The 144179-nt window shown below is 34.1% G+C and overlaps 1 long non-coding RNA gene across 1 annotated transcript; it reads left to right on the plus strand.

The window, feature by feature from the left end:
- The first annotated feature begins 36294 nt into the window (after positions 1-36294).
- On the plus strand, positions 36295-80852 carry LOC131383422 (uncharacterized). Its single transcript, XR_009213429.1, has 4 exons — positions 36295-36586; positions 58410-58490; positions 71502-71696; positions 80713-80852. It is a non-coding gene; the product is annotated as an uncharacterized LOC131383422 (long non-coding RNA).
- Positions 80853-144179: the final 63327 nt, after the last annotated feature.

A 144179-nucleotide genomic window follows, 5' to 3' on the forward strand; every position in this document is an offset into this window, starting at 1 on the left:
ATGATAAATGCATCAAAATACTCATTTTACAATATTTATGCTTGTGAAATTATATTTTATGTAAACATTTAAATACATTATTTTATATTGTTTAGTTATAAAATTCTATATTTAAATACAACCATATTATAAATACTATATGTACATAAAAGTGTAAAACCAAAAAATTTTGAAATAGCATTCTGTGTGATATTGTACACTCAGATCTTTCTTAATAGTTTGGGCTTACCTGTAAAACAAAAAATTATTTATTCAATACTAGTGTAGACTTTTCTTAAAGCATATTTATCACACAGATATCTTGAGGCAAAATACAAGTTTTCTGACCTTTACATTACCAAAGAATTTTTTCCGAGTGATGATTCTATCATCTCCCAGGAATTTTTAAACTGTCTGATGGGTAATGAATATTCAAAGGCTTAATCCATTCACTACACATGATCTCTCCAATGAGAGATATTTTAACCAATAGGACAATATTTTGTTAAACTGACTTATTATCACAACTTTGTAATGTTAAATGGCAGCACCAGTAATAAGTTTAGGAAGACTCACCAATCAGTATCTAATCAATAAGCCAACATAGTGGCTTCATATAAGCACCAGTTAATAATTACCAGGCATTACTTAAGAATCATCTCTAATATAATGAATCTGTGTATTAAGAACAATCATTTTAATAAGTCACACTCGACTATATTCTGCCAGAAGAATTGTTTATCACCAGCAATCATGCAATTAATTTTATCTGAATTTGAGGTCCTCAACAAAAAAAAACTTTTAAAAAATAATTTTTAAATATTAACATCTTTATGCTGGCTTTATGATACTACTCATATTTCCAAATAGCTGCCTACCTGAATATTTATGTAGTACCATCTGGACCTAATGAATGGATAGGAAGCATAACAAAATAAAAGACAGAGGAGAGAGGAGATGTTAATTCTAAGAGAAGACTAGTGAAGCTCAAGTTTTGAATGGATAATTTGTCATCATAAGGTTTCTACATTTCTTAAATCTATGGAATTTTTGATAGTTGGAAGTCATATCTTCTTCAACAGAAGGTTGATGCAATATGACAATGAATTGAATAGTTTAAGTATATTCATTGAAATCTATTAGTATGCACAAAACATAGACATTATTTTTTATTCTACATAATGTTATTTTTATCAGTTTCATACCTATTAAATCATCATAAATTCCATTATTAAACATGTGAGTTGGCCCCAAATTCACAGAGTAAACAAGAGTATAGGTGGAAAATGCTATACTAGGAAACAAATAACTCAATATATTACTGTTTAATTAGTTGTAGGTCCTTTTTCAAGGTAGTTAAAGTATGTTGTTCTCACTCTTCTCATTAGTAAATAAATTTGTATAATAAGGAATCGTTAAGAAAAAAATGAAAAAAGAAAACTACAGGCCAATCTTCCTGATGAACATAGACACAAAATTCCTCAACAAAATACTGGCAAACCAAATCCAGCAGTACATGAAAAAGTTAATTTGCCACAATCAAGTAGGCTTCATTGCTGGGATGCAAGGTTGGTTCAACATATGCAAATCAATAAATATGATTCACCACATATACAGAATTAAAAATAAAAACCACATGTTAATCTCAATAGAAGCAGAAAAAGCTTTCAATAAAATCCAACATCCCTTAATGGTAAAAACTCTCATGAATTTTTAGCATTGAAGGAATACACCTCAAAATAATAGGAGCCATCTATGACAAACCCACAGCCAACATCATACTGAATAGGCAAAGGCTGGAAGCGTTCTTTTTGAGGACTAGAACATGACAAGGATGCCCACTCTCCACACTTCTATTCAACATATAATAGTACTATAAGTCCTAGCCAGAGCAAGCAAGCAAAAGAAATAAAAGACATTCAAATAGGAAAATAAGAAGTCACACTATCTCTCTTCCCTAACAATATAATTTCATACTGAGAAGACACTGAAGACTTCACCAAATAGTGCTTGGAATTGACAAACAACGTCAGTAAAATTTCACAACACAAAATCAATGTACAAAAATCAGCAGTATTTCTATATACAAATAATGTTCAAGCTGAAAGCCAAATCAAGAATGCAATATCATTTACAATAGCCACACACAAAAAAATTACCTAGGAATACTTCTAAACAAGAAGGTGAAAGATATCTACAAGAAGAACAATAACATCCTGCTGAAAGAAATCAGAGATGACATAAATGGAATAACATTCCATGTTCATGGATGGGAAGAATCAATATCATTAAAATGATCATATGGCCCAAAGCAATTTATAGATTCGGTGCTATTCCTTTCAAACTACCAAGAACATTTTCCACAGAAATAGAAAAAAACTATTCTAAAATTCATATGACACTAAAAAAGATCCCAAATAGCCAAAGCAAACAGAACCAAAAAGAAGAAAGCTGGAGGCATCACATTACCTGACTTCAAACTATGCTACCAGGCTATAGAAACCCAAACAGCCAGGCTATAGAAACCCAAACAGCAAGGTACTGGTACAAAAACAGACACATAGACCAAATGAACAGAATAGAGAACCCAGAAATAAACCTGCACACCTACAGCCATCTAATCTAATTAAACAGCTGCACAGAAAAAGCAACTAACAACAGAATAAACAGACAATCTGCAGAAGGGGAGAAAATATCTGCAAACTATGCATCTGACAAAGTTCTAATATCCATAATCTGTAAGGAATTTAAATAATTCAACAACCAAAAAAAAAGTGGGCAAAGGACATGAACAGACACTTCTCAAAATAAGACATAAAAGCGGCCAATGAACATATGAAAAAATGCTCAACTTCACTATTCATAACAGAAATGCAAATCAAAATCACAATGAAATATCATCTTACATCAATAAGAATGGCTATTATTAAAAAGTCAAAAAATAACAGATGCTGACAAGGCTGCAGAGAAAATGGAATGCTTACACACTGTTGGTGAAGAATATAAATCATCTGCTGTGGAAAGCAGTTTGGAGACTTCTCAGAGAATTTAAAAATAGGACTTCCATTCGTCAGGACAATCCCATTGTTGCTCTGGGATATATAACCAAATGAGTATAAGTCGTTCTACCATAAATACGCATGGACTATTCATAATATCAAAGACATGGAATCAACCTAGATGCCCATCAGCAGTGGACTGCATAAAAGAAAATGTGGTACGTGTTACTGGAAGGAAGGCCTTGAATGTGAGTTGTCCAGGCCCTTGGTTTTTTTGAACAAAGAATTGACAAAACGCACAAAGTAACAAAGTAACAAAACGAAGGAATGAAGCAGCAAAAGCAGAGATTTATTACAGCAAGAAGGCACTTCGCAGGGTGACAGTGGGCCCCAGTAAGTGGCTCAAGGGCCCAGTTACAAAGTTTTCTGGGGTCCCTATTGGCTACCCCTTACCTGGATGAAGGATTTGGCCCATAGCTAATTAACAACTGAGGTGAATTGGCCCCGGGGTCAACAGGGCCAGAGTGGGTTAGTGCCCTATGCAGATGAAGGGATGGCCCTTGCTTGGCCCAGGGCACTTTTCCTTTCCATCTGAAACTTGTTGGAAGCAGGAGGATTGCAGGGAGTGAAGCCTTTGATCCTTTGTTACTTGGGCCTGGGGAAATGAGGCTTTTCCTTTTTATCCAGCTTTAGGAAGTTGGTGTTAATTGGCCTTAAGTTCCCTGACCTCAGACCCAAGTGTCTCCCTTTTGATCCAGCTTTAGGAAATTATCATGATTTGGCCTTAGATGCCCTGCCTGCATACCTTGGTGTTTTCCTTTTAATTCAGCTTAAAGAAGTCAATACAAATTAACCTGAAGTTTCTCTGCCTCCAAATCCTGTTCTCCTGCCTCAGTAGCTATGCACCATGGAATACTACACAGCCATATAAAGGAATGAAATAATGTCCTTTGCAGCAACATGAATGCAACTGGAGGCCATTATCCTAAGCAAATTAACACAGAAACAGAAAACCAAACACTGCCTGTTCTCAATTATAATTATGTCAGAGCTAAACACTGGGTACTCAGGGACATAAAGATGGCAACGGTAGACACTGGGGACCACTAGAAGGGGGAGAAAGGAAGAGAGCAAGGTTTGAAAAGCTAACTATTGGGAAACAACACTCAGTATCTAGATGAGAAGATCAATCATACCCCAAACCTCATCAGTACACAATATATCCATGTAACACTCCTGCACATGTACCTGCTGAATCTAAAAGTTGAAATTATATATATGTATATAAAAATTATATATATATATAAATTATATATATATGAGAACTATCCCATTCAAATTCTAAATGGTGAATAGTCTTTGGACTATTAATCTTATTTGACATCTTCATAAATAAAATGACTCCCACCAGTTTTCATAGATTTTGTTTCTTGCAGAGGGAATGTGTGATTGTTAAGAAGTGAAAAATAATCCATGACCATAAACCAAAGGAGAATGAGTATGTTTTTTACTAAAATGAACTAAAACAGTTTGTGTTATTTCTGGAAATCATAAAAACAATTTAGAAACTAATCACTCAAGTCCAAAGGAATTCCAAATGGAATAGAAAACTTAAGTAAAAAAATAGGCATAAAATTATTAGAAAACACAAACAACAACTGTAAGAAGAAACAGGTATTTAGCATGTACTTTGTGGCAGGTGAGAGCTGAGTGAAAAAATTTCAGAATTTGATGAGCTGCTAAATATCATGCTAGTGGCTTAACATGGGTTTCATATGGACATTGTGTAGTTTTTTTTATAGTGCTTTACACTGTAAAAGTTGTCAAACGCATATGTCAGAGTTTTCTTATTTCTCCAGAGCTGGTTGTTAAACATTTACTAGCATACTACTATCTGCATGTAACTGTTTATCATAAGCCTAATAACTAACCAATTAAATGTTACAGATGAGGAGACAAGTACAAAAACTAGAATTGATATCAAGAAAATTATTTTTAAAACTTAAATGCAGACACAAAATCCAAATGGAGTATTGATACCTTGAATTAAATAAATAACCTGACAAATATAATTTCTTTTTTATATGGTAAAGAATTTATACAAATCATAAGATTAGGACTCTGATAAAAATCAAAGTACAGGAAATAAGCAAGCTGAAGGAAAGGATTGTGCAAGATTAATATAAAGGAAACAAAACATTCTCTAAACATGTAAGACCGTACTTTTCTCATAAATCAGCAACAAAATATAAAATCTTAATATTATAGATGATCATTGGTTTATAGAGAAAAAACAAACACACATACATATTCATCCCTTTGGTCAAGTTTTGAATGATGTTTACAGTAAACAAATTTTATGTAAAAACAAATCATCAAATAATATGTATTCATATGCATATACCGACCACATTAATTTTTTGGAAGGATATATAAGAAACTATTGGCAGTGGCAGTCTGCTCTGCGGATATTGTAGGTGTCAGTGAAGATAGGAAGCAGTAGTAAGAGGGAGAATATTCATTTTATATAATTTTATAGCTCTACTTTTAAACCATATGAATGTGTTTTTATTAAAAATATCAAGTAATAAATGTAGAATGTTAAGAAAAAGTAAATGTCTGATGTAAATTGTATTGTAGATGCTATATAGATATGAATACATAGAATGAAGGGTCAAAAGAGAAGCACATACGTTCAGCATTTATTTTGGTCTCTTTCAGTTTCATATTTACTTTGCTTTATTATCCAAATATTCTAAAGGATTATATTTAATAATCAGAATAAAATATATATATTATGGAATTAGGATATACAGTGGGGGGGGGGTCCTAAACTCCTTTGACAGATGTAGTTAGGAGAATACCATATTTTTAATATTTCATAAATTCAATCAAGGGGAAAAAGTAAAGCATAGCAGGTGGAAAATTTTTCCACAAGGAAATTGATACATGAGATTTCTTGGCTTTGAAATGTTGGGAAAAGTGGCCTTAATACTGCAAATATATGTTGTTCACAGGCAGTTTTTGCATGTAAAAAGAATCATTTGAGGATCTTAATAAGATACAGATTTCTGACCTCCACTCCTTGCAGACATTCCTTCAACTGTATGGGGCTTAAGACTGGGTGTGATATCCAGATCATATTTTCACCCTAGTTTGGAACTATTTTCCCTGATAGCTCACATGTTAATAATGTATTTAAGCATTATCAAGATTGCAATGGGTAATAGGAGGGTGTTTGTGTTAATCTTCAAATAGCAAGTGGTTCAAATTCCTCATTTTACAAATTATAATATTTTCCCACTTAAAATGGGGTATCAGATGCTCTGTGACTGAGGCAAACATTTAGTTAAATGAGAAAAAGAAAACTAATGAAAAGATGTTTTCAAAATTGAAGTATTTTAGGCCAGGCGTGATGGCTCACACCTGTAATCCCAGCATTTTGGGAGGCCAAGGCAGGTGGATCATTTGAGGCCAGGAGTTTGAGACCACCCTGGTCAACATGGAGAAACCCCGTCTCGAATAAAAATACAAAAATTTGTGCACACCTGTAATCCCAACTACTTGGGAGGCTGAGGCAAGAGAACCCCTTGAACCCGGGAGGCAGAGGTTGTAGTGAGCCGAGATTGCACTGCTGCACTCCAGCCTGGGGGGCAGAGTGAGACTCTGTCAAAAAAAAAAAGAAGTATTTTCTAGAGCCTGCAAGGTTCTGGACATAAGAATGAAACAAAAGATATGTGTACACTATTCACTGGTACTTGTGAAAATGAATCATGACCCTTCCATGATTTCTTTTGAATTGTATAGATCATGAAAATGATAGATTTTGATGCTATATATATATAAAATATTAAAATTCTGAGCCATAAATGTGTGTGCAGAAGTATAGTTTAAATTAGATATTTCAGGAAGCAAATAAAAATCTATCATGAATTCAGAATGGTCATGAGACCCATCTTCTGCTTAAAAAAATCACAGCCTACATAAGCATTGTATTCAGGGTAAAAACATTATAATGCCTGGAGGGACATCTTTCTTTCATAACTTTATTTCATAAAGACAGCAAGCAGAAAGGATAAAAAAGGAAGAGTGTGTGGCGAAGCTTCAGAAAAAAGTTAAGAAATTCACAACACTTAAAAAAAAATACTCTGGAGAGAAACTATGTGGCCGGCGAGCCAATTATAAACCAGAATACAAAGGACTTGTTCCACACAGGAGCTACTAAGAAAGCTATCACCCAGAAACAGAAATGCAGGAAACAGATTATCCATGAGGTGATAACATAAAGCTTCATAACTGAATGAAATATCTCTGAAAGACACAGAAAAAAAGAAAAACAAGGAGAGGCAGCAGGAGAGACTGACCATAAATGCTGATCCATTAAAAAGTAAATTTAAAATGCTGTTAATACGATGCAACATAAACAAGAAAACTATCAAGAACATAGGAAGGTCATATGATTACCACTGTTTTTGAAAGGATAAAAAAAGGAACACTAGCTATTGCATTTTCATTGCATAATTATCATTTATGTGACTATGCAAGTGTATAAATATGGTAGTCATCAACTCAGGGCCAATTCTGTTTGTTATATCATCCTTTCACTAACCCTCTCCACCGTCACCGTATTATTTTGAATTCTGAAACAAATTTCAAATATTGTATCATCTCATTTGTGTGTGTGCCTGTATAATTAAGACAGTTTATTTTATTTTGTGTAGATTTGTAGACCTTGATTCTTGAAAAATTTTATACAATTTGTTTTATATTGTTTAAAATATTTTTATGTTACCAAGTCAAATCTAAACAATATGCTATATTCAGGGAAACCCAGATTTGCACTCTACCCAGGAGTATTCTTAACAATTCTGTTCTGAGTTTCTGGATTGAGGATCGACGGATATGTGACCCTTTAATTTCTGTACTGTCTGATGTAGAAAGCTGAAAATTATAACATCAACTCTGTATCTCAAATACACTTTTCTCTAAATCCCAGATTTATAATAAATGATAGCAAAGTTCTTTCCAGTACTTGTTATATATGCCATTGCATGTACATTATTATTTAATTTTCATAAGAGCCTGGTAGTATAAGAATTATTTGTGTGTGGATGAACAAGAAATCTGAGACAAAGAGATCTTAATTATCTAACACACTTCTAAATATCAAAATTGGAAATTGATAGTGCTATATAAGAAGGAAACTGAATAAATAAATTACCTACTCTGTGATTGGCTGCATTGAAAACAGGTGCAGCACAAAGGAAAAGCTATATTGATAAGCAATATATTTAATTAGAGAATAAGGAGAACAAGATAATTACTATCATCAAATTATTACAACAGAATTGAGTCATAATTTGAAGTAACATCAATGAGATGATGTGTTAATCATCTGCATAGCAGCAGCCAAAAAATACAAAGAATTTGGAAAGGAAATCAAATCACAGTGAGACAATGTACAAGTAGTGGTACAAGAGCAAAGACATAAGGTTTCAGAAAATGTGTGTGTGGCCAGGTGCGGTGGCTCACACCTGTAATCCCAGCACTTTGAGAGGCCAAGGCAGACGGATCATGAGGTCAGGAGACCGAGACCATCCTGGCTAACATGGTGAAACCATGTCTCTAACCAAAAATACAAAAAGTAGCTGGGTGTGGTGGCACATGCCTGTAATCCCAGCTACTCAGGTGGCTGAGGTATGAGAATAGTTTGAACCCAGGGCGGAGGTTGCAGTGAGCCAAGATCGCACCACTGCACACTCCAGCCTGGCAACACAGCAAGACTCCATCTCAAAAAAAAAAAAAGAAAGAAAGAAAAGAAAATGTGCTCTTGTTATTTTTTTGTCACATCACTGAAAAGTAAAGGGAAACTCTTGTTACAAAATATTGCATTTGGCACAGGTTAAAAGAAACTCTGTTCACTTTAAATATATAATAACAAAAATATTTTAATTAATAATATTTTGCCTTATTTTCTCTTCTTTAGTTACTTCTCTCATTTAGGTATTTGGCCACCTTAGCCCTCTATAACTATTAGCTTTAATTTAATCATTCAAAACTCTTGGCCTTTTTTCATATCTTGGGCTTCCCTTTCTTGCATATGCCTTTTATATGCATGATTGCATTTTTTAAGCCTTCAGAATGTTTTAAGTTTTTTTGAGGAATAATTGACATACAATGAACTGTATATTTGATGTCTATATTAGATGAATTTGGGCATATGCAAACACCCATGATGCCATCACCACCATGAAGGTAACAGACACAACAACACCTCCTAAAGTTTCCTTGTATCCCTTTGATTTTGTTTGTGATAAGAATGCCTACCATGATATCTATTCTCTTAACAAATTTTGAAGAGCACAATACCATATTGTTAACCACAGTCACTATGTTATAGATGATATCTCTAGAACTTATTTATTTAGCAAAATTAAAACTATAAAGTTTCATTGGACAACATTCGGTTGAACCCATTGAATAACAGCTCCACATTTCTCCCACCTCCTGCAATGTCCCTGACAACCCCTGTTGTATTTTCTGCTTCTATAACTTTGACTATTTTAGATACTGCATATAAGTGGGATCATATGGAATTTGTTTTGTGGATGACTTATTTCACTTAACAAAATTTCCACAAGTTTCATCCATGTTGTCACAAATGGTAGGATTTCCTTCCTGTTTAAGGCTGAGAGATATTCCACTGTCTGTATAGACCATGTTTTCTTTGTGCATTTATGGGTCTATGGACACATACTTTTTTTCCATATCTTAGCTATTGTGAATAATATTTGCTATGAATATGAGAGTGGAAATATCGCTTCAAGATATCAATTAAAGACTGACATCAATTATTTTGAATATAATCCCAGAAGAGTGATAAATAGACAAGATGGTGGTTCTAATTTTCATTTTCTGAGGAACCCCATACTGTTTTCCTAAGCTGCTGCACTGTTTATATTTTCAACAGTGTACAAAAATTCTAATTTCCCCCACATCTTTGTGAATATATTTTGTGCTTTTTTGTTAATAGCCATTCTACATCCTAAGAGTTGGGAAGTGATAATCTCATTGTACTTTCGATTTGCATTTCCCTGACAATGATATTGAGCATCCTTTAATATACCTGTTGGCCATTTCTATGTGTTATTTTTACAGTATTTATTATTATTCTTTCTGGCACTTAAAATATTTTATTTTTTATTCCATTTTTGAGGATTTGTCAGATCCTTCTTAGTTTCCTCATCTTACATTTTTAAAAGATTTCATTTATCAGAATACGAGTTTCTTTGCATTCACAATGTGTGTATGTGTACATATATAGCGACACATATGTATGTGTTTGTGTATACAATGGCCCTTTCTCATTAAAAAATAAGTTGAGTGTCTATATATTGGCCTTATGCTGGTTCATTTCTAATAATCATTGTCTCCTTTTTAAGGTTCATTTTATACACTGACCATTTAATAAGAAATAAAAAGTAGAGGTGTTTAGACATTGACAAAAGAAGTAAGAACTTGGATTTAGATATAGTATCCTGGGATAGTTGCTCCCAAGTGACTTAGTGTTCACATTGTGCTCTCAGCCATCTGGAGTTTTTACTCCCAAGTGATCAGGAAACTTTGCATGAAGCCATATGGACTATAAACTTTTCATGTTATGATAATATCCATATCTCTTCCCTGACCCGGATCAGTACCCACTTCATGTAATTGTCACCCTCAGGATCTCCATCTCGCCACCGTACTGTTTTCATGAGCTGCTACACCATTTTACATCCGATTTTACATGCCAGAGATTGTTCTATCAAAAAAAGGATGATGCACCTGGGGGATCACATTCATTGCCATCTTCTCTAACTCTCCACCATTTTTTATCAAATGCAGAGTTAACATGTTCCTTTCTTGTTTTATTTATTTTTACTTATTTACTTAACTAACATGGTCACAAATTTGTTAAAGTTTTTATTAGATATTTATATTTTCTCTTTCCTGTGGTGATGATTAGTTTTCTTGACTTTTTATTTTAATAATATATATTTGCAAACTTCTGTGCATGTCCATGTCACAAACATTATACATATTTCTCAATTTATCATTTGCCTTTTAATTTTCATAGTTTTCTTTTTGCTATGTTTGTATTAAAAGTTTTTGAAATCAAGTGACAAGTGCTAATATAACAGTTTTCTGTTGTCTTTATGCTTAGGAATGGACTTTTTCATCCTGAGATGGAAAAATTATTTATTATATTAACTTCTACTTCTTTAAAATTTACTTTTTTGCACATAGATTTGGTTTGGATGTTGTTTAAGATCTGTGACAAAGTGTGGTCACCATTGTCACATTCTCCATATTTTTTTCGTGTGTCACTGCATTCGAGAGCGATTTTGCAAAAATCATTGCTTGAAATTTGGTTTGTTTCCAAGTATATGGTAAAGAGAGTTTTCTTTTAATATCTTACTACATTGTATTTGTAGTAAGTTTACAGGGAAGATAGAAACATAGAGTTTTAACTGTATTTACCCAGATGTCTATAAGATTAAACATTTTAAATTACAGGTTGGACCTACATAAAATGAACTTGGAAGAAATTCACTTGGAATTAAGCTTTGAGAAGTTTTCGTCTTTAGTCTGTGTTGTCAAGACAGGAAGCTCTATCTACTTTATATTCAGATTGCACCCTCAGAAAAGGTGGTCTATGTGCAGAATGACTGATTAGAGGGACAGAGCATTCAGCATGCAGAGCATGATTGCTTTATTTTGTTGCGTTTTTCTATGACTATGAAAGTCATGACCCCAAAACTAAGCAACTTGTTATTTTTTAAGATTCTGTGTTCGACAATATAGGCAGTTCTTTGCTAATCTTTCTGGCGTCACTCATATGGCTGCATTCTTCCACCAGGACTGAGGGATTCAAGGTGGCCTCAGGCACTTTGCTTCCAGTTTGTGTAAGATGTCAGCTGAGCACCTTGATTCTGTTCCTGGAGGTGGCTTCTCACCTCCAGTAAGCTAGAGTGGGCTTTCACAACATGGTGTTCTCAAGAGGGTAGGAGGGGAAATTATATGGCTTCTTCAATCTTAGATTGTAGACTTTGTATATCATTTTACTCCATTCTATTTATCAAAGCAAGTTATAGGTAAAGCATAGAGTCAAGGGAGGACAATAAATAAACTTCACTTTTTGATGAGAACAATGACAAAGTCAAGATGCAAAAGGGCATGGAACTAGGGAGGCATGATTCATGGGAGGTCATTAATATAACATAAGGCAAAGCCAGACATTTTACTAACAGGCTTAGTCATCATTACATGTAATGATGACGTTCATATTATATCATATTAGTTTTCCTGGATTAAGAAATCTTCTTGCTCTAACAAAGAAGGCTGAGTTTGTGGTTTTAACTTTTGAAATACTTCAGAGATGAAATCATCTTATATTATCAACCAGAAAGTGTCTAAGGGTGATCAGTAAATCAGTCCATGTCATTCCCAAATCAGTACTCTGACAAAATTAGATTAATACTGCAACCATGTATTCAATGATTACTTAGTGCCAGGTTCTCAGGTAAGCACTTAAAATAATTATCTCTTTAAAATTCACAACATCCCTATGAGGCCTATATTATTATCCTCCTTTTGAGTCTGAATAATATCAGACCTGGAAAACAATATACAGTCTACTTCTGATTATTCCATACTTAGTAAACAGAGGAACTATATTTTAAGCCTAGGTCTCTTTGATTGTAATGAATGTGCTCTTAAAGACTATGCTATAGTGGCCGGGCGCGGTGGCTCACGCTTGTAATCCCAGCACTTTGGGAGGCCAAGGCGGGCGGATCACGAGGTCAGGAGATCGAGACCACAATGAAACCCCGTCTCTACTAAAAATACAAAAAAAATTAGCCGGGCATGGTGGCGGGCGCCTGTAGTCCCAGCTACTCGGAGAGGCTGAGGCAGGAGAATGGCGTGAACCCGGGAGGCGGAGCTTGCAGTGAGCCGAGATTGCGCCACTGCACTCCAGCCTGGGCGACAGAGCGAGACTCCGTCTCAAAAAAAAAAAAAAAAAAAAAGACTATGCTATAGTCAACAAATATTTTAAGGGGTTTATTGAAATTTCAAATTCCTACAAGGATTTTATTTATTCATACATCTTTTTTTGAACAGTAACTTAGTCTGCGTTTCACCTGAGAACAAGTCATGAAAAAATTTCAGAAATTTTTTATAAAAAATTATTCAGTAAACCCAACTCCACAAATTATACAATGCACTAAAATACTACAGTAATAAAATGGATTTAGTGTTCTTACAAAGGTAGGCAGATTGCTCAGGGGTATAAAAAGAAAGCCACAAGTAGATTGTCCCAAATGTAAGAAATTCGTATATAATTAAGATTGGTTTTGGAAGAGTGGAGGAAGAAAGAGTTATCCTATAATGTTGAATAATTTGTCCAAGCACAATTTTAAGTGTCTTTTCAAAAAATATAAACCATATTTTTACATGATAAGACATATTAAAATTAGGCTGGGCATGGTAGGTCAAGCCTGTAATCCCAGCAATTTGGGAGGCCAAGGTGGGGGGTCGCTGGAGCTCAGGAGTTTGAGACCAGCCTGGGTAAGATAGTGAGACCTCATCTCTATTAATTAAAAAATAAAATAATAAAGGACATATCAAAATTAATTTTAAATAAATTAATGTTTTAAATAAGTAGAAGAAGTTATAGAAAAATATATTTTAGGTTTCCCTATGGGAAACATCTTTGTAAGCATAAAATCAACTGAGATTCGTTCTACTTAAAATGAAAACATTATTAGATTTTGCACATACCGTTATGTTAGAAAATGTGTGCCCTGGTTAGCAATCAAAGGAATACAAAAGAAAATTAGGCCCAACTTTAGGCTTGAACTTTGCAGAATTATAGAAGACATTTAAATTTCTATGACTAGCAAGAGAGGGAGAAACAGCAATATAAGAAAAAAAGTCGGTGGGAAATTTAAGTGGTGTACTTTTCCTCATAGTAATTTGACACCGTATGCAACATTCTTTCTCTCTCTCTTTTTTTTTTTTTTTGCTTTGGGTAAAATAAGAAAGTTTTTCTAAGAAAAATTATGGAGATTTTCGTGCCTCAAAAATAAGTTTAGATAAATAAATGATTATATTTTCAGAACGATAACTTACTATTCATCCACTAAAAATCCCACTGAAGAATATTTACAATTATAGAAAATGGTGGTCATAAATTATAAAATAAAAATTAGGTATATATCTTAGTCACACAGTTGACTCTTGAACAACACTGTTTTGAACTGTGATAGTCCACTTATACACAGATTTTTAAATATAAAAGTCACACTGGGTGTGCCTGTCTCTCCTGCTCCCCCTTCCATTTCCTCTACCTCTTTTGCCTCTTTCTCCCGGGAAACAGTAAAATCAAACCCTCCTTTTCCTCCTTCTCCTCAGCCCACTCAATGATAAGACAACAAAGATAAAAACCTTTATGAGTATCCGCTTCCACTTAATGAATAGTAAAAATATATTATTTCCCTTATGGTTTTTGTAATAACGTTTTCTTTTCTCTGACTTACTTTATTATAAGAATACAGTATGTAATACATATAACATGCAAAATATGTGTTAATTGACTGTTTATGTTATTGGTAAGGCTTTGGTCAACTGTAGTCTATTAGTAGTTAAGTTTTGGGGAAGTCAAAAATCATGTGCAGATTTTCAACTGTGAAACCCCCACATTGTTCAAGGGTCAATTGTAATTTAGTCTTTATTTTGTAAGCAAATAGATATTAATGTTTGAAGAATATACACATGTTATTGTTAATGAATCTATTTTGTTAAAAGTAATTTTTATTTTCTAGTTTTGGTTTGTTGCACTATTCTATATTTTTGAAGTACTATCATGTGTTCATGAATGGGAAATATTGAAAATATTTAACAAACAAAATGGCACTGGGACAGACTAATAAAATAAAATACCTGAGGTCAGGAGTTTGAAACCAGCCTGGCCAACATGACGAAACCCCATCAATAGCATCACCAATCAGAATGGGCATTGCTATAAACCAATATTATTAGTGCTATAATGTGACTACTGACTGCAAATCAGCAGCTTACATTATAACTTTCACTAGCAGAAGAAAAAAGCAACTAAAGGTATAAAGTGAAACAATGCATGGGAAGATACACATAGGATTGGGATCCATGAAGCAGGGAAAGGTGTTTAATCTGCTTAGAATAATGACAAAATATAAAATTTTGATAGAGATAAAATGGAGCTAGAGATAAAAATAGAATATTAAAAAATGAAGGGTCTATTGTAAGAAATCCAATATCTAACTGAAATGAGCTTTGGGGAGAGAAAGTCAGAAAATGGCGAAAATTATTATAAAATAAATGATAGGTGAAATTTTATTAGAAAGTGAAGAACAATGAGAAGATTGAACATAGATCAGAAAAAAATACAAAACCAAATAAAAGAAAAAATCAAGATAGTATCAATCTTTTCATTGGCAACAAAAGATAAAGGATTCAGTAAGTCAATGCCTTCATATCTGAAGGAAAACTTATTTTGAACAAGAATTCTACACCTAATTAAATTATAAGAAAATAAGAATATTTCTATTGTACTATAATTAAGAAAGAGTGAATCTCCAGACTCTTTCTGAGAAAATTACCTGATGCTCTATTTTAATAAAGAAGTAAATGAAGGTCTGATGCGGTGGCTCATGCCTGTAATCCCAGTACTTTGGGAGACTGAGGCGGGTGGATCACCTCAGATCAGAAGTTCAAGCCTAGCGTGGGCAACTTAGCGAAATCCTGTCTCTACCAAACATACAAAAAAAAAAAAAAATAGCCAGACTAATTTTTTTTGGTGATGACAGGCACCTGTAATCCCATCTAGTCAGGAGGCTGAGGCAGGAGGATTGCTTCAGCCTGGGAGGTGGAGGTTGTAGTGAGCCGAGATTGCACCTCTGCACTCCAGCCTGGGCAACAGAGTGAGACTCTATCTCAAAAAAAAAAAAAAAAAAAGTATATGGAAAGCAACAAACAGGAAGATGTAGGATATAAGAAGTGGTGGAAGTAAACCAGGGGGTCAATGAAAAGAAATATTAATGAGGCATCAATTGATCCCAGTCTGACCAGACCATCAGCTCCAAAAACTTCTGCACGCACCAAAAAAGGAGAGATTTTGCTGCGACACGTAGAAATAGCTAAAAATTGGCAGTATATTAACAATATAGTAAAGAAGACATACATTTATTTTTTCAATGACCCCAAGAAGAAAAGAAAAGAAAAAGGAAAGAAGAAAGGAAGAAAGGAAGGGAGAAATAATTTAAAATTCAAAATTTTCAAAGTTAAAAACAAAACAAAACAACTTTTAACAATGCCATGATTAAAATATGAAGTTAATGGGAGGCCAAGGCTGGCGGATCACAAGGTCAGGAGACCCAGACCATCCTGGCTAACATGGTGAAACCCTGCCTCTACTAAAAATACAAAAAATTAGCCAGGCGTGGCGGCGGACGCCTATAGTCCCAGCTACTCGGGAGGCTGAGGCAGGAGAATGGCATGAACCTGGGAGGCAGAGCTTGCAGTGAGTTGAGATCGCGCCACTGCACTCCAGCCTGGGAGACAGAGCAAGACTCTGTCTCAAAAAAAAGAAATTAAAAACTAAACGGTAACGTACATACATGCCATTTAAAAAATGTAAATCCATAGGTTCAAATGAACCCTGAAATAGAATAGAAATCTTAATATTTGACCTGTAAGGAAAATGTTCTATAAAACTAGGTTCCTTTATTTAAAGAGTAGTTTATATGTCCATAAAAATACAATGATGTTCATTGGTTTCAACTTTTAGACTCAAACTACGGGTAGAGCATATGCAATTTAATATAGTGAGCCCAGTGCAAATGCAACCAGCCTTTAAAACATACAGACAAAGGTAGAGCTGAAAAAACTGGGAGGTGGCAGAACAGAATCCAAGAAAAGGTTTTAGACATTAAAATGTTCACTTTATGTGTGGGTATCAAAGCTGATGGAAAATGGTGATTTAAAAATATTATCTAAAGTTACAGCTGTGTGCGGTGGCTCATGCCTGTAATCCCAGCACTTTAGGAGGCCAAGGCAGGCGGATCATCTGAGGTCAGGAGTTATAAACCAGCCCGGCCAACATGGCGAAACCCCATCTATACTAAAAATACAAAAAAAAAAAAAAAAAAAATTAGCCCGGAGTGGTGGCGGTCACCTGTGATCCCAGCTACTCAGGAAGCTGAGGCACAAGAATCTTAAACCCTGGTGAGGGAGGTTGCATTGAGCCAAGATTGCACCAGTGCACTCCAGTCTGGGCAACAGTGTGAATCCTTGTCAATAAAAAAAATGAAATACAAAAAATAAAAAGTTACATATAAAAGTAGTAGAAGAATTAAAATCAATTATACAAACAAATCTTTCAGAAGGGATTGAGTGGAAGTAGAAGTTGAAGAATGGGAATTTAACCTTTACCTTTCCAAACTGAACATCCATATAGGAATTTGAAAAAGTAATTACATAATAAGCTTTCTTTTATAATTAAAGGGGTAACTGTCAATGGAACTGAAACGAGAATGAACTAAAATGTTCATCTCTAAGAAGTGTGACTGAAAATGAGATGAGTGAAGAGCTCCTTCAGTATAAGACCCTAAAATTTAATGTTTTGTCACATATAGACATTAAATTGATAACAGTTTAAAAATAAATTTTAGATTGGAAGCACATGAAGGCACTTGATATCTTGATTTGATGCTTGGTTTCAGAGTTTCAAGTACTTATACAAATAATAATTGGTCTCTTACATTAAAGCAAAAGATCTTATTTTAAAATTAAAACCATTTATCCTTTCCTATGCTATTTTGTTACTTTTCGCTATAGCTGACAATGTCAAATGTCTTTACTCTGATCTACTTTAACAAACAGGATAAGGTACAATACATATTGAAGAGCTCTTAGAGTAAAACAGAATTCCTTAAAAAATACAGTTGCATTGACATCCCTTTATTTCCCATATTATCTTTGCACAACAGCAAGACAAGTTAAAATTTACTCACTCATTTTTGAAAAAAAAACATTCAGTCTATGAAGAAACAGGCGATTTACAATTAATGTACAACAATGGTGTATATGAAGTTACATGCATTTATATACAATGTGTATTTCTCCTGGAAAGCAAAAGTCTGTACAAAATAAAAATAGAACATAATCAAATAGGTCTCTCCAAAAATGTAATTGTGCAATGGTTTGAAAGTACTTGCCAATAATAGTTCTCATTCTGGACATTTATTTCAACATCCAACTGTATGTCTTCACCCTTCTCAATAGATTTAATAGGCACTTTTTTTCCACACACAGTTCTGCAATTACATTACAACCATAAATTGTCAGTATAGGGCAAAATTTCCCAAGGGCATCAATAAGTGCATAATTGAATTTCAGTGTAATGGCCAAAATGGCCAAATATGAAAATAATCAGCCAAATAAAGGAGCAATTAAATTTCATGCCTGTAAAAATGCAGGTGCAAAATATTATGCTGCATCTAAAACTCATGAAAAATTTGGCTCTTCTTATCAGATTAAATTGATAGTCAGTGATTTAGTATAGCACTGAAGAGTATTATAGGAGAAATATAAATATGAAATATAAATTTCTTCCCAATAGAGACAAACCTAGAGTATGTTCATCACAACTACATTTGAAGAATTCTACACTAAATCTCAAAATAATTATGTCAATTGAAATACTTCCTCACAAAGAAGTGGTTTAAAAAATTGCCTGCTTAGGAGAGATGGCAGAAGCAATTATGCACCTAAAATTGGAAATCTGATACAAATAATCTTTTATTATATTATCATAAAATCTGAAGTCTGCATTATATAAACACAGATTATTATCCCGTTAGCCAGACCTTCCTGGATTGGTGAACATGACACAGGAATTGTTAACGCTGATCGTGACAAAGACTTGCACATATTTTATAGAACTAAGATTATTTTTAATTCAGTAAAATAGCTGCCTTCAAATATTATTTACAAAATAGAAGCTGAAGTACTTACTTACAAATTTCAGACATTTAGGAAATATTGTCTGAGATTTTCTCGGCACAATTGAGTATGCAAATGCTCTTCCAAATAATTAGTGAAATGTACAATGCATACTAATCTTAGGCCATGGCTTTGGTTGTCTTAAATAATGATAGACCTAAATAAAACAACTATTTTCATTTGCAATTGAGATAACATTAAAAAATGCAAATTGCCTAATAAAGATTTTACAATTTGACCTAGAATTATCTAGGTTCTTAGAACTGTTTTGGGATCTGCTGTTTGCTTATTATACAATTGTTTATCATATTAAACACACTAAAATATCTCAATAAATAATGGATAATCTTACTGCAGATAATGTTCCTGGTCCATATTGTTTTATATACCAACAATAAAATTAAATTGCTAAATAATCAGCTCAATAACTGCTGTGAGCTGAGAACTCCTGTTCTCAAAACCAGCACAAACTAAAGTCTATTTATTTGACAAAGGGAGAGTTCTTGACCATACAGGAATACATAGACTCTATTTTTGTTTGTGGAAGAGAAAAGAACATTAGGATACTAGTTAGTAGTTTCTTTTTCTAGCAAGGGCAATAGTGTGAAATTTAATAAACACTATTGACAGATCATATGCCATAAAATATAAATCATAAAACTTTCCATGAAAAACATCAATATACTCTATATATCAATCTATTGACAGTGAGTATAATAATGATCATTTTAAAAGTAGATAACAATAATAATTTCTAGATTTCTATAAAATGAAATGAAGAACTGAGACACAGAGAAGTCATGACACTTGGAAATGACCAACAGTTAGTAAATGGCAAAGGTGACTGGGAAGCCCAGCTCCCAATCCTGTGAAAAGCCTGATCTGGATTTCAAGCATTTTTTATGAAAAATAATAGAGGCCACTTAAAACATAATTTTTCCCTATCAGAAATGCCACAAATATTCTTTTTTTTTATAGTTTTGCCTGTCATATTACTATTTTGACTGAAGAGATTATACTGCAATTTGATGTTTTAATAAAGCTCCAATTTAACAGTTACAGGAAACTAGCAAGCACACAATAACAAACCCAGCGGGGAGCAGGTCTTTCTTCTTAATTATTGTTCCTTTGAAAGTCAGTAGAGGAGAACTGAATTTAAGAAAGATATTTTTACCAAATTAAATCATATGCTGATAAAAGTACTTTCTTTTTTATACTGAGCATTTTATATTTTGAAAAATTAGTGGGATTTATCTTCCAATCTAAGATATTATACTTGTTCAGTTTCATCCCGTGATTTGTGCCTCTTATTTATGTCACAGTTTGCTTTTGTGTTGCTTTTTGTATTATTTTGATTTATGTTTTCTTACCATTCAAACGTAATACATTCTTAGATTCTTCCATCTTGGCAATCTCAATAGTAAGTTTCTAGGAATTTTAACTGTTTAATTCCCACTTTTTCTTTTACAATATTAGGTCACTAGTTTTGAATTCTCACCTTTTACATGGCCATTTTTCAAGATGAGTTAAATATATATCCTGCATCTCTGACCTTATTAATTCGTTTTTTTGAGACTGAGTCTCAGTCCGTTGCCCAGGCTGGAGTGCAGTGGCGCTGTCTCGGCTCACTGCGACCTCCATCTCCTGGTTTCAAGCAATTCTCCTGCCTCAGCCTCCCCAGTAGCTGGAACTACAGGCACATGCCCCCACGCCTGGCTAATTTTTGTATTGTTAGTAGAGATGGGGTTTCACCATGGTGGCCTGGCTGGTCTTGAACTACTGGCCTCAAATGATCTGCACGCCTCGGACTCCAAAAGTGCTGGGATTACAGGTGTGAGCCACAGCGTCGGGCCATGTGAATTCTTCCTTGTTATTAGTTGTTTGAGGAAATAAATAATCAAACAAAAGAAAAAGCCTACATTTGGCTTATGGATGGTTTTTCATGCTATGATGGCACTCTCTGGAAGCTGACTGCTATAGCATGAAGGTCCCACTCAGGAATGTCCCTAAAAGACAAGGGGTAAGATAAATCTTTCCAGTAGGCACATTATTGCAGAGTACATTTGTTTTTCACTCTGACTGAATGGAAGTTACGAGCAAAGGTCCCGCATTAATTTGTGGGTAGTGACCAACTCTATGGTCGTGGTCAGGGACTTAAAAAGAACAAAATTAGAAGTTTTTTTTTTCCTGTTAGCATAAATAAATGGATAAGAGTAATGTAAGTTGACTTCTTGGAATGGGTACAGAATATGTAAATATTTATGCATAACAGAAATGCTTACAAAGTGCTACAAAGAAAATTAGAAATAATCAGGAGTACACTATGACCCATCGTTTGACTGTTATTCAGCTTTTTTATCTAACATGACTAGCCTTGTCCAACACAGCCATACAAAAAAAAAAAAATGGTAGTAGGCATGGAGGTTGCATACATGTTTAATATTTAGGAGTTCCTTCTCTGGTTTGAATGCATACTCTCCAAAATAATGGTGTTGCCAATGTCATAGTATGAAGAGGTGGGACCTTCACAAGAGGTGATTAGGCCATGAAGGCAGCATCCACCTTACTGGCATTAAGCCTATTTTAAAGGGTATTTCTCGTAATGTCCACTTACTTCACCCTTCTGCCTTCTGCTATGTAAAGATGCAGCAGGAAGGCCTCAGCAGACCAAATGTGTGAGTGCATTGATCTTGGACTTCCCAGCCTCTGGAATTATGAGAAATAAATTTCTGTTTTTTATAAACTACCCAGTCTCAGGTATTTTGTTATGACAGCACAGATGGACTAAGGTATTCCCTGTCACTGAGATGACCACCACTTCAATGTGTATCTATTTTCCCAAGAGCAGAGATTAAGTCTATGCTATGGCACAGTTTACCACAGACACCAGTAAGTCACCTAGAGGCAGATTGCTTATATTTGACCTTTTGAATCACAGACAGTGTTTTTTCCCAAATGGAAAAGATACTCATTCTGAACATCTTCCTTCCTGGAATTCTACATCAGTCACCATCTATGGACTTCTAGCATGTATTTACCATTATGATATCATAGAAAGAATTGCTTCTGTGCAAGAAAATTAGTTTTCATTAAAATACTGTACTGGCGGCTTCAAACATATAAAATTTATTGGCTTTAAGATATATTTAATTACCTAAAAGCTGTTGGCCTTCATAAAATGTTGCAATTGCCTATTGAATACTCAGTTTAGGTTCTAGCTAGACTAGCCTGTAGTTCTGGAATACTCTTCTGTAAGATGATGTATGGGCTCTGAAACATTGACTACATTTTGGTTCTGTTTTTTGTTGTTGTTGTTGTTGTTGTTGCCAGTATACATAGGCCTAGGAACCAAGTGGTGGATATATAAGAAAAATATCACTGCTGTTCATCAAGAATTTGGGCACATGGTCAGATTGTGCATTCTACCACTTTTGATCTTTGTAAGAACCATGTTGCATTCACAATGAAATAAAAATTGAAATGATACGTATTAGTTCCAAGCTGACATTGTGGAGCCAGATTGTCATAGCACTCTTTCAGTTCTGTGTTATCATGAGCAGTAATTGAGATGATGCCTGCCCCCTCAGTCTGTTTCCCAGAGGGATGATGAGAGAACAGACTTTCAGCCAATCTGTGACAGACATGTAAAAGGAGTGAAAAGGAAACCTTTGTTGTTTTAAACCACTGAGCAACTGAAATTTACAGGTTTGTACCACATTATTACCTGGATTATCTGAGAGATTAAAATACATTGTAGCAATGAGTAGGCACTGAGAGAAAGAGAGAGAGAGAAAGAGAGAGTATATATATGGTATAATTATATATATATAATCGCCAATTATATATGTGTATATATGTACATATGTATATGTTTGTGTTCTGTATAAATATATATGTTTATATATGTATATGCACACACACACATATATACACACATACATACATACAATTTCCAACACTATCATGCTTATTTGTTAGGCAGCAAGTAAACAATTTTCTGTGACTGAAAGGATGGTGTCCCTTTTAATGCAGCTGTGAATCATTTGAAAATATTGCTTCTGATAATTTTGAATTCAATTATGAACATAATGAGGTTATACTCTAGGCAAAAAGTCATATAACAGAATGGTATTACTGTGTGTTGACTGCTTTTACCTGAACTTGAAAATGTAGTACAAAAGAGAGATGAACTCAGAAATTTTGGGTAGTATACAAGCAGGAATAAATTGGAATAGAGAAAGTTCATAAATTTTGAAACCTGTAGTTCTAGAAGAGAATTCTTTTTTCAATGTCAACTGCTAAAATATAAATCTAAGAAAGTCTTCAGTTTCAAAGGCAAGTTGAAACTAAACCTCATGACAAGGTTCAAATCAAGAGGATGTGAGTATGTGATGTATTAATGTGTCCTAGATAAAAAGCCTAACTAAGAGTAAACCACTAATTAAATTCATTAAATTGGACAAAAGGTCTTTAAAAAGTGATTAAGGATGTCATTCTCTCACCAAAACCAGAAAGGATAAATGTGTCTGGAATTAAATCAAGAAAAAGAAATAAAAATTAATTAATTAAATAGCAAGAGTAAGAAATTTAACTAGAAAAGAATGTGACCATAGTTATTGGTACATGGAGCTGACTACAATAAAATATATGAGGCTAATAAAATTTTTGACTGCCAAACCCCTACCATCCTAGATCACAAGACATAGCAACACTTGAGACTTAGTGCAAGCCATTGGCTGACAACCTTCTCAGGCAGGAAGAGAAATGAGATGTCAGCTCAACACCAGAAAAAGGCATGGCATACAGAAAGTGAAATTTATGAGTTTATATCACATCGTGACTTAGGTCATCCCAAGAAATTAAAATACATTGTAATAACAAGTAGGTATTCACCCCAAAAGGATTTTATTTATTGATTTATTCATTTTTTAGAGTCAGGATCTTCTGCTGTTGCCCAAGCCGGAGAGCAGTGGCATGACCATAGCTCACTGTAGCCTTGAACTCCTGGGCTCCAGAAATCCTCCTCCCTCAGCCTCTCAAGTACCTAAGATTACAAGTGTATGCCACAATGCCAGGTTAACTTTTTTTTTTTTTTGTAGAGATAGGGTCTTGCTATGTTGCCTGGGCTTGTCTCGGTTTCCTAGTCTCAAGTGATTCTCCTGCTTCAGCCTCCCAAAGTGCTAGCATTGTAGGTGTGAGCCACTGCACCTGGCCCAGACATAATACATTTATAAATGTAAATGTAAGTATATGTAAATAAATAAATACAGACACACACACGAACAATACGTCAGACCTTCTTCAGTGCTCCTCATGGGAGTCCATATCCTAGTTATCCATAGAGGCCGTGTGTGGGAAAGTAACTTGTCTTTTTAGTTCTCTGAATCCCAAAGGCAATCTGATAAAAATCTGGTTCAGAGATGTTTTTGCATCCATTCCTGATGGAAAGACTATTCAAAATTGTTCAAAAATGCCAGCTCTTGAGACTGATACTGTGAACAAAGAAGAATTTGTGGTAGGATTATTTGAGGAAGTAGTGAGTGCATTTTGCATGTGGAAGGAATAAGAAATCCAATATTTGGTTATCAGGGGGGCAGACTGTGATAGTCCTGGTTCTGTTCATCCCATATTTCTAGTTCATCTCTTATTTACACAGTAGGACTATACTTTCCTGATTCCTTAGGAATAATATATGATTTTCTTTGGTCTCTAAAATGTGAACAAAAGTTACATATTGTCACTTCCAGGCAGAAGATTTAAGTATCCATCTTAGCATAGCGTTATCTTCTTTCCCTTGGCCACTGCATGTATTAATATAACAGGGAGTAACGGCTCTGCCAGCCTGGATACCTGAAGGAGGTCTGCATGGAGGAGAGCCCCAAGCCACTCTATGATGGTTATTGAAAGTAAGAAACAAATGAGCATGTGTTGTTTTAAAACATTTATATTTGGGGTTCCATTGTTTCCCCAGTATCCTAGCTACTTAACCAAAATAAAGTGGCAATGCCTTACTTCTTACACTTTATAAGCCACTCAAAAAATATTTGGTTCACAGTACTTTAACCCTGAACCTCTGATGGTTCAGAGGTCTTCTATCCCACTGCTTCCTGTAGGAGCACAGTAAAAGTTTCCTTGGGATGGAAGCTAAAGCTGCCAACTGGTTATATTAGGCTCCATACAATTGTGGACAAACATGGAAAAGGTTCACTGTACTGGCTGAGGAGCTTAATCCTAAAGCTATGAAAAAATCAGCTTCCTGGCCGGGCGCGGTGGCTCACGCTTGTAATCCCAGCACTTTGGGAGGCCGAGGCGGGCGGATCACGAGGTCAGGAGATCGAGACCACAGTGAAACCCCGTCTCTACTAAAAAATACAAAAAATTAGCCGGGCGTGGTGGCGGGCGCCTGTAGTCCCAGCTACTCGGAGAGGCTGAGGCAGGAGAATGGCGTGAACCCGGGAGGCGGAGCTTGCAGTGAGCCGAGATTGCGCCACTGCACTCCAGCCTGGGCGACAGAGCGAGACTCCGTCTCAAAAAAAAAAAAAAAAAAAAAAGAAAAAAGAAAAAATCAGCTTCCTTCATCACAGTGGAGACAAAAAGATCTATGCCTGAAACTTTAAGAATTTTCTGGGAATTCTCTTATGGTTTCCATGTTCAGTGAAAAGTAGTTGAAAGATCACATTGAACTAAAAAATCAAGAGCACTAAAAATTTATATTTTTCAAAGTGCAGATTTAGATCACCTCAACAGGTCAAAAACTGGGACCAACTTTAGGTACTCCCTTAGCAAAAAGGGAACATGGAAAGAGTGGTACCGCTGCAAACAGCTGTAAGAATTAACTTGCTTACTAGTTTCTAGTTACAGAAATGAGGACTGTGGAAGGCATGTATTTTGGCTTTCTTCGTTTTTCACATTTATTTGTATATAATAATCATTTTTTACTTTCTACTTTTCTACTACTTTATAAAATAAGTGTTGGTTATTGTTAACAGTTTATTTTTTAGGTCATAGAATATTTAGGTTACTGGAGAAGAAAAGAACCAACATTACTCAAAGATAGATGCAGTGACTGATGTACCCTTAGTTAATCTCATTTGGTGGAAGAATTAGAGCATTTTAATGCATGAGGAATAATTGTATCATGCTAGACAAACGCAATATATTCTAGTGTTATTGTAAGCAAATATAAGTGGTATCATGCATAAGATTGCTTAGTAGCCCAAAATGTGGAGTGGGCCAGTGATTTGCCTGTTGGCTTTCAGTCTCAAGTTTTTTCTACCCTCTCCTTTCTATTGCTAAGGACAAGAAGACTAATAATATTACCTCTTGGATTTGTGCTCAGATGTTAAGTGGCAGTTCTAAAAGCAAAAGCTGCAGCAATTTATGTAACACAACTTTATTCTTTTTATTCCTCATACCCTAAAGCAATTACACATTTGAACAACATCATGTTTTTCATTTTACTCCTTCCACATTTCAGCACTTTAATAACAAATCCTCTATACTGAAGCTTCTTCATTTAAACTCCGAGTAACTAAATACTTGTTTTCCTCCTGGAACATTAAACAATACACAATATAGGTCATATTTTCACTCTAAATCAGGAATGAGGCAAGGACTATCCAGTATCACTACTTCTTGTCAACACTAACTAGAAGTTTTTGCCAACAGACTAAGACAAAAAGTTAAAAAATAGAAATAAATGAAACTGTCATTTTTCAAAAATAATATGATTATGTGTATTATTTACACAGAAGCTAAGGAGGATATAGGAAATATTATTAACAGGGTATTTTAACAAATCTGAATATTAGATCAATTTACAAAATCAATTACAAGGCTATAATCAGAAAGAGAAAGCCTACCTTTCTATAAATTGCTTAGAAAGAAATCTGAGATAGTTATCTGAACTTTGAGAAGAAAATTGTAAAACTTTATTTTAAAAATGTAGGGATATTTAATTAATTGGCATATTAGTATCCTATTGCTGCTGTAACCAATTACCACAAACTTAGCGGCTTACGAAACAAATTTATTCTCTTGCAGCTCAGAAGATGAGTCTATAAAAGGAGTTTCATTAGGCTCAAATCAAGGTGTGCACAGGATGGTGTTGCTTCTGGAGTATCTGGAGGGAAGAATTCCTTCCACGCCCTTTGTAGTTTACAAAGGCTGCTTGTATTCCTTGTATCACAGTCCCTAACCAGAAATTCCATCACTGTGATTTCTGTTTCAGTCATCACCTCTCTTTCTCTCATGCCCCTGCCTCTTTTTGTCAATTATAAAGACCCCTGTGATTACTTTGGGCTCATTGGGATAATTCTGGATGCTATAGTTTGAATGGGTACTGCAAACTTCATGTGTTGAAAACAATTTTCAATGCAACAATGTTGGGAAGTGGTATGTTTAATGGCATCATAAAGAGGGTTTGCAGGACACAGTTCTTCTCTTCCACTCTTCTGCCAGGTGAGGATGCAGTGTTCCTTGCCTCTGGAGAATGCAGCATTCAAGGCATCATTTTAGAAGCAGAGACTGAAACCTAAGCTGCCAGCACCCTGACCTTGGACTTTTCAGCTTCCAGAACTGTGAGAAACAAATTTCTACTCTTTGTAAATGACCCAGTCTGTGGTACTATAATACAACAGCACAAATGGACTAAGACACAGGGTAATCTCCCCAACTCAAGAAACTTAACCTATTCACACCCGCAAGGTGTCTTTTGCCATATAATATATTCACAGTTTCCAGAAGTTAAGATTTGGATACCTTCTAGTGGTCTGCCATACATGGAGGATGCCTATGTTCAAAAATAAAAGGAGTAAAGACAGCAAACATGCTATGTCTCTCCACCCAATAATGACAACAATAACAATTATAGGTTCCAATCAAATTCTCATTAAAATTTTACTAGAAATAGGACAAGATATTTTAGCTTAAATGTAAAGGAGCAAAACACTAACAATAGCAAAGATAAATGATGAATGTTATAATGGGTAGAAAAATTTACTTGTTATGAAGTGAGACTTTTTTTTTTGAGAGCGGTAGCATTTAAGAGAGTGTGGCATTAGACCTGTGCAAAAATTACTGCACCAGTTGGTTTCAAAATACAGAAAAAATAAAACTAAATCCTAATATGTCATACAAAATTCAATTATAGAAAATTAAAGGCATCCCTTTAAAGCTTTGAGAAGAAAATATATCTTAAACAATAATTTCTTAAGCAAGAAATAAAAAACACGAACTATTAAGGAAAATATTGATTTTGCCACAATAAAAGTTGTAACTTCTGTATATCCACCGTTATCTTAAATGCTTTAAGGGAGTAAAGACAAGCCAGAGATTATAAGAAGATATTGGCATAGGTAGACCTAAAAAAATCCATAGCAACAAGATTCTATAAAACTCCTCTATATCAATAAGAAAACAAACAATGAAAAATGAGTCAAGCACCTTAATGTATATTGAGAGACAAATTAACCTGAAAAACCAAAAATATATTTGTAGTTTTCCTTATAAATAGTAACACGCAAATTAAACACAAAATGAAGCATAATCTGCCACCTATTAGTTAAGCAAAAAATTAAAAAATCTGACAAAAGTTGAAAATGTTGTGGAGCAATAGGGACAATTGTTTTCTATAATTAGGAGAATTAATTAAAACAATCACTTTCAGTAACAATTTGACTTACTGAGTAAATGCAAAACATACATTCCATAAGATACAACAATTTCCTCTGAGATATATATTCTTGAGGAATGCACTTATACACAAGGAGACATGTAAAATAATGTTAAATACAATATTGCTTGTAAAACTTCAAAAATGGAAGCAAACTATGACTTCAGGAGAATGGGTAAACATATTATGCTATATTTTGGCCCAAGCACATGTAGTATCCTAAGGGGTTGTATCATTCTATTTTTTGTTTCATATTATGCTTGCCAACACCATAAATAACAAGTTTTTGTAAATTTTAAATAATTGTTAAACTACATGTTTTGAATGGCTCACCAGAACAACAATAGAATATAATAAGTGACTTCAACAGAAACCCAGACTCTCAATTTTTATTATTTAAGCCCAAAGAACAATGGGCTTAAAAGTATCTTTTTAAGATAGAAAACATGGAAACAAAATTCAGAATTTCTGATATTTAAAAAATCTAAAAATAATAAGAGAATAATTCAATTTAATTGAAGAAAATGTACCATAACTGAAGAATTTAGGCACCGTCATTGGAAAAAAAACATATCACATAAGAATAGAATGACCAGAAAAAATAAGCACACCTTACTCAGAAGCAATGTGTTGATAAAGGGAAAAGCTAAAATTTCTAGTCTAGAAAACATGAGATAATATCTCTAATACTTTTGATAGAAGTTGGATATTTTCTTTCTGAGCAGCAACAGAGTAAACAAGGATGAAGAAGGGTTTTCAATGTTTTAAGACAGGAAAAGACAAATAAAGCTTTGTCAGAACATTTATCATCTTGAAACAGTAATATGAAGTCAAATTGTGAAATGTACATTGAAAAAGCAAAACTGAAATCTACAAGGACACGTGATTTAAGAAGCAGTTGTGAACAATCAAACACACCCCACACACACCAGAAGCTTATATGAGCTGAGCAACAGAATGTCTTTACACAAAATAACAGAATTAGGAACACAAAATTAGTACTAAAGCCTTCGGAAAAGAATGTTAATGAATAGGTTCTAAAGCTTAAGCTTCACTAGCTTCATGAAAATAACAACTTCTGGGCAAGAAACTTAGAACAATGATTGCACAGTGAGTAAAGCATTAGAAGCAATACCTTCAAAGTCAAAAACATAAATAGGATATCTATTAACCACAGTCGCATTCAGAATGGTACTGACTGTTTCAGCCAATGAAGAGGAAAACACAAATTGAAAACAAAATTTTCATGCGTATACAAAACAAGAGAATAACTATCATTAATCTTAGATGATATGTTTGTGTATGTGATCAAATTATAGAAAACTCATTAGAACCAAGGGGCAAATTATTACATATAAGAAGAAAAATCAACAAGATGGTCAGGTACAAGATAAATAATTAAAATCAGTAATTTTCCTGCTCACTAGCAATAACTATGTAGAAAATAGGAGAAAAATGACATTCAGAATGATATGAAATGGTTTATAGTAAATCCAAAAATAACTGAGCAACATACGTTTATAAAACTTTTCTGAAGGAGATACCAGAAATTAAGTAACTATATATGTTATCCTATGTTGCTATTTAGAAACTTTCAATGTTACAATTAATCTACACCTTTCAAACTATGAATATAATGTGATAACGAAAATCTCAATAGGATTTTTAATGTAAATCAATACAGAATATGAGACATAAATCTGGAAAAGATGATATAGATATTTTGGCATTGGAAGCTTTTTTTAAAAAAGTACCCAAAATTCACAAAAGAGAAAAAAAAAAGTGAACAATTTATTAACATGTGCTTCATTTACAAAGTGTGCCATCACTACCTCTGTCTAGTGCCAAAATACTTCCATCACTCTAAAATAAAAGCCCATACATTGTAAATTGTTATCCCCTGTTCTGTTCTTCCCATCCCCCGAGGAACTACCAATCTGCTTTCTGCCTCTACGGATTTACCTTTTCTAAATATCTCACATAAATAGGATCTGACCTTCTGTGTCTAGTTTCGTTGACTTAGCATGTTTCAAGGTTTATCCACATTGTAAAATATATGATTACTTAGTTCCTTTTTATGGCTGAAGAGTGTCCCATTGTGCATACACATATGTGTGTGTGTGTGTGTGTGTGTGTGTGTATGACATTTTGCTTATCTATTCATATAGTGATGGGTGTTTGAGTTGTTTCTACTTTTTAGCTGGAATATGAATATTTGGAATATGAACATGCGTCCACATGTATTTCAATCTGTTTTGAAATCTTTGGGGTATATACCTGGCATTAGAAGTTTTTAAAGAATGTCAGAGGTTTCTCCGCTAGATGATAAAATATATTGTAAAACTATGGCACTGGGGCAGTGATAAATAAACAAATTGATGAAAATAGAGACAACTAGATCAGAACCAAATCTATGTTTGGTTATAATATGTAGATGATATTTAATTTTGTGAAATAATAAAGAAACTTTTAATATAATAACAAAAATGGGAAAACAGTGGGAAAAAGTAAAGCTAATTTAAATGCCTATTCATTACAAAAATTTACAAAGATAAAATCCAAATATTTCAAATAAATAACTGCAAAAGCCAAATTATAAAGTATAGAAAGAGAATGTATGATTATTCACTTAAAATTTTGAGGTAGAATAAGATATATCTATAATAACATTAAATATGTATATATGGAGAGAGAAAGAGCTTTTAGAAAGTAAAGGTCTTTTAAAACAAAAACTAGTATACTAAAACAAAAATTAAAACATTAATAGATTTAATCATATTATTTTAAAAATCACATATATGGTAAAATATACCAGGCAGAGTGCAAATATTAGGTTGGTGCAAAAGTAATTGCGGCTTTTGCCATTGAAACTAAAGGCAAAACCCGCAATTACTTTTGCACCAACCTAATATAAATGATGACTTGGGAGAAAACATCTGCGATGTATCTGGATGGATTAATATCTACAAAATATGGAGAACTCCAATGAATCACTAGGATCAATGACAATAGAAAATTAAGGAAAGTTTATGTACAGTATTTGCACTCTTTGTGAAAATATATAAGGATACAAAATACCAGAGGTCATTTTTGTAGGATTTATTTACATTTAAAGTGACGTAGAGTTTCCATTCAGCAATTAATTTTTAGAAAACTAACCATGAAGACTTTCTCATGTCCATATGTTGCAGAGAAGCAACATTTTTGACAGATAATTTTCCATGTAAACACGTAAGTTGCTTTTCACTAAATTGGATTGTGTAAAACACAGGCAGCAAAAATCCGATTTTATATATTTGGCTAGAGATATTTTATGTAAATATATACTTGCATATATAAATACATATGTATATTTGTACAGATATATTTGAACAAACATATATATTTGTACAGATGCTCCTTGACCTACAACGAGGTTATGTCCTGATAAACTTACCATAAATTGAAAATATCATAAGTCTGAAGTGAATTTTCCATTTACAATATTTAAAAATTACAATGGTTTTATCCTAAGGTAACCTTGCTATGAGTCGAGGAGCTTTAGAAATGCATACCACCTTTTCACTACCCTAAAATCCAAAACTCATTAAGTAGAATGATTAAATCATGTCTGTCTATATATATGAGACTGAAAATCTATTCCAAATGGTCAAACACCTCCTTTTAGTAAGAAAACAGCACTGTTTGTATTTTCAAAATTATAAAAAAGCATTCATTTTTATAAAGAGCTGAATTTATGTTTGTCCTTAATCATATTTTTACATTTATACCCTTCACATGTATAGATTTTTAAAATAAAGTGTTTTTAAATTATGCTATTTCCAAATCAGTGCTGGGTCCAAATTTCTGAAAGAAAAATAAAATGTGAAACAAGTGTGTTAACTCTTTTCTATTCCTCATTAAATCTTTTTAATAAGTCCTATATCAGTGAATTTGAATTCAAGAAGTTCCCAAGAAATCTTTCTCTGAGATTTGCAATAAGATGTTGAGAAAAGGGAGACAAGCAGGGATTTGGCTCCTATGTGTGTTTTGACCATCTAAGTTCCATTTTTATATTTTTATGTAGTCTTAAAAATAAACTTGCCAGGCACAGTGTCTCACACCTGTAATCTCAGCACTTTTGGAGACTGAGGCAGGAGAATCCCCTGAAGCCAGGAGTTCGGGACCAGCCTAGGCAATATAGAGAGACCCTATCTCTATAAATAATTCAAAAATTAGCCAGGTGTGGTGGCATGCACCTGTGGTACCAGTTACTTGGTAGGCTGAGGCAGAGGATTCCTTGACCGTGAGCCCCGACCATGCCAATGCACTACAGCCTGGGCAACAGAGCAAGACTCTGTCTCAAAAATAAATAAATAAAATCTTGCATTTGGACAAAGGGTCTCAAGTTGAAAGAAAATGAGAGAGGAAGGACAATGAAGAAAGAGAGAAAGGGGAGAGAGAAATACTTCTCTTGAATGAATTCATAAATGGAGAGATTTACTTCTCATTGCTCTGATAATTGAAGAATTAATATTAATGTGATACGTATCTGTGAGACTGGAGTTAATGAAGATGATGGATGTAAGAAATCTTTAGACACATTTTCCAATTTAAGTGATTATAAATGAATTTATCTGTCAGAACACTGATGATTTGATTTAGTGGCTGATTCTATCATTTGAAGAAAGCAGTATACAGATAAGAACATGAGTACAAACAATAGCTTGGAATTTGTGCTGAAAAAATTCACAGAAAAGAAAAAATACTGACAAGAAAACACCTTATATTACTGTTCCTAAATAAAATTGTGGTACAGTATTTGTTCATCTATAGGCCTATTGCATGTTGAGCTCATACCTTCTGTTTTTCACATAGAACTCGATAACTTCCTTTATTTTATAAAAAAAAAATATGGGTTCATAGTAACATTTTGTATACTAGAGTTGATTTGGGGTATAAGTGAAGTATAAAATAAGAATTTTAATTTGCTCCACTCTAATAAATATCTTGCTATATCACAATTATATTATAGGTTGAAATAAAAGAAGTACAATTAGAAAAGAAGTTATCACAGGTTTTAGAGACTTCTGAGTTTAAATCGTATGAGGCCAATTCATAGGGTCCATACAGGGCAGATAATTAAATGCTTATAAATTATAGACCCAGTACACAAGAATGTGTACACACAACAGATACCTTTGTTTTAGATACTTTCCTTAGTTGCAAACTAGATTTAACGAATGAAAGACATAAAAATTGCAGTCACTATGAAAGATTCCTCTTTCATTTTAAATCAGTTTGGATTTCACGTAAGGGCCTCATTATAGCTTTAAAAACCTAAAACAACTTTCTCATGAAACAACTGCAAAATTAAATAACAGCATCTATTTAATTTAAAATTTGAGTTATGAATATACTAGAAAATTATGTAATTTATGGATGGCATTTCTTCACCTAACTTACTGAGAACATAAAACTACCCACACATCCCTCCTCTTCCATTCACCAAAGAAATAACCACCTTTTTTAAGGCAACATAACCCACCAATTACTCTTGACAAATCATTTATATAGAAAACCTGAACACCTGTGCTAAGACATTCAGTAACAAATCATTATTCAAAGGTTATGATTTTTAAAAATCTAAATAAATACACCCTTCTGTTAAAATAGTGCTCTTTAACTGCAGAGATTTTTTCCCCCTTAAAGTTGTGAAATATATTTGTGGCAAAGCACTCTGTTTGGTTTTTTTTCCAACCCTGAATAATTGCCATGTTCATTGCCAACACGATAACCATTTTGGAAGGGGGTGATAGGGGGGTTGGGTTCTGAAGTACTCATACCTAAATAGCACTAAAGAACAAATAGTCTTCCTAAACTTATTTTTGCAATCAAGACTGATAGAAAAATACTGGGTTTTCCATATTCTTCCTATGTGATTTTCCTGTCATAAAACTAATGTACCTCTTGTATTCTCACACTTGAAAACAAGTTTATAAATGGATTATGTTCAAGAAAAAAATGACCATATCAGTATCTATCATGGAAAACAAGTTGGGAGTATAATCAAAACTAACTTACAGCTTAGATGTTGCAAAAGAAAACTACTTCCCCATTACTAAGTCAATTGCAATTCCTTGCAAATCTTTTTTGTTTTTAAACTTACCACCTTTTAAATTTTGCATGGCTATTTCCCATCCACTGTCACCGTTTTCTTTAAGGTGTTAAAATGTCACCAGTGGAAAACTTCGAAGAATTTGAAAAATAACTAAGAGGGAATATAAAAGTATCTCCGAATAGCCCCTTTTGTAATAATTTTTACCAATGTGTTCGTAAACACACATACATAAGACATACAATATGAAATAATGAATGATCTTTTTCATCTTCAGTCTCAATACACTGTGGAAATACCTCTATTTTCATAACTAGGAATGAACATTATCCATTCAAATTACTGTAATTTATTTTACTATTAGATTATAATCTAAATAAATAGTTCTATGATTATAATGACATTAATGACAGTATCCCACACTTATTTACTGCTTATTATGTGCCGGATCATTTTCTAAGGGCTTTTCCAATATTCACTCATTTGAATTATAAATATTTTCACTGTTTCTCTTCTATGAAAATCAAGTAGAGAGTAATATTCTTCAATAGGCCGAGCATTTTTCTGGTTATGATTACACAAACATTTATAAGAAGTAAAATGTTATTTCTGACTTCCACAGTAGTTCTACAAACTTATATTCCTACCCAAATAAATGATAAGCACGTCAGAGAATTCAAAATTCACTACTCATCCATCTTTACTGCTAGTAAAATTCAGTGTCTTTTGTACAAGCTCTTATCTATTTCTTGTTTTTCTCTAGATTATATTCTTTTCTCATTATTCTTTTGGGTAATTCTTTTCTCATTACTCATTGTAAGAGGTTTTTCTTTTTAATTGCAAGAATTTTGAGGTATAAAATTATATATTTTATTTTCTTAGCACAGTAATGCTTGTATGAGATTTTAAATGTGATATGATACTACCAGCTCTCTTCTCAAATCATTCTGAAGAACTGCTTTCCGCTCTCCCAAGGCAATCATTTTCCTAAAACTGGTTGGTTCTTGTTCCTTTTTATCAACATATTAAAATCTAAAGTTAGTGTGTGCAATTAATGGTTTTTCTGTTTTAGGTCTCATCTACCCTCCACACAAAATACATCACCTTCCTGGAATTTATATATATATTTTTTGGTAGTTGGTATCCTTACTGTATTCGGTATCTTTCCTATATTTTATTTAATATTGTTTAAATACCTTTCTCATTTTCATGCAACACTTGCTTCAACAGCCTCCAAAACCAATTGATGGGAAGTGACGTTTTTGTGAACATACATACGATAAACTTACTTATTCAACCGTCACACTTGATTGACACTTTGACCACATCTGAGATTCTCTTTGGAACTCTTTTTTTCTTCAGATCATTGCTCCATTCTCTTCTAAATTCTAGCGTTTCTTTTAAGAAGTGTGGGCCGGGCGCGGTGGCTCACGCCTGTAATCCCAGCACTTTGGGAGGCCGAGGCGGGCGGATCACGAGGTCAGGAGATCGAGACCATCCTGGCTAACACGGTGAAACCCCGTCTCTAATAAAAATGCAAAAAAAAAAAAAAATTAGCCGGGCGTGGTGGCGGGCGCCTGTAGTCCCAGCTACTCCGAAGGCCGAGGCAGGAGAATGGCGGGAACCCGGGAGGCGGAGCTTGTAGTGAGCGGAGATCGCGCCACTGCACTCCCGCCTGAGCGACATGAGCGAGACTCCATCTCAGGAAAAAAAAAGAAGTCTGATAACCTTCTAATTTCCAACAATTTTTAGGTAACATGTTTAATGCTTATTTAACTTTTTTTCCGGAAGTATTTAGGTTTCACTCATTATCGTAGGCATAATGAAATATCACAAAGACATGGATTTATTGGTTCTCATTTTTATTTATTTTCTGGAATGGTTATTGAATATTTACGTCCAGTCTTCCATTTCATTTCTAACGTAATTATTATTAAACATTGAAGGATATTTTTACAAATTGAACTTCAGTCACTTAACCAATTGTAAATTGTTCTTGCCTGTCTCTGAATGCTCATTTGGTTATGGAATGCTGTTCTTCTCCTACGTGCAATAACCTGTCTTGATAAATACCTCAATTAACCTCATTATTTATATACTGGCAACAACCTGTTTTTAACTAGTCCTCCTTAAGTTTGCTTTGAAAATATAGAGCCACACAGTTTTAAACAAACACTAAGGCTATAAAATCAACGTCTTTCTGGAAGCTTTCCTGAAGCATTTTGGTTGAACTTTTAGAGTCCTCTATTATTTGAGATTCCAAGTCTAGAAAATTGAGACCAAAACCTCTTTCCTTAAAACGTTACCAACAGCACCTATAAGTATGGGTGAATTCATCCTCCTTTTGAGGTTCTAAAAATGTGCTAAGGTTTCTTATCCTCAAAAATTTATTTTTGTCCCCATTTACAGACATAGCACCTATAAGCCAGGTACCAGGCTAATATTCTTGGGAGGATTTTCTAGATATTAGGTCCCTATATAAAGTCAATCCTCGTTACTTAATAGTAATTTGTCACACCTAATTAAAGAATAATCATTATCAAATGCAATACTCCAGGTATGGCTTTTTTGCAAACTGAATTTTTCCAAGTATGTCCTAGTAAAAGAGAGAACAGTTTCTTATTGAACCTACTTAACAGTGTTGCCACAAGAAGTAATGAGACTCAGCAAGAAGTTTAAAGTATTTCACTTTCTTTATAAATCTTGTGTCTAATACATTTAGGTTGTATATATATATATATATACAACCACACACAAATAAACATTATTAAAATAATATCAACAATGTATTTTAAAGCATAGTAAAATTTCTCTTATTTTAATGTCATCCTATGTAATTATTTCTTGTCCCAATGGCTCATATGTCCACAGCCTGCTTTCATGAAGTCGTTTATTTCCACCTTAAAACAGTTCTGAAAAGTCTCATTCTGTTCACTAATATGGACTAAAATTGGTCTGCATGATGTCATTCATAACGGCATAATTCTCTGACATATTAACAATTTAAAGTACCCATTATAGACCTTTCCATGATATTCTGAGACTGTTCTACTTTGTAGATACCAACTATGGACTGTACCATAATAGCAGACTCTGCAGGCAAGCATCAGAATAAAATAAAAACAACTTTAAGATAACAAAAGTAATTGATTGTGTACAATTTAATAAATTGTACACTAAGAGTAATATAAAATGGAGAAGAATAAGATAGCTATTACATACGAGTTTGATCAGCTTTTCCCTGAAGGTAAAAACATGTTATGGACATCTAGGAAATTGTAAAAATCCAGGGTATTCTCACAAACTGTCTTCCTTCTGAAATACTTACATTACTATCATTTTACATAGACAAATTTAACTTACGGAAAACTGAGTTTTTATACTGATTTTAAAAGTCTATTCATATATCTCTGACAACCATGAGGAATCAATTTAAAAAAACAGGAAGCATACCAAACATTTAATTATTTCTCATCTCTTTTTAGATGGTGAAATAACAAACATTTGTAATTTTTCAGTGGTCTTACTTTAACTATAAAAGATATCCTGAAATGTTATTTTAATTTTTCTAAATTTAAGATACAATTTTGCAAATTGTTTTTTTAAATTTAAGATATGTTTTTAATAGAACAATTTTGTCCAAAGATGTGTACATAATTAAGATATTATTATGGGTGCCCGAGAAACAATACTTATTTAATCAAAGTGACAATAAGATATTTTAAAATAAACATAGAAACATAAGGGATTCTATTAAAGAAGTTTCGATCTTTTATATGTAAAGCTTTATCCCTTGTATTTTGTAATAATCAAGAACATGATAAAGTTAATATAAATTCAGAAAATTATTCTGGTAATATATAGAATTGCTGCTTTCTAGACAGTTCACATACAAGGCAGAGACTTTAATCAGGAAGCTCACCCAATCTGAAAAACTTTGACAAGATTTTAACACATTCCACTGCTTATTTTATGACTTTTTATGACTTAGTATTATAAACTATGGAAATTAAAATTCATTGTTCTCATGTTTTGTGCTTTTTGCCATGCTCTGTCATGTTCTGAAAAAAATTGAGACTTTACTTTTGGATAAAACTACTACTTCTTTCCTTAATTTTTTAAAAAATCCACACAGTTATAATCCACTGTCACTATGGCTCCTAGTATAGTCTCTATCAAACATATTAATTATGTTTTTTACCTAAAATAACTAATTTCTATTTCATAGACAAAATCAGGAAACAGATCAATGAGAATTCTGTTATACAAAAGTATTTTTGCAGACTCACAGAGGTCATAAATACAAATGTCAACTTCTTTATTGATGTGCAATTGATATACAAAACTGTGCATATTAATTGCATACAATCTGATGAGTTCAGACATATGCATACACCTGTGAAGCCATCACCATAATCAATGTAACAGACAGCCATTACATCCAAAAATTTTCTTGAGTCTTTTTTTTATTTGTGTGTGCTAAAAACACAATATGAGAATCACTCTTTTAATAAAGTTTTAGGTGCACATGAATGTATTGTTAACTATAGTCATTATGTCATATAGCAAATCTTTAGAGCTTTATCTTGCATTATTATACCTTTATACAAATTGAAATATCATTTTTTCTTACAGGCATGAACATTCCTTTTACACCTCTTAAGATGGCCAAAAAAATGAAAACATTCATTAGCATGAACTAAAATGAGGGCCACTTCTCTATCTCATATAAAAATAAAAATAAAATGTAAAAAGAATTATAATTATGCTTAGTAATCAGTTTTAGCAATGCAGATTACTTAGATTTTATCTAGGTATTCAATGATTATCCACCAGTTTAGTCCATTATATATTAATTCAGGGTTTAAAGTTATCCAAGTATTTTTACTGTCGATATAAAAAAAGTTGATCTGAAAAATAAATCAATTTTGTTTAACCCATTATATTTTTCATAATCTTAAACATCACATAAAAGTATGTTAGCTTATTTCATCAGTAAACCTGCATTGCTTAGGAAGTTCAGAAAACTAGTCTTGTTAAGTCTTAAAAAGGAAATGTATGTTTACATTATATTTATCATTGACAACTTAGATAAAAAATCAACTAAAATTTTTTAAGCCAAAATTATTAATCTGATTTTCAAATATTTAACTTTATTGTGATAATTTGTGTTTTTAACATATTTTTGAGTTTCTGAATAATTCTTTTTTTTTCTTTATTTCTTCTAAAAAAGAATAGGATACCTGTGCAGTACGTGCAGGTTTGGTAAATGAAAGTTTGCTGCACCTATTGACCCCTCCTCTAATTTCCCTCCCTTCATCCCTCACCCCCAAAAGGCCCTGGTGTGTGTTTTCCCCTCGCTGTGTCAATGTTTTTTCAATGTTCACCTCCCACTTATGACTGAGAACATGTGGTATTTGGTTTTCTGTTCCTGTGTTTATTTGATGAGGATGATGGCTTCCAGCTTCATCCATGTCCCTGCAAAGGACATGATCTCATTCCTTTTTATGGCTGCATAGTATTCCATGGTGTATATGTACCACATTTTCTTTATCCAGTCTATCATTGATGGACATTTGGGTTGATTCCATGTCTTTGCTATTTTAGCATGTGTCTTTATAGTAGAATGATTTAAATTCCTTTGGGTATTTACCCAGTAATGGGATTGCTGGGTCAAATGATATTTCTGGTTCCAGATCCTTGAGGAATCACCATACTGTCTTCCACAATGGTTGAACTAATTTGCAGTCCCACCAACAGTGTAAAAGTGTTCCTATTTCTCCACAGCCTCCCCAGCATCTATTGTTTCCTGACCTTTAAATAATCGCCATTCTATTGTGAGATGGTGTCTCATTGTGGTTTTGATTTGCACTTCTCTGATGATCAGTGATGTTGAGCTCTTTTTCATATGTTTTTTTGGACACATAAATATCTTCTTTTGAGAAGTATCTGTTCATATCCTTTGCCCACTTTTTGATGAGGTTGTTTGTCTCTTTCTTCTAAATATTTTTCAGTTCCTGGTAAATTCTGGATGTTAGACAATTGGCAAGCAGTGAGCCAAATCAAATCATGAATGAACTTCAATTCACAATTGCTACAAAGAGAATAAAATACCTAGGAATACAGTTAAAAGGGATGTGAGGGAACTCTTCAAGGAGAACTACAAACCACTGCTCAAGGAAATAAGAGAGGACTCAAACAGATGGAAAAACATTCCATCCTCATGGATAGGAAGAATCAATATCTTGAAAATGGCCACACTGCCCAAAGTAATTTATAGATTCAATGCTACTCCCATAAAACTACCATTGATATTCTTCACAGAATTAGAAAAAAACATTTTACATTTCATGTGGAATCAAAGAAGACTCTATATAGCCAAGACAATCCTAAGCGAAAAGAACAAAGCTAGAGGCATCACGCTACCTGACTTCAAACTATACTACAAGGCTACGGTAACCAAAACAGCATGGTACTGGTACCAAAACAGACATACACACCAACGGAGCATAACAGAGACATCAGAAAAAACACCACACATTTACAAACATCTGATCTTCGACACACCTGACAGAAACAAGCAATGGGGAAAGGATCTCCTATTCAGTAAGTAGCTAGGAAAATTGGCTAGCCATATGCAGAAAACTGAAATTAGGCCCCTTCCTTACACTTTGTACAAAAATTAACTCAAGATGCATTAAAGACTTAAATGTAAAACCCCAAAGCATAAAAACCCTAGAAGAAAACTTAGGCAATACTGAACATAGGCATGGTCAAAGACTTCGTGACAAAAGCACCAAAAGCAATTGCAACAAAAGCCAAAATTGACAAATGGGATCTAATTAAACTAAAGAGCCCCTGCATAGCAAAAGAAACTATCATCAGAGTGAACAGGCAACCTACAGAATGGGAAAAAAAATTTAGCAATCTACCCATCTGAAAAAGAATAATTTTTCTTAAAGTCAAAGATATTTAGATTATTAGAGTCTGGATTTCTTTATAGTCTGAATTTGGACAATATTATATTAATAGAAGTACATCTTTCAATTTTTAAACCTGTTATAACAGAGATTGTTTAATTTAAAAGATGATATCATCTAATGTATTAATACTTCTTGGAGGTAGAAAAATTATTCATACTCACATCATGAGAAGTTAAGCCATTTTCAATTAGAGACACACAGACAGAAAGAAACTCTGAAACAAAGAGAACTTAGACTTTCAATTCGACCATTTTAGTCAAAGATCAAGTTAAACACAGAAGCATAAAGTCTTCCCATTTGATATTTCCACTTCTGGGAAGATAAAGTAGTCATACTATTCCAGATCCCTACCACTAAGTACAGCTAAAAGCCTAGAACATTATATATAAACAAACATACGAATACTCTGAATGATGAAGAGGAGAAATGAGACCTACTAGAGCCCTTAAGACCCAAGGAACAAGGAACACAGCAGTGAATTCCGTGGGTTTTCTTTCCACCTCACATATCCCAGATACAGAGGTGAGGAAGCCGGAAACCGGGGATCACCGATGAATGCAGACAAAATGAATAAATAAACCCAACAAAAACCTGCCCTTTCTATCCAAAGAATTGGGCATGGAGCAGCTTAGCAAGACTTGAAAATTTAAATAGTAACTCTTCTACTCCTGGCAAAAACTTGTGGCCCTATTCCCAACTGTGCCAAAACAGGCGTAGTGGAAGCCTACATTTTTGCCTTTTCCAGGCCGTAACGATACCCCAATACTACTGACGGAATGAGTCAGAGAAGAAACACTAGGAAAGCCCCACATTATATAGTCAGTGGAGACCATATGGGGAGTAGGGATTGATTTTCTTTTTTTTTTTTTTTTAACTCACACCAGCAGTAATGAGAGGTCCTCTCCTTCCCCACTGGGGTAGAATAGAGAATATCCAGTGGAATTCAAGACTTTCACCACAGTCCAGCTGAAACATGGCATCCACAAGGTTTTATCTTGACTTGCCCTGCTGAAGTTCTAGAAGAAGAAGCCAGTGTTAAATCAAGTTAAGCCTAAAGCTGCCTCCTTACATATTTTAAGTTCAGCCTAAAGATTTCTGTGTACAACGTGAACTACAACCTAAATGGAGTTGTATACAGACTGTAGGCTACACTTGTGCCAATCACCGAGTTTTGGCCAATCAAATGGAATCACTGTTTGAACCGTGTTCAAATAAGGCAAACGCTGAGCTGTACCTGATCCAGCTGTTTTTGTACCTCGCTTCTGTTTTCTGTAGGCCAGTTTCCTTTTTCTGTCCATAAATCTTCTACCACGTGTGCTGTGCTCTGAACCTACTCTGGCTGGGAATGCTGCCCAATTCACAAATCATTCAGTGCTCAAATTTCTTTAAATTTAATTTGGTTGAAGTTTTTCTTTTATCACCAATAAAACTGAAGGTTTAAATAAGATCAAAAAATCTTATAACAATATCCAAAATGTTCAGGTTTCAATATAAAACTATCTCATCATAACAAGAATGAAGAAGATCTTAAAACGAATTTAAGGCCAATAAATAGATGATAGCAACATGGTAACAGAGATGTTAGAATTATCTGGAAAATATTTTAAGGCAGAATCATAAAAATGTTGCAATGAGGAATTACATAAATATTAGAAGGAAATGAAACAACTAGAAATTCCTGATAAAGAAAAGAAGTCTCAGAAAAAAAGTGAAGGTACAAAGAAGAACCAAATAGAAATTGAGCACTTAAAAATACAATGACAAAATCTTAAATAATAATAATAATGGGGCCAGGCGTGGTGGCTCATGCCTGTAATCCCAGCACTTTGGGAGGCTGAGGCAGGTGGATCATGAGGTCAGGAGTTCAAGACCAGCCTGGCCAAGATGGTGAAAGCCCATCTCTACTAAAAAAAAAAAAAAAAAAAATTGCCTTGCATGGTGGTGGTGAGCGCCTGTAATCCCAGCTACTTGGGAGGCTGAGGCAGGAGAATCACTTGAACCTGGGAGGCAGAGGTTGCAGTGAGCCAAGATTGCACCATTGCACTGGGCAACCTGGGCAACAAGAGCGAAACTCCATCTCAAAAATAAATAAATACATAAATACATAAAATAATAATTGCCGTGCTCAACAGCTGAATAGAGGGGACAAAGGGAAAAGTCAGATAATTATGTTAGAAAAATAGAAATTCCTCAATCTCAACAATAACAAGATAACAGGTTGAAAAAACCAACAGAGCTGTAACTATCTATTGAAATACAGCAAAAGATCTAACAGTCACATCGGCAGATTTCTGGAAGGATAGGAGAAATAGCATGTGGATTAAAAAGTATTCAAAGGAATAAAAAAATTGAAAACTTCCTAAATTTGGCAGAAGATTCAAGAAGCTGAGTGAACCACAAACTTGACAAACCCAAAGTAATCCTCATCAAGTCATGGCATAGCCAAACTTTAAAAGTAAAGACAAAAAAAAATCTCGAAAGCAGGGACAGAGAAACAACTTACATTAAGGGAAAACAATTCAGGTGACAGAAGACTTTCAGAAATCAGAAACCATAGAGGCCACAGAGAAGTGGTATCACATTTTTCAAGTGCAGAAGAGAAAGAACTATCATTGAAGAGTCTATATCCAGTATAAATATCTTTCAAGAATAAAGAAAAAAAATCAAGATATTCTCGGATGAAAGAAAGCTGAGAGAATGTATTACTAGCAGACCTAAAAGAATGCCTAAAGGAGGATCTCTACACAGAAACAAACAAACAAAAAGACAGATAAAAGAAGAAACGTTGGCGCATCAAGTTGCAGGATACAAGATCAGCATACCAAAAATTATATTCCTATATACTAGTCATAAACATATAGATTTGAAATAAAAATACAATATAATTTAGAATCACTAAAAATAAATGTACTTAGATGAAAACCTAACAAACCATGTGCAGAATGTGTATGTTAAAGACAACCAAATCCTGAATAAAGAAATTAAGATGATCTAAATATATGGAAAGGAATAACATGTTTGTGGAATGGAAGACTTGTCTTGCTAAAAATGTCAATTATTTCCAAATAGATATGCAAAATTTATGCAATTCTTATTAAAATCCCAGTAGGTTTTTGTAAATGTATCTAAGGTTATTCTAAAATCTGTATTGGAGAGCAAAGGAACTAGAATAGTCCGGCAAATTTTAGAAATAGAATAATGTAGAAAACTTCAGTCTAACCAATTTTAAGGTTTATTACATAGCTATAGTAAACAAAACTGTTTGGTATTGGTGAAAAGATAAACATACAGATAAGTAATACAGAATATAAAATTCAGGAAAAGGTCCACAAGACACTTTCAAGAAAGGCCCCAAAGCAATTCAATGGAGGAAATATAACCTTTCAACAAATATTGCTGGAGTTTCTTTGGTGAAAAATAAATAAATAAAGCTCAACTGAAACCCTACATGTTATGCAAAACTTAATTCAAAATGGATCACAGATTTACCTGTAAAATATAAGAGCATAAAAGTTTTGGGAAAATGTAGGAGGAAGTCTTTGTGAACTAGGGCTAATCAAAGTGCTCTTAAACTTGATACCAAAAGAAAGATGGATGAAAGGAAAAATTGATAAATTGGACTTCAACAATATTGAAAATTTAAACTCCGTAAAAGATCCAATAAGAAGATGAAAATACAAGCTGAACACTGGGAGAAAACTTTTGAAAACCACATATTTGACAAAAAACAGCATCCAGAATATTTTTAAAATTCTCAAAACTCAATATTTAAAAATAGTCTGAGAAAATGGGCAAAATACATAAAGAGATATTTCATGGAAGAAGATATACATATGGCTAAAAACCATAAAAAGATGTTCATCATTAGTAATTGCAGAAATCCATATTAAAAGTAAAATGAGATACCACTACAGACTTATCAGAATGGCTAAAAGAAATAAACAAACAAAAACAATACCACATGCTGGCAAACGTGGGGAAACTGGATATTCACACATCGCTGGTAGGAATATAAAATGATACAGCCTCTCTGTAAAACATTTTGGCCACTTCTTCAAAACACTAAACATTCAGCTGTTGTACAACATAACAGTTATACTCCTAAGGAATTGTTCCACAATAATGAAAATATATATTCATACAGAAACCTGCAGGCAAATATTTAAAGAAGCTTCATGCTTAATGGCTCCAAATGAAGCAATGCAGATGTCTTTGAACCTGTGAATGGGTAAACAATTTGTAGTACATCCATACCTTGTGGCTCATCTATACCATTCAATCAGTAGTAAAAGGAACGGCATATTGATACCAGCAACCAACTGGTTCAATCTCCAGAAAATTATACTGCATGGATAAAGCTATTTCTAAAAGATTACATACTCTATGATTCCATTTATATAGCATTTTTGAACTGACAAAAGCTAGAAATGGAGAAGAGAATCTTGGTTGTGGAGGTTAAGGAAGGGGTGGGGAAAGTTAGAAGTGGGTGTGACTTGTGGAAGAAAGAGAGCCCTACCACACGGTTGGTGAAAATGTAGAGTGGTGCAAGCATTATCAAAAACAGTGTAAAGTTTTCTAAAGAAATTGAAAATAGATCTACCATGTAACCTAGCAATCCCTCTTCTGGGTAGACACCAAAAGGGGATAAAATCATCATCACATAAAGGCATCTGCATTTCCATGTTCATTGCAGCGTTATTAACAATAGCCAAAATATGGAAACAACCTAAGTGCTCATCCACGGATAAATGAGTAAAGAAAATGCAGTGCCTATACACAAATGGAATACCTTTCAGTATTGAAAAAAAAAAAAGGAGGCCCTGCCATTTGCCATGACATTGATGGAGCTGGAGAACATTATGCAAAATGAAATAAACTAGACACAGAAAAAAAAAAACCTGCATGCTACAATGGAAGCATGTAGTTTTCAGAAATTTTGCATGGTCTACTTTATAGGTATAATCTGGAAAAAATAAAGGTCAAATATATGGATATGGAGAACGAAACAATGGTTACCATGGTTGAAGAGGCAGGAAATAGGAAATGTAGGTCAAAGGATACAAAGTAGCTGATACACAGGCTGAAATAAGTCTAGAGATCTGATGTAGAACTTGACGACTATAGTAAATAAAATTGCATTGTCTTAGGGATATTAACTGCTCTTGTCACCCAAGAAAGTAACTATGTGAGATAATAGATATGTTAATTTGTTTCATGATAGTAACCATTTTGCTATTTATATGCATTCTATAGCATCATGTTGTAAACCTCACATATACACTATAATATTTATTTTTTAAAGTGGGTGTGGCCACAGAAGGGCAAGATAAGGGATTTTGGGGAGGATTGAAGTGTTCCATATTTTGATTGTATCAATGTCAGTATCCTGGACATCCAAAACTGCCTGCTTCTAATTTACAAACAGAAAAAAATTATGACCTTCATGCAAATATAATTTATTCATGTCAAAGATTTTCATCCATTATTTAATAAAGGAATCAATAAGATGTTACAACCCATTCAAATGAGAATTAAGACATATATATACATGCATACAAGCATGCAATCAAGAATGCTGAAATGAACTTTGTAATGGGTGCACAACTGGTTAATATCCAATAATATTAAAATACCAAATACATATATAATACTTATAGTCATTTTTTATAACGTTTATAGTCAATATTTCTAAAGGTAGAAAACCAGTTGTATATTTACAGAATAGTAATTTGCATTTGTATGGGCAAGAATCACTTGTCTTATTATTGACAGGAAATAGTTTTCTACAACTTAAGTTCTATCTCTGCAGATTTATATGAAACAGCATAGACAGTCAATAACAATCAAAGGCATGTTACAATACTAGCAGGTAGTTTTCAGAAATTTTACCAGACAATGCTTAGGACTGCATTATAAAACACATTTAATATCTTTTTTGTGTTTCTATAATTGTAATATTTTTTCTTGAAACAAATTGGATACTTTCTCAAGGAAAATTTTTGGGATTTTGCTTGATTGGAATTTCATCATATTGAAATGTAAGTGCAATTAAGATCATTGTGTTCAGGCACCAAGTATGTTTTCTATTACATGTCATTTATTTCCCTAGGTAGAGTTAGAGGTTTTCTTGTAACTTTTACATATATATGTGTGTGTGTGTAAATATGAAGACACATTCTATTTATTTATTTATTTATTTTGAGACGGAGTCTTGTTCTGTCACCCAGGCTGGAGTGCAGTAGCACAATCTCAGCTCACCACAACCTCCGCCTCCCAGGTGCAAGTGATTCTCCTGCCCCAGCCTCACCAAGTAGCTGGGACTACAGGTGCACACCACCATGCACCGTGAATTTTTGTATTTTTAGTAGAGACGGGGTTTCACCATGCTGGCCAGGCTGGTTTCAAACTCCTGACCTCGTGATCCTCCCACCTCAGCCTCCTAAAATGCTGGGATTACAGGCATGAGCCACGGTGCCTGGCAATATATGAAGATATATAATTAAATATTTCATTCACTCAAAAATGTATTTTTGTATTAGTAGAAATGTTCCATTTTCCCATTATAAATTATATCTTTTTATTACTATTAAAGGGGATCAGGTACATTTGTTAATATACGTGAATAACAGTAATCTTCTCTGCTTACAGGACTTGATGTTTGCATTCAGGATAATATTATTATAGATATTAAAAACTTAGTATTATAAAAATGAAAACTATTGGTTTGGGTTCAAATTTCCAAAGATAGTGACATTTATAGATATCAAAACCAGAAGAGCTCAAAGACTGCTGTAAAGGTGACATGCTCTAGACAACTGTGTTAGAGTCAAAACACAGCTCTAACAGCAAAGACAAAAATTCAAATAAAATTGTGTCTTGAATTTGACAATTTTCACATATACACATAATATATGAATGTGCAGGTGTATGTGACTTTAAATATGTGTTTGTATTCCAATTAGATTACAACAAATAGATTATTGGCTATAAATTTATTTTAAAAGCTATTACAGGTTCATTGGCTGAAATATTACTTTTTGTTCCCTTTGGGACAAGGAAGGGTTCCATAAATGTATTTGCTCTATATGAGACACAGAGTGCATATCATTTAAAGAATAATAAATTGCCTAATACTTGCTAATATCTTCAAGGTATTATTTATGTAGTACATCAATAATAACTTTATAAATTTTCTCAAGCTTAAAATTTTAATTCCTTAAAGTATGCCTTTTTCTCTAATATAGTCTTAATGAATAGAAATTACTTTGAAGTGAGAGTTGTAAGTTGGGGTACCATGATTGTAGTAATTACTAAAAACCATCTGTCAAGGCAGATTTCCAGGAGGGTAGAGCACTGGGTAAGCAGCCTCACTTCACAGTAAAATCCAATTAAAGGAATTAAAGTTGCAAGCAAACTATCTCAAAATCCTGCAACTCCTAAGATAATTTCTACCAGCAACCTCCATTATGGGTCTCTGCTATCTGATTATTTGCCAACTGATTTAGAAAAATAGTTTCCATAGTCAAAGCAATTTGTAAGCTTTTCATAGATTCTAGAAACTCTTAATTTTACAATTATATAATACAAAACCTATTAAAAATACCCTGGGCTCATGTTAAAGATAATTTAGATACAAGAATTGAGATGAAGTGAATAAAATTGACACATGGGTCTTTTTTGTAGATAAACATTCACTGCTTTCAATTTTGTGGGGTGATTTTTTGGGGGAGGCACTACATACATTTTTTCTGTTTTAAATACTTTTATTGGTCCTTAAGGAAGTTGCAGATTCAAGACAATTAGTGTACAATGAATGAACGTGGGTGCCTGTTGGCAGACACTCCCCACAACCACCATTGCCTCCACGCCTTTTCCTTCAATTTTAAGGAGACAAGGAGAGAACTTAGTAGGTAGTATTAATTGTAATATGAGACTAAATCAGACTCCCCTGTTTTAACTTTTATATTAGCTTCCAGGCAAAATATTTTATCTCTAAGAAATAAAACACACTAAAGAGTTGATCCAACTGTATCCAATTTAATCTTTTTGATTTTAGATAATCTCTATGTGACTTGTATTCTACATATGTAAATATTGTTTGATTTACACTTTCACTTTTCTAAATGTGCCTAAGGATTACATTAATTTAAAATGGCAATTATTGGCAGATGTATTATATATGCCAATAAATTGTATATAGAGAGATAAACATACTAAAGGGATTTTCATTTCAGAAACTTTGGAACTTTAGAACAGTTATCTCAAAAGAATCCCTTGGAAAAAGAGTGATTGATTATCTAACTCTAGTTTATTTTGTATTAGAAATCTACTCTGAGAATATTATAGTTCTTTTTTTATTTTGTTTTTTAATTGACAAAAATTATACATAGTTATGGTGTGCAAAATTATGTTTTAATGTATGTATGCATTGTTGATTTGCTATAACAACCTATTAACATATGCATTTCCCCACATACTGATTTTTTTAATGTGAGAACACTTAAAATTTTTTATCAGCAATTTTCAATTATGCAATATGTTGTTATTAGTTATAATTATCATGATGTGAAATAGCTCTCTTGAACTTATTTCTTCTATCTAATTGAAATTTGTGTCCTTTCATATACATCTCCCCAAATCCCCAGGTGGGTTTTTCTAATGCTGCTGTTTTGTTGTCAAGTTTTAGAGAATAGCTAATTACATACCACTAATTTTGTTTTTCTTTATTGAAACAGATAGAAAAAATATGTTTTTTTAACGCATTTGTAATCCACCTAATTTTTGTAAACTCATATGATAGTGCTTTGCTTATTTCAGCAGTATGCAGCATCTTATCAATTCTATGCAAAATAATATATTGGAAATTTAAAAGTGATAAATACGACATAAATTTGGAATTCTAACAGAGATCCAATATTTTTCTATATGAAATAAAATTTGGGGTAAGTTTAGAACAATTGATCAACATGTTGTAGACAATAAATAAACAAGACAGACATTGATATTTCACTTTAAATGGCAAACATCAGGCCAGGTGCAGTGGCTCACACCTGTAATCCCAGTACTTTGGGAGGTGGAGGTGGGCGGATCACGAAGTCAGGAGATCGAGACCATCCTGGCTAACGCGGTGAAACCCCGTCTGTACTAAAAATCCAAAAAAAAAATAGCCGGGCGTGGTGGTGGGCACCTGTAGTCCCAGCCACTGGGGAGGCTAAGGCAGGGGAATGGCATGAACCCGGGAGGTGGAGCTTGCAGTGAACCGAGATCGCGCCGCTGCACTCTAGCCTGGGCCACAGAGCAACACTCCGTCTCAAAAAAACAAACAAAAAAAAACAAACAAAAAAAGATAAACATCAAATTGTTTTACATTTCACTGAATGATTATTTTGGTAGTATGTGATTATAATCTTGCTTCCTGCTCTGTGTATTTTAATTTGATTGCTTGATTTGTCTCTATGAGGAAAGGCTCGTGCCATTTGGATATAATCAAGTCAGGATCACAGAACTATAAATATTTATAGTTTGAATATATTTCATTTTGTATTTATATACCCTATAGGCCTTTTGTGGGGATAGAATAATGCATTTCAAGTACTTTAAACAGTATCTGGGATATAAAAGTGCCCAATGATTTCTATACAATGATGATGATGATGGTGATGATGATGATGATGATGATGGCAATGATTATCAAAGCCGTATGTATCAAATGAATTATCTAAAGGATTCAAATACTTGGGTGTGGAACAAGAATGAAAAGGAGATGATATGACGCTCAGTTCAGGGATTTTCCGTAAGATCACCCATTTGGTACCAAGAACAGCTCTGTTAAATAGATATTATTTGAAGCCTCATTTTACAGATGAGGACATTAAGACACAAAATGTAAGTGACTTGAAGTTCTTTCATTGTGTGTGGTAGTCTGGTTCTAGTAACTGTGTTTTTCAGCTGTATCCTTACTGGCAAATCCAAACTAGTCAAAATAAAATTGTACCTAGGGCTGACTAATGAAACACCTTCTGGACCTAGAGATGCAGAAGGTTATTCCATAGCTATGTTGCTCTTTAAGTGGATTTTGGGCCACTGAAATGACTACCAAAAAATTTGGCAAGACTGAGTCTTCTCATTGCATTTCTCCCATTCTATAAAATTTCTTAAGTTGCAGCTCCTCTTGTAACTCTTTTCCTCATCCAGATTTATATAATCATTAATATAAATTAATGACTAAAATTCCAAATCCTTTCAATTTTGACAGCCCACGAAGATTATCTTGACCATTATCATTACCAATTATCAGCAGAAACCCACTAATTAAACATATATACATACATATTTATATACGCATAATTCACCAACATCTAATTTCTTTATTTTTAGACCTTAAATATTGAATTCTGGCTTACCAACTGTTTATCTGAAAAAGACATATTCAAGATTGGCCAAAAAGTTCACACCATTTCCCTGCCCTTGTTTATAGCAAAGATTGCTATTTAGTCATAACACTTATTTTCATGAAGTCTATATAAATCTTCTAACTGTGTCTCAACGTAACATTCCCGGGAGTTCTGTCAATGACTAAGAATTGGTACAGGAATTTAAATTCTCTTGCTCTGACTACTTATTCTATTCTTCTCAATGGCAAGACCTTGGTGCCACCTCCACTGGAAAGGTGCAAATAAAGCTTATTAGCAACTCCTATAACATCTTTAGAATCTGCATGTGGCAAGGCAGTTCCTTACAATGCTGAGTCATTGGCAGCAGCGATTCCAGGCTTTAGATCTTAACTGCTACTAATGAAAATTCTTTAGGGCTTTCGGTGACCTCTGCCTAGGTCTTTGAACATCTCTCATCTCTTAGTGTTTATTTCTAAATAGCATCTCTTTGAGAAGGAAGATGGGAACAGAATACCTAACAACTCACTCTAGAGAGTGAGTCTTTGCCTTACAGTCTCATGGTGTCAGCACTAAATTTACTTTCTGGTGCTTGCAAGTGACTACTTACCAATTTTAGACTTAAATGTGTGCATTATTTATTTCTAAAAACAGAGGGGATTCTCTTTCATCATCATGTACATTTGAATTTGCTCCTCTGTGTGGGTGAGCAAAGGTTGAAATTAAAGCTAGGAGTTTGAAGAATTACATACAACCTTACCTATGCTCAGACCTGTCTATATCATTCATCATATTTGGTAAAACATAATTTAAGAGTTACTATTTTCAGGTTAACTATGGTTTATGAAACTCTTTTAGTAGATTAAGAACTTTTTGTTTGCTTTATTTTGTACTTAGGACAATTTTTGTTAGCTTTATTTTTAAGATATGTGTTTATTTATTTTAATAATTCATCCGGGGAACTTTGGTCATTTTAAAGTTAAAGTACTTTACCCTTGAATTTTTTCTTTTCTCTAGGGAAAATATAAAAATAATACATTATAATTATTAACCACCGTTATGAAGTAATAGTTATTAATTTAAGTAAGTCTTGAAATTTATGTGCACCTTTATCAAAAACAAATTTTTATACTAAGGCAATACATAAAATACAAAATGCTTGCAAAGATAGTATTAGAAATTGTGCCAGCTTGCTGTTTAATATTGCTTAAATTAACTCATGGCATTATGACTGGCATCATTGTTGCCAATCATATTGACTGTAGAAAAACTTACAAAAAGGCACAGGACATTTTTCTCTTTGAAGGAATATACCTGCTTATGATAAAAATCATTCGGGACTTTGTATCATAATAGGAAGTGTCCAGTTGGGTTCAGACATATGAGAAAGGAATTGATCTACAAGCACAATCACACGAAATGTGTATTCTAGTTTGGAGAAAATTAATATTTAATTCTTAAAAATTTAAATATTAAATTAAATGTTAATTTAATATTTAATTCTTGCTGTGTTTGTGATTGTGGGAACTGCCTAATATATGAATATTTTTAAACCTCTCTTGCACTTCTTTAGGGAACAAGCTTCATGTTACCAGGTAGTGGCCTCCTCCTATGCTTGAAGGCCAGGCACAATCTATTGTCTTCCGAAGTCCAATCCTTCCTTACTAGTCATGCTTCCTGAAAGCTGTGGTGAAGATATCACCAATGCCTCTGAATGGTAGTCAAAATAAAATAACTACAAGGAAACTAGTAAAATAAACACATATAACTCTTTATATACCTATCCCTTTTATGTCATACATAGACTTTTATGCAATTAAATTTTTATTAAATATCTGAGGAATTATCAATGATTACTTATTTTGAATAAATTTAATTTATAAACATTATTATCACTAAATATTTGTTTCTCGTGTTTAAATATATACTCCAGTGGTCTTGAGAAGATTAAACAAGAAAACATTTTATATGCACAAAATAAAAGAAGAGCTGTGTACTCTAGTTTGGAGAAAATATATTAGCTTTTAATATTTCTCAATTTACATTTCCTAAAAGCAATGTGTATATATGCTTATTTAACAAATATTACAGAATCAATTATGTCTAACATACTTTGTGATCTCAGCACTGGTCCAGGAAGAAATATAACTTACATTAAAGATAGTTTGCTGGACATTGAAAGAGGGTTTTATTATCTAATTTATATCTGGTTTTCTGGGGAAAAAAATATGCTTTCAAATATAGTTTGCCTTCTTTCTTGTAGTTCCATCATATAATTATCTGCCAATTTAAAAACTGCATACCATGGAATTAATTATGGAAATTTTAAAAGCTGATTATAGACAGATTAAAAAACAAGATTATTTTCTAGTAAGATTATTTTATAAGTAAGATAGAGATTCCTAATTGCTGGACAGCTGTCACCATTAGGATTTATTCAAACAGCTCAGCAGCCAAAGCCAAAAAGCAAAAACAACAGCTGCAAACTATACCTCTCCCCCACCCCTCCAACACACACACACTCTCACTCAAACATATTTATAATAGATTATTCCAAATTATTCAAGGATGCTATTTCTCAAACCAGCCACACATTAGAATCCACAAAAGGAACTTTTACAATAAATCAGTGTGTGAAGTCCACTCCATACCAACTAAGTCCAATTATTTGAAGATGGTCCCAGGAGTCAGTTTTTATTCAAAGCTCTCTAAGGTGTTTCTAATATGATGTCAGAGTAGAGAATTTAGATCTATTGTGAGTGGGTGAGCAATGGTTGAAATTAAAGCAGGGAGTTCACAGAATTACTCTTACTCAAAGCAGGTTCCACTAACCATCAGTGTCAGCATTACCTGGGCTATTTACTTATTTATATTAGGGGTGTGTGTGTAGTTATAAATCATTAAAATGTGGACTATTACTGCTTTAATCCTATCCTTTAAGAAACTGGACTTGCCATTATCCTTTTTATTTGTTCAGGTTAACTATGTTTTATGAAACTCTTTTAGTGGATTAAGAACATTAGGATTTATTCAAACAGCTGAGCAGCCCAAGCCAAACAACAAAAACAATAGCTGCAAACTACACCTCTCCCCACCACCATACATACACACATACTCGAACGTATTTATAACAGATTATTCCAAATTATTCAAGAATGCTATTTCTCAAACCAGCCACACGTTAGAATCCACAAAAGGAACTTTTACAATAAATCAGTGTGTGAAGTCCACGCCATACCAACTAAATCCAATATTTGAAGATGGTCCTAGGAGTCAATTTTTATTCAAAGCTCTCTAAGGTGTATTCCCTATATGTTCTCTCCACTTTTTACTCAGTAATCAACAAATAGCTTCTGTTTTGCAATGAATAATACACCTATTATTTTCTTCAGTGAAGCTTTCTGAACAGATTTATTTCTAAAAGTTTTCTGATTTTTTAATAAAATAAAGCCAATATTTCCATGTATTACATTTCCTTATTATTGATTTGATTGTTGAATATTATTACTAACTCATCTGATGAAAAATATATTAGAACCTCAGTTAAAACTCAGGTAGAGTTATTTCACAATTGTGTAAAGGTTTTCTTTACCAATACATATTTTCTGGAAAATCAAATAGCATCAGAAAAATAATGCATTTCAATCACAGAACACTGGCCTATTTCATTATTTAAGATCACAAAAGGACAAATGTGCTATGTTAAATATCTCACTTAAGAAGGAAATTAGCAGATAATACCAAGGAGTATAACAAATTAACTAAAAATTTAATGTCTACTTACATCAAATTCCTGTTGCACAGATGACAGTATTTTTGAATTTTACGTTTCCAAGATTATTTTATTCAAAGGTTTTTCAATATGTATTTTGATCAATGTTGCAGTGTCATGAAAATAATTGGCAGTCTTATTTTCTGAAACATTGTACCTCAAAAGCCTGCTGCTTCTTGTTCAATTTTCCTGAATTAGTAAATCTTTTTAAGTCTATAAAATTTATCTCATGAGACCAGGCACGGTGGCTCATGCCTGTCATACCAGCACTTTAGGAGGCCAAGGCAGGCGGATCACTTGAGGTCAGGAGTTCGAGATAAGCCTGGCCAACATGGTGAAACCCTGTTTCAACTAAAAATACAAAAATTATCAGGGCATAGTGGTGGGTGCCTGTAGTCCCAGCTATGCAGAAGACTTGAGGCAGGAGAATCTCGAACCTAGGAGGCAGAGGTTGCAGTGAGCCGAGATTGTGCCACTGCACTCCAGCCTGGGCAACAGTGTGAGACTCAGTCTCAAAAAACAAACGCACAAACAAGCAAAAAAACCAAAAAACTCTTAAGATAATGTTTGATATATTTGGATATCTGTCATCAAATGGCCCTAATGACTTGTTAAAATTAAGAGCGACATAGGAAAAGGTAAGAGAAGAAAAGCATGACCAAGACTGGGGGCTGATGCAGGTAATCAGGATGGTGCAGTCTGTGCTGTCCCTGTGCCTTTACAAATTCTCCCTAGATAGCAGGTGTTCAGAAGGTGAGGGCGAAAGAGTTATTTTCTAGTCTGATCCTTTTTTGTTTGTTTCCAAAACAAGACTGTAACAGTTCCTTTATGTAATTGTAGACATAAGTTACCTATGTCTACAATTGTAATGAATTTCTGTTAAGGTTTACAAGCTTTTTTTTCTTTTTTCACAATAACCAATGACAAACGCCCACACTGGTCTTTTGCAAAGAACAAGAATTTCACATCTTCAATTAAACAGGCAGCCATTATGAAAGTTACCATATTAGTCTACAACTGCATCAAAATCAACATTTGCATTGCGTATTAATTAGTGTATCAATTAAGTTACTGCAACAAAAAGACCTACAGCTTTAATAGCTCAGATAAAACAGAACTTTATCTTCCTCTCCCGCACAACTATCCAGAGGAAAAGGGGAGGTGTTGGTGGTTAGGCTGCTCTGAACCACAAGGTAACCAAGTCTTCAGTTCTTTTCATCTGATTTCTGACATCTTCTAGGGGTATTTCATAGGAACTGAACTGGTTCCTATGCACTAAATTTCAGTTCAGTTTCCAGTAGGAACAGTCAATTTCCCAGTTAAGGGTGTGGTACAGCAGTTGCTCACAATTCACCTTGGACTTGCGAGAGCTTAGTCACAGGTATATCAGGAACACCTTCTAAAACTTTCCACCTTAATTTTCAAAAGAGACTGAGTAAATGTAGTCTCCTAACTGACTGTTGTGTACCTTGTTAAAATGTGAGGGTGTTTCATTATAAAATGAAGAACAATATGGATACTGAGTGACAATTACCATTCCTTCACATACATATATACTTAGTATGAAACTACTACATGGCATAAATCATTGGTTCATTTCAGATGTGTTTCTTTCTAAATTTTCACTCCTAAGCTAGTCAAGGTAGTGTCCTCATTGCTAGCCAGTGAGAACTCTAGAGCATTTCTTTGTAGCATGTTCATCCTAAAAACCTTTCTGAGTTGAAATTAAAATTAAACTGCCCAGGAACCTAATGATGCTTACTCTGTGCTTGCCTTCTACATTGAATAGCTGGTTATGTTTAGCAATTTTTGTCTTACATTTTTCAGAATTCTCTTTATTTAAATGGCTTCTTTGCACATCTTAGTTGTCATTTAGTTTTCATTTCTGCTTTGAAATATTGTTTTTTATCCCTTTGTCTTTTTTTCCCACAACTTTGCTAATTATAGACTTTAAAACAGAAAATGGTTCAACTGGATTATTGGTTCACTCTAGACTCAAGCAGAAAGATTTTTAAAATAAATTTGTTGTTTACTTTAATGCCAAAAGACAACTCTACTAGGTAACTGGTTTTAAACACACACCAAAATGTAAATACAAATTGTTATGTCAACAAAGCAACTTAGAATATAATAACACCTTCAAAGTTCATTAAAACAATAAAACTCTTTGAGCCTTTTATCAGTCACCACTAGATGACAGGGTACTAAAATTATCTGTATCATTTCTTCTTTGATAATGAACTTTTTATTATTCTTTATCTTGTATATCCTTTGTCTTGTGTAATCCAATAGAAAATATGTATACACTTTTGCGGAAAAGATATCATTTCTGATTATTTGTCTTTAACAATTTACTTATTATGGAATTTCTAACTTCTCATAATATCAGAAACACCTTCTAAAACTTTTCACTGTAATTTTCATTCAAGGAAACAGAACATTAATTGAGCAGCTATCATGTGTTAGGAGAACCTATCCTCGGGAATTCATAATCAAAAGAAGAACATGAGGTAAAAATGATATCAATTAAAAAGGTAAAATTGTGCTATGAGCAGGTTGTAAAAGCAATGCAGAAGATGGGAACATAATCCTTTGATGTGATACAATGAGAATGCACTTTACCTCTGTGGTTTTTCTCTTTCCCCCCAATAAAAATATAACCCCTGTTTAATCATGATTAAAACATCAGGTAAATCCCAAATGAGAGCTATTTTACAAAATACCTGCCCAGCATTTCTCAAAACTGCTAAGATGATCAAACACAATGAATGTCTGAGCAACTGTCACAGCCAAGTTGATATGAGAATGCAACATAGGAGTAGCAGAAAAGAAGAATCTGAGATAATCTTTGGGTTGACTTTTTAAAGAAAAATGGAAGCTATGCTGACTAACAAACAGGAAAGGAATACAAGGTATTTCAGGCTAAGGCAAAAGAATTAGCAATGCTCTAGATATATGGAAAAACACAGCATGTTCATGGGACTTAAAACAGTTTCCCATGGCTAAAGAAAAGGTCCCATATGGCTATGATAAAATATAATGCTGGAATGTTATACAGGGGCCAGATGATAGCCGTCTGTGTTGGGCTATGAGATATCAATTATTTTTCTGAATTCCATGGAGAAATTTAACTTGGAAACCCCAGGGGACCCACATATACAGATTTCATTTATTTCTATGAAGAATGCATCAGGTATGTGGAGGAGATTAAAGACAAAGTGACCAATAGGGAGGCTATTGATATAATTCAGGTAAAAGAAAATGTGACCTCAATTCTATCAATGGCTTGAGGTAAGGGGGAGACCGGCAGATATTTTCTCAAATCAGTAGCAGTATTTTTTGAGCAGCTGGTTTTAAAAGAAAATAAGAGAGGATAATCTTGGGCATTTTTCAGGCATAACTGAGTGGGTTGAGGAAGCTGCTATTAACTGATATAAGGAATGAAGGAGAAACTAAAAGTTTGGCGACAATAAACTGATATATTCTATTTTAGAATGTAGTATGGTGTCATCAAACTAGTGACAAGTTTGAAGGTAACCATATGTGACTTCTGGTTATAAAATTTACTAGTTCTGAAATCTTGGGAATGTTCTAAACTGCACATTTTGCATCTGTAAAATGGAAAGGCTATCACTACAGAGTATTCATGAGGCTAACAAATAATACATGCTTAATGTCAACTCAGTGTTTTCCATATCAGAAGCAAGCAATAAATAGTCATGGTATAGTTTGACTGAGTCCCCACCCAAATCTCATCTTGAATTGTAGCTCCCATAATCCCCACGTGTCATGGGAGGGACCTGGTGGGAGGTAATTGAATCATGGTGGTGTATTATTCCCATGCTGTTCTTGTCATAGTGAATACATCTCATGACATCTGATGGTTTTATTAATATAAAGCACAGTTCCCCTGCACATGATCTCTCACCTGCTTCCATGTAAGACGTGCCTTTGCTCCTCCTTTGGCTTCCACCATGATTGTGAGGCCTCACCAGTCTTGTGGAACTGTGAATCCATTAAACCTTTTTTTTTTTTTTAATAAATTACTCATGTTGGGTATGTCTTTATTAGCAGCCTGAGAACAGACTAATACAAGCAGTAAATATCATTTTCATTTTATCATTATTCAGATATGTTAAATTAGCCATATCAGCAAGACATGTAAGCGAGTCAAAGTTCAAGAGTAAGTGAACTATAAAAATTATCAGTGTGAGTCACTAAAATTAAAGCCATGGGAGTAAATGTAACTTTAGGAGATTATCCTATCTCTTAAGAACTTTTAACCCTAAGAATTCTCAGCAAACTTTAGGTAAATCCTGCCTCTAATCCTGTCTTATCTCAATTCAGGTTTTATTGCTGTCTTTTCATGTAATTGCTTGTATATAGTATGTGAAGAGGTGAAAGTAGTTTAGGAACTTCAAGTGAAGATTAAGGTAAACTAGTTTTCCCAGTAGCTTATCTGACATTCTCACAATTCCACTATCATTCTGCCATAATGTCTCTTTAGTGCCTGTAGCTTAATCCAGTGAGCAGTTTTTCCAGTCTTTTACTTACTTGAATTCTTAAAAGCAGTTACTACTGCTAACTAGATTCTTTTTGTAAATACTCTTTTATCTTCCCTTCTGAGACAACCAACAATCAGAGTTTTCCATTATCCCTTCTCTCTCCTCAGTTTTCATGGCAGGATCAATACAAGCATCAAAATGTAGAATTTATTAAGGTTTACTCCTAAACTCTCTACATATTTCATTGTACAGGAGTTTAAAATTTGTATCTCTGGTAGGAACTGTCTATTCACTATCTCCATTTAGATAGCCCCATCACACATGAAATGTGGTCAGACAGTTCCTATTCTTGGCCCAAGCTGGAAAATCCAAGTTATGTTTCTTCTAATCTCCATATTGTATATACCAATATTTCCTAATGCTCTTTGCCTCCTATCTCTGAAATCCAAATAATTCTTCCTAAATCTACTTAATTCCCCTTAATTTAAAAAAATGCTTGAAATATATAAATTTAAGAACTTAGAAAGTTTGTATATATTCCACTTTCAGGTTATTCAATTATTAATATGTTACATTACATTGTCACAGTCAATGAACCAATAATGATACATTATCATTAACTGAAGTCTATGCTTTGTTCAAATTGCCTTTTTTTGCCTTTTTAGTTTCAAGGTAACATATTGTGTTTAGTCTCCTTAGATCCCTCTTAGCTGTGCTAGTTGCTGAGAATTTCCTTGCTTTCGATGACCTTGACAATTCTGAGGAGTACTGCTCCAGCATTTTGGGGAATATTTCTCAGTTGGGACTTGTCTGATGTTTCAATTACCTTTATACAGGGATTATGTGATGTTTCCTTTGGGCAAGGGGGATGCTCAGAGGCAAAATATCAGTCTCATCCCATCATATCAAGGACACATATTAATAACAAAACTTATCAATGTTTATGTCAACCATTGTCACCTGGTTAAATTAGTGTTTGTTTCATTTTTCTGCTGTAGAATTATTCTTTTTCTTTCTCCTTTTTCATATTGTGCTGTTTGGAAGGAAGTTGCCATGTGCAGCCTACATGTAAAGAATGAAGAGTAATGCTCCCACTTGTTTAGGGTAGAGTCTTTATATACGTTGTTTGTAATTCTTCTGCATGTGAAATTTGTCTCTTCTTGTCCATTTTCTTATTTAATTGTTTATTTTATCACTATAGATTCAAGGGTATTTATTTTATAATTTGGCCTCTATGTACTATTATATTAATGCTATTGTTTAAATTATCCCAGCTTTGGTCACTGGAGCTCTTTCTGTTGGCTACTGTGTCCTTTTGACATAACCCATCATTGTCTTTTCTTTGAGAACTTCTTACTCTGTCATTAAAAGATGTTCCAGTCCAGGCGCAGTGGCTAACACCTGTAGTCCAGCACTTTGGGAGGCTGAGGTGGATGATCACCTGAGTTCGGGAGTTTGAGATCAGCCTGGCCAACATGGTGAAACCCTATCTTTACTAAAATTACAAAAATTAGCCAGCCATTGTGACAGGCACCTCTAATCTCAACTACTAGGGAGGCTGAGTAAGGAGAACCGCTTGAACCTGGGAGGCGGAGGTTTCAGTGAGCTGAGATCACCCTACTGCATTCCAGCCTGGGTGATAGAGTGAGACCTTGTCTCAAAAAAAAAAAAAAAAGATGTTCCAGGCCTATCTTATATATTTCTTGACACAGTTGGTTAACAATCCAAATTTCCCTGTTTCCTTTTATTGGAGAATGGTGTTAGAAATCAACATCTGGGTCTAAGGGTGTTTTTTGCTACTGTAATGTCATAGCTTCTAGGCCCTCTCAGTGAACAGAGCAAGGCAATATATGTGTTTATACTACCTCGTGTGTGTACTTCTATCTGTAAATGTTTCTACACGTACCATGGCGCATTATAATCTTAGCATGAGTTCTAATTGGAGTCTCCATCTCTAATCCATTACCATGTGGATAATTCAAGCCTCCTCCTCTTTCTTACCTATAAATTCTCACTGCAATAGTGTGTAACCTGGCTCCCATCAGCTATGATCCATTTATTCAATTGTTCAACCCCAAGATGCAGGTATAGCAGCATAAGAATTGTCAGCTCCTGCCTGTAATCCCAGCACTTTGGGAGGCCGAGGTGGGTGGATCACTAGGTCAGGAGATCGAGACCACGGTGAAACCCCGTCTCTACTAAAAATACAAAAAATTAGCCAGGCGTGGTGGCGGGTGCCTGTAGTCCCAGCTACTCTGGAGGCTGAGACAGGAGAATGGCGTGAACCCGGGAGGCGGAGCTTGCAGTGAGCCAAGATCGCACCACTGCACTCCAGCCTGGGGGACAGAGCGAGACTCAGTCTCGAAAAAAAAAAAAAAGAATTGTCAGCTCCTGCCCCTGGGATTAAACTTTATCAACTAGAGTACAGTGATTGTGTATGGTTTCCCCCCTTTAGTTTTACAGACTCACTAATTTGTAAAGTTTTAGTTTAGCACACCTCCTTCCATTCACCTCACCAGTAAGATTTTGTATATTTGTAGTAAAGTTAGATACCTTTTTTTGCAGTTTGCATCCCATTCTGGGAACCCCTAACCAGTTAAATAACTTTAAGAAATTGTATACATTAAGACACTCTGTGCTATAAAGTTATATGGATTTTGAAAAAAATACACAGTATCATGTATCCACCCTTACAATATTATATGGAAAATTTTACCACCCTAAAATCTCCCCTATGCTTCAACTATTCAATTCCTCTGAATCTCTGCAGCCACTGTTTTATTTGCAATCTCTATGATTTTGCCTTTTCCAGAATGTCATATAAATGGAAATGTAGAATATATTATCTTTTCAGACTGGCTTCTTTCACTTACCAATATATGTTTAAACTTTATCCATATCTTCACATCGCTTGATATCACATTTCTTTTTATCATTGAATAATATTTCATTATACAAATATAGCACAATTTATTTATCCATCCGCCTACTGAAGGACATCTTGGTTGCTTTTTCAAGTTGTTTTTCACCTTGTAACCCAAGTATCTTTTCAGGATGAAAATCCCATGCAGTCATGACCACTCCTATATCATCCCACTATTGTGACTAAAAATATCTATTCTCTGTTCTTAGCTTCCAGGCTCCAAACTATTATAGTAATTTTTTTAACTTAAATGTCTGTGTTTCTCTGCTCTTACAAGATTATTTGCTCCTTATGAGTAGTTACAATATAAATTTTATATCTTAACAATTTTTTTCTTAAATTAATCCAAATTCATTTAGAAATGTGAAGCACCATTTCTGTTTAGATCTATTAGCACAAAGTAAAAGCAAGCAAACTAAAAACACACTGAGTCCAAATATGTTTATATGGGATTGTCTTTGTGGCTATTTTATGAGACTATGTTGTTCCTCCTTATAATGATGACATAACTTATTTTCTGCAGTTCTTATGTTAAAATTTTAAATATTTGACCCCCCTAAAACTGCATTTGGTGAAGAGAAAATAGGAATTGAGGAGGAGTTAAAGATGATTTTTTAATCTGTAAAATTTAACATGGTATCATATTACATCCTAAAACCAAATGGAAAAATTGAATGAGAGCTGGATTTTTTTGACATCACCTCATTGTGTATCTTTAGAACATGAAAATAGTAGCTTTAACTAAACTATTCTTAAACTATATTTTCCCCAGAGAATATAAACACTTTTCAGGCTGCTTATTATATTTGATGATTATAATTCCATCAGTTTGACTAATTAAATTTTAGTTAAATTGAGATAATGTTTTGGTCTTTGTGATAAAAAGAAATTTAAGTAGCAAATACTTTCTCTCACTTCTTTTGAAAATCTAAACTGAGATCAACTACAAAGAATTATTGCAAAATTATTTTATTGTAATGTTTAGATCAAATGCTTCTGAGTAAATAAGTGGCTTTAATGCCATGTTTTGCAATACTTGTTAAGTATTGATAAAATAAATTCATTTCCTCATGGAGAATTCTTTGTACATGTTCATGTCAAATTACAATTTTCTATAAATCTTACATCACAGAAAATATTTATAGTTTCTCTGGAATATATTTTTTTTCTAAATCTCTGTGACTTGTATAAAAGATTACTAAAATCAGATGAGAGACACCTGAGGATTTCAAGAATAAGCAAGGATAAAATTGTGATAATTTCATCACCAGTTAAAAATCTAGCCTGGGTCATCACTATAATTTACTGTTTTCCCAAAGTGTTATTAAAGTACCATTTTGAGTGCTCTTTATAATTAGAATTCATTAGTGATTCCAAATATACATATATTGGTCACTAACAAGTCAAATGATTATCTTGGTAGAATTAATAAAAATGAATAATATTATTTGTTATGAAACCTATTATAACATTGTAGAGTGAAGAAAGCATTTTTAAATGGGAAACTTAAGAAGCCATAATTTTGATATTTTAAAATGTCTTGTTCAATTTCTCATAAATGGAAGTTCCAAGGAAATTGTACTACAGACAACTTATGGGCAGACAAGAGAGGGTTTGGACAAATAGATATTTCACTGAAGAGGATTCTTACAAGTGTAATGATTTAGCTAAGTGAAAAAAAAAATAGTTAAATTCCCAGATTTAAGGAGACTAGGAATTTGTAAGTATAAAACATGAATCTGGAAATAATTCCAAGGAGACCTGAAAAGATAATTCCAGAAGGTCAAATGTCATAGATAATATTTGGGGAAATATATATAAAGCCTTAAGACTTCCATACAGTGAAGTTCTTGGCCTTACCCTGCATTCATTATCATTTATGGCCATTTATTATTTCACTCTTGTAAGACAGTACATGCTAGATAAAAGATTTTAGAAAAATCAGAAAATACTCTTATTTGGTAAATGAACTTGAAACAGCAAGCAAAATATAAGATACTTAGTTCAATGATAAGGAAAACTAAAAAAATGCTATCTAAGTCAGATAGAAAGTGTCATCGAGAGGTCAGACATTAAGTCAGGAAACGATAATTCAGTCAACACAAGCTGATCTGGACCACAACATAATCTTAAGTAAAGCTGGAAAATTATAGCTGTCTGCTCTTGGCTACTTTTATACTATCCTATGGAAAGCTAGAGTAGAATCTTATACCTGAGAAGAACTGAGAACAGTTGGTTAAGCGAGGCAAGTACAGGGAGTCTGAGTGAAGATGGACCATGTTAACAGAAATGTTTCTGTATATTTAGGCTATGACATGCAGACTTACAGACAGATATATGCCTAAAACATATGTGATTCATTGTCTGTGGAAGTAAAAACTCTATAGCCAAAACAAAATAAATTACTGAAATATATTTTCCTTTAAAAAATAATGAAAGTATTTAAATTCCTTGTAGGTTTTTTATATTTCACTGTCATACACATTTCTGTTAAGGGTGGAGCATGGCCAATAAATAAATAAATAAATAAATAAATAAATAAATAAATAAATAGGGGATCAGGACCTTTGTGGGAATCTTCTAAAATTGGATACATCTGGTGCGTTTTTTGTGAAGCTGATGGCAATTTTCATCTAATGAGTGGATCTCTTACACATCCCGTGTTCATCAAAGAAGGAGATTTTATGTGGGAAAGTCTTCTGAGAACAAAGCAGAAAAAACACTGATAAGAATTACTGAACATCAAAGTGTGGCTCACTGCATTGATTCCAATGTAAGCAATATTTCTTTTCAGTTATTCTCATCCCTAGGGCCATAATTAGTTAGAAGGAAAAACACTTTAATGATACTATATTTAATTGTCACTGGAATACTTCCAATGACAATTTTTTAAAATTTTGTAATTGACAAAATCTGCCAATAATTTTTTACATGCTTTCTTATGAAATTCCTGTACATTATGTAAAAATATAGTTAAAATATATTTGATCAAACCATATTATAAAATATGGATTGTAATTACAGTTAATCCTCTTCTTCTATCTTATAAATATTAAACATTTTTCACCTACTGTTAACTAAAAATAGAATCACATGCTAACTGCCAAACCAATTTGTCTTAGCCGTATGTATTTTAACTTTCATTGAATTCATAGGGAAAATTTGATAGTGAGATGAGAATTTAGTGGAGTTGTCTCTTATTGCTTTAGCAATGATTATTAGTATTTCCCCAAAGAAAAACAGCACATTTGTATATGTTTAACTAATAATACCACGCATTTTATACTTCACAAATAGCACAATTTTTAAAAAATTACATCATTGCTCATTAAATGGGAAAGACTAGTATCTTCTTTTTATAACTTATATAAGTGGATATATTAATTACATCTTCATCATTGGATGTTAACCTTTCATAAAATATTACTATTTAATCTTTTCTAAGTATTCAGTTATTTTTTCCAAATGTTTTTCATAATATACCTCTAAAGGTTTTGCTATGTTTACATAAATTGAAGAAAATGAAGTTGTACTATTTCTAAGAAAAAGCATGTCTGATTTCACTAATTCATTTGACATCGAGATAAACTTTGCTAAAAAGAAAACACACACTTTCATAAATTGAATAAATGAAATCTGAATGTCGTTGTCGTTGACTAACATATTAAAGTCAATGAAGTTGTATTTAAAATATTGTATTGCCAAAGATGTATTGAAATTAACACTGTGCTTCATTTTTTCTACCTTTTTCTTAGTATATTCATTCAAAAGAGGTACCTCTAAGTGAAAAGAAAAACAGGTATAAGTAATAGACATTTGAGAAGTCGGTAAAGCAATTTGCATGCTTTTCAGAAATTGTAAAAATAAATGCCTCTAAATGACTCAATAAAACATAGTTTGCATGTTGGTTCAGTTGTTTTTAACAAATTTATATCAAAATTTAGTAAGTTGTCAAGCGATAGATTTTTTAAAATAATTTTTGCTGATAATTTCCATGTGATTTTGAACACATAAGTGAGAAAGAATTTAAATAACTGTGTGACATTGATTTAGCAAAACACTCTCTTTGTGAATGACGTTTGCTCTGAGAATACCAGTCATAAAAGGATCACTGAAGCAAATGCAACAATATTCCAACAGTAGGATTCAGTAACCATCAATGAGGGCATATATATATGCACATTACATATATAAACTTATTTATTTTTGTAAATATATAATATTTATATATAAATATATACATGTACGTATATGAATACTCAAAATATACTATATATAGTATAGACATATATGTAGTATATACATATGAATTTGTATACACACATACAGTCAGGGAGAGGGTTTTGTAAAGTAATTTTCTGTTTATCAAAAACAATTATCAAAAGCATTTCCCTGTCATTCATGACTTAAAATGAGATTCTTAGCAGCTTCAGAATATTCTGAAGCTGCTAAGAATCAATATATCTTATTGATATATATATATAATCTATTAAATAATTTTTTAAGGGCAGACATTTAGACAATTCCAATTTTTGAAATATTATAACCCATATCATATTATTTCATTAAGGTAGAAATAATCATGTGGCATCAAAATATATTAATATATTTTATATATATATCCTGAAACTTATATTCACAATAATGGCACTATATATTTCTATCACTAGAATGTGTGCATTTATTTTACCTACTCTTTGCCAGTTAGATACATAAATTGTTATTTTTAAATTTATCTTTCTTTGATAATTACTGAGGTTAAATATGCTTTCCAATTCTCTGTATTTTACTTTTTTGTTTCAAAAGATCGTATTCATTAGGCTTGAGAATTGATTATTTCCATCTTTTATCAAACCAGTAATCATTTGAATTGCATGAAAAACAACTCTGGCCATAAATATCCAAAATGTCTAATATTATATAGGATAAGGTATATTTTTGTTGTGTATCTTTAAAGGTAGATTTTTAATGGTAAAAAAGAGACACTAATGCACATATTTAAATTTATTTGACCACAGTTTAAAAACCCATCCTAATGAAAATTTAAATGCGTATGCATAAATATAAAAGTTCTAAGAGGTTTTTTTCCTGAGTGTTCCTATGTCACTAGTGAAGAATTAGGGGGTAGATAAATAATTTATTCCTCTAGAATTGCCTAGTAATACTCGAAATGTCTAATAATCCAAAAGGCAAAGATGTGCAGGACTAAATCCATTTGCACTAATTTTAGTACAAGATTGTAAATATACCTAATTAAGAGAAGGAAATAACCAGAAAATATGACAAATTAAATCTAGATGCTTAGTTTCATTTGACCTTTTTTATACTCACAAAATGTTAGGTTATATGGTATTATGTCGTTCGCTGTCTTGATGGGTCAACATCCTCTCACAGAACTTGTCTTAAATATTAATTCTTGAATGATCATTGACCCACCAAGGATTATATTAAAATGTGTAGCGGAAAGATTACTGGAAGCTGCAATTTTTTTTTTCCAGATTACTTTGTCTCTTTCGCCGGAATCAAGCCACGAATGATGTTCGTTCCCTTAAAAAACTTTCTTCTGATTTTAGTGAAATCTGTTTGTGTCTTCTCCAAAATTTGTGATGTGGCCACTCCAAAATTTGTATATGTCCCCTCCAAAATTTGTATGTTGAAGCCCTAACCCCCAGTGGGATGGTATTTTAGGAGACTGAATCTTTAGGGGTAATTAGGTTTTAGATGAGGTCATGAGGGCAGAAACCTGATAATAGAATTACTGTCCTTATAAGAAAAGAGAGACTGGAAGTCTCTCTTACTGTCATGTATGGTACAGTTAGAAGCCATCAGTCTAAAAATCAAGAAGAGGGCACTTAGCAGGAATCGACCAGCACCTTGATCTTGGACTTCCCGGCCTCCATAACTCTGTGGAATAAACGTTTGTTGTTAAACCACCAAATCTCTGGTATTTTAGTATAACAGCCTGAAATGACTAAAACAACATCTTACACTTAGTCACTAGTGTTTTACCTAAGTAACAGCAGGTATAGCTGGCAGGGTCTTCATGCTTTTGATTCTAACTTACATGCGTATTTCATTGACAATTAAACAAGCATTATTTAACTAGTCACTTAGGCATTCCTAAGGAATTTAAAGCACAATAAAAAGAACATTTAAAATATATTGGAAATTCTTTTCAAACTGATTAATGCTTTAAATTAGTTACATTGCTTCAGATTGAATTAGCATAATTTTTACATTTTTTTGCTGCAAATATTATAGATATGAAAGTGTGGTTGAAATTTATCTATTATATCTAAAAAGATATCCATTTTCAGGAAGTTATTTTAAAGATTTTCACATACATAAATTACAAAAATGCAAAAATCTTAAGTAGAATAAAATTACATGTTTAAAATGCAAAGTAATTCAATAAATTCTGGTAAACATTTAATGGAAATTACTAAATTGGTTAAGGTAACATGTGTAACATATATTACTAGAAATGTGCAATATGTTATTCTTGATTATAGTTCTTTTTCAAGATTGAAAATCATGACAATGATTAAGAATGTAAATGTGGAATAATATATAGTAGCATGTGCATATCTTCAGTGTTCCATTCCTACTCTTGTCTAGTTTTCTATTTTATTTCTTATAGTTAAATTTGTGAGAAAGCTACGTATATGGAATTAATTGTGTAGTTTATGGATACCATTAAGTAAAATGACCTTTCAATAAATAAGCTAAGATTACAGATTTCAGTCAATGGTTATCCCAAATCTACAATCTTGGCTTTCTTTACACAAAATTTTGAACAACAGAGGAAACTGGTAATAGAAAAATATGAATTATAAACTGTTTTACTGAGAGACTCATATTTATGTCAGTGAATGAAATTTACATGTTGTCTGAGGTATCTTCTAAGGGAGAAAAACACTCAAGGCCAAACAGCTTCTTTGCTCTATGACAGATTATGTAATATATTGTTAAGGAAAAATATATATACATTACTATATGTGTTCTTTATGCGTAATTTTATTTTATTAGTGACATTTGTGCAGTTTTACAACTAGACATACAGAGAGTACACCAGAGAATTAGTTCCAGGTTTATAGACAAAATTTATTTCACTGGTGAGTCATAGTGTTTTCAGGAGAGATGACGCTTAATGAGAACACATATGTTTATGCTAAATAACCTGTAACGCCAACTGAGGTGGCACAGTCACCTCAACATTAGGAAGATTGATTTTGCCTCAGTGTATCACTTTGTAACAGAAGTACCCTTCAGATAAGTTGAAAAAGTTATCAAGCATGTAGTTTAAATGAGCAGTGACGATTCCAAGAGAGGCAGGAGAATTGTATCTCGCCACTGTAAAAGCATTTCGTCTCCCAAAAAAGACAAGCAGTAATCTTTCAAGATAAAGTTGACTACATATTTTGGCTACTGTTTTCACTTTTCTTAATCTTTTGCTTGTTTAATAACATTTGCAAAGAAAATATACCTTTTTTATTTTAAGCATAAGATACATTACCAAATAGCATTATATTATGTTAGGTACTAATTGGAAGGAGTACTTAATTATCATTTTTAGGATAATGAGAATATATTCAAGAAATTCTGTGGCTTCTTCAGGTGCATTTGTTTCAAAACTAGCATTGTACATTATGTTAATTACAACTCGGCTTTTCCATAGTCTCTTTTGACAAGTGTATTGATTCACAAACTTTATTCATCAAACACTTCTCAACTCTTCAGCTTTATGTTTTTTAAACTAGTCAATCCCTTTGTTTGATCAATTTGTCTTCTGTTTCATGTCTTTGTTTAATTCTCCTCAAGTTCTACCTAAATAAATTAGATATAATATTAACATTTTCCTTTTTTCCTGAATGAATTCAGGTAATAAATCTATAGTTAAATATTTTAGCAAGTGTAATGAGATGTTTCAGAAAAAACAAATTACACATAAGAAAAATTTACAAGCATAACACCTTGTAAGTATTGAGGCAAATTGCTCAAAAATAGATTCTTCCTACTGTAGATATTGCATGTAGGAAATCTTTCTTTCCTTGAAGTTTTCCAGTAAATTTTCTTCCTAAATATATTTTTAGAGATTCAAAGGCAAATGAAAAGCAAGCACAACAGCAAGGGAGAGAGAAATATGGAGAGGAGAGAAAAGAGAAGAGGAAGATGAGAGGAGAAAACTGTGTTCTTCTAATGGAGCCTCAGAAGTCACATACAGTCACTTCTACCTCATTCTATTCCAGGAAAGCAAACAACAAAGGCTGGCCCAGAATCAAATAGAGGTAAATTAAACTGCCAAACCTCATCAAAGAGAACTAGCTAAATAATTATAGTACATATACAAGCTGCAATTCTATATAGCTATTAGAAAATGAGACTTGCTTACAAAAATTATTGTTATTAAGTGAAAAATAAAGGAGCAGAAGAGTTTATATAATATGCTACTAAGGCAAAAAAAAAAAGAATACTTACCTGAAAAAAATGTTGGAAGGAAGCTAGTAATTGTGGGTGGCCTGGGCTATGTGGAGTTGTTGGGCAGATGGAGAATGAGAGAAATCATTTTTTAAAAAATGATTTTGTTTACATGTTTTGCATTTTAATTTTTAATTCATTCTGTATCCAAAATTATTTTGTATAAATATATTATGCCAACCTGAGAAATAATTATATTAATCAGTTCCTTATGCATGGAACTTGTCTTGTACTCTGCCCTTCAACATTTTGAAGGTAGGGATAACACAGTAGCATATACACCATCCTTCAGAAAGCATCGGAATGCATTACAGTGTATGAATGCCAATAAGAACAAAAGATACACCTAACACTTGACAGGTAGGTTATTTCTCATATTCCTCTTTCATGATTTTGAAGCAGAAGCAAATCTATTCTTTTAAAATGTGGAGTGTGCAATAATTTAAACAGAGTAAGGTATAAATTGAGACAATCATTTTAAAACTCGAGTTTGGAAGACATTTTGTTATGACAGCAAATATACCTGAGGGGATACCATTTCTCCATTTGTGTACTGTTTAGACCATAATTATCTCACAAAGTTCATGCAAAGGTTATAGTGAACCACAATGTTTATAGGGAATTAAAGATCTATTCCACATATTTTTGGAATGGAATATTTTCTATCAATAAATATTTTATGTATCAAAATTTTATTTGCATATTACTGCATTAGCCCGTCTTTGGAAATTTTATTTAGCATGATATACAAATTTCATGCATTTCTTATTTTACAGAGCAAGGGTAGCAATTTAAAATATTTCTCATATCACTAAAATGACATTTAAATTGTTAACTGAGATACAACTCAGTTATTTTATTATAATTATGTATTAATTGGACTCTTTTTACTTTTAAAATCAAGTATTCAATTTCTCAAAATGATTTTAAGATATGCACACTATCTGAATATGTAATGTGTGGTATTGTTACTCCATGTTTAATATTATTGTTTAAGATATGACGTACTCTGCAATTCTACAAGATTTCAGTGTAGGATTTGATGGTTCTTTAGTATAAATCATATTTACATTTGACACTAACCAAGACGTACGATGGACAAATACAATGTTATGGTTATACAAAAGATTATACAGTGATAAAATACTATGCCAAATATTTTAAATGCTGCAAAATATATATTGGGAAAGAAGGATGAACTTGTGTCTTCTCCATTTTGTACTGGAAGGCAAGTTAGAGGTTCTGTGTGGTATAGAGAACGTAATATTGGACAGCAATAAAAATATATATGGTATAGACATTTCTGCTACTGAAAGTAAATTCCACCTAGGAGAATCAAGATTACTGATCTCAGTTTCCTTGTTTCATCTACAAATGAAAGTGTTATACAAAAATGTCACCAAAGTAGCTTTTAATTTTATCTTTATATGGCTAGATAAGGATTCAAAATAAAAACGATAAATAAATTAAGATAGAATGAAATAATATGGCATCAGTGCTAATAGAAATCTTATTTATAATAAGACATCCAGTGAATGGCAGAAGTTTTTCATGTAGAGTTTACTGTTCACTGTCTTTCATTCATGATGTACTGATTTTCAATTGATTGTTAGAGATAATCCATATGTACACATGTGCTTATACGTATTTCCAAAATTAACTGATATATGTACATGTCAATCAAAATATTTGAGTAACTGTGTGATATGGCTTGGCTGTGTGTCCCCATCAAAATCTCACCTCGAATTGGAATCTCCATGTGTTGAGGGAGGGACCCGTAATCCTAAGGGAGGGAGGTGATTGGATCATGGGGGCAGTTTCCCCCATGCTTTTCTCAGGATAATGAGTGAGTTCTCACAAGATCTGATGGTTTCGTAAGTGTTCGACAGTTCCTCCTTCACACACTGTCCCTTGCCTGCCACCATGTAAGATGTGCCTGCTTCCCTTTCACCATAATTGTATGTTTCCTGAGACCTCTTCAGCCATGCGGATGTGTGAGTCAATTAAACCTCTTTTCTTCATAAATTGCCCAGTCTCAGGTGTTTCTTTATGGCAGAGTGAAACAAACTAATACATAATAGATATTTCCATTGTCCTTTTAACAGCTCTTCTTTCATGTAAATTTTTCTTTAAGCAAAAATTGATGGAAAACACTCTTTACCGTCTCATTAGATTCAACATAAAATATACTATACTATAGAGTATAAAAGGTTGAAGTGAAGACTGTTGAAAACAAGAGTAAATACATTATATACTATATTTTTGAAAAATTAACCAGAGAAAAAGAATCTACCCAATTCATCTTCTATCCCCTGAAATGATACAGTGAGTGTATTAACTTGTCTGTAGATTTGTACAAGGTAATTTGAAATTTCATTTTAATTTGGGGAAAGACTTAGCAATGTAGAAAAAAGAAAGCTAGTTGAAAACAGAATTATTGATTGGGTTTGAGAATTGATTTAGGAGATAGGAAGGTTAGAGAAAAATTTTCAGTGATCAATAATAAATTAAGGGCAATTAGCAAAGGAAGAAGGCTAGAGAAAGAGGCAACATAATATCACATCAGGGAGATTTAATTACTGAGCCTAAAGCAAAACTGCTACTTAGTTAAGAATTCTTGTTAGTAATGAAACTAATTTATCCTTTTTGACCCATTTTCCAGAAAGCCTCTTGATCCAACCTGAATACTAAATCAGGCAATTAGTGTGAAACAAGATATCTAGGTTTCTCAAAGATATTCATTTTATTTTTATAAAATTAGACAAGAAATTCTCCAACATGCCTTTCTGAGAGTTTAGGGCTCAGAAATAAAAATTAAAGGATTTGAATCAACCCAAATATAAATCAAACAAAAATGAAAGGATTCCCAACCCTGTGTTTTACTCTCTACAAATGAAACAGGCTAACCATGGTATTCAACTGGGCAACATTTCCAGTGTCCTATTTCATAGAATATTCTGTTCACATATTCTAATCCTTTTATGCCTCCAAAATATCCCCTTTGGATTCAGTCAACCTATATGTTCATCATTTATTTGTTGCATTTTATTATGTGATGGAGATTGTTTTAAATACTGGTGATAAAGCAATGAGTAAACATAAACAATCCCTACCTGCTGGAAGCAAATTATATTCTTGGGAGGATAACATAAATTAACAAAAGAAATCAGGAAAATGTATGCTATTTTGCACTGTGATAAGTACTGAAGAAAAAAAAAAGCAGACAAGCATGGCAGGTATTGCAATTTTGTATAGGGCAATCAGGGAAGGCCTCTTTTAGGAAGTGGTGTTTAACTAGAGACCTGAGAAAGGCGCATGAGTGAGTTGTGAAGATATCTTGGGGAGACTGTTTCAGGCCAGACAGCAGCAAGTGGCAGGAAGTTGGAGAATGTCACATGTGCTTGAAACAGATATTTACAAAGTAATTTGAACTTAAATTGTAGGAAAGACTTAGCTGAATGGAAATGAAGTAAGCTAGATGAAAACAGAAATTATTGATTGCATTTGAGGAATTAATGTGGGACATTGGACATTTAGGGGGCATTGTGTTTTTGAAGAATAGGGAGGAGGACAGTGCGGCTGGAGCCTGTTGGCCAGTAGGGGCAGTAGCAGAAGATGAATTGGGTAGCTCTTCAGCTTTATTGAGTGCCAACTGAAAAGGAACAAGAGTGGAAGCTATTGCAATAACCCACATAAGAAATGACAATGGCTTGGGGCAGAGTGGTAAACCTGGAGATAGGGAAAAGCGATTCGAGTCTGGATATATTTTTAAGGCACAGCCAAGAGAATTTTCTGCAATATTAGGTGTAAGAAATGGGAGAAATAAGTGAGTCAAAGATGACATCAAGTTTTTAATCTAAGCATCTTACAAAGATGTCTGGCATCCACCAAGATAAGGAAAATTGCTAGGAAAGTGAGGTTTTGAAGGAAGGTGAGGAGTTTGATTTTGGGTGTGTTAACTTCAGAAAGTCTATTAAATATCCAAATGGAGATGTCAAGTAAGCAATTGGGATATATGTATATGGAGTTCAGGAGAAAATGACACAGTTGGAGACAGAAATTTGGGACCATCAGTCTTTAGATTTCTAAAAATGGGTTTGGGTGTGATCACCTAGGGAGTAAAAGGAGATGAAAAACTCATATATTTTCATTTTAATGACTGAGCTGTGGACCACTCTGATGTGCAGAAGCCAGAAAGATGAGAAGACACCAACAAAGAAACTGCTAAAAGGGGGCTAGCAGGTCAAATCTTAGAATCTGTTTTTTTTTAGAGGGTAACTGGTTTCTGAGTTTGAAGCTGAGTTTTTCATGTTTTTTTTTCTCTGTGTCAATGTCATGTTGATATAAATGATATCTTCATTACTAATCCACTCTTGATGTTATATGGAGCCCACAAAAATAAGCATTCTGTTTTTTTCCAAACTGCAAATGGTTATTTTACAGAAAAGCCTGAAAAAATAACCTTAAATAAATTTCCTCAGGATGTAAGAAAGAAAGAGTTTGCACAGATAATTTATTGGTTCTGGATAATCTAGGGAAGCTCTGATTTCAAATATTGTGTTGTCCCTATAAGCTGTCAACATTTCACCAGGACCAGGTGCAGTGACTCAAACCTGTAATCACAGCACTTTGCGAGGCACAGGCGGGAGGATCACTTGAACCCAGGAGTTCAAGTGACAACTCAATGTAGCCTTGGCAACATATGAAAACCTTGTCTTTACAAAAATTTTAAAATTAGCTAGGTGTGATGGTGCTCATCTGTGGTCCCAGCTACTCAGGAGGCTGAGGTGGGAGGCTCGTCTGAGCGGAAGGTTGAGGTTGCAGTGATCTGTGATCATGCCACTGCACTCCAACCTGGGTGACCCTGTCTCAAAATGAGACCCTGTCTCAAAACAAAGAACAAGCAAACAAAAACCATTTCACAGAAATTTCAATATGAAGGTTGCAAAAATGCATTTTCCAAATTTCCTTTCACACCCAGAAGTGACATCAAAGTCTCTTTCAATGTTCAGGGCATTGGTAAAATATACATAAAGTTGTGTTTCCATATATATGAATAATATATTATCAGAATGTATCATTTTACATGGAATAAATGTTCAAATAAATTTGACTGTTTCAGTAAGATTAAATATTCTATGTTTAGTTTACTCTCTGTATCACACACACACACACACACACACACACACTATGCAGATTAGGTTGAGGAAAAAATTAACTCTATTGGGGAAATGAAATAGTCAAAAATGTATTTGCTTTACTTTTAAAATAAATCCCCAATCTTTTGAAAGATCTATCAGGTAGCATTTGAGTTTTTTTCTCATTTGATGATTATGTAGAAAATAATTAACATTTTTACAATATATTTTTCAAAAAAAAAACAGAATGTAGTAACATAAAGTATTTAATTTTCTTAAAAATCACCATCCTGCCCCATAATTACATTAATGCAATTTCCCATGGCTGCAAATTATTTACACGCTACAAAACAACAAAATAAATGTTTCTATCTTCTACACAATTGGAAATAAGTGCATTATGCACATGTCAAACTGCATGTACATGATTAATTTTAATAATAATTTAGTACTTATTATAAAAAGACCAAATACTAAGTATCATGTTTTATAAGATGAGTAAACTAGGAAGAACTTTACAAAGCAACTAGTGTTTATATTTTCACAGTTTTATGAATGAAAAAACAGAGGCCAGCCTAGATAAAGTTTAGAGCCCAATTTTACATAATAGACACAGGTTCTAGATGTCTAGCCATTATTCATTTCATTTTATCAGTGACTTAAAATTCAATCATATTTGAATCCTTAATTATTATGTTTGCATGCAAAACAACTTTAAGTTGCCTTCCAAAATAAAAGTCTTGATTATATAAAAGATACATTTGTATTTAATACACTTTTAAAATTTTAGAGCGATTTTAGATTTTTTTTTAATTGTAACAATAGTACTGGGTTCCAGTATACCATTCACCCAATTCTCCTCAATGTCTGTATTTTCTATTATCATGACATATTTGTCAAAACTGGTCAAATAACAGTTTACATTATTATAAACTAAACTCCATATTGTTTGGATTTCATTTGTTTTCTGACTGTGCCAGGATCCAATCCAGAATACCACATTGCATTTAACCATTGTCTCTTCATTTTTCATGACCTGCACAGTTTTGAAGATTACAGGTACTCTTCTCTATCACATCATTTTCAAGGGAATATATGCAACAAATAAATATGATTAATCACTCATGATGTTTAAATTGTTCACTTGGTTAAAATAGCTCCACTCTAAAATTACTTTTCTCTCCCTTTGTACACTTTATTAGTTGAAAACGTGCCACTAAGTCCTGCTCCTCCTTCCGGAGAGTAAAGCAGTAATTATTTAATGTCCTCTTATATATTTAATAACTTATTATATAAATGTGTTCTCATGCATATTTATTTTACACTTTGAATTATAATCCCAAGATACTTGACTTACTTTTTGTCTCTAATTGTCCCCACTGTGGCCACTAGGAGTCATTTCAGGTTGGCTTCTGTGCCTCATTGATGTGCCTCAGTCCTTTCATGTTTTGAGTGCTTCCTTGCTTTCTGGTACTACAAGATGCAACAGTGTCATTTTATATTCTCCTGTCCCACTATAGAATCAGACCTTTGTGCAAAAAGCCCTGATTCCCTTTATTTGAGAATGCAATTTAGAAACTCCTATCAAAGTTCAGAGTATGCTCATTGAGACAGAGGTGCCACTTGTGAACTGAGCTAGCAAATCTACATATGTATACTCACCCATGTTTACATGCACACATAGATACACATATATAGATATTATTATTCCCATATCTATGTATCTGTGTTCCTATTAAGCTATAGATGAGCTCATACTGATGTTTCTAATTCTACCAGTGCCACACAGTTCTTTCCAGTCTACCCAAGTATTTGTCACTCCTAAGGTGAGTTCCGAGAGTCACTAATGTCTCTAAACCATCTCCAGTGGAATAGGGCAGCCATTCTTGTTTATTCATCATATTTTAGTGGCTATACTTTGCTCTGATTTATATGAGTAGTTAGTTTCTATGACAAAAACATTTATTAAGCATCTAAAAATACTGATCCACCAATAGCACGTTATCAAAATGTGTTACTAGCCAATTGGATGCATTATTAGAAAATTAAAATCACCTATACTGAGAGATCAAGCTTGTATGACAGCTAATTTTACTTTCTGAAAATAGTTAAGCATTAGTATATTCATGTATGGATGTTTAGTCATGGGCAATTATCAGATGAAGTGAAGCATTTGAATGTATACCAGCCATTTTCAAAACATTTGAGAATAGTATTTTTTCCGTAGTATTTTCTCCATTTGTAATATTGGGAGAAAAAATTTGCTTAAAAATTATTTTATAAGTTTCACAGAAAATGAAATTGACAATGAAAGAGAAGATATTGGCACAGTACATGGTGAATGGACAGAACATAATACATTTTTATTGCAAACTATCAATTCTAGTTAATGATAACTACTATTTAATAGAAAGTACTGCACATTCTCCCTATAATTCATACGGCAGACAATTTATTTCAAATGCTACCTTGCCTCACACATACTTTATCTCATCATTAGAAGAAGGTATAACTGTTATACAAAAATATAAAATTGCTTTTATTGAGATGCATATGGACCATTTTCCACTCCAAATTGATTTGCTTTTTGGCCACATAGTTTGGCATAAAGGAATAACAAAAAGTAATGTGTATATATTTTTTGGATTATGTGCTGCAGAAGATCATGGCAGGAACTTGATGATAATAATTTTATAGTTCTGAGAATAGACAAAAGAAGAAAATTGCAGACATGTCTAATTTACAGAGCCAAGTGTTATTTTGCAGGATTGTCTCATTCTGCCTATATATAGGTTCTTCGTGGGGATTCCAGCATGACATTCTTTTATTCATTTATATATCATTCTATATATCATTTATATAATTCTAGCCATATTAATCTTTAATAGTATCCTGATTATACTGAAAATAAGTCAATGTGACTGGAGAACTTACATGTTGGGAGTTGAACTCAGTTAACACATATGAAATTAAATAATATTAGTTCTTATTTATTAAGTTGAGAGTTCAATTAGATCTTCAGGACAGGCTTATGCTATGAGACCTTAAATTGAGATCATTCTGACTTTCCATAACTGTTTTTCCTTGTACAGAATCTAAGGTGGATCTGTAATAGCAAACATTACTCTATAATAAGTGTTATTCAATTAATGTTATAGTCACTAGCTTAGACATAAGTAACATCAGGGATGATTTATAATCAGTATTGAGCTAAAATGTATTTCCTTTTCAGCTCAGTCCTTCGTCTGCATTCCATGAATTCTTTGCTTTCGTATAAATCATTCATTTTCTACTTCAAAAAACCATGGTGAAATTGAAGTCATTTGAATAAGTTTCACTATGTTTTAAATCTAGTCACTTAAAGAATATGTTTTTTATTTTCCCCTCTACATTTATCCAGTACTCATGAATACAAATATTTGTAATGATAACCAAAATCTGATCTCATTTCCTTCTGAGGATCTTCTCATTTCATTGTGTGCAAAGATGAGACTCAACGAATATGTTTTTATCAGTATCTGTATAAGCATCCCACCCAATTTTAGGTGAAAACTGAGGTTGAAAGCCAGTCACCCATAAAATATATCTGTTTATACTAGAACTGAACTAGTATAAACAGATATATATTTATGTCTAAGTGCTCATTGCTTTGCAAAATATATTCTTACCATTTATTTATTTTTCACAGCTGGTTGAATCTTGAACTACACTGCATGCCTTCCCACTAAGGTGCCCATTTTATAAACTCCTCTTTGAAACTTGAAGAATGCTCCCACCTGCTGAATAAAATATGAATGGAGATTAAAAACTTATGATGAAAGAAGTAAATGTTTATGAATAAAAATCCTTAGGTGTATGAGAAAAAATACTATACATGTATATTAAAACACTTTCTTTTCACTAAATGTACATTGTATTTTAACCAAAAAAGTTAGTTCTGTCACTAGCTATATATAAATTTAAAAGGTTTCAAAGAAATATTTGTTCAACATTGTAAATATAACTGTAGGGAAGTTCAGAATTACCCTCTGAAAGTTCACTAATTGAGTCCACTTTAATTGACAATAGACAGATGAACAGGAGAAAAGGCATACAAACTTATTACTGTGCAAGCACATAAGAACCACAAAAAGCATAAAACTCAAAGAAGGGCCAGATGGTTGAACCTTAAATACACTCTTCAAGAGGGAAGAGCAGGATCTGACAATTCTACAAGAATAGTAAATTTGTTTTGCTTTGCTTTGTTTTGTTTTTTTGAGATGGAGTCTTGCTCTGTTGCCCAGGCTGGAGTACAGTGCCACGATCTCAGCTCACTGCAACCTCCATCTCCTGGGTTCAAGTGATTCTCCTGCCTCAGCCTCCTGAGTAGCTGGGATTACAGGCATGCACCACCATGCCCAGATAATTTTTGTATTATTAGTAGAGACGGGGTTTCACCATTTTGGTCAGACTTGTCTCGAACTCCTGACCTCGTGATCCACCTGCCTCGGCCTCCCAAAGTGCTGGGATTACAGGCATGAGCCACTGTGCCCAGCCATAGAAATGGTTTTTAGGGGAGATGGATGGGCCTGAGAAACAAACAATAGACTGGACAAGTTTGTGTGTGCTCTGGGTGTGGTGTCCACTCCAGTCTTCCTTCCTATGATATACATCAATTTTCCCTGGTTGATAAGATATCTGGGGAAAGGATTTATGACAATTGCATATCTTCTGGACAATCTGGCCTTTAGGTAGATAAGGGAACTTCAGAAAAAGCCTTCCTTGGTTTTGCTGCTCCCCAGGTGATCTCCTGGGGTTTAAAGTCCAAAATCACGTATTTTAGAGGTTGCTTCCTGAGCCCCAGCATAACAAAATCTTGTCTTATTACTGGGTCCAGGTATGACTATTAACTTCACATTCTTGCAAAGATTCAGAGGATGTGGAAAGGGAATGTTAGAAAGGTGGACACTTGACACACGCAAAACATGTAATAGAGGGAAATAGCCAAAGATATTTATTTCTTAAGGACAAGTTGGTATGATCTTGGGAGAATTGGAGAAAATGGAAAGTAGTAAATGACAGGAAAATAAAACTAGGTTAAAGTTTAATCTCACACAAAGTTGCTAAAAACAGTTTGATTATTAAATGAAAAGATTTTAAATGCCAATTTTTGAGACTCAAATGTGTTAATTTTCTCATTCTTTTACATAGATTTCTAAGAAAGAATATTATAAAATTAAATCCTTTGAAAACACATTTAGGAAAATTTTACTATATAGGTGATTAATGATTATAACAAATGTTTATTGAAAAATTTAAAATCTATATAATTCTACATGTATAAAATTGGAATCCATAATTCCATTTTATGTCATGTAAACATGAAATAATAAGTCCATTATTACATGTCAAAGATAAATTCAACCAATTTTTTAGTTTATAGTAAAATAATTTTTAAAATTAATAATAAAATATAACATGGTAACAGGGATAATACAAATGACAGAAAAAAGCTAAAATTAAAAGTTTTATTATATGGGATTTGGAGTAGCAAATATTATGAGTAGTAAATTCTGGCTATACACAGTTTCATATGTTAGGATCACTTTTATAGAAAACTAATCCTCGCACTAAAAGTACATGTAATTAATTAAGCCCTCTGTATACAGTCAGACATAATATATTTTACCTCAATTAAATTTAATAAATCAAATTTCTGAAGAAATTTTTGGATTTCATCCAATTGATAAAATTTGTTAGTGTAAAGTCATTTATGACGTCCACTAGTTTTTATTGAAACCTTCATCATGTACTTTCTTCTTCACCTTTGATGACAGTTATTTGGGATCTATGTCTCTCTGTCTCTCTCTCTCTCTCTTTCTCTACCCCTTTGAATAGTTACAAAAAAAAAAGACTTCTATCTTTTAGATTTTCTCTACTGTTCAGTTTCATCTATTCCTGATTTTATATTTATTGTTTCTTCATTTCTTCAGTTAGAAACTTAAATCATTGGTTTAAATTCTAAGTAACTGTTATTATTCTGGTTTTCCTCTTAATGATGATGATGTTTAGCTTAGTTTCTCATCTCCCCAATTCCCTGGCAACCCCCAAATTACTGTTTTAATTTTATATGTCAGAATATGTACTCTAAATAATTTAGACTCTAAATAGTTGAGACTGTCATCCCAATCCCAACATGTGAGTTATTTTCATGGGACCAGCATATGGTTTATTCCCATACAAACAAATACATTCATTTAAGCCAAATTGGTTAATGTATTCCTCAAGCCTTCTAAGAGATTGCTTATTGTTGTCTCCCTGCTTAATCAACTATTGAAAGAGGCATGCTCACTATCCCACTATGTTAGTGAGGTATACATATTTGTAATTCCAACAGGTTGATGAATCAATTTTAGCATTATGATATATTATGTATAAATTGTGATGCTTCTTGCTTTATGTTGTCTTTGATATTTATATAGTTTCAATGAGAAATTTTGTGGTTAGTGTTTGTAAGGTATATTTTTTCAGCCTTCTGTGTTCAATCTTTCTGTTGTTCTAATATATAAATGGTGTTCTTTAAACAGTATAAAGATGGTGTGGTTTTGAAAGCAGTTTGAAAATCTTAGACATTTTCCTTATGAATTGTATTCCTTTTACATCAATGTAATAAAAATACAGCTGGATTTAAACATTCAGCTATACTTCTATTTTCTTAGGTCCATCTATTTTGTTTCATTTTCACTTTCTTCTAATTTGGAATTAAATTTTTATAATTATATTTTTCTTTTATACTACATGATTAGATATATCATTTTAATATATTTTAGTTTTTATGAAAGAGACAACAAAATGTATTCTTAAAACTTATAGACCAATTTTAAATACTACTATCACTAATTACATAATAGTACTTAAACCTTATGATCTTAGATGTTTATCTGTATTCTTCAGAAAATTTGCACCATTGTTATAAGGCATTTTAATTGAATGGATAAAAACTCCATTACTCATTGCAATTATTATTTTGTGATTTAAAATATGTTTATATTTACCAACCTTTCTGGTATATCTTATTTTATCTTGAATTTTTACACTTCCATTTCAGGTCATTTTTCTTCTTTCTAAATAACTGATTGGTTGTTCTTGTTTTAGTCTAGGTATGCTGACAAATTTAGCAACCTGAAAACATTTTCATTTGATTCTTTTTTTTCTTTTTCCCCAATAGGTATAAAACTTTGGTTTGGCAGTTATTTTTTCTTTTTCTTTTTCTATAAAGACAGAGTTCCATTTTCTTCTAGTTACCATTTTGGTTGAGAAGTCATCTGTACTTTTTGTTGTTCTTTCTTAGAAGATGAGGTGTCATGTTTCTTTATCTTATTATAACATTTCCTCTCTCTCTTGCACTCTATTTGCTTGTTTATTTTTGTGTTTGCTGCTATTTTCCTGTGATGTGCTTAGGTGTTTTTAATTGATAGCTATCTTACTTGAGATTTGTTGAACTTGAATTTGAGCTATCATTTTGTCACTTTTGAAAGTTTTCCTGGCACACGTTGACTGAGTGCTCTGCTTGACATCTCACAATACTGAAATCAAAGCATTTTCCAGAACTATAGTCTCATTTGAGGCTCTTTCAAGGGACTAATAATCTTAATCCAATCAAAATAAATTGATCTGAATTCTCTTTCTCTTTTGATACTGTTTTTGGTGCACTTTGTCAAGTGCATGATTGAGAGCTTGGCATTTTTTGCTTTTTGTTTTGTCTACCTTACCCCGGAAGGCTACAGGAGGTTCTATTCTGTCATTCAGAGCTCTCATGTAGTTCTCATCTCCTGCCCTATAGGGCTTTAAAATCTAAATAATAATAATAAATGGTGAAAAACTTGTATTTGAGGAAGACTCACTCCCCTGTACATCCCTGTTTGGTAAGCGCCATACGATTATTGCAGATTTTATTTGTCTTTTTTTTGGAGCTTACATTCTTGTTCCCCAGCCTACTATGCAACATGAAACTTCATCAGATTTCCCAAAGGGAAGATGAACATGTGTTTCTGACCCTCAAATTTTCCATATTGTCACATTGGCCCCATACATTAGCTAAAATGTGCTTTATTCCAGCAGAAGTTTTCTTCTTGGGCAAGACAAATACTTAACTTATCCCCTCTTTCTTTCCCATTCTTTAGTAACACTGTTTAACATTGTTTCTTCCCCTTGTTTAGTAACATTCTTTGTTTAGTAACATTATCTACTAGTAGGGAGGAGGACCGGAATTGTCTGCCAATCTTAAATAGTTTCTCTTCTTTCGGGTACTACATTAATAATTTATTCAATTAACAGCTCTTTCATATCTCACTGTGGTTTCAGTACTTTACATTTTATTTTTATATGTTTTTTGTTCTTGGGAGCATCAAGCTGCTGTGTCCTACTACATGTTATTGGGGAGAAGTTTCAGAGTAAAAACGTGAACTTGCTCTTATACACTATAAAATATTGCATAGTCACCCTACTTAGCTACTTTTCTTTTCTTTTTTTTTTTTTTTTTTTTTTTTTGAGACAGGGCCTTGCTCTGTCGCCCAGGCTGGAGTGCAGTGGCGTGATCTCTGCTCACTGCAAGCTCCACCTCCCAGGTTCACACCATTCTCCTGCCTCAGCCTCCCTAGTAGCAGGGACTACAGGCACCCGCCACCACGCCCGGCTAATTTTTTGTATTTTTAGTAGAGACAGGGTTTCATTGTGTTAGCCGGGATGGTCTGGATCTCCTGACCTCATGATCTGCCTGCCTTGGTCTCCCAAAGTGCTGGGATTACAGGCATGAGCCACCGTACCTGGCCGCCTCTTTTCTAATTTTAAAATTATAAGACAAATGGATGCTACTTGCATCTCAATTTTACTATTTAGAAAGGTGAAGCACAAAGAATTAAAGCCACTAGCACAAGATCATACAGTTGGTTAGTGATGGAATTAGATTAATTGTTAAATATTCACTCTAGAGATTGTAGTCTAAATCCTATATATACTTTAAATTCTTTCTTCATATTTAACATTTTCTACAGGAAAAAAAAGCTATCTTTATTAATTTTCATTTTACTTCTATTTATTTTTGAAGTCCAAATTCACCCTCTTCAAGGTGTACAGGCATAAGAATGACTTACTAGTCTTCTTTAAACCACTGTTTTTATATATGCTCACTTCTGAAAACCTACTAAAATAATGTTACAGGAAAAAATTTAAATCCAAAGGACAAATAGAAAGAGAAATGAGAAAATAGAAAATAAAATTTTAGAAGTTAGCAGATGGACAAGTGAGAACAAATTCACAGAGTGGAGAAAATTAAAATCTAATCCTGAAGAAAGAGAAACCAACAAGAATCAAGAGAATTTGTAGAATATATATTTCAGGAATTGGAGACACTAGGTGCCTTTTAATGTAGAGGTATACGGTAAAACTACAAACAGAGTTTTCTTTTGATCAGCATACTTTTTTTTTTGAGTAATTGGAGTAAGAATGCTAAATCTTCATCTTTTATGATACAAAGTCAATTTTATAATGTATATACATTAAAATTCAATAAGTATTATTATAGATATCAAATTTAGAAATTAGGCAAAGTCAAATAAAAGCAAGTAAAAAGAAGTTATGATCTGTGTTTTCTGGGCAGTAAAAACTTATATAAGGGCTTGATTTCTTTTTTTGTTGTTTTTCTTGTTATGCCTTATAGTACTATTTGCCTTTTAACACTATTTGCATGTCTTATTGCAAGAAGCATAAACATTAAAATTGTTATAAAGCAGCTAAGCACAATGCCTCATGCCTATACTATCAGAGCTTTAGGAGGCTGAGGTGGCAGGGATTGCTTAAGGTCAAGAGTTCAAGATCAACCTGGACAACATAGCAAGACCCTGTCTCTACAAAAAATTTTTAAAATGAGCCAGGTATTGTGGCATGTGCCTATAGTGCTCTCTACCCCGGAGGCTGAGGCAGGAGGATTGCTTGAGCCAAGGAGTTCAAGGTTGCTGTGACCTGTTGTGATCATGCCACTGCATTCCAGTGTGGGTGACAGAGCATGACTCCATCTCCAAAAAAAAAAAAAAAATGATTTTCAATCTGACCTGATACTCCCTTTAGATTCTCCACAAATCCCCACTTAAAAGGCTTTGGTTTAGTGTCAAAAAATCACAGGTCCATTTATTAGATCGATGCATTTTTTTATTTCTATTTTTTTTCCTTTAACTCTCTTTCAAAACAGTTTGTGCAAGCACTGAACAACTATCCTCCTTTCCAAAGAAACTTCAGAGAGTGATTTTTCAAATTAAACCATTACATAGGAAATCTAGGAATCTGTAGAATCCACTAGAATTCAGCAGTGTCATTTTTTCAATATAATCTTCAGGAAAGTATAGAGTATAATAGTGTGTGTGTGTGTGTGTGTGTGTACAGACAAATAAAATACTTGTTTCAGAATATTGTTGCATGTTTCCACTGTTTTTATTTGGGCACTTGTCAATTGCAAGAAAAAAAAATGGAGGAATTTGTTGAATAAACTTGGGAAAGTGATAGAAAGGGATAGAAAATAGGGCCTGTGAAAGGGAAAAAACAGAAGGAAAATACAGCAAATGCATAGAGTTTTAATCTCAAGTTTCCTATTCCCCACGAGGCTTTGACCTCATTCTTGACTTGCTGGTTCTCTCTGTAACCAGCTCCCTTGCACTGGTCTTTTTGCTGATTCTTCCAGCTTTGGCTTACTTATAATTTTGGCCCACAACTCAGTAGCCCTAAAGCACAAATTCACAACATCGTTTGTTTGACTTGGCCTCTGTGTCTTAATTCAATATTTTTAGAATAGAGAATTTAATTTGCCTAGCTGAGAACAGGAACTGACCACTGGTGCAATCGGCAGTGACCAGGTTTATTGTGATCACGTGATATTGAGGGCTAAACACTTCAGATTGTTAAAAAGGAAGGTTTACTAGGTGGCTGCATGTCTGTGTTTAGTGGGAAGTATGAATATCAATGATACAATTTAGTATGTTTATAAAATATTTAACAAAATTTGTGTTTTATAAGTGTCAATTTGTTTTATTATAAATATATCAAAATTCAATGTAACGTAGTGCTTAAGGGCATGGAGCTATGGGTCATACTGCCTTGCCCAATCCCTCGCTGACTCTGTGATCTTGAACAAGTGGTTGTGAGCATTAAATATATAATAGTAATTTGTGTAAAATTGAAAAATATTTGGCACACAATGACAACTATGTCAGTCTTTGTGAAAAAAAGCTCTGGAATATTTCATCCTTAAGGTGGACATATATATATATACACATAATATATATGCTAATATACTCATGTTTACATGGACAGTATCTATGTCTATATGTGTGTGTTAAAAGAGAGAGAAATTACGTTAAAAATTTCTACTGCTAGTTTGTAATTTATAATAAAATAAAGAATAACATGTATTTATTTGCTATTTTAAGAAAACAAGAAACTAATCTACCAGAATTAAACTAAAAATGTTTTCCATAAAAAAGTTTATTCCGAGAAATTCGCTCTGTGTAAAGAAACTAGACATCATGTAAAAGTCCAATGTCCTCCATTTTTGTTAGAAAACAAAGAGAATATAAACACCAAAATTTCTAAAATAAGCATACAGAATATAATTCATATTCTCTCTTTCTCCTGTACTGTTTTCATTCTATTGTATATTCTCAAATATTATACTTAATTCAAATTGTCTTTAAATGTGTTCCAAGTTGTGACTATTAATTATATATTTTTTAGAGATACCAATATACAAAAAAGCATATGATAACCTATAGTACTAGAGTCCCCAAATAACTATTGTTAACAATCTGATATACATCCTTCAAAATATTTTCCTTTGAAACACCAAGCTATACAAAAATGGGTCTTTCAGCAATATTGTTTCATGTTGCTACATATTCTCTTGCTACGTCATTAGTGACTAGACAGTAACATGAAGGAAATTTGCTTAACAAATCCCTATTGCGGGTCATTTATGTTGTTTTCTACTCTTTCCTATAGACATATTGCTATTTTTTATAAGTATTTTTCATCTGTATATGATAATTTTTTTTTTTGAGACAGTTTCACTCTTGTCGCCCAGGCTGGAGTACAATGGCCCGGTCTCGGCTCATTGCAACCTCTGCTTCCTGGGTACAAGTGATTTTCCTGTCTCAGTCTCCTGAGTAGCTGGGATTACAGGTGGTGACCACCATGCCCAGCTAATTTTTGTAATTTTAGTAGAGACAGGGTTTCACCATGTTGGCCAGGCTGGCCTTGAACTCCTGACCTCAGGTGATTCACCTGCTTTGGCCTACCAGAGTGCTGGGGTAACAGGCGTGAGCCACCACACCTGGCCTATGAATAATTCTTGAGGATAAATATATTAGCAAGAAAAGCATAAAAAGGATGTGTGAAAGATGTGTAACATTTTAATGTGTTATACACATACTGCCTAATGCATATGAGAAGATTTGTTCCCTTCAATATCAACGTCATATGGCTTTTATGTTAAGCCTTGCTAACTTGGCAGGTTCAAAATAAACCTTATTGTTATTTTAGTTCATACTCTTTAATTACTGTTGTTATTGGTACACTTTTCTAATGTTGTCTCTTACGTATATTGATTCATGAGCACTGTTTATATATTGAGCACATTTAACATATTGATTGTTGAATATCTTACACTATATGTCTAAATGCCTGTAAACATTTAAAGTTTGTATTTTTATATAGTTGATTATGCTTTTGAAGCAAAATTTTAATTTTATATTTGGGTAAACAATTGCCAATGCCACTTCTCAAAGCATAAATGTCTAAATCCTTTCTTTGGTAAACTTACAGTTTTATCAATAAAATATTTTTTAAAATTTTCATGTTTGCTACATGATAGGCCTCCTGTTTAGTCCAAACTAGGTAAGAGAAGCCATCCAACACAATCATCTGGTATGTATCCATGACAGTTAAGAGACAGCAGAGAAACTTTCATTCCTAATCATCATCTGATGAGACTGTTTATAACCTTTCCTGGGACAGGTTTAGAGCGAAATGTTTTTGAGTAGTTGCTAGTGGTGTCATGCTAGTGGTGTCATCTAGTGGTTTTCTAAGGGTCATGAAACAAAATGACGTCTCAGGAATTGAAAACATACCAGAATTTTCATATAAGAGGATAAAGATAAACTTTTTTAAAAATTAAGATAAGGTTGGGTAAAACATTATTTGCTATATTTACATTGAAATAGCATGGTAATTAATTTCTCCTAAGATAATGGTACATTTTAGATTGCCTTGTACAAGGTATATCTTTTCCTTATACATATTAATTAGATCTTGGCTGATAATATATGCTTATATAATAAAGAATGGCTAATATTAATAGAACCATGATAAATTGTATATTATTAACAATATTCTTGGATAGCTACAACTTTGGGAAAGTTAACTAGTTACTCCCTACTGTTCTATCCAAATATTATAGCAAATTCTAAACTTACAGAAATTTTGAAGAAGAAATTGAACACTGCCCAATAAATTATGTACTAACAACAAAATTATTAAATATTTCCCAATATGATCTATCAAGTAGAACTAAAATGCATAACTAAAGCATATTCAAGGAATATAAATTGCTTTAGTTTGTATAAAACAGATCAAATGTAGGAGATTGATCAGGGTGATGGGAGAAATTATAGGGAAACATACAAACCTTCTTGGAAGGCTGGGAGGTTTTGCAAAAGCTTTGAAATAAGATTTGGCTGAAGGCAGCCAGATTCTCTTATCTGGAGCCTGACAGCAAAGGGTAGATAGCAAGAGAATGTAAAAGAACTTATCTAGATAAATTTGTTTACTCCTGTCTCCAGAAACAAACCTTTGATCATTTGCTCACAGGACAGCTCTCTACTGGGGGGGTTGACAATGTTTATTACCCACAAATTGTGTTCACACCAAGCCTTTGTCATTAAATCTGTACTAAATAAATGCAAGTGGGGCCAGCTTATGGGGGCATGGGGGCAGCACTCTCTGGGTAGCTGCTGGACTCTCTCATCAGCGTTGCAGAGCCGTGCAGTCCCCTAGCCACGTTTTCAGGCAAAATACCTGTGTCAGCGAACTTCTTCCATCCATCACTTGGCAAGAGTCTGAGGGACAGACTTGACAGGTGGTGCCCCGCATGAGGATTGCTGCAGCAGATCATGATGGAACCTTTGAAAATGAAGATGAAGAGACTGTACAATCAGTAAGTCAGTTAGTCATTGATACCCACTTGGGATTTCCAAGTTTGAGGGAATTGTTCAGGCTAGGATTTCATCATGGGACAACAGTTATCAGCTCAATAGGAACAGTATATAAAAGTATTGAAACAGCTGCTTAAAGCTAGTGGAGCCTCGGTTTTGCAGGCTCAATTAAGGGGTCTAATGTAACCTGTTGTTTCCCATAACCCATGGTTCCCAGAAGAAGGCACACTAGACGTAGAGCTCTTGGAACAAGTTGGGAGAAATCTTAAATAACATAATGCACAAGGGCAACGGGTCCCAGTAACATCTCTAACATTATGGGCCTTAGTTAGGGTGGCTTTGGTCCCATTCTACACAGAAGAGCCTAGAAAGGGATGGGAGGAGGAACCATCACCTACATCACTGCCTCTTCCTTCTCCCTCAGCCCCACCATTTCCAGGCAAAATTAACAGAGGAAACAGAGGTTTTGCCTGAGCCCCCTCCTCCAATAAACTGGAAAAAGACAACGGATATGCTACAGCTATGGGACCCTGTCTTAGACAAGCAGCATTAGGATGAGATCTCTTGGCCTGCCCAGTAGTGCAAGATTGACAAGGCAATCAGGCATATGAACTCATTTCTTTGAATGCTTATAAAGAGAGAAGAAAAAGCATTAAAGAAAACGGAGCCACTAGCCCATTTATGAAAGAAATAATTGAAACCATGGCAGAAAACTTCCGTATGACCCCATGGGACTTGTCAGTGCTAGCTAAAACAACTTTGAAGCCTAGCCAATACCTCCTCTGGAAGGCAGAATATGATGAGTTATGCAAACAAAAAGCCAACCAGAATCAAGTGGCCAGGCAAGTCATAACAGCTGCTATGCTCCAGGGGATGGGTCCCCATGCCAATGTACAACAACAACTAAATTTTGATCCCCAGGCCTATTTACAAGTGTCTTTGTGTGCTCTCAGAGCTTGGGACCAAATTCCTGAAAGCAGAGTTCAACAGGGATCTTTTATAAGTGTTCGACAAGGGCCTCAGTAGCCGTTTGTTGAATTTATCAACTGGTTAACCCAGGCAATTAAGAGACAAATTATTCACACCCAGGCTGCTGATATCTTATTGTTGCAGTTGGCTTGTGAAAATGCTAATGTCAACTGCCAGCAAGCAATGCAAATAATCAGAGGAAAGGCTGCCACAGTCATGTAACTTATATGAGCATGTCAACTGGTGGGGACTGAAACACACAAAGCCATAATATTGGCTATGGCATTAAGGCCTCCAGAAGTGAAAAAGGAAAGAAACCCAAATTGTATTCTATGTGGAGAGCCAGGTCATATGAGGAGGGAATGCCCCAATAGTATAGACCAAAGTAACTCAGGAAAAGAACCCCTATTGGGCTCATCTCTTAGATCTGCCTTTCTTCCACCTTGTTACTTGGGCAGACACCCCCTTCCCAGCTTCTAATAACATAACTGCTTGGCTAGGAGATATTGACTTACCCTCAGTGCGGTCCCTCATTAATGGCACACACTGGATAAGGTGCCAGGTAACACTATATATCACTCCACTATCCTCCCACTGTGTGTAAGTTATAAAAGTTCTAACCCTTACTGTGTACCTGCCCAAAAACAATTATGGCTACTTCATGACAAAGGAAATGTCTTCACATTCTTGGTTGCAGGCAGCCTCAAACTAAGCAATGCAATGAATGCCACCTTCCCCAACATTCCTCCTTGTGCTGAAGAACAAAGCTGAAAAAGTAATGGGTTCCACTTTAGCTGGGAGGTCTGTCATGGGGGACAAGCCTGTAGCCTCCAAGTAGGCAATCATAACATCTTAGACTGGAGCCACCATTGTCATTTGCAGGGCAATCATACTGATGGCTGCATCTATCATGGCATCAATCACAGTGTCATAGCCATGTCCCATTTCCCTATGATTTGGGCTGATGGGGGGATGGGATATCCGAGACCCCAAGTAAAGTCCGTGCCACCCCAAGACATTTTATGGTGCTGAGACATCTTACCACCTCCCTTAACACCTGGCATGGGACATATCATAATTCCAGTAACAATTATACTATGACTGCTATTCATAATCACACAGATCAGTGCCTGATTTGCACTACTCATCCATATGTTTTTGTATAGGAACTAATACTTCCACTACATGCCAAAACTCCACATTTGTGACCCAAGTGCAGGGACAGGCTTGGTTCACCTCATGTATCACTAATTACAATATATCTAATATAAATATTACTAGTGTCATGGTATTAAGGAGACAATCTGAGGCATTCCTACCAGTCAATTTGACATGCGATTGGCAAGGTTCCTCTGTCCTTGCAACCTTAGAGCATGCCCTATCCCAGGTCTGACCCAAAAGATTCATAGGCACACTTATAACCTTAATAGTCTCAGCCATAGTCATCTTGGCAACTGCTAGTGTTGCTGTGGCCTCTATTACTGAATCAGTACAAACAGCTACCTTTGTAGATAACTTGTCCAAAAACGTGTCTGATGAACTTCCCTTACAGCAGGATATAGATTAAAAGATTCTTGCATGCCTGCAAGCCCTCAACACTGCCTTAGAATACGTAGGGGAGTGGCAAGACACACTGGCATTCTGACAGCAATTAAACCATGACTGGGAGCTTAAGCACATTGTGTCACCTCTCTACCTTGGATCAATCAATACATAGTTGGGATGAAGTGAAACAATACCTCTGGGGAACCTTACCTGATAATTTAACAGCAGACATAAGGCAACTGAAAACTAGAATTCTAGAGTCCCTAAACACCATAGATCTACACACCCAACAAACAACCATATGGAAGGATATGTGAGAACATCTCTCCTGGATAGACCCCCACTCCTGGGGATCACTCTAGATTGGTAAAGAATGTTGCTAATTATACTGGTGTTTGTCTGATGTTATTTACTAGTTCTAGGATTTAAAGTGGGAATACAAGCAATAACCCCTGCGCCAGACAAACCTGTTGCTGCACACCTCTGTATTCTTCAATCAACAAAACCTAATGCAAAAAAACAGAAAAGGGGGAGATGTAGGAGGTCAGTCAGGTGGTGGGAGAAATTATAGGGAAAGATACAAACCTTCATGGAAGGCTGGGAGGTTTTGCAAAAGCTTCTAAAGAGGATTTGGCTGAAGGCAGCCAGATTCTCTTATCTACAGCCTGAGAGCAAAGGGTAGATAACAAGGGAATGTAAAAGAACCTATCTAGATAAATTTGTTTACTCCTGTCTCCAGAAACCAACCTTTGATCATTTGTGTGCAGAACTGTGCTCTACTTGGGGGTTGACAATGTTTATTACCCACAAATTGTGTTTACTTCAAGCCTTTGTCATTAAATCTGTTCTAAATAAATGCGAGTGGGGTTGGCTTATGGAGTTGGCATTCTCTCAGTGGCTGCTGGACTCTCTCGTGGACGTTGCGGAGCCGTGCGTTTCCCTAGCTGCGTTGTCAGGCAAAATACCTGTGTCAGCGAACTTCTTTCATCTGTGGGACAGACTCGGCAATCAAATAGATTTTCAAATTTACTATATATTTGTATTGTTTATTTCACTGCTGTCAAACTTGGTTTCCCTCCTCTGCTTCTATCAGCAACATGCTTTTCTGCCTGTCTCTCCTCTTACAATTGCCTGGAGGGTTTCCTACCTAAGTTTCCTGTGTCTAAGAGGGCAAAGTGCAATAAGCAAAGTCATATTTTTCTCTTATAATCTTGCATAGTAAATTAAAGGAGTAGGAAACAATATAACTTTATTTAGATGAAGCTAAGAGACACTTGTTGCCATTTAAAATTCAATAATTACCATAATCATTAAGCCAAAGTTTCCAGAAAAGGACAAACATGCAAATTGTCAAAGTATTATTGCTATTTATAAAGCATGACCTGCATTTTGCTATCCTTTTCAAATATATAACTTTCAATACTTTCTAAATAATTTTTGAGAATTTTCATCTCTCAAATTTGTAGCAGAGACTGCTCATTGCTTTCCAAAATCTTTCCTCCACTCCATGTTAGTAAAATAATTCACTGGTGCCCAGGTGAAAAACTTCTCTTGCTACCCCACGTGGCCCTGTGGGTACTTCCTGGCCATTAAATTTTCAGGGCAAGAGTTTTGTGGGACATCCAGGAAGTGTCCTTGAAAAGGTCATGGCTTTTTCTACTTCTTCCTTGTATTAATTCAGTTTCCTAGCGTATGAAGGTGATGGCTGGAGTCATCCAGGACAATGAAAACTCTGACTAGATCCTAGAGATGCTCAATTGAGCAAAGATGAAGCCCGGGTCCCTCCAGAGTGGTAAAAATACTCAACCCACTTTCCACGGCCTATTTTTGCAATTATTTGGGGTGAGAGAGAAGTAGACTGATACCTTATTCAAGCCACTATTATTTTGGATTTTTTTTTTACTTTATGTTACAAAATACAACCTCTCTCTGACAACAAGAGTGAAACCTATTTTCTTAACATATTTTGGACCAGATGGAAATATTAATTCATCTTCTCATTAATTACATAACATATGACAAACTAATTATTTAAAAGGTTAATACAAAAGAGTATGCTAGTTTTTTAAAAAGTTCCATTAATTCTGATCCAAGAACAACCTTCTATTTATCTACAACTTTTCAAAAAATGTAATACATGCATTTATTTTAAAATCTACTATGACTATTTCATTCTAAAACTCTACTCCATATTCTGGTAATTAATGAGTTAAATATACGCCCAAAATTATTTTGGTGATTTCAGTGTTGAGTAAGTATAAATTTAGGAGGATGTCAGTTGAAGGACAAGAGAAATCTTGTCATTTTTTTCAATAGCAAATCATTTGTAGGTTTAGGAATGAGATTTTGATTGTTTGGTATAGCAATTTCCCCTTATCTGTTGTTTCACTTTGCAAGGCTTCTTTTACCTGTAGTGAACTGCAGTCCAAAAATATTACATGAAAAATTCTAGTAATAACAATTTGCAAGTTTTAAATTGCTTGCCTTTCTGAGTAGCATGATGAACTCTCACATGGTTCCACTCTGTCTTGCTAAATATGTGAATCATCCCTTTGCTCCTCATATCCACTACCCACCCATTAGTCACTTAGTGGAGGCACTTATTAGACTTCTTGGTTATCAGATCCACAAACCACAAGAAAAAGAAGGGTAAGTAGAGTACAACAAAATATTTTGAGATACAAAGACACAGAGACCATATTCACATGACTTTTATTACAGTACATTATTATAATTTTCCTATTTTATTGTTAGTTATTGTTAATATCCTACTGTGTCTAATTTATGAATTAAACTTTATCATAAGTACAGATGTATAGGGGCAAAACATAGTATATATAGGGTTTAGTACTATCTGCGGTTTCAGACATTCACCATGGGTCTTGGAACATATCCCCTGCAGATAAGAGGGACTACTGTATTATTAGGCTTTTCCTTCACATTAAATGTCCCAAATAGATAGACAATGTACACAGAGAAATCACAGACAATGTAAAACAATGTACTTTGTACCTTTACTCTGCTAAATTCTCCTAGCACAAAGGCAAAGCATTGGATATCTAAGAAAAAGCATATAGCTTATGCTCAAGGAATAAATAGGACTTCCCATTATTCTGGGTTTTTTTAAATATATATATATATATATAAATTCTAGGAAAGCCAGAGTCTCTCTCAGAAAGCTAAGTCTTAAAATAAATTCAGTACCTGCTTTAGAATTTGAAAAGAAGACCATGCACAAGAGCATTACCATTTTACATACAGCGACTCCAACTATTACCATGGGTAAATGGGGCTCAATGTTTGCAATATGACATTATTAGTATTTTCTTTTCCTTTTGGGGAAAAGAGAGAGATGGATGATCATACAAAGCCAGTAAAGGAACAAAAGCACTGTTGATGTCTGGAGAAAAGAATAGGAGCCTCTCCTCTCTTCACCACTGGCTCTCCTGGCTTTAATTTGTTTTTCTTCAACTGCTGGCTTTGACAGTTGAGCCCATAGTCAGTCATGGACAGTCCATACAATTATAGGAGAAATATTAATTGTCTACTAAGGAAGACTTGTAGTGACATGTGCATGTGGCTTTATATACTGCACATACTATTGTTTCTTTGTAGACGCCTGGAACCAGGAAACATGACACTTTAACTATCACCCAGAGCCCTCTAAACAGCACATTAATTTACCTCAAGGCCAAATATTTCTTAAATTATGCCCTAATTTTATATATTATTTCCTAACAGAGGATAATTTTTTCCTATATTGTACCCTATTTTATTGCACACATATGATTAAAAATTTTAGGTCAGTTGTGGTGGCTCATACCTATAATCCCAGCACTTTGGGAGGCTGAGGCATGAAGATGGCTTGAGCCCAGGAGTTTGAGACCAGCCTGGGGAACATAGCAAGAACCTAGCTCTCCAAAAAAAAAAAAAAAAAAAACCTGTTTAACTTTAGCCAGGCTTGGTGGTGGAGTCCTATAGTCACAGCTACCTAAGCCTGAGCTGGGAAGATAGCTTGAGCTTGAGAGGTCAAGGTTGGTGTGAGCTGTAATTGCATCACTTGCTATGGAAAAAAATATTATATATGTGAACACTATGAATGGTTTCCCATTAGAATACACAAACTCTGAATTCTAAAAACAAACAAACAAAAAACTAATCTCAATCATTGAAAAGTTATAGCCCTAAATAAGTTAATATCCATATATCTTATCTCCAAAGAGGATCTGAATCACATTATCTTAATGGTCTGGATTCCTTGTTTGTTAGTTGTAGCTTGATCTAACAAATTAAATGGGTGCCCAGTTTTAGGGCCAACCTAGCATCTCAAAAATTAAGCAAATCCAATTCTAATCTTTCATGAGACTCACTTTCCAAATTATCTCAAAGTCAAACTGTATTAGTCTGTTTTCATATTTCTGATAAAGACATACCTGAGGCTGGGCAATTTACAAAAGAAAGAGGTTTAATGGTCTTAACAGTACCACGTGTCTGGGGAAGCCTCACATTCATGGCACAAGTCATGTCTTCATGGATGGTAGCAGGCAAAGAGAGAGAACTTGTGCAAAGGACCTCCTTTTTATAAAACCATCATATCTCATGGGATTTATTCACTATCACGAGAGCAGCACTAGAAAGACTTGCCTCCATGATTCAATTACCTCTCACCCAGTCCCTCCCACAACACGTGGGAATTCAAGATGAGATTTGGGTGGCGACACAGCTGAACTATATCACAAACTATTATAATATAATGTACCATTGCACACAATGTAATTTAGGACTCAGGTGTCAGTGTGCCCATAGGAATATTTCCTAAACCATTAGAATATTCTAATGCTATAGATGTCTAATGTGAAGCATAGTAGACTTTTACTGTTGCTGTAAATGGTAAGATAAGCTAATAGGAAAGAAAAAAAGAGTCTTAATTTTTAGATGTTCTGGGTTCAATTCAATTTTTGATAGAGTGAAAAGGGAGAACAGATAGCAATAAAGGATGATATCTAGTGCTTAATTGATCTGGGGTTTTTATATCAAGGTCTAGCTGCCCTGCACGAGAAAATGGTGAGGACAGAAAATAAGAGGGTAATCTGCTTTTCCCAATATGCTGGGATAAAAGTGGAAAAAGTAAAAAATGAGAAATGAATTTTCTTACACAGTGGTATTCTCCACAAACAGCTATGCTTGAATTAATGGCTCCTAAAAGGGAGAGAGAGACTGCGAAGAGCCTGAGAGGTGATGAAGTCAGTAAAGGAACAGGGAACATTTTTACATAAGATATGTGGAAGACCTGAGATATCTCTCACTTTTACTTACTGTAACTATTTTTTTATTAATACATACTGCAGAAGAGGAAGAGAGAACCTACAAAACCCTGTATAAGCAGAAAAAAAAAGAAAGAAAGAATAATGAAAATGTGACTACTTACTAACAGAGGCCCAAAAGAGTCATAGAAAAGCAAAAATATTAATACCTAAAGAAGATATTTGCGTAAATGAAATAGATTGCACACTTGATGCAAATGTAGTATACAATTATTGAAAGACTGAAAAGTTGATTTTTTATTATTATCATAATTTGCCTTTTGCTGTTGCAGAAACACTCAATAAATTTTAGCCATTAATTTTTGCATGTTTTCATGTATTTTTAAGACAGGTTCTTTATATGTTTGTGATGAGGATATAGCAAAAGGATCATACAGCAAAAGCTTCTACATGGTACTGACTTAAGCTTTACACTTGGAGGGTAATTTCTACCTAATTATTTTCAGTGAAGAACTTTTTCAGAATTGAACTGCAAATTTTACATATACTTAGTGGGTTTGATTTTCTCATTTAAAATAAAGCCATTTTAATAGGAGCCATAATTAAGCTAAGACATTCAGAGGTTTAAGAATAGATGCCAGCTCATAGATGTTTATTAGATGAATTTATTAACTTTGTTTTAAGCCATGGAATTTGAATAATAAAAGTCATCAAATGATATATTTGAAGAGATATTCAAACAATGAACGTTTGGTTTCATTTGCTTTTTTTTTTTTTTGCTTTCTTTTCAAAGATATTCTTCACATTTATTTAGTTGAAGCACAGTGATTGCAGATAGGCAGTCAACAGTAAATGTGACAAAACTGCCCCCATTACTTTTGCATCTCTAATTATTTTGTAATATTGAATTCAGCCTGGAACCAGTACCTAGATACAGTGTTTTTTTACACTTAATAAGAAATGACCAGATGATTTTGATATCATGTCTCATATCTCATATAATGTTTTAATTTGGCAACATGCACTTCTCTGTGTTAATATAGCAATGTTCACTATATATGTATACTTTATATATTTTTCTGTTCTTTCATCTATAAAATAATACAAATTATAAGCATATAAAAATTGAAAATAAATAAAAGGATAACAAATTGAGAATACAAGGTATAAAAATAAATTTTTATAGGTTTTCAATTTATTGACATCCAGGAACTATGCTAGGTAATTTATATACATTTTTTTCATTTAAACTTTTACAAATTCTCTCTATAGACTAAAAGTAAATTTTGTAGAGGTTAAATCACTTGTACAAAACAATTTAGGTATGGTATACAGAAACTAGGATTGAATGGTTAACCTACAATACTACCCAATTAAATTAAATAAAACAAATCACATGGTTATAGAGACAATGGCTCAGTCATTTAAAAAGTTTTAGTTATGGAAATCCTCAGTCTGTTCTCTAAACTGCTGTGATTTTTATATATCTTGTCCAGCAAAACCTTCTTTCAGCATTATTACAAGATATAGAGAAGTTAATTGTCACTTTGTCATGCCCATCTTGTATTCCAACGTAAATTGTTTTCTAGCTAATTTCATTTTGGCATCTTCATTCTTTATGTTCACAGTTTGACAATGGCTGTCTAGGAGTGCTCTTTCCTGTGCTCATCCTTATTATGGATGGCTGAGGCTCATGCATATCTAGGTTGATGTCTTTAATCAATTTTGGAAAATTCTGACACATCTCTTTAAATATTTATTCTACCCATGTTTGTTCATCTTTATATCTGGGAATGTAATTATACTTGTGTTAGACCATTTGATATTGTTCCAAAGATCTTGAATGCTCAGTTGTTTTATGTCATTTTTTTTCTATTAATGTTTCTTTTGCATATTTCATACTGATTTCATCTATTTCACCAATTTTCTTTCCTTTTTTTTTTTTTTTTTGAAATGGAGTCCCACTCTGTCCCCCAGGCTGGAGTGCAGTGGCGCAATCCCAGCTCACTGCAAGCTCCGCCCCTCTGCTTCACGCCATTCTCCTGCCTCAGCCTCCCGAGTAGCTGGGACTACAGGCGCCCTCCACCATGCCCAGCTAATTTTTTGTATTTTGTTTAGTAGAGATGGGGTTTCACCATGTTAGCCAGGATGGTCTTGATCTCCTGACCTTGTGATCACTTGCCTCGACTTCCCAAAGTGCTGGGATTACAGGCATCAGACACCACGCCCTGGTGATTTTTTTTGTATTTTACTAGAGACGGGGTTTCACAGTGTTAGCCAGGATGGTCTGCATCTCCTGACCTCGTGATCCACCCACCTTGGCTTCCCAAAGTGCTGGGATTACAGGCATGAGCCACTGCTCCTGGCCCATCAATTTTCTTTTGTAAGCCTTTTTTTTTAAATATACATGGACTTGGAGTTACTATAGCACTCTGCAACCGTGGAGAGAAGTAATCATCAACTTCAAAAATAAAAATATTGAAAGCCAAGTGAGGAGGCTGAAGCCTGTAATCTCAGCACTTTTGGAGGCAGAGGCAAGAGAATGGATTGAAGTCAGGAGTTTGAGTCCAGTCTTGGCAACAAAGTAAGACCCTGTCTCTACAAAAACTTTAAAAATTAACCAGGTATAGTATCTTGTACGTGTAATTCTAGATACTCAGGAGTCTGAGGTGGGAAAATTGCTTGAACCCACAAGTTTGAGGCTGCCGTGAGCTATGATGGCACTAATGCACTCCAACCTGGGTGACAGAGCCAGACTTTGTATGTAAAAAAAAAAAAAAAGAAAGAAAGAAAAAGAAAAAGCGGCCGGGCGCTGTGGCTCACGCCTGTAATCCTTTGGGAGGCCGAGGCAGGCAGATCACGAGGTCGGGAGATGGAGACCATCCTGGCCAACATGGTGAAACCCGGTCTCTACTAAAACATAAAAAAATAATTAGCCAGGCATGGTGGCACACCTGCAGTCCCAGCTACTCAGGAGGCTGAGGCAGGGAAATTGTTTGAACCTGGGAGGCGGAGCTTTCAGTGAGCGGAGATCGAGCCACTGCATTTCAGCCTGGTGACAGAGCAAGACTCCGTCTTAAAAAAAGAAAGAAAGAAAAAGAAAAGATTGAAAAAAATTCTCATTCCCTAATGAAACCATACCGTTTTTGAAGTAATGCATCTTTGAGCTGCCTTTAGTATCCTTACTGTACGAAATTTAACTTCTATTTGGAAAAGACTTGTCAGTTCCCTGGTAAAGTATACTAGAAAGTTTATAGTATAATATTATATATGTTTACCAAAAGATAAATGCACAGCCAATAAAAGTAATATTATCAAATTGGTAATTTTAAGTAGTCTCTGTGATACCTTCACCAAAGGAACCTACAGATACTTGTATAAATAGACTATCAGGAAGATATCTTCCACTGAATATTGTAGCCAAATTTATGGTACTTAATGTGTAAAAACCATTTGTGTGTATATGTGTAATATATGACATAGATATTATAAAATGATAATTCTATGGATTTTTTTTAACAAAGCAGCATTCCCTTACCCCCAATATAGAATTAATGCAATGGAAAAATTAACTCTGATGGAATACATTGGGTAAGAGTTATAAAACCTTAACTCCCTAGAAATATGTTAAAATTATATTTTTATTTTTGGAAAAACATTTGATGGAAAAGTTAACTCTGATGGAATAAATTGGGTAAGAGTTAAAAAACCTTAACTCCCTAGAAATATGTTAAAATTATATTTTTATTCTGGAAAAACATTATTATATAAATCTCATTCTTATTTATAAATCCATGGGAAACTAACAATACTTTCAAAACTACAACTAGTTTGCTTTAGGTAGACAATGTTATATCAAAACATATGAAGTGGCATGTAGTAAGCAGTCAGTGCATATTTGTTCCTAATGTTGATATAAAGAAAAATACTTTAGGTAGAAATTTCTAGTTCAACATCTCTTTATGACAAAAGAAAAAAAAACCTGTGTGGTGACATGCATCTTAAAGAAAATATTCCTAGAGGTGATCAGCAGTATTAAAAGATTTTCAAGATAAAAGGAGACAGCATTGTTTCTTAGAATAGCTCAGATCACCCCAAAATACCTTTAAAATAGTTGAAACTTCTGGATCTCTCCCCCCTCCTTTTTTTTCTGTAGTTTCTCTCTTAATGCTTTGTGCAGAGAAGAAAGACAATTTTACAATTTCTTCTCAAAACTTAAGCATTTAGTATAAAATTGAATGAAGGATAAGAGCAGACAATTTATGAAGCAGAAGATAAAAATAGTTAACCAACTCATGAAAAATGTCCAGTTTCAACATTTCACTAGTTTTAAAAACATTCCTTTGAATGTAATTCTTTAATTACAACATTTAATTAAAGGCTAATATTTATTAAACCTTCATGGTAAAAGTATGAGTATTTTGTATGGTTTTTTTTTCAAGATTTTTCTGAATTTTATATAAAAATAAATTTTATAAGCAAAATATATATAAATAAACTTTATTAAGTCTATTTTAATGGAAGCCATAAAATAGTGCATATTTTCAAATACTGCCTAGACATGCTTCTTTTAAACATATGCACATTGTATATCCATTATGTAAAATACAGCATATTACATATAAATGAATAATAAACCACAAGACAAAGACATTAAGGTTATTAAAATTGGAAAGAAAAAATAAAAATATTCATATTTACAGATGATATGACTTTCTGCATGAAAATCCTAAAGGATCAATAAACAAACTCTTAGAAGTAATAAAAGAGTTCAGAAATGTTATAGAAGAGAAGATCAACACACAAGAATCAGTCACATTTTTATACACTAACATGTAGATACACAGGTATAAACTTAATAAAACATGTAGGATGTCTGTATTTTGAAAATTACAAAATGCTTATTAAAAATCAAAGAACTAAATAAGTGGAAAGATAAAGTATTCAGAATTTATGACTCAATATTGTACATATGTCAATTTTCCCCAACTTAATCTATCTGCTTAGTGAAATTCCTATCAAAATCCCAAGAAGGCATTTATAGATGTAGACGAACTAATTCTACAATTAATATGAAAGACCTTGGTCCTAAAATAGCTAAAACAATCTTGACAAATAAGAATGCAGCAGAAAGAATCATACCACTAGGCTTACTACGTAGCTATATTAATCAAGACTGTGTGGTTTTGACAGAACTTTCTATGGTCTTAATGTGTCTGAGATTAGTGACCTTATAAAAGAAGTACAAGGGAGCTATTGACCCCTTCTTCCACGTGAAGATACAGAAGGTGCCATCCATGAGAAAGAGGCCCTCCCCAGAAACCAAATCTACTAGCACCTTGATCTTGAACTTCCCAAACTTTGGGACTATAGGAAATAAATTCTGTTGTCCATAAATTAACTCAGTTTAAAGAATTTTGTTATAGAAGCCTGAATATACTTTTGACAAGGAATAAAAACATAGATCAATGAAGCAGAATAAAGAACTCAGAAGTAAACAGACACATAAATATGTCCAACTTATTTTTGACAAAAGCAAAAAACAATTCAGTTGGAGAATGAAAAAAAAATGTTGGTTCCAGTAGAATGCATTAGCAAAATAATAAACCTTAACCCAAATTTCACACCTTACACAAATATTAACTCGAATTGGATTATATATTTAAATGTGAAATATAAAACTACAAATTTTCGAGAAAATCACAGGAGACAATTTTAAGAGCTAGATCTAGGCAAAGAGTTCATAGACTTAAAAACAAGAGCATGATGTATGAAATAAAAATAGTAAACTGAGTATCTTCAAGATTTAAAAGTTTTGTTCTGCAAAAAACCAACCAAAGAGCATAAAAAGATGTTAAAGAATGAGATAAAATATTTACAAATTATATATGCTAAATGGCTAATATCAATACTATATAAACACTCTCAAAACTCATTATTTTTAAAAATGAAAACAATCAATCCAATTAGAAAATAAGAGGCCGGGCGCGGTGGCTCACGCTTGTAATCCCAGCACTTTGGGAGGCCGAGGCGGGCGGATCACGAGGTCAGGAGATCGAGACCACGGTGAAACCCCGTCTCTACTAAAAATACAAAAAATTAGCCGGGCGTGGTGGCGGGCGCCTGTAGTCCCAGCTACTCGGAGAGGCTGAGGCAGGAGAATGGCGTGAACCCGCGAGGCGGAGCTTGCAGTGAGCCGAGATTGCGCCACTGCACTCCAGCCTGGGTGACAGAGCGAGACTCCGTCTCAAAAAAAAAAAAAAAAAGAAAATAAGAAAAAACATGAAGAGACGATTCAGTGAAGGGGATATACAAATGGCAAATTAACATACAAAAGGATGCTCTAGGGACATGCAAATTAAAGCCACAATGATATATCACAAAACGCCTATCAGAATGGCTGAGATTAAAAAAGATAAAACTGCAACAACAGCAAATGTTGGTGAGAATGCAAAAAAACTGGATAACTCAAACATTGCTGGTAGAATATGAAATTGTACAGCCACTCTGGCAAACAGCTAGGCAGCTTTTCATAAATTACCATACACAGTTACTATACTCAATTACCATAAGTCCCAGCAGTTGCATTCTTTGTCATTTATCCCACAGAAATCAAAACTTATATTTAATGAAAAATCTCCATTAATGGTTCTAGCAGTTTTATTTGTAATTGCCAAAAACTGGGAAGGGTCCAGATGTCCTTCAACTGGTGAATGGCAGAGCAAACCACAATACATCTATCCCAGGGAATGTGACTTAACAATAGAAAGAAAGGACTGATGACAACACAACAACTTGATAAATCTCCAGGGAATTGTACTCAGTGAAACCAGCTAATCTAAAAAGCTTACATACTGTATGATTCCATTTATATAATATTTTTGAAATAAAAAGATTTAAAAATGGAGAACAGATTAGTGGCTGCCAGGGTCTGTTAGATAGGAATGGGGAAGCCGTGGTGGTTGGGAGTGGAGTGGAGGTGGGATGAAGCCACTCTGTGTCTTGACTGCAGCAATGAATACACAAACCTATACATGTGATAAAATTGTATTGAGCTAAATATACATGCATATCAGCACATTTGAGTACAATTAAAACTGGAAAATTCTAAATAAGATCAATGGATTGCATCAATGTCAATATCCTGATTTCAATATTGAATTATAGTTTGGTAAGATTTTACAATTAGAGGAAACTAGATAAACTGTAAAATAAATCTTCATTTTTTTTTGCAACCATAGGTGAATCTAAAATTATCTCAATAAAAGCTTGAAAAAATTTAGCTGGATGCAGTGGCTTATGCCTGTATCCCAACACTTTGGGAGGTCAAGGTGGGAGAATTGTTTAAGGCCAGGTGTTCAAGAGCAGCCTGGCCAACAAAGTAAGACTCCATCTCAATCCAATCAATCGTTGTGGGATTAAGAAAATGTGGCACATATACACCATGGAATACTATGCAGCCATAAAAAATGATGAGTTCATGTCCTTTGTAGGGACATGGATGAAACTTGAAATCATCATTCTCAGTAAACTATCGCAAGGACAAAAACCAAACACCACATGTTCTCACTCATAGGTGGGAATTGAACAATGAGAACACATGGACATAGGAAGGGGAACATCACACTCTGGGGACTGTTGTGGGGTGGCGGGGCGGGGAGGGATAGCATTAGGAGATAATACCTAATGCTAAATGACGAGTTAATGGGTGCAGCACACCAACATGGCACATGTATACACATATAACAAATCTGCACATTGTGCACATGTACCCTAGAACTTAAAGTATAATAATAACAAAATAAAATAAAATAAAGACTCCATCTCTACAAAAAAAGTCAAAAAAAAATTAGCGAGGCATGTTGGCACACTCCTCTATCCCAACTACTCAGAAGACTGAGGTGGGAGGATCACTTGAGCCTAGGAATTAGTGAGGCTGCAGTGAGCTGTTATCTCTCCAGTGCACTCTAGCCTGAGTGACAGAGCAAGATCCTCTCTAAGATAAAAAATAATAATACATATTTTTTTAAATTCAAAGGTTAAGTTTATCTGGTATCACCAAGAAGCAAGAACATTTTTATCTATTCCTCCAAACTTAGAACAGTAACTCATACAAATTAACCCTAGATTATCTGGTTAGGTTTTATTTGGATGCATTTTGAAATTCATATGTCTGAGGGTTTTCTAATACATTTTACTTTGGCATTATGCCAATGGACTATATAATTTTATTACACAATTATAATAAAAGTATATAAATAAACATCCATGTATTAAAGACAATACATGTTTATTAAATAATATTACACACATAATGTTTATTTTAATCTTTATTGGCCATTTTTACATTCTATGTAGGTATGATAATCATTATACACATTTGCATGTGTCTGTTAATAATATTGTGGTACTCAGAGGTATAAAGTGAAGTAGCAGTGAAAATATCTGAGGTAGAACAGTGAAAACCTTTGTTGTTGACTTCATGCACTTCCAAATTTGCAATCTCCTTCAATTCTGTGGCATATCATATTAAAATGTTTAAAATTTCACATTGTAATTCTGTTTTCCATTGAAAGTGAAATGACTGAAACTCCTCTATTTTGTAAGTGCCATTTAATTTGGATTCTGTAAATGTATGAAGAAGATACAGGACAGCAGCAATACCATGTATTTTGTCCATCTACCCACCCATAATAATTTCATCGATCAGAATTTTCAACCATACATATCTGAAATTAATTTCAGGAAAAGACACTTACCAGTGATAGTTTCCTTTACAACCGTCATCCTACTGTATGTCTATTATTACATTACACTGTCAAATAAATACATCTTGTCCTAAACCTATTTTCAAATTGTTGACAAATTGCTATGTTTTGGACAGTCTCAGAAATTCTGTTGCCCAGAGAGATGACTATTGTAGAAACATCTGAAAAATACGACTGCTTTTCAGGCTGGATTTTTTTCCCCTTTGGCTTAAAAGAACCATGATATTGTAGTTTGTGACAAGAGACCGGTAAACACTGGGATTGAAATTTTACCACTGTTTTCATGATCTGCTTATTATGTGTGTTATTTAAAGCAAATATGGACTGTTACTCCTTTCATGCTTATTCAACACACTATATTTATAAGCCAAAACCAATACACCAAAAATGAGCCAAATATGTGAAGTACCACTGAATAAAGATTTACTTGTTACTAAGGTGATAAAACAACCTCGCTATTATTAATATGTATGAACTTTTTAAAAACCTTAGCTGTTCACAGCATTTATAAACAAACATACCATAGTGGGCCAGGCACGGTGGCTCACGCCTGTATTCCCAGCAGTTTGGGAGGCTGAGGCGGGTGGATCACGAGGTCAGGAGTTCAAGACTAGCCTGGCCAAGATGGTGAAACCCTGTCTCTACTAAAAAAACACAAAAATTAGTCAGACATGGTAGTGCGTGCCTGTAGTCCCAGCTACTGGGGAGGCTGAGGTAGGAGAATTGCTTGAACCCGGGAGACAGAGGTTGCAGTGAGCCGAGATCACACCACTGTACTCCAGCCTGGGCAACAGAGTGAGACTCCATCTCAAAAAAAAATAAGTAAATAAGTTTAAATCTGGTGCACAAATGGGAAACAGTCACTACAAGTTTTATAGTGCCACCTTTTTGAAGAATATTCAAAGCAGATTTATTCTATCCAAAAGAATTTGGAGTCTAGCATGTGACTCAATGCACAGTAGCTGAAGACGATTGAACTAAGTAATTAAAACAACAAAGCACTATCTGTCTTCCGACTGCAAGACAGGAAATAAGAAAGAACTGTGAGTTTGGTTGTTGTTTCTTAGGGCTTTCATTTTGGAAAATGTACAGATTTTATTAGCTAAATCTTTTTTCAATATGTAAAAATATAATATTCTTGAGCCACTTTGAAATGAAAGTACTTGAATTTCTTTGGCCGTTAGCACTCCCTGTTGCCTGACTGATTTGTTGACTATGAAAATTTACTACCTTTAATGATTTTCAAGGACAAAAGGGAAATATTGATCATAAACAAATACAAGTAAAGAAAGTTACCTGGACTAGTAATGCTTTGTTAGTCTAGTTAGTAAGAATTTGGTGTCTCAATGTCCAACCTTCCAACCTCTCTTCCCCAAAACATCTGGGTTGGTCTTTATAAATCGCAAACATGTTTCATTTTACTCCCTAGCATAAGCCATTTCAAAGATAACACTACTGTTTACAGCATGAAAGCCATGCTGCTTTTCTCTGGTCTTATAACTAGGCAGGCTTCATGTGGACTGGAATCACAGCTGTTTAATTCACTGCTTCATACCCAGTGCATACACTAATACCTGGCACATAATAGATGCTTAAAGAAAATTACTGAATGGAAGAAAACCTCTTGTTTTTCTCACTGCCTATAATCAAACTAAACCCTCTTTGTTCCTGTGACTTTCTTTGACAGAAAAGACCTTCTTTTACCTGGAAAATACATATTTACTTTTTAGAAATTTCCTACTGAATGATCTTTTACTGAGAATACATCCATCATCTTTTCTGTTCCCATTGCTTCATGTTGAATTGCTGTCACTCCTATTATAACATTCGTTGTGCTTATTTATTTTACATGTTGTTCTTTTGATTGTCAGCTACTCGAAATCAAGGATGAGTTTCATTCAAATTCCTAATGGCACTTACTAGCACAGTGCTTAATAGGGATAAGATGTTGACCGATTGACAGTATAGAAATAAATATATTTATATATAGTCTTCCTTCAATATTTTTATTTGTAAATAAATATAATCAACCTACTAAAGAAAAAGTAGAAGTAACTACAGGGAAACCATTTAATAAGACAAGAGATGGGTACAGAAAATACATTTTGTCATTTGGAGTGCAAAGTAACAAAGCAATAAGAAACTGAAAACATTTTAAACAAGGAAGTAACATGCTTTGATTTGTGTTTTAAAGATATGCTTCTGACAGCCTATAGAGAACGTAATAGAAAAACAAAATTTGAAGCTAAAAAAGTTAGTACTGTATTGCTAGGAACCAGACATGAAATGATGGTGATTTATAACTGTGATTTGGTGAGGCTGTGAAAGTAGTATCAATAATAGGGACACATAAAATAAAAATGAGAAAAAGATAAAATTTCAAAATGTCAAAATGATTCCCAATTTTCATCTTGAGCAACTAGGCTATAACGAGTGGACCATAATGCACTAAAACAGAAAAAATAAACTGTGTTAATGGCATAACATAAAGAGATAAACAGATGGGAGAGACTAGAATAAGCAAGATATTTATAAAACAAAACATTACAAATAAATGGAGAATAAAATATTATTCAATATATGGTGTTAAGACAATATATTGGTAGCTCATGCCTGCAATCTCAGCAGTTTGGGACCCGAGAGAGACAGATCACCTGAGGTCAGAAGTTTGAGACCAGCCTGGCCAACATGGTGAAACCCCGTCTCTACTAAAAATACAAAAAAGAAAAAAAAAATTAGCTGGGCATGGTGGTGTGTGCCTGTAATCCCAGCAACTTAGGAGGCTGAGGCCAAAGAATCACTTGAACCTGGGAGGCAGAGATTGCAATGAGCCGACACCGCGCCATTGCACTCCAGCCTGGGTGACAGAGCGAGACTCCACCTCAAAAAAAAAAAAAAAATTAAAGACAATCTATGATTTTGGATAAATACACTTAGATTTTCTTTTTCCTGTCATAAACTTTATGTATTTTAAAAATTATATTCAGCAAGTAAATACAAAATTAAAGGCCCGATGAAGCCAGAAGAAAATGAAGTTTGAAACATAGTATGGCTAAACACTAAACTTAAAAGTGTTAGGAAATGTCACAATTAATAAGAGGAAGTACTTCCTTTGATTTCTTAAAAACTAAAAACTTACTACATAATAGGCAATCCAAATTGATTTTCATTCAATAACAGAAAACCTATTTGTGGAATAAGGCAGAGGGTAAATGCGTTAAAATTTTATTAAAATAAATTTAAACTAACTATAGTTTATGTTCAAAAATAAACTATTCATAATATAATTTTTAAAGACAATAAAGTAAGAGGATTCTGGGTAAATGGCAGAGTAGGAAGCATCAGAAACCTTTCTCCCCACAGACAATAATTACACTGGGATAATCCTTCTGATGTAACTATTTTGGAACTCTGGAATTTGTTGAGGGCTTGCAAATTTCAGTGGAAGGCTTAGATGGTAAATTGAGGTTAATTTTAGTCAATTTCTCCTCTTAGCACAGTTGTTGCTAAACACTCGCTGGTTCCCAGCCTTAAGGTAGGAAGCTGTGCACATATTCCTGGAACAGCTTGCATACAGCTAGCAAAAACAACTCTGTCTGCCAAATACCAGGGGTTTAGACTATGACCACAAATTGCCACTTTAGATAGAAGAGGTGAAGAAAAAGAGGGGACAGCCATCATGTTGCATGGATGCAAGCACTTCACCTCCTCCTTATTCAAGGTCAGTCAAGTCCATTAAGCTGAAGTAACATTCAAGAGATTTGAAGGGCCAAGATCTTTTTATTTTTCCCCTTAGTTTTTCTAGTTTTCCCTTTCTGGGAGGAGGCAGATATTGAAAAGTAGAACATTAGAAAGCACGCAAATATATGTGGAAAATTTGAAAGTCACTATGTGTTTTTAAGAGAAGCTACAGTCTCAGAAAAGAGCTGAGAAGACCTTAGTTTACATCTCAGTCTGATCTTCAGCACAGAGACAACCTATAGCAATCAAAAATTTTAAAAAAAGAAAACAAACAAAACAAACAAACAGAAAACTCACCAAACCCTGGGAAAGAGGATAAGCTAATTCTAGATTTACCACACTTACTGATTCCAATGACCAGTTTTTTTAAAAAATCACAAAGAATACAAAGAAACATAAAAGTATGATCTATTAAAAAGAAAAACTAACAGACTATCCCTAAAAAAGACTTGATGGCAGATCTACTAGACAAAGACTTTAAAACAACTGTTATAAAATGCTAAAAATAAATAAATAATAAGAAGAATGAAAGACATGAAGAAAGTCATACAAATGATATATAAAAAGAATGGAAATATCAATAAAGAAATAGAAAACTTAAAAAGAAACCAAATAGAAATCGTGGAAGCAAAAAGATCAATACATAAAATTAAGAATTCACTAGAAAAATTTGAGCAGTCAGAAGAAAGAAACAGCAAACTTAAAGATAGGAAAATGAAAATGATCAATTCTGAGGAACAGAAGATTTTTTTAAAAAATTAAAGAAAAATGAACAGAACCAAATGAACCTATGAGATGCTAACAAACTAGACTATGTACACATTGTGGAAGTTCCAAAAAAAAAAAAAAGTTGATCAAATGATAGATAAACAGATCAACTAATAGAGATAGAGGGCTATCTATCTATCTAATCTATCGATCTACCTATCTATGTTTTCTATATCAGATCTAGATATATTTTTATCTATATCTATGTAGGTCTCTATTTATCTACCTATCTCCTATTTTTTCTGTTTCTCTGGAGAATCCTGACTAATACAATCCCACCAAACTTAAGACAACAAAATAAATGTTTAGAAAATGTTCCAGGCAATTCTTTAAATGGCATAAAAAATAAATAATCATGAACACACTTTTTGAAATGATCAACAAGATTTGAAAAATAACTAAAATAAAACTCTTGAAAATTAAAAAATGTTACATTAAAAATTCAATGCTCAAGCTAAATAAAAATTTAGAAGCAGCTAAAGAAAGAAGAACTCAGACCGTTATTAAAAGAAATTACTCAAAATGGAGCCCCAAAAGATAAGATAAAAAATGTTAAAAATAAAGTTAGAAAATATGAATAATTAAGTTAGAAATTTTACCTCACGTTTAATCAGTCACAAAGAAAACATCAAGTGAATAAGAAATAGTACTGTTTAAAGAAATAATGACTGATTATTAACTAAAACTGATGATGAATCTACAGAGGTAGAAAGTATAATTTAAACTATGCAGAATAAAATAAAATTCTCACAAAGACACATTGCAGAGAAACCGATGACTAGAAAAGTCAAAGAAAAGATTACCTATTAATAAGTGACAACTAGATAGATACCACTTCCAACTGCAAGAAAGAAAGCCAGAATTCAGTAATGTATTTTTTCAAAACGTGAGCAGAAAATGACCGTCAAATTGTAACACAAACATATTTCAAGAACAAAGGCAAAATAAACATTTTCTTTCAAAAACTACACTTATTACCATCAAACTTATGCTAATAAAGCTTCTATTAGATATACTTTTAAAAAACAAATTTATTTCCCAAAAATATAAGATAGAACAAGGAAATAGAGATGTATTTTTCTGCAGTTAGTGTATATAAAATGTGAGCAATGATAATATCTAATTCATAGAGTGTAAAAAAGAACTAAGTAAAAAATCAGAGGCGTGCAAGTTGGGAATATATTTATATGGATTAAAGGTCCTAAATTATTACTTAGGAGGAGGCTTATGATATTAACTTAATCCATTACCTTACACAAAGAAAGGTAGTTGAAACCAAAGAAAGTTGAAATCATAAAAAATACAACATATATTTATTTGTAAAAATTATTTGGCACAGCTTTGTGAATTTAAACATTTACATCTTTACAATCCAGTTTTCAGTCCTCAGTTTATACATTGTTGCATGAAAATATTTGGACAAGACTGTTTATAGCAGCACTGTTCTTTACGACAGCAACAAAAACCTAAATGGCATTTGATTAATTGGTCGATTTTAAAAAATCTTGTGTATTCACATAATTGAATTTTAAATAAGAATGAAAATGAATGTATTACAGCTACATGCAACACATTACCATGAATAAATTATATATAAAAGCACACTGTGGAAAAGTGCATACACTCTCAATATTTTCAAAAACCTCCAACACAATAAAATTAAGCAATATACTGATTAAGGAAAAAATGGTAAGAGAGAATGATAAAGATAACATAAAATTTGGATTATTATTCACAAGGAATGAGATAGAAATTAAGTAGATAACTCCTGGTCAGTGTCAAAAGGGGCCCCACTCTCAGAAGACTCCATACTTGATTCAATGCTCCAATGTTGCTGTCTTGAAATTCCTAATATTTTAATCTTTGAATTGGTGTTTTGTAAGTAAAGTCCACTGAGACAATGGCGTGTGCATGTGAGCAACAGGGATATGTCAGTCATCAACATCAACACTGAGGACTCAGAACTGCACGTCTAGCAGCCAGCCAGGGCACAAAGCAACTCACCTGGCAGCCCAGCATGCATATGACACCTCGGGGTCCTCTGGGGCACGGAGGGCCCCAAGCATGTGGTCCCTAATTGGTGGTAGTGACGGCGGCAGCACTAGTAGAAGCAACAAGGCCACAGCAGTGGTTATGGGAGCAGTTGCAGCTGTGGGAGAGAAGGGCTTTTAATGAGATACCATTTTTCATGCTGGAACAGATTTCTTTGACAATAATTTGTTGTTCATTATAAATGTGGTTTCTTCTTATCTAAAGCACCCTTGACATAAATGGCTCCATCTTAGAAAAAGACTTCATCTTACATTTCTGAAGTAATCAAGCCAACAGAGTTCAGATGTTTGCCTTATCAATAGAGACAACACCCAACCAGAAAAGGGCTTATCCCTTTTCTATCAGTCCTCACAAGAGGACTCAAGGGCCATAAAGTGAGCAGGACTTCACCAGTTAGACAAAGACGCCTTGACAGACCCCATCTTGCACACAGAATCTGCCTCTGAAGCCTCTGCTCAAATCAAGGACTCTTCCTGGCAAGACGTTAATGATTGTCTGGGTCAAGCCTGAACATACTTCTTGTCTCCTTCACTCTTCTTGGACTGGTTCATTAACCCCTTTTCATATCTCCTTTTCTCGTGATGTTAAATGTTACTGTCTGGTATAAAATTTCAATCTATAACATTTATGTATTCTTTAAGTATACTATTATGTATGATTTGTAATATTGACTGACTTGTGGAGTGGTTGATGCCTGTGTGCCCATGGCTCTGAGTACTGAGTAAATGGATACTAAGGAGAATTCTTTCCTTGGGTATTCCATGTAGCTTGTGCCTAATTGTTTTCTTATTCAACATTCACATTTTGTGAATCAGAAAACAAAAAAGTGATTTACTGAAATGCACACAAGAAAGGATTTAGGCTAGAAAAAATTAATTATTCCTGTATCTGCCAAGAAATTGTTATACTTTGAGTAGAAAAAGTTATCTGCTATATATCTATCTATACCATACTTATACCTATATCTATACAATCTGTCTACAATTGTCTAGAGTAAACGGCCTTGGCTTCTAATGATTTGCTGAAAACTCACAGACTTGAACTAGATTTGGGAGACCGGACTAGCTGGATTTCCCAGGCCAACTGAGAATCCCTAAGCCTAGCTGGGAAGGTGACCATATCCACCTTTAAACACCGGGCTTGCAACGTAGCTCACACCCGATCAGTCAGGTAGTGAAGAGAGCTCACTAAAATGCTAATTAGGCAAAAACAGGAGGTAAAGACATAGCCAATCATCTATTGCCTGAGAGCACAGCAGGAAGGACAATGATCGGAATATAAACCCATGCAGTTGAGCCGGCAACAGCTACCCTATTTGGGTCCCCTCCCTTTGTATTGGAGCTCTGTTTTCATTCTATTAAATCTTGCAACTGCACGCTCTTCTGGTCCATGTTTGTTACGGCTTCAGCTGAGCTTTCGTTCGCCTTCCACCACTGCCGTTTTCCGCTGTCGCAGAACCGCTGCTGACTTCCATCCCCCTCCAGATCCGACAGGATGTCCGCTGTGCTCCTGATCTAAGGAGGCGCTCATTGCCACTCTTGATTGGGCTAGAGGCTTGCCATTGTTCCTGCACAGCTAAGTGTCCTGGTTCATCCTAATCAATCTGAACATTAGTCACTGGGTTCCACAGTTCTCTTCCGTGACCCACGGCTTCTAATAGAGCTATAAAACTCACTGCATGGCCTGAGATTCCATTCGTTGGAATCCATGAGGCCAAGAACCTCAGGTCAGAGAACACGAGGCTTGCCACCATCTTGGAAGTGGCCCGCCGCCATCTTAGAAGCAGCTGCCACCATCTTGGGAGCTCTGGGAGCAAGGACCCCCGGTAACAGATTGACTAACAGAAGAAAAACCATACAGATATATTTAACATGCATATATGGAAGCCTTCAGAATAAAGACCCAACCTCTCAATGAAGTACAGAAGCTTGTATACCATCTTGAAGTTATAGAAAAAATGGAGGCTTGGATCCTGGTAATTTAGCAGTGGAACATATTTGAGTCACATGGCACCAAAGTATGTTAGCAGTGGTGAATCCGTGCAGGTCTGCAGCAACCTCAGTTCTTTCTGCCTAAGAAAAAAAAATCATCTGAGGGGCATAAGACAGGAGAGACGAAGGCAAGTTTTACAGCAGAAGTGAAAGTTTATTAAAAAGCTTTAGACCAGGCATGGAAGGAAGTAAAGTACACTTGGGAGAGGGCCAAGCAAGCAAGAGAGATCAAATGCAGGGTTTGACCTTTGACTTAGTGTTTTATATGTTGGCATACTTCTGGGGTCTTGCGTCCCATCTCCCCTGATTCCTTCCCTTGGGGTGGGCTGTCTGCATGCACTATGGCCTGCCAGCACTTGAGAAGGGTTGCATGTGCTGTGTGTTTACCAAAATTGTGCACGTGTTCATTGGAGGCATCTTCCTTTACCAGTTGAGTGTTCCTACGAGGTCATACACCAGTTATACTCTGCCATTTTGCCTATAGTGCACATATGTGAGCCCATTTGCCCAACTCCTGAGATCTTATTAAAGAGCTGCTGATCACCAGCTTCAAGTTTTTCTATCTATTGAGAGACTGCCTTTCCATGGCGCTGGCTGTAGCTAATTATTTTAGAAAGACAGTTAACAACTGCGTGACCATAACCTGATGGTTGGTTGACATTCCTGGTGGAGTGGGGAGGGGTCCTCTCTTGCCTTGCTCATGTCTGACTAGCTACCTACTATAACAGTAAAACAGATATTATGGGAGGGAAGAGAAGAGGTATTTTATTGAGAGGTATTCTATAGAATACCTAATATAATAGGTATTCTATTAATAATTATTAAGGAGAATGACTGGATCAGGAAACAGAAATTAACTTGTAAATAGTTCTCCTTGGAATGTAACTGAACTTTGAGACAGTCATTATCTTGAAAAAGCGTTTTGTAAGGTGTGGTCACATTCTTGATCATTCTTTCCTGTAATGGATAATGAGCTAACAGGGAGGGGAACAGGAACAACTGTTCTCCATGGTGGGTCAGACCTATTTTTATATAGCTAGGGGAAAGTCTGTTCCAGTGCTTGTTAATCTCTAAGAATTTTTAATTTGAAATATTCATTATACCAGGGAGCCATATTTTGGGGTGAAATATGCTAATTTCTTTCAAGGCCTTGTAGAAATAACAGCTGATTTTTTTTTCCAGCATCAATAGTGTGCTGTGTGTAATATAACTAATTAATTGCAGAATTGAATCATTACTGAACACAAATTTAGACTTTAAAATTGAGTGCTTTTTCTATACTGTACTCTTTCCACACTTTCTGCTGCCTGTAATGAGTTACACAATACATATACAAAACATTCATTGATTTTATATAATTACAGTTCATAAAAATGATAGTTACATGCTAGACAGAATCATTTTCATCTTAAAAACATTATTATATTTCATACATCAGAAATTATAAGCCTTTCCTGTGTCACAAGAAACAGAAGCCCTCTGCAAAATTTAATGTGCCACAAAAGTCTGATATCTTTTATGCGTATTTAATAGGTTAGTCAATCCAGTTGCAAAATAAGCCCACTAGTTTTATTTTTAACTGTTCCTGAATATGTATAGGATAGGACTAGAAGACCATCTGGTATTAAGTGACTCAAATATATAGAAAGAGGCCAGGCACAGTGGCTCATACCTGTAATCCCGGCATTTTGGGAGGCCGAGGCAGGCAGATTGTGAGGTCAAGAGATTGAGACCATCTTGGCCAACATGTTGAAACCCCGTCTCAACAAATTAGCTGGGTGTGGTGGCCTGCACCTGTAGGCCCAGCTACTCGGGAGGCTGAGGCAGGAGGATCACTTGAACCTAGGAGGCGGAGGTTGCAGTGAGCAGAGATTGCACCACTGCACTCCAGCCTGGTGACAGAGCGAGTCTCCATCTCAAAAAAAAAAAAATCTATGTCTATATCTACAGAAAGAAACACAAAATATATGCCCATCTATTTTAAACACAAAATATATATCCATCTATCTTAAACACAAAATATATACCCATCTATTTTAACATCAAATGACTAAATAATGGTTTTAACAATTTGAGTCACATTTTAGGAAAAGAAAACAAACCAGGATTAGTACACGAAACACCAATTTACTGGGCCATTTGATTATAAGAGAGACATTCAACTGTGCAAAATAGAGAAAAGCTGACACTACCTTAATTAAACTGATACTACCAGTGACATTGTGATAGTGTAGTTGTCAGGGTATAAATTCTTGTAACATCAAATAAAAGTGACAAACCTGCCCCAAGGAACTAGTGTAAGTTCTTCTGAACAGGACTGGTTTACACAAATTATTCATAGGGCATTTCATTTAAATTACTTAGAATCAAAGTGAACCTGGGCTTAGAAAAGCATTTGTCTTATCTGCTGCATAGATAGAAGAAAAGATGAAAAGAATCTTGGGAATTTTGATTTTGGGACATTGGCCAGAAATGTAATTTTGAAGTAAAATATTTTGAGATTTTTTTAATGGCTTCAACATTATTATTTGAGAATTGTTGGGTAACACATTGCTAACATAGACATCAGAGAAAGACTTTTGGAGTGATGGATAGTTTTGTAATACAGAAGGCTGTTGTTGTCATTTGCATACCGCTGCAAGCTTTGCCTCTTTAGAAAGATGACATATGACCCATAAGTTAAGAATTTTAATTTTCAAATACAATTTAAACTTTCTTTTCTACTTCTCTGTGAAATGAAGTCTAGCCTTGCCAAAGCAGAACGTGTCAATCATAACTAAGAATGCTCCTGAGCTACTGAAAAGTGATTCCTATAAAACTAAGTATTACTGTAACACTTGTCCCTCACTACTGATGAGATGCGATGGCCCTGCTGGTAGTGTGAAGACAGCGATCACCAGTATGACAGAGTGAGAGTGTGAAACACTGTCAGGCAGCCAGGCTTTCATACTCCAGAAACTTATACTGAACGCAGCCCACAGCTTTGACAAAGCCCATGAAATTCTGGTGGCTTCCCTCTGAGCCAGTGTGCTCATACCTCCAAAAGAGGTGAATGGGGTCAGGACAGTGCTGAGCATTTACCTAGAATGACATACTTTGGCAACAGGTTTGTAGAGCTGAAGGATGTAAAATATTAAATATTTACAAGAAGTTACTCTGTGTGGCAATTTGAGAAGATTAACTAGGTTCCATCTGGTGTTAAAACATGACCGTCAGTAGCTTCTGACTGTAATGAACACTCTTTGGTATAACCTCTTTCTAGTTGATGTCTCCCAAAGTAGTCCTGAGAATACCTATTAATGGACAAAAGCATGGCCTTAGTATCCACCAATCATTACTGAAGATTTTTTTATAGGATTATCCATCATAGTAAGCCCTCTCCCAGACATCAAGTCCTGTAATAAAGAGGAGAAAAAAGTAAACTGACACTTTAAAAAACATCTGGAACACAATTGGGTCTAGTCAGTATTGCTCCCCTGCGTATGGGGTCCCCCCCATTGGAAAACCTCTGTCGGCTTTATCACATAGGTGCTACTGCTTTATTCCATCCATATGTTTAGTAAACATGAAAAACTGAGACAATATTTAATAGTTTCCAAACGTGCCTTGGGAATAAGCTTCCTCTTAAACCAAAATGGCTTAAAGACAATTTTAGCCTACAACTTCCCTCAGGAAATGTATGATAGCAAGAGCTGGAAAGGATTGAAAAACTCCTTGAACTTAGCACTGGAAGAGGATGTAGATGAAATCCTATGAATACACAAGATTTTGAATTGATTTTATATATAGAAATATCAGAATTTCTAACCTCAATTGGAGAGTTTGTCAGATTATTTATATAATTTTCAAATAGTCAGTTTGGTTCATCATTATTTCCAAACTTTCTGCTAAAATTTTGCTCAAAGGTATATAGAAATGTGCAAAACAAAAAGCTTTGTGGTTAATGAGCTCTTGCCTTCTTTCCTTCCTTCCTTCCATCTTCCTTCCTTCCTTCTTTCCTTCCTTCATTCCGTCTTTCTTTCTTTCTTTCTTTTCTTTCTTTCTTTCTTTCTTTCTTTCTTTCTTTCTTTCTTTCTTTCTTTCTTTCTTTCTTTCTCTCTCTCTCTCTCTCTCTCCCTTCCTTCCTTCCTTCTCTCTTCCTTCCTTTCTTCCTTCTTCTTCTTTCTTTCTCTATTAATTCGTGGCATGACCATTTAAAGTGACATTTTAAAACGGAAGAAAGCAAACAAATCTATATCAAATTATATAACATAAAAATTAGCATCGCATCTTATTACCATGATGCTTACTCTGAATTTAGAAATAATTGAAGTCATCTAACGCAGGCATCTCTCATTTTCTTGCTCTATTCTTTATCATTTCTGTGTATCTTTGTTGTCATTTTCTTCTCTCCTGTTTCAGGAAGTGTCCCCTTCTTCAAGATTAGCTCTTATATATTATTTCTTTCTTTAAACATTTATAATACAATATTCTACCAAATGTTTCTTTATATTACGTGTTCAATTTTCCCCTTCCAGCGTGTGCTTCTTCCTCAGTTATTACTTATAACGGATACACCTTCTCCTGTAAAAACATGGCCTAGTCTACAAACAGAAACACTTCTTCCCTGTCATTTATTCTCTCCGACTAGCAAATTTAAAACAATCTCTCTTCTTTCTTTTCCACACATAACTCCATCATAAAGACTTGTCAAATAATTAGGTTTTGCCATTAAAAGGAATGGCCAAAACCGCAATTATTTTTGCACCAACCTAAAATATATGCCAAAGTTGACAGTTTCTTATCACCTCCATTACTACCGTAATCCAAAGCCACACTTATCTTTCTCTGGACAGATCAAAATAGTTACTCACTGGTGTCTTTACTTTACCATCTCCTCCAAATATCTCTATTCTTCACTTAGCTGTTATTCTTTAAAGCAAGGTAATTTATTTCACCCCTTTGCGCAGAAACCCTAATGATTTCCTATCTTGTTTGAGCATAAAAGTTAAAATCCTCAGTATGACAAGATATTCTTCCTTGCTATCTGACTCCATCTCTTACCCCTTTCTCTCGGTAGATTATGCCAAAGTATTGCCTCACTACCCTTCCTCTGCATGCCAGGGTGCTATCACATGGGAAGTTTTACAAAATCCTTTCTTCTGCCTAGAAAAAAACTTGTTCCTCTGCCCTTTGCCTCAGATAGCCACATTTCTTGTTCCATCTTCTTCAGGTCTATGCTCAGATGTCACAACAGCATAGATCTTCTTTGACTAGCATCCCTCTCTATCCCTTTAAACACACTTATCTTTTCTTCATAACATACAGTATCTCTTGCTATAGCTACCACTTTATATTTTCCTATGAGACTGTGAACTGATGTGAGCAGGTTTTCTTCATTCCTTCAATTACAACAGTGTCTGGCACACAGTAGGTGCTCAAAAACATTTGTTGAATAAATGAATGAAATCCTTGAAGTTTTCTCTAACATTACCTATGTTCTTATTGACAAATGGTGAATCACTTAGGAAAACGAAATTGCTAGGAAAACAGAATTATTGGGAGTGGGGTGAGTGAACAATTTTAAATTAATTCATTCACAATTTGAAGTAATTTTTACAGTAAATATAATGAGAAAAAACTTGTATTGGAAGGTTATCTTGAGAAATTAAACTAAACTTAGAAAATTAGTTGTTTTATGTTGTATTTTAATGTCTGGGATTACAATAGCAATTACACTCTAGATCTCAGCACCACATAAACAAATCAATTGTAATACTTAAAGGAGGAAATAATTTATCCTTCTATCTATCTATATATATATATATAGTGTGCAGTATCTCATACACTGTACCATGCATATAACACTTTCAGAGTGACTTTTCTGACAGTTATTTTTAACTAACAAACAAAAAAAGCGTGAAGTTTCATTAATTTTCAAAAGAGCCTTTCAAGAATTTTACATGCAATTCATTCATTTTGGAAACTTGTATTGATTTTCTTCTCTTTGAGTAATAACAGATTCAACTGTCAGAGTCTCAGTAGTCAATGTGCTTGAATAAGGTTTGACAACTACTCCAAAATCATCAAGTGAAATACTGAATCTTTACGTTTTTTTCATTTTGTCATATTTAGTATTGTAGTTACAACAGAAACATGAAACTGACAAAGGTTTTGACGCTATTAGAAATGATATGTCCTAAACAAGTATTAAGTAGAAAGAAATATTTGAGAAGTCACTTTATTAAGTGTTTTTATTTATAATGATTTTTGTTTAAGGATTTTGATGACGTTTACTGTTCTGTGAAACTTTCTGTTTACAGGGATTCAGATAATAAATACCTTAATGTAGAGTGATTGCATTATGAAAACAGATCAGGTGAACTGCTAATAAGCAGTGTGAGACTGGGTAATTTATAAAGAAAGAAAATTTGGCCGGGCGCGGTGGCTCACACTTGTAATCCCAGCACTTTGGGAGGCCGAGGCGGGCGGATCACGAGGTCAGGAGATCAAGACCACGGTGAAACCCCGTCTCTACTAAAAATACAAAAAAATTAGCCGGGCGTAGTGGTGGGCACCTGTAGTCCCAGCTACTCGGAGAGGCTGAGGAGGAGGCAGAGCTTGCAGTGAGCCGAGATTGCGCCTCTGCACTCCAGCCTGGGCGACAGAGTGAGACTCCGTCTCAAAAAAAAAAAAAAAAAAAATTTAGGAAACTGCCCCCATGATTCAAATATCTAGACCTGACCTCACCGTTGACATGTGGCAATTATTACAATTCGAGGTGAGATTTGGGTGGGGACACAGCCAAACCATATCATTCTACTCTTAGTTTCTCCCAAATCTCAGGTCCTCTCTTTTCAAAACCAATCATGCCTTCCCAATAGCACCCCAAATTCTTAACTCATTTTAGCATTAACCCAAAAGTCCATGGTCCAAACTGCTTTCTCTAGCTGGCATTGAGTGTCTGCACCTTTTTCAGGTGCATGGTTCAAGCTGTCTGTGGATCTACCATTCTGGGAGCTGGAGGATCATGGTCCTCTTCTCACAGCTTCACTAGGCAGTGCCCCAGTGGAGACTGTGTGTGGGCACTCCAGCTCCACATTTCCCTTCTGCACTGCTCTAGCAGGAGTTCTCCACGAGGGCTCCAACCCTGCAGCAAACTTCTGCAGGCATTTCCATACATCCTTTGAAATCTAGGCAGAGGTTCCCAAACATCAATAATTGACTTCCGTGTACCCAAAGAGGTAACACCACGTGGAAGCTGCCAAGGCTTGGTGCCTGCACCTTCTAAATCAATGACCTAAGCTGTACCTTGGTCCCTTTTAGCCACAGCTGGGACACAGGGCACCAAGTCAAGTCCCAGGACTGCACAAAGCAGCAAGGCCCTGGGCCAGGCCCACAACACCGTATTTTCCTCTTAGGCCTCTAGGCCTGTAATGGGAGGGGCTGCTGTGAAGCCCTCTGACATGCCCTGGAGACATTTTCCCCGTTGTCTTGGCAATTACCATTTGGCTCCCTGTTACTTATGCAAATTTCTGCAGCTGGCTTGAATTTCTCCTTAGAAAATGGGTTTTTCTTTTTTATCACATTATCAGGCTACAAATTTTCCGAACTTTTATGCTCTGCTTCTCTTCTAAACATAAGTTCCAATTCCAAGCCATATCTTTTTGAATACATAACACTGAATGTTTTTAACAACACCCAGGTCACCTGTTGAATGCTTTGCTGCTTGGACGTTTTTTTCCACCAGATGCGCTAAATCATCTCTCTGAAGTTCAAAATTCCACAAATCTCTAGGGCAGGGGCAAAAAGCTGCCAGTTCCTTTGCTAAAACATAGCAAGAGTCACCTTTGTTCCAGTTCCCCACAAGTTCCTCATCTCCATCTGAGACCACCTCAGCCTGGACTTTATTGTCCATATCACTATGAGCATTTTGGTCAAAGCCATTCAACAAGTTTTTAGGAAGATCCAAACATTTCCACATCTTCCTCTTTTCTTCTGTGCCCTCCAAACTTTTCCAACCTCTGTCTGTTACCTAGTTCCAAAGTGGCTTCCACATTTTTGGCTATCTTTATAGTAGCATCCCACTGTACTGGAACCAATTTACTGTATTAGTCTGTTCTCACACTGCTAATAAATTTATAAGGGAAAGAGGTTTAATTGACTCAGTTCAGCATGGCTGGGGAGGCCTCTGTAAACTTACAATCATGGTGGAAGGAGAAGCAAATACATCTTATGTGGGGGCAGGCAACAGAGCTTGTGCAGGGAAACTCCCATTTATAAAACCATCAGATCTCATAAGACTTATTCACCACTATGAGAACAATATGAAGGAAACTGCCCCAATGATTCAATTGTCTCAACCTGTCCCCACTCTTGACACATGTGGATTATTACATTAAAGGTGAGATTTGGATGGGGACACAGCTAAACCATATCACCAATAGAATTTAGCATGCAGTAAGTAAGTGGTGATGTGTTCATTCATTTGGATGAGCCAACTAGTAGATGCCCTTTAAAGTGAATGAGCTGATGATAGTCAAGAAAAAAGACAAAAACAAGAAGCGTCTCAGCAGTAGTTTTACCTAATTGATGAGTGATGCAAACACATCAAGCTGTGAAAAATTCAAGTATTCCAGAAACAGGCACACATATAGAAGCAAAGGCAGAATGAATTGATAAAATTCAACATATAGGGACATAGGCCTAAAAGGAGAAAAAAGTGTTTATTTCTACTTTCTACTTCCATACCCAACACAACACTTCTGATACCAGATGTGTAGAGGTTCTTTTTCTACACATCAATAAATTCTGCAGTGTCCAGCCAGATGCCTTCTAATTCAATTTAATTCTGACACTAGCTACCAGGAGATAATGTCAGATCCCATGGGTTTAGAGCCTCAGTCCCAAAGGACTGCCCCCACTTTAGATGCCAGTGGCAAGTAGTAGATTGTCACCCATACTTCTGACTGACAGTATAATCCAGATTCCCATGACTCCACCTTGGGTTAGATTTGCTAGAACAGCTCACAGAACTCAAAAAAAACACTTTACCCATGTATTATAAAGAATATTAAAAATTGTAAAGATGAATATCCAGATGGAAGAGATACGTAGGGCAAGATATATAGAAAAGGGTCACAGCGCTTCCATGCCCTCTCTGTGGCTGCCACCTTCCAGAGACCTCCATGTATTCAGCTGTCTGGAAACTCTTTAAAGGCTGTCTTTTTTGGTTTTTAGAGAAGCTGTATTAAGTAGGCAGTATTGAGCAAATCACTGGCCATTGCTGATCAACTCAGCATTCAGCCCCTCTCCCTTCCCTGGAGGTTAGTGGGGTGGGCTGGGGGATGAAGGAGCGGGCTGAAAATTCTAACCCTCTAATCACACAGTTGGTTTCCCTGGCAAGTAGCCCACATCCTGAGGCTATCCAGGAGCCCTCAGCCATCAGTTACCTCATTAGTGCAAAAGAAACTCTATCATCTATGAAATTCCAAGTTGTTGGGAGATCTGTGTAAGATCTAGTGTCAAAGATAAAATATCAGATCAAAAGAATCTTATATCACCCCTATCTGCAAATGTTTTAGGAGCTCTGTGCCAGGAAAGATGGGTCAGCAACCAAATATATATTTCATATTATATTAAAACAGGTTTTAGAGACTTGCTAATGCCATTGCTTTCTTGAAAAACACTAATTAAAAGGTGCAGCACTTTATTATCTATATTTAGCCTCTTTTGGTAGGTGATTCCCATAGAACAGATTGTATCTAATGGATATTCCTCTGTAAGACAGAATTTCTCAAAGACCTGAAATGTTTATAGAACTCTAATTGATTTTACCTAAAAATGTCTATAATCCTTTAAATATAGGAAACAGTGACTTGAACAAAGCCTAAATATTTTATTTACTTGCTTGCCTATTTAGTTGCTGTTGGTAGCAATTTTGGTGGGGGAGGATGGGGGAAGATATGAAGGAAATTGCGTTTACTTCTCCAAACTTTGTGAAGGCAATTGTTAACTTCAATTTCTTAATGGGAAATTGAAATATCATATTACTAAAAGTTGCTTATTTTTATAATTTTATAGGAAAAAAGTATACTTTAAGGAGACTGGTATTAATGTTATTTATTTCCTGTTGTTTTGATTATACAGTTACCAAGCAATAGAATAAACATTAATTAGCTTCTTGTATAAACATTTCTACAAAAAGTGGAACATGCAGACCAGTCATATGCAGGCTAGTCTAATCTCCCTAGAAAGTCTTCTTTTTTTTCTTTTTTTTCTGGGGTTTGGTCAATCATTAACAGATACCTAACTCTAAGTAAATATTAGCATGCTTTTATACCCAGAAAATAACCAAATAAAGATAGATTCTGCATAAATGTCCAGCAATCTTTTATTTTATGGGGGGGTGCTGAATATGTTTATTAGTAACACATACATTCCAAATCAACTATACAAAAAGAAATTAAATAAGGTAAAAAGAAAATACAGCCATTTCTCTGTGGTGGGTATATGTATACAAAGATCACTGTGGTAACCACATTCCTTACAACAGTTAAAAACTATTGGATATGAACCAAATATAATCTGATGGCCTTCACTTGCTGGTGAGATAATTAATTGGGAGATTTATGAGCTAATTCTGAATTTAACCATTGTTTTTTTCTTTCTTTTTTTTGAGATGGAGTTTCACTCTTGTTGCCCAGGCTGGAGTGCAATGGCACAATCATGACTCACCACAAACTCTGCCTCTCGGGTTCAAGTGATTCTCCTGCCTCAGCTTCCCGAGTAGCTGGAATTACAGGCATGCACCACCACGCCTGACTAATTTTGTATTTTTAGAAGGGACAGCGTTTCTCCATGTTGGTCAGGCTGGTCTTGAATGCCCCACCTCAGGTGACCCGCCCGCCTCTGCCTCCCAAAGTGCTGGGATTACAGATGTGAGCCACCGCACCCAGACAACCATTATTTCTTTTATGTGTAATTGTAAATCCAGGATTGCCAAAAAAATTGTCCATCTTTCTTTAGAGAATGTCCTTGAATACTCAAAATTACATTAATATTAGGAATAAAGAATATAAAGATCATAGAATGATTCCCAACTCAAAATTGTTTCCAAGTAATGAGCAGTATTATTGAATTTAGCATATACTTTATCTCAAATCCAGTCATTCAGAAAAAGTAAAAATGTTCTTTACAATGAAAATAGCCACTTAGGGGATCTTCAGTTCCTTAAACGTATATGACATATTCCTTAACAGGAGAGGGAGAGAGACAGAGGCAGGGATGAGGAAGAGAAACAGACATAGAGAAAGAGAGAGAGAATGAGAGAGTGAATTCTCTGATGTGAATTAATCAGCAATTTGCTAATTTGTTTAAGACATATATTAACAACTTCATAAAATGTACATATTCACTTACCTAAGCATGTAATCTGCTAGACTATTTAGTTTTCAGAATGTTTTCTCTGTAATTACTTATTTTACATCATTAGTTGTAAGAAACTGACAGGAAGCACTAAAATTAGTGCAAAAGCTGACAGAAGTTCAAGTCTATGAATCAGAAAGCTGCCAAGAATATGAATTTTTGTCACATACAACAGTGAAATCATGTGTATGTGTTAAACTCTTTGGGAATTTAATGAAAATGGACTAACAGAGATATACACTAATAATACAGAGCCCGAGCTCTGTAATTTCTCCATTTTTGCTACCAAGTGTCCCATTAAACTTAAATAATTCCACTGTTTATCTATGTTGTCTGGGAAAAAAACAATCTAGTGAGGAGATAGAGAGGGTGAAGAAATAATATTACAAAACTAGGGCTGAAATTAGAATGTGGCAGTAAGCAGTGAAAGGAACCCTGGATTTGGAGACTATATTATTCTGAGTTTGAGAATTGTGCCTTTGAGTAACATTCACCATTGCACTATAATCCCTAAAGCTTCTCTTTAATAAGGAGAGTTATAGAACCATGATATTGAAGATCTCTATGATTATTCAATTAAATCACTTATATTCATTCATTTCTTCTTTGAAAAATATGTAATAAGTAATTATTGTATTTCACTATAGGACATTAAAGCCCCAAGAGGTTAAACCATATACGCAAAGTCAGGAGCTACTTAGTAAATTAGTGATAGGAGCTAAATCTCCTAATACATATTTTACATTTTCTTGCAGCCACTTTCCTTAAATCACTTTCTCTGTATACTGACCTCTGTGGCGCCATAGTAAATGAAGAATAAGATGGTATACATACCAAAACTGGAGCAAGCAACCATCTTTGCACGGTTTATTCTGTGATTATTCCCTTGGTTGCCTTCCCAGGCAAAACTCCCTTTGATATTAAAATATAAAGGGAAAATCTTCAACTGATGGCCACAGGACCAACAAGAAGAGTTGGCATCTACAAACCAATGAAGGAAGTGCTAGACAGGTGGATAAGGGATTGGACATATTATGGAAAGCATCATTAGTTGAACATAATGGTACAGTACATCTTGAGGAGACTGCTTTATATTCTCTCTCTATAATTTATAGTTATAAATTATATATATATATTTAGGAGGGCATTAGAGAAATGAAGTTGTGCTATTAAGTAACTAAAGAGGTACTTGTCAGAAATTTCTCTGCTGTGCTAATGCATGACTTGTATAAGATAGAAGGACTCTTCAACAGCTGTCTTGTAGTATGTCATAAAGATTAAATTTTGTGATCTCCAGGAATGGCTGAAGAATATGGGCCCACTATGGATTGGATTGAAGAAGTTAGTTCTTAACCAGGTTACAATTTAGAATAACCCAGAGAATTTTTATTAGCCCTGTTGACCAGATAACAATTGAAACTAATTAGATCAAAGTATACTGTTTACTGTTTAGTAAACACAGGAATCAGTATTTTTTAAAGCTCTTCAAGTGATTACTTTTTAAAAAGCTCTTCAAGTGATTACTTTGAGCAAGGGTGAACAACTGATTAACGAAAAAATTGGGAAGTTTTGCAATGACTGAATGGGGAAATCAATAGAAATTATCTCCAGAAAAACAGAAAAGTAAATGATTAAAATTATAAAACAAACTATATTAAAGTCCCTGGAAATTAAGAACATACAGCAAATGAAGAAACTTTCCTTCAAGAAAACGATTAATCTTCAGTAAGAATGGTGAGTTTGTGGCCTTTGAGACACAACTCACTCCATTATCCTCACCCACAGCCCTGTGTTAATGAAGTTCTACCTCTGCCGTGAAGATGACAAAGGCTTCCTCTCCCACCAGCTTCCAGTCTGGGACTATGGTTTCATTCTGGGAGGGGCAAGCTGCTGACATGTCTTATTCCTGCATCTCTCAACTTAATACCACATTGCTGAAAGTCTACTCCATGTAGGCATAGCTAGCAGGATTGGATGTCTCTTCTCATGCTAGTTCTCACTCATAGGTAAGAAGTCTACTCTGAGCACAGAACGTGGAGCATACTGGGGGGTCAATTACTCTGCCTAGCTCACTTGTAGCATGGAGGCTTGAAGCTGGGAGGAGCAGCTAAGAAGAATAGATTCTACACCATCCTCAGTGCTCATTCATGAAGCAGCGTGTCACTCCAAAAAAGGGGGGGGTTCCTGCCCCCAGCTATATTGCAGAGGTGTAGGATTTCTGCCCAGCGAAAAGGCAGGACATTGGAGAAAAGAGCTCCACTGCTCTGCCAGAGACAACTGACTTTATTTGGAACAGAGAAAGGAGAACTTTATTTCTAAAACCGTTGTTAGAAACAGTGGAGATCTTGGTTAAGCAGGTAAGAGATAGCAGTTAAGAGACAGCAGTTAAGAGAAGGCTGGTAGCTTCATAATTGGACAAAGTGGCAGAGTAGCCAGAAGTTTAATAGAAAGAAATAGGAAAAGAATAAGCCATGAAGAGTATTAATAGGATTATAATAAACTATGGAGAATGTGAATGTTGTACACAGCTGCTAAGTTGCACCTACAAGGGATTAATCAGGGCAGTAGTGGCTGAATATGAAGGCACTCCCCATGCTGCATACAAACTCATCAAGTGGGAAAGCCTCACTGGCACAAGGGGCTTACACATAACCTGTCACCAAACACTACCAGAACAATAAGCTCTGCTGATTTAGGGTGACTCTTGGAAAGCCAGGAGTAAAAATGTTAACCTAGTCATCCCCAGCAGTCTGAAAGGCTCTGTGCATCCCCAAAGAAGCACCTTCTCAGAAATGATCACAAGGAATCTTCAAGCTACTAGTCCTTGACTAAAGATGGGCAAAAAATCATAAACTCAGTGAACTGTGAACTCTAAGACACACACACACACACACACACACACACACACACACACACACACTCTATGGGGAATATCTAACTGGATAAGCAGGCTATAAATTGAGACCAATAAGTAACATATTCTGACCCAGAGGGACACCTAAATAAAAGATCAAAACAAGAGAAAAAACTCAACAAAGACATGAGAGGTTTCAACATGTAAGCAAAATATTTTGCAGAATTAGAATTAGTTAGAAAAAAATAAATAACTGTAAATGCTTATATTATGAAATGAGGAAAGATTTCAAATCAATAACCCAACAACACACTTTAAGAAAATGGTTGAAGAAGAGCAAATGAAATCCAAAATAGTAGAAGAAAGGAAATAATAAGAACAGGAACAAAAAGAAATGTAATAGAAAAATAATAGAGCAAATTAACAAAAACTATATTTGTTCTTTGCTAAATGAACAAATCTATACCTGGCTTAACCAAGGAAAAAAAAATAATAAATTACTAAAATCATAAATGAAAGAGGAACCATCACTGTACACTTTACAGAAATGAAAAGAATCATGGAGGAATACTGTGAACAACTGAACCAATGAATTAGACAACTTGAATGGACACATTTCTAGAAAACCACAAAGTCATAAAACCTACTTAGGTTTCAAAAATGAAAAGCCTAAATAGACCCATAACAAATACAGAGATTGAATTCAAAGTTTTAAAATTTCTACCAAGAAAAGCCTAGACTCAAATAGTATCACTGGTAAATTCTACCGAACATTTAAATTAAATAAAATTAAATTACAATAATAACATTTATCCTCTGCAAATTCTTTCAAAAAATAGAAGGATAATAGTGCAACTTGAGCTTTATAACAAAATACCACAGACTGAGTTGGCTTAAACAATGGTTCTGGAGGCTGACAAGTTCAAGATCAATGTGTCAGCATAGCAGCTTTCATTCTAAGACCTTGACTCTTGGCGTATGGGGGGGCTGTCATTTTGCTTTATGCTCATATAACCACTTCTTGATGTGATTGAGGAGGAGGTGAGATTGAACTCTCTGGTGTGTTTTATAATGACACTAATTCTAACAGATTAATGCCCCAGTCTTATGACCTCACTTAACCTTATTTACTTCCTTAGAGGCCCTATCTGCAAATATAGTCACACTCAGGTTAGGGTTTCAACATAGGAATTTCGGGGGCTGGAGGACAAAATCTTTCAGTCCATAACAAGGAGGGAATCCTTTTCAGCTTGCTCCATGAACCCAGTGATGGCCTGATCCAGGGCCTTCTCTGGAACAGGGATCTGATGACCTACAGTCAAACTGGTAGGTCAGATAATTTCTTTATGGCTACTTTCTACATAGAATATTTTTAGATTTGTTGGCTGGCTTTCAGAAAAAGGTGTTCTGGTATTAAATAACCCACCTCAGGGAAGAGGGATTCTACTTTCTGTGGCTAGCCTTGGTAGAGAATTGGACTGAGAGACAGGAGAGAAAAAGGCCAGATAAAAATTCATTTCTGAGGCTGCTGCTAAGGCCTTCATTTTAGGATATTGTTTTCCGGACCCTGACATTATCAATGAACCACTCAAAAACAAAATTAAGGGAGCAATTCTATTTACAATAGCATCAAAAAAGAAATTCCTTAGGAACAAATTTAATAAAGGAATTGCAAAATGTGTACACCGAAAACTACAAGCGTAATTGAAAGAACATACACTATCTAAATAAATGAATGTACGTTCATGTTCATGTATCTTAATAGTAAGATAGCAATACTCCCAAAATTACATATTCAATGAAAACATATGTCTATATAAAACCTGTCAAAATTATTAGAACAACATTATTTATAATAGCCAAAGTATGAAAACAAACCACATGTTCATCAACTGGTGAATAAAGAAAATATGTTAGAGCCACATACTGGAATATTATTCAGCAATAAAAAGAAATGAAGTAGTGATACACATCATGACTTAGATTACTCTTGAAAATACTATGCTAAGTGAAAAAATACATTTACAAAAGATTGCATATCACATAATTTTATTTCTTTCAATTGTCCAGAATAGGTAATTCTGTAGAGACAGGAAGTAGATAGTGGTTGCTTAAGGGTAGGTTATTTAGATTAGGATAAAATGGGAAGTGACAAATAATGAGTAAGAATTTCCTTTTGGATACATTTTAAAACATTCCAAAATTAGACTGTGTTGATGATTGCAAACCCTATGGATATACTAAAACACATATAATTGGACACTTTAAATAGATGAATTACGTGGTCTGTGAATCATATTTCAATAGTTGATTAATAAATAGAGAAAGAGAGAGAAAGAAAGGGAGAGAAAAGGAAATAAATAGTAAATATTGTTTGCAACCCTCCTGGATACAAATATCTGTATCCAAAAAATACAGATTTAAAAAATACCCATCCAAAATTCTACATGTGAAGATTCTCATTTCATTGGGTCTAAAGTGGGCCAGACATGGATAGATTAAAATATCCTTAGGTTTGTTTCAAATGTGGACTTAGTTGAAGAACCATTGAGACAGGGAGACTGTTGGAAAGACATAAAAGGGATATGCAAAAATATCTGACTTGAGCAGTGTGTGGTATCAAACTTAAGAGACAGGCTTTTTTTTTTCTTTATTTTGGTCTAGATAGAATATTTTATAAGGGTCATATTTTGCACTTCCTTATCAAAAACCTTAGACCATTTTGCATAGAGAAAGAGCAAAAATAAAGTATAAAGGTTTTCTCTTTTCTATATAATGAAATTTTACTATTTTCGCTCATATATGAAGGAGCAAATAAGCATATTGATCATTTTAATGCTGTTGAAACAACCAAATTATTTCAAATTTGTGAATTTTTTTTCTTAATCACACTACAGAATTTCAGATATTTAACATTATTCACATATAGGACCCATTTGTCCTACCCAAAAGTGGACAGTATACCATCTCAGCCCTTATGTTCATTTTTGTATTTGGGAGTGATTTACCACCATTATCATATTAACTCTGAGAAAATATCTCTCAGGACTTTGAGATTTAAAACTGCTTGCCAATCTTTTCAGTTTTGAAAAGCTGCCTCTGACTACAACCTCACTTGCTTCATTCCAAGCAAAGATTTTCCCATTTGAAATATTCAACATTAAGTACCAACTTATCATCAGCTTGTAACAAGGTTCACCCTCTTTTTTACTTTAATATACTAAAAATACATATACAAACCCTTTATGCAAAACACTTCATATGGTTGATATCCAACCACAATTTTGACTTCCATCATGCAAATATGAATGCCTAATTAAGATCAAAGGTCAAAATTTTCATAATGATGTAGCCAGAAGAAATCGTTCCAGGATGCCTTTGGGAATCTAGCAACTTTGCCACGCACTGATGCTTATTAGATGAAAATGAATCTCATTGTCCAAATTAGATCTTGAAAGCTATTCCTCCTCACTTACAGGCTGATTGCATCAAATATTAGCTTACTTTAATAGTATGTGTCCAATATAAGTCAATAGTTATATTTTATCAATTAACTACAATCCACTTAAATGTAAACATTGCTATACCAAAAGAGTAGACAATGTTCTTAAATGCACATTGCTTATGATTTTAAAAATAATATTATTTCATAATGAGGAAATTATATATATGTAAAACATTTAAAGCATACCTTTTAAATTTAGTATATTATTTGACACACATTCTTAAAGAATTGGTTTTGGATTTATATGTTAAAATTGAAAGATTCCTGCAAGTGTGATAGCATGATGATTTAATGAACAGAACAAATGACCATGCCTACATCCAAAGTAAAATGTTTTCCAGATCCACCATCCTTCATTAACTGTAATGAATTGAAACATTTAAAGTTGTGATGTAGAACTTCAAGTGATTTTATGAAGCTCCTTTTAGTCAATGTAGCAATAGGCATTTTATCATCTGTCCAATATAAATGACTTTTTATTAATTAAAAAACCAGAAAAATAATTGTGTAATGCTTTACGTCTCTCAGTGTTATATGCAGATAAACACAAATATCTTATTGAGTAAAATTAATGTTGAATCATGAAAACCAATTGTTGTGTTTTACTGATCTGGAATGCTACATCTATTTATTCTAAGACATTCCACTAAAAACTTCATAACAGAATCTTTGTATTAAATTCCAAATATTGAAGTGATCAACTAAAGAAGTAATCAATCGTATTATACGCCATTTGAATTCATTACTAAATTATTTGGATTAGCTAAATGAAAAGCAACCTGTGCAAAACTCTTAAAACACTTATTTCACGAATTATCTAACTTGTTTGTCTTTCTCACTCTGCTATGCCCTAAGTTCGTTAAAGGGAAGCAGTGCATCTTTTTTTTTTGAGACAAAGTCTTGCTCTGTCTCCCAGGCTGGAATGCAGTGGCATGATCTGGGCTCACTGCAAACTCCGACTCCTGGGTTCAAATAATTCTGCTGCCTCAGCTTCTGAGTAGCTGGGATTACAGGCACCTGCCACCACGCCTGGCTAATTTTTGTATTTTTAGTAGAGACAGAGTTTTGCCATGCTGGCCAGGCTGACCAACTCCTGACCTTGGGTGAACCACCCGCTTTGGCCTCCCAAAGTGCTAGGATTACAAGCATAAGCCACTGCACCCGGCCTAATTTTCATTCTTAAAAGTAAGCTAGAGTAAACACTCAAATATTTATTTAATGATGAATGATTGAGTGAGTAAATGAATGATTAAATGACACAGACTAAAGCATACTACTGTACCTCTAATAATTTTGGCTAATTTAGATTTCAACATAAGCTCACTAAATACTAGATCTGTCTCATCATTGTTTAAAGCATCAAGGCAACTAAATTAATGCCATTATTTCTATAATTTATTCAGTATAGTAATTTGAATTTATTGTGTATTATATTCAAAGAATACTTTGTCAAGTGGTAATTATAACAATGATTTCCCCATAATACAGAAAAAGATATGTTAAATCTTTTTGTTTGAATGATATGGGATTAACGCATTTGTTTGGAGACACATTATATTAATAATAGCTTCTCTGATAGCTAAATATACTTCGTGGTAAGTGAAAATACCTTTATCCACTCCATTCCACAATTAAAATGTATTTACAAAACTATATTGTTATAAGTCCTAATGGAAAAGTAAAAATTATTTCACATATGTCCCACATGTCACTTCAGCCAAATGTGATGCTACTTTTTATTTGTGAGTATATGGGATTTAACTTCTCCTTCCAAGCCAATAGACAATGTGTTATATTAACTTCTATTCAAAAAATCATCATTATCTTAATATTACCACAGTGTGTCTAGAAATATATATCTAAAACTACATATATATATTTCTTTTAGGTTTGAAAAGAAATACACCAAGTGTTCATTTTAAGAGACACTCAACCTTAGTAAGAATCCACTTATAAAAATTGATTTAAAATATTTGAATTATAAAATGTTCATACATTTTAAATTTCATGCATTCCCAATACCAGTGTGAAATCAATTTTCTGTCCCTTTGTTCTGCAACAGAAATAAATTTTATTGTTTTCTGAAAACAAAATCTTACTGATAAAAAACACACTCTGATGTGTATAGGCATAGCAGAGCATGACTGCAAAGATACTGCTTTGCATTTGCTGCAGTTTGCCAAGGCTGACTCTGTCATTGGCAGCAATCTTAATAAAGTGTTTACTAATAGCCCTGTAGAGAGGCGGTATTTCCATAGCAACAAATGAACAATACTAGAGAGATTAATCACTTCCACATTATCAGTATACAGTTTGCTGTAAAGCAACGTTTTGTCGTTTGATAATTGCAAGTTTAGAATGATTGTACATTATGAGTTGATTAGCATAAACGCTTAAGATAAAGAAAGTCTCCGTTGAAACCAGGCAAGACTATATGGCCATGTTTCTAAGACTTGTCTAGAGCTATTCAATTCTGGCATTAGTCATATTATTTGACACTGGTCATTTGATATGGCCCATTCCTGGAGAGTCCTTAACTGGCAACATACATACACACACAAACACACACATGCCATGAAAAGAATGGCTTTAGAAATTTAGTCAGAGATCCTTCTTGGGATAATCTCTACACAGTCATTAGCTGTTCTCTCAAAATTGTAGTCTTGACTGCAAGTAAAAGGTATATGAGGACTGTGTCCAGGCTTTGATTTCTTAAAAGCCTATATTCCATGTAAAAGCTCTTTGAGTATAATATAGACATGACTATCATAGAATTCCTGAGTTATTGTATCTTTGTTTCAGCATTACGCATTTTGAAATGAAAAGAGATATTATTCTCAAAGGTTTTGTGTTCAGTTGCTTCTTAGAAGCACAAAATACATTTCATATGTGTACAGGCACAAAGATTGTATTTATTAACTCCTGACTAATAATGAAAAACCACATTAAGAGTAGAATTAACTTTTGTTTTATTGGATTGAGATACTTTAGTAATTCTGTCATTTTATTTGTAAGAACAAAAAGTTTTATAATGATAAATATCTATAAAGTCGGAAGAAAAATAATTTTAAGTGTATTAAAATTGTATTTGTCTATTAAAATTGTATTTAATTCTATTAAAATTGGAGCTAGTCTAAAAGTTCCCTTGTATCTGAATGTTTTTTGAAAATAAGTGGGTAAAATAAATAATAAAATGTGTTAAAATGTTTACTATATTTGTCATTGAGTAGCATATTAAAAATAGGTCTACCATTTGCAACAGTCTCTACATTTTGAATATCAACATTTCTAACATTTATTATATTTTTAAGGGTTATTTATTTTAAGGGTTTTTCAGGGTTATTTATTTTAAGGGTTTTTCAGGGTTATTTATTTTAAGAGAACATTCACTGCAGCTGTTCAGTAATCCGAATTTCATTGATTGGACTATACTTGAAGATTTTCATTTTTGATGAATATAATTAGTATATAGGGAGCACTGTCCAATTTGGGCAATAAATATTGCCCATATGGTTCCATTAGAACCACAGTTCAGAATGATTGTAAAGGAAATCACCACCACCAGTGCACCTGGGGAATATGTGGTTAGCATCTTTGGAATGAACCCAATGAATAAGACTTTATTTCCAGTAAGCAAACCAGCTGTTCTTTCCATGGTTTCTCTAATAGCTGCGTCCCCGTGCAGTATGGATTAACTTGCAAGTGTTGATCAATTTATTCATTAATCCATGGTTCTTCTCACAGATTAAATTGAAGAGGCTCAATTGAATGTTATAGCACAAAATATCAAACAACTCTAACATGAAGAATGACAAAACCAGAGTTGAATGACTATTTTAGATTAACATATACTATACATAGATTCTATGTTCATACATTCACTCCAAGATTTTACTTTATACAATAAGTAGATTACTAAAATTATCTTTATCAAATTGTTTTATAAATAAATGTTTTTAAAAATTAACTCTATAATTAAAATTTTATAGATGATATACTGATATTTGATTAATTTCCAGTAACCCTTAAGATACTCCATGATGGCCAGGCGAGTTGGCTCACTAATCCAAGTACTTTGGGAGGCCAAGGCAGGTGGATTGCTTGAGGCCAGGAGTTCAAGACCAGCCTGGCCAACATGGCAAAACCCCATCTCTACTAAAAACATAAAAATTAGCAGAACATGGTGGTGCACACCTGTAATCCCAGCTACTTGGGAGGCTGAAGCTTGAGAATCACTTGAACCTGGGAGGCGGAGGTTGCAGTGAGTAGAGATCATGCCACTGCAATCCAGCCTGGGTAACAGAGTGAGACTCCATCTCAAAAAAAAAAAAAAAAAAATACTCCATTACTTGTCTCTGACATTTCTTAATAATCTTCTACAAATAAACAGATACCATCAGTAGAATTTCGACCAAAAACCTTCTTGAAAATAATTAGTATCTTCTTTTGGTGCTCTAAAATTCAGATTTTCATGTATCTGGCTTCATTGAGGTAGGGATTACATTTTGTAAAAGCATGCTGAAATATGTAGAACATTATAAACTATTGTTAATTATTAAATGATATTCATGTTGAAAAACAATTTTTAAATTACTTTTAACTTGTACAATGTTATTCATATATGGCATACTATGACATATACTTCTATAGAAGAGAATGTAATACATAAATTTAGATCAAAATTCCAAACTAAGATACTAAAATAGAAATGTAAATCTCTAGATACTAATTTTCAAGACAGTTTTCCTTAAAATAACTTTTACCTCATCCTGATGAAAATTAGGAATGTGTGTTTTTTGGAGGGGAGTTTAAGGTGAATGATATTGCCTGTGATGGATAATTTCCTCACCTGATTTCCAGTATACTTAGTGTTTTTGAAAACTTTGGGTAAATATACAATATGTCTTTAAGTAAATCGATGAGTATGTCTGCTTTAGGAAAATATAATATAAAAATTCCAGATTTACTAAAAAGTTTTAAATATGGAGTAATCTATATACAATAATTTTTGGAAATCCATAAAATTAAAGCACTATTAATACATCGTAAAATTATAAAAGTATCATATATGCAACATAGAAATGTGAAAATTTACCAAAGTTTGTGTGCATATGTATAATCATATGAATATATGTATATATTCATTTGGGTCTGATCTTATAAAGTTTGGTGTTCTGATAATTCATTAAATATATCAGAGGAGAATTTTGTCAAGTCCTCATTAAAACCATATGTTTTAATAATTGCAAAGTAATACCTCTTACGAATATCAGATAGTTTATGTGTTCACTCGATTCATATTAACATTGGGATATGTTTCCAGTTTTTATATTATAAAAACGTCAGAAAAATTCCCTTAATGTATATAAATTACACAAATATGAATTTATGATTATTTGCTTAAAATTGTGTTTTAGATTTGGCATCAATAACTTGAAACCATTTATACAGATTGCTAAATTACCCTCTAGACATGTTATAACAATGTATTTCATCACCAGTATGTGTTATAACAATGTATTTCATCACCAGTATGTGTGAAACTGTTACACACTTCTTTTTTCTTTTTTTTTTTTTTTTTTTGAGACGGAGTTTCACTCTTGTTGCCCAGGCTGGAGCGCAATGGCATGATCTGGGCTCACTGCAACTTCCACCTCCTGGATTCAAGCAATTATCCTGCCTCAGCCTCCCAAGTAGCTGGGATTACAGGTGCCCAACACCACACCTGGCTAATTTTTGTATTTTTAGTAGAGATGGTGTTTCACCACATTGGCCAGCGTGGTCTTGAACTCCTGACCTCAGATGATCCACCGGGCTTGGCATCCCAAAGTGCTAGGATTACAGGTGTGAGCCACCACGACTGGCCTCACACTTCTTTTCTGAAGAATATGTTTAGTGTGTAGAAATACAGCTTACTATTGTTGGTCTTATTTCCTTTAATTTTGTTGAATTCATTTATAAGCTCAATAGTTTGTGTGTATGTGTTCTTTATGATTTTCTACATATAAAACCATGTCATCTTTGAGGGTAGTTTTATCTCTTGCTTTCCAACTTTGATTCTTTTTATTTATTTTTCTTACCTACTCACCTAGCTAGCACTTCCAGTACAATGTTGAATAGAAGTTTCAAGAAAGGATATTCATGTCTTTTTTTTCTTATTTTAGGGGGAAATCTTATAGTCTTTTACCATTCAACATAACGTTGTATATAGGTTTTTCATATATACCAATTATCATATTGAGATAGTTTCCTTGTATTCCTAGTTTTGTGTACTTTTATTATTAAAGTGTGTTGAATGTGTTCATTTTTTTCTGCATCTATTGAGATAATTATGTGTTTTTTTAAGTTTATTTTTCTTTTTAATAATGTGATGCATCACACTGAGTGAGTTTTGTATGGTTAATCATCCTTATATTCATGAAATAAATCTCACTTTGTCATGGTATATATTATTACGTTGCTAGATTTGGTTTGCTGAAATTTTGTTGAGGATTATTGAATCTATTTATACAAAGGATATTAGTCTATAGTTTTCTTCTTTTGTTATTTTTTTCTGACTTTTATATTAGAATAATACTGTTCTCATTGCATAAGCGGAGAAGTTTTTTCCTTGTCTCTTGTTTTTTGAAAAATGATAAGAATGATGTTAATTATTCTTTAAATATTTGGTTGAATTCAGCAGTAAAGGCATCTAGGCTCTGCTTTAATTTGTTGATATATTTTTCATTTTTGTTTTATTTTTCTGAATAAATCTTGATATCTTTTAGGTGAATTAAGACTTTTTTCTGCTTGAGTCACTTTGGTAATTTGTGTATTCCTAGGACTTTGTTCATTGCATTCAATGTACCTAATTTTCTGTCATGTAATTGTTCATATTATGCTTTCATAATGTTTTCATTCCTGCAAAGTTATTGGTAATGTTGACACTTATAATTCTTAAGTTAGTTATTTGAGTTGTCTTTTTTCCTTGTCAATCTATGTAAAGGACTGTCAATCTTCATCTTAAAAATCAACTGGTTTCATTGTTTATTTCAATTACTTTTCCACTCTCTAGCTCGTTGATCTTCACTCTTATCTTCATCTTTTATTTTATTCTACTTGCTTTGGGTTAGCTTTGTTCTACTTTTTCTAGATCCTTAAGTAGATGTTCTGGTTATTGAGTTAAACTCTTCCTTTTTTTAATTTAAGCTTTTATAGCTATAAAGTGTCTCTAAGCACTGCATTCACTGAATTCTATATGTTTTTGTGGGTTATGTTTTTATTCAACTTGAAGTATTTTCTGATTTATTTTGTGATTACCTTTTTGAATCCAATGGTTGCTTTAAAGTGTACCATTTAATTACAATATATTGGGGAATTTCCAGCTTTCTGTTATGGATCTCTGATTTCAATTGATTTTGCTTGAAGAACATACTTTATACAATTTCAATCTTTATAAGTATGTTGAGACTTATCTTGTGGGTATAATATATGTTCTATCCTGGTGAATTATTGTGCATTTAAAAAGAACATGCTTTCTGCTATTGTTGAGTGGAGTATCCAACATATATCTCTCAAGTCTAATTGTCTTATACTGTTCTAGCTGTTTTCTTATTTATCTCATTTCTAATTGTGCTATTTTTGAAATTGGACTTATGAAGTCTCCAATTATTAATATTGAACTGTCTATTTATTTCTTCTACTCTGTCAGTTTTTGATTCATATATTTTGGGGCTCTGTTGATCTATCTATATTTGTTATGTTTTCTTGGTGGATTTCACTTTTTATTCTTATATAATGTCCTCTTTGTTTCTTGTCACAGTTTTCATCTTCAAGTTTGTTTTGCCTGATGCTAGTCTAGTCACCCTATTCCCCTTTTTAGTTACTGTTTGCATGGAATATCGGTTCACATTCTTTCAGTTTCAACCCATTTGTGTCTTTGGATATAGTGTGAATCTCTTCTAGATAGCATACACTATGGTCATTTTTTTTCTTACCATCAATCTCTGCCTTTTAATTGGAGAGTTTAATCCATTTACATTTAATGTAATTACAAATAAAGAATTTACTTCTACCATTTGACTTCCTCCCTACTTCTTTAACTAATTTTTAAATTATTTTTTTCTATGAATTTTTGCCAGAAGAAAAGAGTTTTAAAAGATTTGGAATGTGCAGTGTTTGTTTATAGACTTTATTGAGTAGATTACTCTAAATATTTATATCGACATTGTTTGCCTTATAATTATCTTTAAATTGTTATCCTGTCTCTTAAAAATAGAGTCAGAATTTAAAAAGAAGCAGATAAATCTTTTAGATACATGTTCTGGAGCTTCAGTTGCCCACTGACAATGCTATTAATTTTCTGCAGGTGTCATGTTTATTTTCTTACCAAAGTCAGGTTCAATGTTGTCGTTTATTGAAAGAAGAACATGAGACAAACACTTTGGAAGTTTGTTCACATTACATTCTCCAAGGAGCTCTGTGTAGTAGCATATTTAAGTCAGGAGTGAAAATACATTTGTATTTTAACATGTAAACATACAGGGTGTTTCAGATTTCAATTTATAAGATGTATTAATTAAGATGCAAAAAATAGATTACTTAGTTACTTGATATAAGCAAAGTATGAATCATAAATTGATATATACCATTGTTATTCATTTAAGTATATAGATAATTCTGAGCCAAGATAGCAAATACCTACATGAATAAAAGGGTTATAATATTTCTTCAGCAATAGTAAAACAGTAAATATATTTTTTATTACTAGGTTATGAATTGCTCTTTCTAACCTTTACTAAAAGAGAGGCATGCTCAAGAAATTCCGGTAATATAATTTTTGCTTTCCAACTGACAGCTATAGAAATGCTAAGTCATTTAATTCACCTGCATTAAATACTTTAAAGTCAGAAATATCACACTCACGAATGAAGATAACAAAAATCTTGCATGTCTTATTTTCACACTTTCAGTTTTAAACTCAATTGAAACCATCCCTGAGCTCAAATTGGCCTTTAGTATTACTTTTTCCCTCAAAACTAGTCAGCTATTGAGAAAAAAATCATTTCAAAAAAATAGTTTGCCGATTTTCATCCTTGAATATATTTTAACATATACCAATTCAGTGTTAAGTATCTCCATCAACTTATTGTTAGTTTACAGACTTTACTTCTTTAAATTTACATAGAAAACTAGAAATAAAATCTTGTCTCCATAAACTTCAATTCTGTGAATCTATTCAGTCCCACAGATGGGAGTTAAAATGCTTCAACCATATAACTACTTTAGCCATTTGGTATACAAAAAGTATTTTAGCCATTAGGCATTTTTAGAGCTGGCTGTTGGATTCATTTCTCTAGAGAGATGAATGCAAGAAAGAAGAGAGGAGTTGCAGAGCAGTCAGAGAAAGAATAATTATTAAAAAAGAAATGTATAGCAGGGCAAAATTTAGAGCTGGAAAGAAGGAGGAACAAAAGGAATAAAGCAGAATGCACAACACTGATACAGATTAGCATTTTCCTGAAACCAAGTTAGCTGGAAAAAGGGAAACACTGTTTCTTGATTACTATTTAAGTTATTCTGGTGTTTAACAAGACACAGAGTCTTACTACTTTATTATTTTTTAATGTGTTTCTTCGTGGGCTTGGATGATGTTATAAAGTGTGGGGAAACAAAAATTTGGATTACTTCCTTTGGGCCATTTTATATTGATCACAGATCCAGGAATTATTAAAGTCATTATAATAATTAAATTCCCTGACATAAAGACAACTTTGCTTTAATAATTCTCAGTAGACTTCGAATTAATTAACATTTATCATATTGAGGTACATTTGTTCCAAAATGTAAGTGAAAACTATTAGATGTGATAATATGTGATCCAGAATAAATTAATCAAGGATATTGTTTCTTATAGATCCACCCAATTTTATACATTCATGATATAGTCACTATTAAATATATTATTCATGATGTAAAAAACAGTATTTTTTATTATTTTAAGTTAATGTTACTTTTAAATAAGTACGATGATACTTAAAGTAAAATGTATTCCATTGTTCATCAAATTTGTTTCACTA

This window comes from Hylobates moloch, unplaced genomic scaffold (assembly GCF_009828535.3).
Source record: "Hylobates moloch isolate HMO894 unplaced genomic scaffold, HMol_V3 SCAFFOLD_5, whole genome shotgun sequence".
Classification (NCBI taxonomy): domain Eukaryota; kingdom Metazoa; phylum Chordata; class Mammalia; order Primates; family Hylobatidae; genus Hylobates; species Hylobates moloch.